Source organism: Gobio gobio (assembly GCF_949357685.1).
Source record: "Gobio gobio genome assembly, chromosome: 19".
Taxonomy (NCBI): domain Eukaryota; kingdom Metazoa; phylum Chordata; class Actinopteri; order Cypriniformes; family Gobionidae; genus Gobio; species Gobio gobio.
Genome location: NC_137112.1, coordinates 37,668,473 through 37,791,066, shown reverse-complemented (window position 1 = coordinate 37,791,066; position 122,594 = coordinate 37,668,473). Strand labels below are relative to the sequence as shown.

At 37.8% G+C, this 122,594-nt stretch overlaps 3 protein-coding genes across 3 annotated transcripts; 1 reads left to right on the top strand and 2 right to left on the bottom strand.

The window, feature by feature from the left end:
• Positions 1–5,568: 5,568 nt before the first annotated feature.
• nhsb (Nance-Horan syndrome b (congenital cataracts and dental anomalies)) lies at positions 5,569–82,807 on the bottom strand (the record flags this gene model as incomplete). The annotated part of the gene is made up of 11 exons (XM_079844211.1): positions 5,569–9,244; positions 9,402–9,525; positions 9,909–12,938; positions 13,103–13,234; positions 13,331–13,526; positions 14,535–14,597; positions 15,020–15,064; positions 15,795–15,839; positions 19,018–19,157; positions 20,162–20,351; positions 82,532–82,807. The coding sequence occupies 11 exons, from the start codon at positions 82,805–82,807 to the stop codon at positions 8,641–8,643; spliced, it is 4,845 nt and encodes a 1,614-aa protein (XP_079700337.1). The 3' UTR covers positions 5,569–8,640.
• Positions 82,808–94,808: 12,001 nt separating this feature from the next.
• ace2 (angiotensin I converting enzyme 2) lies at positions 94,809–107,974 on the top strand (the record flags this gene model as incomplete). The annotated part of the gene is made up of 18 exons (XM_079845362.1): positions 94,809–94,991; positions 95,645–95,803; positions 95,925–96,018; positions 96,970–97,113; positions 97,257–97,369; positions 97,456–97,561; positions 97,707–97,804; positions 98,068–98,237; positions 99,399–99,625; positions 99,735–99,879; positions 99,973–100,071; positions 101,460–101,582; positions 101,737–101,915; positions 102,160–102,239; positions 102,330–102,430; positions 102,520–102,636; positions 104,435–104,629; positions 107,327–107,974. The coding sequence occupies 18 exons, from the start codon at positions 94,809–94,811 to the stop codon at positions 107,427–107,429; spliced, it is 2,436 nt and encodes an 811-aa protein (XP_079701488.1). The 3' UTR covers positions 107,430–107,974.
• On the bottom strand, positions 107,220–116,638 carry LOC307142976 (uncharacterized protein). The gene is made up of 5 exons (XM_079844214.1): positions 116,555–116,638; positions 112,214–112,550; positions 111,975–112,088; positions 109,279–109,412; positions 107,220–107,936 (listed from the first exon to the last, which is right to left on the bottom strand). The coding sequence occupies exons 1-5, from the start codon at positions 116,564–116,566 to the stop codon at positions 107,703–107,705; spliced, it is 831 nt and encodes a 276-aa protein (XP_079700340.1). The 5' UTR covers positions 116,567–116,638; the 3' UTR covers positions 107,220–107,702.
• Positions 116,639–122,594: the final 5,956 nt, after the last annotated feature.

Genomic DNA, 122,594 nt, shown 5'->3' with positions numbered 1-122,594 from the left:
GACCAACTGAAAATTAAAAGTTGCGATTTTCTACACCTATATGCAGTGCTTTAAGTGGGCCGGTACGCACCGGTACTCAGTACCGCCACTTCCAAATATAGCTCTTGAGCGTACCGCCACCTCTCCGTGCGCCCAGAACGTGCTTTTAGCGTACCGGTACGCTCATTTGCGAGCAGAGACTACATTACCCATACACCCTTGAGTTTTACAAGTGAAAAGCGCATGCGTCGCTTTTGCCGCTATCAGTTTCAACAACTCAAAGTGGTCCGGAGAGGGTGTGTGAAACGCCACGTGAGACTGGGTTGGAAACGCGCAACCATAGCTGCTCGTTTAAAATCTATGGTTAAAATACAAAGCACTTGTGCCGCGGACGAGGACGAGAGTGGCACCACTTCTACCGATGACAACAGCCGCATGTTGTAGCTGGGTCGTTCCTGTTATACAGTGACTTTTCTGTCTTTATGATTTACTTACTCATATTTTCTATAAAATGAGTCACATAAGAAATGGCTTAAATTATAAATGTAGGTCTTCTTTATCACTTAAACAGATATAATAGGTATTAAAAATACTATTTTGTATTTTGCACACCTTTTTATTGATATATGCATTCAATTTTATCATGTCCTCAGTGCAAAGTAATCAACTTCCACAAGACCTATAAACCATGAAATGATGAAAATCTCAAAATATTTTTAGATTATTATTATATTTCTGTGTGTTGTAAAGGGCTGTGATAGTAAGTCGAAGGTGTATACAGTATACACCTTCGACTTGGTGGTAGTATACAGTAAACATGGTGGTAGTATACAGTATACTACCACCATGTTTCACAGAAAACCAACGAATCTTTGCGCCGCTGCAGCCATGGTACGGCCGCGAAGATCCGCGACTATTACGCAGGAATGAGAAAGTAGTTCCTAGCCATATAGGTGTCGAAAATCGCAACTTTTCATTTTTTTAGTTTGTCTTAGCACACGGTGTAACTGTAGAAGAGTCAAGTTTTAAATAGGAAAAATATTGAAAGTGTCTTTGGTCATTTTTTGAATGAGATGCTAATGGACTGTTTAGAATCAATGATGTATGCTAAGCTATGCTAAAAGTGCTACCGCCAGATACAAAGATCGGCTGAATGGATTCAAAAACGGTAAAACTCAACTATTTAACTCTAGGGGACTTGTAAAAGGAGCCTATATTTTCAAAAAAAAGTGGGGTGTTCCTTTAATTATGCAGAACTTTAAGGCTTTCTATAATGTAGATGAAAGTTATAAAAAAAAATTCACCCCCCTCACAGTTGTCATGCAGGGCAAAATTAACCGTATAGACCAAAACCACAAATTGTACCAGGCTGTAAACGGGTCATTCCTGTTATGCAGTGACTTTTCTGTCCCTATGATTTACTTACTCATATATTTTATAAAATGAGTCACATACAATAAATGGCTTAAATTATAAATGTAGGTCTTCTTTATCACTTAAACAGATATAATAGACATTAAAAATACTATTTTGTATTTTACACACCTTTTTATTGATATATGCATTACATTTTATCATGTCCTCAATGCAAAGTAATCAACTTCCACAAGAACTATAAACCATGAAAGTCCCTGAGCTTGACCAATGTGTATTGCTGATAGTTAAACGTGTCACTATATTGGTACAATGCTAAAAACATGAAAATCATGTACTTTTTTTCCAACATTTATGAAGCCAAAATGTTACCGCATACCAGGAATGACCCAAACATGTTTTTTTTTCTACTGTAAAGTTGGGCATTTTAACATGGGGCTCAATGAGATTCTGCTCCCTTTTGAAGCCTGTCTCTAGCGGACAGTCGATGAATTGCAGTTTAAAGCTACACTCTGTAACTTTTTTAATTTATTCTTAGCTAAAAACACTTAGTTCTTTCAAAAATATATGTGCTCATTAATGTATATTTACTTCTTTCAAGTAATAAAGTATACTCGTAAATTTATAATATGCCATTGAAAATACATACGGGTGAGGGGTTCGAATGCCGGTCGCCATGTTGCCCCTCCATCTTGAAAGTACATTAGCCAAAGAGGGACATACCCGTAAATTAAAACTTCGCCTTTCGCGTTTTAACACTCGATGGCACCGTGTCGAATGTGGACGAGGTCGAACTGGAAGCCATGTTAATCTTGGACTAAATTGGCCACCGTAGGAGTTAAAACGAAATCGGAATTGAGAGGAACAGAAACTAAAATTCACTGGATGGTCATATACCTTTTCACCACTAGATGGGGAAAATATCACACAGTGTAGCTTTAAGTCACTTCCGTATTGGCTTCAAGAGAAACTGGGGGAGGTTACCGCTTGGCATTTACATTACACAGAGCTGCCAACTCTCACGCATTGGCCGTGAGACACACGCATTTGATTGGTTTCACACGCCACATCCCCGAGTTCTCACTCTGAAGTGTCAACCCAGTCGGTCAAATGCACTGAAAGATGAGTTTATCTATAGATCTACCCGTTGAGCCACACGTGATCGACTAGTTATGCTTTCGGTGAGGGGGTTCAAGATAAATGTGCAAATAAATACAGTGTAGTGCGACCAAAAGCTACATTCCGTATGCAGGCGCGCTCCACTCATGAACCGCGTGCTCGCTCAAATCCTGCTCAGACATGGCATTTCTCTGTACTTGTTGTAGCTACTAAACAATGTATTTTGTTTCATATTTATGTTTAAATATTATAATGCTATTTTAAAATTTCATCTAGGCTATTATGAAAAGTGTAGGTAATAGGTAATAGGCCAATGTCAAAGATTTCATTAAGTTTTGTTTTATAGAAAGTACATTTCGTTTTGTATAAATTGTATCGAAATTTTAATCAATGTTTCAATTGCCTGGATTTAATAAATAAGAAGCAAATAGGCTATAGCAGACAATAATCGTGAGATGGAGGTGCGGCGATCGCATTGTGAATTGGAGCGCGTCTCATAAATAAACCAAAACTCAGCAGGCTACTTGCCTCACAGACATGATAAATATGTGTATAGAAAGCTTGAAATGTCCTCTTTTAAATGAAACAATTCGAAATGAAAAGAAATAGGCAAGCAAAGCGGGCGAGCAGCTCATAACTGGCGTCTCAGAGCGGTTTTGTTCAGATGCTGCGCTTCATCACTGCATGTGCTGTTGAGTTTAACCTGCGTTTTAGACTAATCCTGACTCCTGAGTATTTCATTTAAGTTGCATACATTTTTTTCTTGCACTGATGGAAAATGTGTAGCCATTTTGCACTTTGACAGCCAGTTTGCGATATAGGCTATATTTGATTATTGTGTATATCGGATAGTGTGATTCTGACAGTTTTTGCCATTGAAATGACTGGGGAAAAAGTGTCCCAAAATAACCCTGAATTCACCCCCATACTCTTTGAAATCATATTTGCATTGCATTATGATGTTTTAAATCCCAAATATAATAACATTCTTCATTAACAATTATTCGTGCAGTGCAGCTATTTTTTCAAAAGGGTAGCTTGGATGTAACTTAACTTTTAACTTACAAGTAGCTAGTTGTAAGTTAAAGTAGTTTTATTCAGACAAAATCATGCCTCTACATAGTGCTTTAAAATAGTGTGTGTCTATAGGATATACTGTATACAAAGCGTCATATAGATGCATTTTGTCTTAATAGAGAGAATTAATTATCAACCTATACTTATTTATCAAAGGCAAAAAAGAAATCAACAACAAAAAACAAAACAATATTCAAATGCTGATGCAGAGAGAGTGTTTTCTGTGATATGTGTGTGTGTGTGTGTGTGTGTGTGTGTGTGTGTGTGTGTGTGTGTGTGTGTGTGTGTGTGTGTGTGTGTGTGTGTGTGTGTGTGTGTGTGTGTGTGTGTGTGTGTGTGTGTGTGTGTGTGTGTGTGTGTGTGTGTGAGTGTGTGAGTGTGTGTGTGTGTGTGTGTGTGTGTGTGTGTGTGTGTGTGTGTGTGTGTGTGTGTGTGTGTGTGTGTGTGTGTGTGTGTGTGTGTGTGTGTGTGTATGTATGTATGTATATATATATATATATATATATATATATATATATATATATATATATATATATATATATATATATATATTTATTTATTTATTTATTTATTTATTTTTTATTTTTTGTGTACGGTAATGATGCTGAATGAGAAAAAAAAAAAGTTGCTTTGTACGCAACAAAATTTTGGTTGGCCCCACCAAATCTCACTCCAAGATTTTTTGAAAAGTTGGCAGCCCTGATTACAACATGGATTTATAAATGATCTGTGGGGAATTTTAAGCCGAAACTTCACAGATACATTTTGGGGACACCTGAGACAAATTACATCTTGTAAAAATGGGCATATAGGTCCCCTTTAAGAGGTAGGTCTATATATTCAGATATATATTCAGATATGGAGGCTATAGTTATATTCATTTAACTAAATAAAAAAAAAAATAATATATGAAAAAAATAAATGTGTAATATAGTTACAGTTATATTGCTAACATACACTATTATATATTAATTCTAAAGCACTCATATAAATGTTAATTTATTATTAAAATAGTTATTTTTGTTGTCATCTCACACATCTGCATTTAATTAATTCCCCTACGAAAATGAACCATGGTTTTAGGCTAATACAAAAAAGACATGGAATTTAAACTATGGTAACCACAAATTAACCATGGTTTTGCAACTCTAACCTTGTTTTAACCATGGTATTTGTAGTAAAACTGTAGTTATATAAATGGTAATAAATTAGCCAAAAAAAACATGGTTAGCTACTACATTTTTATGACAATAAAACCATGGTTCATTTTCGTAAGGTTTAGCATCAAACAAACAATCTAATTTGGACAGTTCTGGCACCGCATGGTGAAGCTTCAGGTTGAGAGGGACCAGGATGTGTTGTTTTCTTATGGCATGTGCTCATTTTGTTTGCGTGAGCCGAGTTACAAGCGATTTGCCCAGTTCATGGAGAAATGGCCTCCTCTTGTGGCGTTTCCCGGAATTTAAAAAAGGCCCTATATCGGTCCACAAAACAAAGTGCAAACTAAAGTTTCAAGACCTTCCTTTGTTTTCTTATAGTGCAGAATGAGTAGACACCATTTATTTATGTATTTTTGATGGACAATAAGGCACAACTGTGGTTATGTAGGCTACGTTTTATAGCTTTGTTTTAAATAGCCTCGCTTTCTGCGAACTGTCACGTCACAAGCTTGAGGCGCCGCAATGGGGAAACAGGAATGTGTCTGGTTTTTAAAACAACAAAACATTATATTAGTAAAAAAATCACCTCCTTGAAGGCTAAAAAGGTTATGCAAATCAGTGTAAAAATCTAAAAAGTCGTATCGTCAGTTCCAAGTAGCGTTAGGCCTACATCAAGCAGTTGCTTTGATTGGGAACATAAATGACAGAAATCTTTACCCGCCACTGTATAGATTCACAAATTTGCCTTAAATCCCTTATGGACTTTCTATTCTAACTGTAAGACGTTTAAATTGTTCTTACTGAATCAGTAGCCTATTGCATCATTGCGTGCATATAAATCATACTTCAGGCATCCAGTAATTCTTCAATGCAGTCACATTTATTGGCTTTCTCTATGCACAGTTACTAAGCAGTCACTTGAGCTGGCAAGAAATGGTTCAAATTTACAATGGAATTTTCACAATGTTTACTAAAAAATAAATACAGGACTGAGAGAGTCGCACAGCTCAAAATACAAAGGCTTGGAATTAATGTAAACCTTTAAAACATGTTACAAAATGAAACATTTGTGTGTTTTTTAACTTTAAAAAGATCATATGTACATGTTTATACAAAAATACAAAATGGATTCAAATCTCTTGAAGCGGAGCTTGTATGCAGAGTGAGATTTGTTTCATTGTAACTGAAGGAGATGCATCTTGTCCCTATAGACATTATCACTTTAACTCTCGTTTTTTTTTAATTCATCAATTAATTTATTATAATTTGCGATTATTTCACACCAAAATACATTTAAAAACAGACTGTGCTTCTCCATTAATGCAGAGCAAAAATGTGTCTAAAGAAATTAAAGACAAAGAAACAGTCCAAGATGGATATTTCAGTTACAACAAAGAAAACAATAAAATAACTCTTCTGTGTAATGTCTTTTGTTCTCTTTCGTTCTTTCTTTATTGATATGATCATTTTTGTGTGGTACCTTGTACCTGTTTAAAACAGTCCAAAACTGTGTTGAGGTAAAACAATGATACAGATAACACACTTTGTGATTTCCCTTCATTTTTTTCTTCTTTAATATTTTGCAAATAAGGCCTAAACTGACTGGTTAGCTTCACTACAGGTAACTAGGTTGATACCTCAAATGTGGCTACTGTTGTGTTATGAAAAATAAAATAAAAGACATATTCATTGCTACATATCTAAGTGTTTGAGTTGTCACGAGTGTTGTTTTCATGACTGCTTTTGCATCACAAGTACAGAGAGATAAGTATGAAAAGGAAACTGGTGATGTTAATGACTGGCAACAATGACAGAATATGGCCTGGGTATAGAATTCAAAGCACCAAAACATTTAACTACAGTTGTATAACATATAGAATAGCTTATTTGTTCAGAATGCAAGTTTACAGCTAATTAGAAATGTTTACAAGTTCGGTATCTTCATCATTGGCTGATACACCCCTGATATGAAACATTTTTTATTAGTATTTTATTTAAATAAAGCTTTATCATTATTCTTTTCCAAATTCATTAACAAAATAATTCTCTGGATAAAATATCCCATAATTAAAAATACTTTTTTTTTCTATTAAATGTTGCAATCTAAAAGAAGATTTCATAGATTTTGTTCTAGTATATGGACACGAGGGAAAAAAACAAGTAGTCTGTACTTCCAAAAGTCTGCAGTTATAATAAAGCAATGCTAATTGCAACAACCATCAGACAGGGTTGTATTCAAGGAGAAATAAGACGTGGCACATTGCAGCTCCTATTTAAGAGAAAATATCAGTTTTGTTAGTGTCTCCGAATATCCTGGAAGGTTTCTCTATCGGTATAAAACAATAAAAAGAATTCAATTCTCCAACCTCTTAATGACAGTACATGACAAACCAACAACGGTTCAGAAAAAAGGCTGAAATGTTATATGTTTAAGTCAATCTTCCATGTATATACAGATGAACAATGCATTTTAAACTGCAGCCTTTTTGCAGTCATTTCATCTATATATCCCAGAGATTGAGATATCAGTTCTCGCATTACATTAATTCCTAAATATAATTCTATCTGTCCTTTCAAACCTCAGCTGTACACGAATAGTGCTTCATTAGATTAGATTGTCCAGTTCCTCCACTAAATGAAACAAAAAGTTTTACAGTGATGTAAAACTGCAAATTTCAAACAAATCTTATACATTTTGTACATTTACTGAACATAGCACATACTCAACAAATGCAAGTGAAGGTGGAAATACATTATAAGTGGAGATGTGACATGTTCTAGTGTTTTATTGCATGCTGTACAGAGGATGAAGAAACTGAATTACGACCACAGTGAAAGAGCGTTAATCAGACGGATGACCAAAAATCAATCTTTTCACAGCTTGTCACCTTCCCTTCAGTGGCACAGTGTAGGCTTGACAAATTAGCTAATTCCTATGAGTTTTGAACTCCGAGAAGACTTCCAACTCTGAAGAGTTTCACTTTAAAAGTGAACCCATTCTTCTTCAAATGTACAGTATGCTTGATTTTAAGGGTATTCACAGAATACATTGAGATTGAAGTGAATTTCTCTCTGAAGTCCTCATTTCTTCTGCAGTCACAAAAATGTTCCATGTCGGATGGTTAGGTAAATATACACAATGACACCTGAAAATGTGACAAAAATACACAACCCAATTTGGGTCTTTGAAGAAATGGTAAACTAAACAGGTAAAAAGGGTTACATTTGTTTTCTTAACAGTTGTTGGAATGCTGTTTGAGAGTTTGAGATTCAAACAGCATGAAAAGATACACAGACGTTCCCTTAGCCTACTCTAAATGAAAAACTAAAACTGGCTCGCCTTGTTTTTTTTAATAATGCATCCAGGCATAATTTACCAATTAAGTGCAAAAGAATAAATGGTTTTGCAAACCAGTCCACTTTCAGATTTATGTTTGTTACATTTTTGGAAGTCTTTCCCCTTGCACATTTAGACACCCTGCTAAGAAAGGCCATGGTGCGATTGTCCTCAGAAAAGTTTTACATCCACATATTTATGTAAATTTGTGATGGATGTTGGAAATATATTTTTTTTCAAGTTACCTTTTCAATATCTTGTTAAAGAATGACAACAGATTTCACCTTCTCATTTTGTGAGCATAAATGTACGGGATTATGATGGAAATCATTCCTCAACAATGATCAATACATCATTGGGTAATGCAAAATTTGATGTACTCCTTCCAAGTTTTTCAGTTGACTTATAATGTACAAAAGGAGCTAAATAAATCAATGTTTTCTTTTCTCAAACCACAAACCTCAGGGGAGAACACTAAGGTAAATAATAATAATAATATGTGTACAGTACAGCACTCTCACACAGTTCAAACAGAATGTTTTCATATTATAAAAAATTATCATTTTGCTAAGTGGTTAAAAAATGATTCTACCACTAAGAGGAGCGGTCATCGTGTGGACTTCCATCTGAGTTCTCAGTCTCTCCTTCTGATATGGCCTGCATTGGGGCAGTGTACAGTCGACTACGCGTGCTATAGCGACTGCTGTTTGCCGCAGGTGGGATCCTGGAACGTCCCTGTCTGGAGGCAGCTGACATGGTAACTGTTTTTGGGGAGAATCCCTCACTGTTGGCCTTAGGGAATGAGCTCGGAAGTGGATCACCACTGCTAGTGGAATCCTGTAGGGGTAAGGGGGGCTCCTCTGGTTGCCTTGCAGCCTCTAATAGCATCTCTCCTTGAGTCTTGGGTGTGATGGGGCTCTTAAGGATCTCTATAGCAGACATCCGGTAACTCGAGTCTGAGCGACTACCCTTCTTTAGCAGCAGAAGTTTAAACTCCTCACTGGATGTACTGGACTTTTTGGCACTCCTGTAGATGGGTCCTGAGGCTCGCTGGGAGCAGTTTGAAGGGACTGGGGCAGGAGGGATGACTGGGCATACAGTAGGATTGCTGACAGGGGCGGTTACAGGAGCTACACCAGGCCGACCTTTTCCACTCATCTCCCCGGAGTCTTTACGTCCCAGCACTTTCCTTTTAGATCTGCAATAAATTAGTTAACAGTGTATTTCGGTCACATTGAATGCCATAATCAGTTTCCAAGACTGCATGATATGTTATCATCAACACCAAAAGTCATAGAGAACATACAGAATGATCAACAAGACTCTGTATCGGTATGTAAAATAATCAGGCTTACCTGTGTATCATAGCAAACAGATCTTCAGTTGTGCGTAGTTTGTTTGGGGACGGAAAAGCATTATCATCATCCGGTTTAGAGTCATCAGTCAATGGAGAGGATGAATTGTCACTGGGAGTTGATTCTGTCAACATGCAAAGCGTTCAGACATCAAGCTCAACCTCAGTCTTGTAAACCAGTCTTGTAAAAAAGTAAGCTAGGCCTACTACAGTTATATCATGTGAAAAAGAGGCTGACTGATTAATCAGCACCTACAGTATGGTTGTATAGTTGCTGTTTTGGTAGAGCGGCCTCTAGAGGTGAAATAAAAACAATCACTGACTCTGCCTGGAGTTTGTTGTGTCTTGTGACTATGCTATGAACAGAGCCAGAAACTTTAGAAGCTGATTTAAAATATCGAAAGAGAAAAGCCAAGGTATGTTTACAGTACTCGTTATCATTACATATAGTCGCGGTACAATAAGTCAATCATGTTTATCATGTTGCAGTATTTTACAGGACAATTACCCTTGCTGAAGTAGTCCTCTGTGTCCGGGGTTGACCCTTCTTCCCTTATGTCCTGTGAGGCACTTCTGGTTGCGACACCTGATGTCTCATAATCCTCCTCTCTGCCTTGAACATCGCTGATTGTGTAAATGTGCGATGCCTCTTGAGTTGAAACAGGCACTTTGTTAGGACTGTTGCACAGTACAAAATTGCTCCTCAGTATTTCACTATAAGCCGGAGGCGGCATTGTACTGGCCAAACACACGGGCTGTGCTGAAGGCTCTGGCCGCGATAGTTGATCTTGTTTTAGTCTCTCTGGTGACATTGCCATTTGCACATCTGGGTACCTTCTGCTGCCTTGTTCTTGCTCAGGACTTTGAGATGTCCTTGTTGAAGAGTCTTCTTTTTCAGTAGTAGGATCTACAGGAGTTCTAAAAGCAGTCATTGCCCAGTAAGTACCAGGTCCAAGCCTCTCCTGTCTCACTCTCACTTCCTCCTGGGGAAGAACTAAGTTTTCCACCAGTGGAACTTGTGATTCACAGAACTGTGCCGTAGGGGGTTTGTAGGCTGGTGGTTTCCGGTTGTGCCTGTTGCTAGAGGATGGGGCATCAGTTATTACTGTGGGACATTTGGGGCGAGTTACTGGATTTGCACTGGCCAGAGCATAGCCTTGGTTCCCTTCAGCTGGTCTACAAATAGATCGCAGTTGCACTGATCTAAGAACAGTTGGAGTAATAGCCAAATGGGCTGAGATGGGTGCTGTGTTTGTCGCACTCTCTGAAGTGGAAGCTGCAGCTGCAATGCGAGCCTCCGCAGCAGCGGCAACGGCTGCAGTTCGAGCTTCTGCAGCAGCAGCCGCAGCTATGGCAGCTTTCTGCTTATTCTGGTGGAGGATGTGCATCTGATTTCTGTGAGCAAAGTGCTTGCTGTGAAGAGCACTTAGGTCGAGGTGACTGGGGGGTATGGCATGGAAGTCAGTTTCCCTCCTGGAGGAAATACCTGGGTCTCTGGCTAAAAGCTGTGGCTGTTGTAGGGAACAAAGTGAGGACTTCCTTTCAGGGACTTTGGGTTTCCTTTTGCCACTATTTGGCGACAGGGGCCCAGGGAAGAAAGCGGAGGGGAAGGAAGATGTAGGTGTTTCAGACTGACTGGAATATCCACTGGAAGGGGATGCTAAGCCAGCCAGCTTTTCAGGGGAAGCCAGCTTGAAGTCACCTTCAGGTGGAGGAAGAGTTGGGGAAGTAGGTCTGGACTTGGGTTGACAGGCTTGCATTTCTGCACTTTCTGACGACTTGATGCATTCAATAACAGTTGTACCCGTAGCAGCACTAGAGTTGGACAGAGACCGGTAAGTGTCATTTGATTTCAAGTCATTGTGGAGCCAGAGGTCTGCATAGTCTGCTTGCACAGCACCTTCATCCTTGAAGGAATGTGTGTCTGAGGAACTGAATGGAGAGGAGCAGTCAAGTATGTCCCTGACATTCTCCACTCCCCATGCGCCAAGTGACTCAAGACCTGCAGTCTCAAGGTGTCCTGCAGAACCAGCCAAGTCAAGCTGCAGTTTCATCTCCCTGGAAGACAAGGGCAGCGGCAACTCGCAAGTAATCTTTGGTTCGCTCTGCTCTAGAACGTTCACACCACTGCCTGTTTCCTTTAATGAAGAGCTACGTTTTGGTGGGGGTGGCTTGGCCTTTGGTTTTCTTAAGGACAGACACGTTCTGCCCAGTGTCCTGGTGGCTGTGTACTCTGGCTGAGGGTATTCACCCATGCCAGGTGCTATATTCCCACTTGGGCCACAGTCTGGGTCAATGGCTGCATAGTTGTAGTAGCTTCGGCTACCCTTAAGACCACAGTCAAAGTGCATGGAGGAATAGAATCCTTCAGTGTCAACGATGTAGTGCATCTCAGATTTCCTAGCGGTTGCTTGGTCACCAAAGCTCTCGTAAGTTTCCCCACTAGAATAACTGGGGCAGCTGACGCCGCTCTCATCCTCTCTGGAATGCTTTGGGCTGAAGTCTTGGGGGCAGGGCTGATCCTGCTGGTCCTGGGCACAGTTCCACTCACCATCACTAGCAGTGCTGACCCCTGCATCATCCATCTGATCAGTAGCCGATGAGGTAAAAGAATTAGATCGTTGCCCCTGTCCTTGAGGCTTGTCCATGTGGTAGGGATCAATTATGAAGCCAGTGGTATCATCAATGACATGGGACCCAGTATTGAGAGAGAGTTCTGAATCACAGTGTGAGGATCCAGTCAGGGGAGGGGAGGCAGCAGGCGGAAGAGTCTCAGACGTCTGAGATGGACAAGTGGAGCTGCTTCCGCTCCAGTTGCCACTTGAGGACTGGTGATCCTCTTTATGGTCGATCTGGCTGCCAAGCACTCCTGTAGTAGAGGCAGAGTGAATGGGGCTGCTGAATGTATCCGAGCTGGATGAAATCTCACAGCTTCCCATGTCAACTTTGCGTGGGAGCCTGGATCTGCCTCTCTCGATCCATGCATGGTCAGGGCTCTCCGAATGCTGCATACGCTTGAGACTTCCAAACTGTAGCTCTGGCATGGCTTGGTCATCAGTACTCTCTTCCTCATCTTTTGAAATTCTCTGTCCTGGACCTGGCAGGAAGTCCTCAGCTTCATACGGCGAAAGCTCCTCATCTTCCTCTTCATCATCTTCATCATCATCATCATCATCATCTTCATCATCATCATCACTGTCATCTTGGTCCTCATCCAGAAGTCGACCACCCTCGCGTGGTAGACTTCTGGAACGAACACGGGTGGTTGTTGCTGCAGCGTACACAGTATCAGAGCGATCTGGCAGAGAGGTGATGTTTCCAGTGGAGTGTGAGAGAGAAGCTGGAATTCCCTGACCCCTCTGGGCACGGATACGCCTCCGGGATGGAGCAGCAATCAGGAAGTCATCTGTCTGACAGCCTGAGTCCTTGGTGTGCAATACTCGGCCACTCAGGGAGAGCTCCTCATGCCACAGTGACTTGTGTGGGTTGGCATGGATGATCACTGTTCTCTCTCTAGCCACAGGCGATTCATCAGAATCTACAGGTAAATTAGAAAATCAATAATTCAAGTAAAAATATATGCAGATAAAAGGGAAGAAAATGTTATATGCAAATGTTATATGTAAAATTAACCAAAGTTTTTATATAAAATGTTACTTCGATGAACTTAAACTTTAGATGGAAAGTATCAGTTGCCCATACCCATGTCTTGTTGAACCCGTTTGGGGATGCCAGTGATCGTTTTTCGCCTCCTGAGTTTCCGACGTCTCTGTAGAACTGACTGCGAGTGAACAAGAGAGCAGCGAGCACTGGCTTCTCTGTCAAATCCAACACCTGTGAAGAAAAATAATATAGACCCTCAGTACTAGCTAAGCATATCATAGTCCTTTTTTGTGTTAGTTTGTTTTGAATCTGAAGTAGTTGCTTTACCAGAAACATTTATTGGAATGATACAGGATGAAACCACTTGAGAGTCATTCTTTATTCTCTCTTCTGGCGTGGGAAGAGGCAGGGCTTTGGACCAGTTTGTCTGTTTGTCCAGGGTGGTAGGTACATTGGGAACAGGACATTTAGGCCTATGGCTCATCACTGGCAATTCTCCATCCGTTTCTGTGTTGGTACCAGCCTAATATGGGATGATATTAGAATGGTTAGCTGTATTTAGAACTAGATTGATGATTTAAGATGTCAATCCAAATACACCGAATGTAAACAGTTGCCTCAAAAATTATGTAGTTTTTTTTTTGTTTTTATAGAATTTTATCCAATAAATATCCAAAATAGCTAACCAAGCGCCAACTGATGCTTGACTTTTTCCTTAGACCTTTAAATTAGTCTTCCAATGAAGACAGTCATACATTTAAATAATTTTACAAAAACACAAAACTACTTTTTGGCAGCAAAAGAAGTCCTGTACATACATGCATGTATTGTAAAATTCCCATTTTTCTGTGTTGATAAGAAATGCAGCTTTGATTATGAGGCAGAAAGCAATGGAGATGACAGAAAATACATATTTCTTTAGAACAAGAAATAAATGCATGCAAATGTATAAAATAATGTCTTCATGAAGGTCAGGTTTCACCCTAGAGATAAATAAGATAGAAAGGAAAACCTTGGAAAAATTATGAAATAAATCTCACACAAAAAGTAGCGGGATAGTATTCATCATCAAAGCAAAAACTATAAGGAAGTATCTTACTATATCAGATCTCTCTGTGCTGTGCAAAATGCAATATTATATATATATATACATATACACACACACACACACACATATATGCACAAATGATACCAAGCTGCCCCACTTACCGAGCTGATGAACTTATGATAATTTATATAATAGCACATACTCAATAACTAATTCTGGCTATAAATACAAAAATATCGAATGAAATAATTTACATAATTATCATTAGGATGTACTCGTATATGGAACTATGATGATGTTATACAGATTATATACAGATGTCTATACAGATTCTTTGCAAAAGAGCAGCAAACAAGCTAAACAGACATATTTACATATAGAGGAAGAGGAAGAGGAAGACTTGTACTAACCTAATAATGTTAGAACTAGAAGGAAAATTTTAGGAGTTAGAGTCAACAAGCTGTCTTTAAGAGGGCAAAATACCTTTCTCATCCAAGGAATGAAGTAACAACACTGAACAGGGGAGGAGGGACGGGAGCGCTGATACTAAAATTAAAAGATGGAAAACAGAACTAAACCAATGAAAAAAAAAAAGGCATCATGGATTTGATTTCATAAATCAAAATAAAAGTCTGATGTGATGTTTTTAGTCCATGGTGTGCACATGCTGTCAGGATACAGGGATGACATGTACACACAAAACAACACGGACATGCTTTTCCCCCCCCAACCAACTGTTTTCTGTGAACAACCTTCAACCACTGAGATGCTTGCGGTTCACATCTGCAACATACAAGCTGAGATGAAAGGTTGTAATCTGATGGAGAAGGAATTAACTAAATGTGATTGCTATTGAAGGATTTGAATCAATCTGGCATCCATCCGATGGTCTTGTCAAAACCTGTACTTTGAGGGGGGAATGAGGTCAGAGTCCTGTTTTTACAGAACAAAAAAATGATGTAATTTACCTTTCTGAGGACGGGTTTGAATTCAGCCTCCTTGGCTGGTCTCTCCTGCAGCAGATAAGTGTAAGGAACACAACAAATTAAGAACCCAGAATATCTTTCACAACCCTTGAAAATCACATGCAGCTGCCAATTTCTCGTGCATTTTACCTTATGAATACATGCAAAACATTCAAAATATGAAATAAGACAAATGTATACAAAGACAAAACATACTATAAAAAAACATAACCTCCTTATTCTAATCTCTTAGCACACTGGACAAGTTGTTTTAGATTTTATTGCTCTATGGTATCATTACATTTTCACACAAGTCTTAGTTTAGTAACATTCTTCACTGTACAGTCTCCAGTATACTAAGTAGCATTTTAAGGCCAATTCGCACTGCTCTGACAGACGCCGACCAACAGCGACAGTCACCAGATTACAGTACGTCACTTCTCAGACATTCCAAAACCCAACAAATGTAAATTCAACATGTTCAATTGGCAAAAATGAGAGCCGGCCAATGCCGACAGGGGAAACACACTGATCCGACAAAACATGGCGAAGTGTCTGTTGCCATCTCATTTTCATATATTTTCATGTCTCATACTGGACACTGAATACAGAATTAATGTCAAACTGAATTCAAAACATTTGCCATTTAATATTTGGCTTATTAACATTTTTTGTAATGTTCTCGGGACTGAGAAAGTTAAAAATGTAAAAAACCTTATATGTTATAATGGGATGGTATCACAGAACAATACAATAAAAGCAAACAGTTAGTCTTTACCTTCCTCTGGACAGTCTGCACATCGCTCTCTCTAACGCTCCTCTCCTGGTGTGCATGGCAGGAGAGAGTGTGCTAGCTTAGGCCAAAAATATTTTGTTGGTCTTATAACAGTTTATGTTTTGCAAGATAAACAATTATAGTACTGGATTAGGCCACCACTTGACATTCTACACAAAGTGAGAACTGCTGATCTTTGGACCTCCTCTCTAAGACTAATTCGCCAGTGGTTCCCTCCAGATTTTCCTATGTGTGTTTAATGAGGTTTTTGCAATTTACAAGTAAGACAAGGTCTGTGCGGTAAACATAAGTTGACGATACTTGGTCACACCCCAAACTTTCTTATCTGGTTACTTATTAACAGTGCTGGGTACTAACTGATTACATGTAATCTGGATTACTTGTAATTAGATTATATTATGTTTTAAAATATTTGTAATCACACTACAGTTACTTTTTTATTGATTACATGTTATTCTCACAATTCTCCCTTTTTTCTCAGCTGAACCTCTTTGACCTAACATACAGTATTTGCTTGAAGTTAATAAGAAAGGTCAATAATAAAAATCTTTATTTTAATTTTAAAATTGTATGATTTGATTGCTTTTAACTCACAAAGTTCCATCACGAACCCCAGTCTGGGAAACCCTGATGTAATGTAATATTTAATGCACATCATGTTGTTGATAATGAATAATTCAATATATCTTCTTTATCTTTGTATTTTCATATCAATATGGTACAAGATTATTCTACTCTATCAATGTGATAAACGAGTAATCTAAAAGTAATCAAAAAGTAGTCTGATTATATTACTTTAAAGGCCCCTTGACACCAAGAACGATAACTATAAAGATAACTATATTATCGTCAACACCAGCGGACTATATCATTCTGTTTATTCTAAGCGCGTGCTTGTCTATCATTTAAATGCTTGAGCTCGGGGATGGATGGATTCTGATTGGCTTTCAATGTTTGTATCGTTGATCAGCTGCAAAAAAACGTTCTGAAAGTGATTCCAACAATATTGTTTCTCTGTGTCGTTATCGTTATAGCTGTGGTGTGAACTCTGCTATTCTTTAATATTGCAAACGATTTTGAACTATATCTTTATTGTTATCTTTATCCTTTTCGATATGGGTGTGTGTAATATTAGCCTGGCTCCGCCCTCCTACGTACTTCCGCTCAATTTTTATTTTCCTTCAGTACTCTTTGGTTTATTCTCTGGTTTCCTCTGGTCAAATTTTAACCGGTCTAATCAGCGAACAGAGGGAGTGGCTGAGAACGATGACATTGATGTCGTGCGCTAGTCAACTAGCGCTGAGTCGACTGATGTCGACTTCCTGTTCTCAAACAGGACAGACGTGCCTTCTATCTGCTCCCGTTCAAATAGCTTGCTCCAAACAAATTTCCACGTTTAATGACAATAAATCTATCTATCTATCTATCTATCTATCTATCTATCTATCTATCTATCTATCTATCTATCTATCTATCTATCTATCTATCTATCTATCTATCTATCTATCTATCTATCTATCTATCTATCTATCTATCTATCTATCTATCTATCTATCTATCTATCTATCTATCTATCTATCTATCTATCTATCTATCTATCTATCTATCTATCTAGTTTGAGATGACAAACGTCACGACCAAACGTTAGCGATTGGTTATGGCAGATCCAATAGTTTTAAACTTCAACAGAGTACCCGCCTTCAAGGAAGTTAACGCTTGTCAATGGAGGGTGGCCAGACTCTCTGTACAAATGAAATGTACGAGAGTCTGGTAGGACCAGGCTAGTGTAATATGTAGAACAAAACTTTGTCGACTTATGTTTACCACATAGACTGTGTACGGACTTAGGCCCAATCCCATTTCTACCCCTTAGCCCTTCTCTTTCCCCTACCCCTTCGTTTTGCGTGTTCACGTCACAGGGTAGGGGTGTCTCGATTCTTTTTTGGCTGGAGTGGTAGGGGTAAGGGGAAGGGCCAGATAGCCCTTCAAACGAAGATTTTCCAGGACCACACTTCGAACGAAGGGGTATGAGGAGTTTCCCTCCACCGACTACCGTGCTGCACAGAATGTGTGTGTGTTGCCACTCGGGATCGATCACTTGTGTGTCGCCTGGCTGCCGTTTCTCCGTAGCTTGCTAAACGCACTATTTGGGTGATTTGAACACATATTAATAATAGTTAAAAAATATATATCTGGTCATCCTTCATAACGCAGTCGATATTTACAACACATATCGTCCTCTCGCGTTACCAAGGCAACGACTGACTTGACGTATAACATTATCGCAGCACCACAGTGGATAACGAAACCATATCTGTACCGGCCGACTCGGATCAGCACGGAATGGAACGGTTAATAAACAAAGAGAACAGTTTGGTCCCATGGAAAAGCGGCTTCAGTAGTCTTATATGTTCTGTCTCATTCTGTATCATCTTAGGAAACTCTGGCTCATATGTTTTTGAACTGAAAACGAGCGCCATTTTATTAAGTCCAAATACGGCGCAAAACTCTGTTGGGAGTGAGTAATTTGTTAAAAGTGCTCGTGCCTGATTTCTGTTAGATATAGCCTACGCACTTCATTGATGTTCATACTGGTTAAATGTCACAGAATTTTATAATAAAAGAAACGGGGTATGATGACGTGTAATGGTAAAGTAGTGGTATCCCATTTCTTAGGGGAATATTTTCACCCCTACACCTTGGCACTCTGTTTCAAGGGGCAAGAGGAACAGGTAGGGGTAGGGGAAGGTGAAGGGGTATAAAATAGAATTGGGATTGGGCCTTAGTGTCCGTGGCGTCACCCGTAGATTTCTGAAGGCATTTTTGAAGCCATAAAGTGGGCGGAGGCGGCCGTCCACATCTTGGCAGCGCATCACTCCCGGATAACCGAAAAGAGGCGGGACGTGGGTGGAGCTGAGGTGCCTGGTTGATGAAACCACTGGCATTTTAACATTGGGGGGAGGGTCCATGGGATTGTCTCTAACGGCCAGTCGATGAATTGCAGTTTAAGTCACGTCCGTGTAGGATTCAAGAGAAAGATCAGAAGGTTGCCGCTTGGTTTACCACAGACCTTGAAAAAAGCCATTATAAAAACACACCGAAAAATCTCAAGGGAACCACTGGCGAATCAGTATTCAGGGTTTTGATGCCATTTTTGCACCACTCTATATGTACATGAGTGGAGATTAAATGTTGTGTGCCTTACCAGGCGTGAGTGTCGCCCCCTCTGCTCCCGCCTTCTGAGTTTGTGAGTTGAAGGGAAGGTTGGCATGGGCGGGGCCACAGATATTGATATGGTGACCCGACCCCGCTCTCTGCTGGTTGAGCGCTGACGCTGCTGCTGGTCTGTAAAGTACACACACATACACACTTCAGTTCACCAAGCTAATTCAGTCTAAACTAAATTATGAATTATAACAACTTCTGTTTTACAAAATTTACAGACTGTCAATTGCTAACTAAAATGTTCATATGTAGAAGTCCTCTAATGGATTTATTGCATGCTCACAATGTAAAATGTTCTGGTCACATTTTATGTGTAATTAATATAAGTAAAATTGATTCAAGGGAAAAATATAAATTATGCTATGATGGTTCACATTGAGCTCGAGGCAATGCCAGATCAAATTTCATCATTCAAACACAAGGTGGCAGTATGAATCAGATGTATGAATCACTAAACTCCACCAACATCTGCCTCTAAAGGCATTTGATGTGTAATCTTTTCCCTTATAATAATTTAATATCTAATATTTCATATAGACAATTTAATTGTAATGTATTATTATTAGGCTATATATAGGCCTATATATTAAATGTATTATTACATATCCACATAAATATCAAGTAAAATTTCACTTATTTAAAAAGTGTGGTTAAACAAATATCACATTCTTCATATCTTTCAATATATACTGAAAATTAAATATATTTCAAAGGTGACAGATATAGCGAGATGCAACTGGAAGATAGACCGTAGAACTAAATAAAATATGGTGATTTGTAACCCAATGGTTAATGACCTCTCATTAAGGTCAGAGGTTAATTTCCAGGTAGACTCAGGAACTTGATAGATGTTTAGACAGATTGAGGACTACATAGAGACACTTTATTGATCCCTGAGGGGAACTCCAGGATCATAATTCTCATCTATCCCGATCTGTCACTTCTCTACGCTGATCTATCACCTATGTGGCCCTGGGCTGACCACTAAACCACAGGGGGAATTTGGTTACAATTGTTGTGATATAAGATACGTTTGGATGAAAAGAATGTTATACAATCAAATGGCCATTTTGATCCATGGTTTGGAACCAAAAAATGCAGGCCGAATAAGCCTCACTCAGTACCTCTGTGCAGTGCCCGCAGGTTGAGCTTGGCATGTCGGTGTAACTCCTCTAGACATGATGGCCGTGTACAAGTGTGGAACAGATTGTGTTGCTGATGCCATGAAGCCTTATAGTGGGATGTCAGTTTACTCTCAATGTCCAGATTTGATACCGCTAGAAAGAAAGACAGAGAAATGACAACATCAGAAATCTGGAATGTGTACAGAATTCCTATTGGAACATCTAAGAATCTAAAAGGGAAAGAATAAAATCCTATGAACAGAGAGAATCTCCTAAATTTTTTAAGCTTATTTGATTCGATTGAATATTATATCAGAATAATATTCTGATATAATTATATATTATTATATAATATTATATAATCTTTATCAGAACCCATTGTACTTGTATTATATTGGAATAATGTATAGCTGTTGAATAGTTCATGGATATCACTTAGGCTCCAAATTATTAAGGAAATTCCAAAAGGAATACTAATATATATATATATATATATATATATATATATATATATTGCTGTTGAATAGTTCATGGATATCACTTAGGCTCCAAATTATTAAGGAAATTCCAAAAGGAATACTAATATATATATATATATATATATATATATATATATATATATATATATATATATATATATATATATATATATATATATATATATATATATATATATATATATATATATATATATATATATATATATATATAAAAAAGTATTGGGAAACCCCTCCAAATCATTGAACTCAGGTGTTCCAATCCCTCCCATGGCCACAGGTGTATAAAATCAAGCGCCTACAAACATTAGTGAAAGAATGGGTCGCTCTCAGGAGCTCAGTGAACTCAAGTGTGGTACTGTGATAGGTTGCCACCTGTGAAATAAGTCTGAGAAATTTCCTCACTACTAAATATTCCACGGTCAACTGTTAGTGGTATTATAACAAAGTGGAAGCAATTGGGAACAACAGCAACTCAGCCACGAAGTGGTAGACCACGTAAATCACAGACCGGGGTCAGCGCATGCTGAGGCGCACAGAGCGCAGAAGTCGCCAACTTTGCAGAGTCAATAGCTACAGACCTCCAAACTTGGTGTGGCCTTCAGATTAGCTCAAGAACAGTGCGTAGAGAATGGGTTTCCATGGCCGAGCTGCTGCATCCAAGCCTTACATAACCAAGCGCAATGCAAAGCGTTGGATGCAGTGGTGTAAAACACGCCGCCACTGGACTCTAGAGCAGTGGAGACGTGCTATCTGGAGTGACGAATCACAGACAAGTCTGGGTTTGGCGGTTGCCAGGAGAACGGTTCTTCCCTGACTGCAATTTGCCAAGTGTAAAGTTTGGTGGAGGGGGGATTATAGTGTGGGGTTGTTTATCAAGGGTTGGGCCTGGCCCCTTAGTTCCAGTGAAATTAACTCTTAATGCTTCAGCATACCAAGGCATTTTGGACAGTTTCATGGTTCCAACTTTGTGGGAACAGTTTGGGAATGGGCCCTTCCTGTTCCAACATGACTGCCCACCAGTGCACAAAGCAAGGGCCATAAAGACATGGATGAGTCCTGACCTCAACCCGATAGAACACCTTTGGGATGAATTAGAGCGGAGACTGCGAGCCAGGCCTTCTTGTCCAACATCAGTGCCTGACCACACAAATGCGCTTCTAGAAGAATGGTCAAAAATGCCCATAAACACACTCCTAAACCTGGAGGAACGCCCCCCAGAAGAGTTGAAGCTGTTATAGCTGCAAAGGGTGGGCCAACTCCATATTAAACCCTACGGATTAAGAATGGGATATCATTAAAGTTCATGTGCATGTAAAGACAGGTGTCCCAAAACGTTTGGCAATATAGTGTATTTATAATGTTACAAAATATTTATATTTCAAATAAATGGCTTCCTTTTGAAGTTTCTATTCATCAAATAATCCTTATAAAGTTGATGATAAAAATAAGAAATGTTTCTTAAGCAGCCAATCAGCATATTAAAATGATTTCTGAAGCATCATGTGATGCTGAAGACTGGAGTAATGATTCAAAATTCAGCTTTGCCATCACAAGAATAAACTTTAAATAAAAGTTGTTTGAAACTGTAATAATATTTCACAAAATTTTTATCAAATAAATGCAACCTGTGTGAGCAGAAAAGACTTTCAAAAACATTAAAAGAAAATATTACTGACCCAAACTTTTGAATGGTAGTGTAGTGTGTTTCCATATTCATTCACTGTAATCAATATTATGAATTACAATACAACAAATGACATTCTAAGGAGAGGAAGGTGAAAGACGGCTTCATTAGTATTTCTCCCTCTATCTTTTTCTCTTCTCCCCAGCTTCCTGTCTCCTCCTCTCCTCTATAAAGGAGCATCTGCCCATCAGTATTCAATGCACAGTGGTCCCCTTGAACTACCCAGAGTCATCTGTATCCAAGCAACCCTTCATATCTAATTTACAACGAATTAGCAGATCCTTATCAGACCGTGATCAGCAGAATAATACCAGAAATGCATTTCCTCTCTTAGAAGACCACAGAGAAAAGGGTGGAGGGCTGATGATGATGGACGCTTAGAAAAACAACAAACCCTTTGTTGTATGTAAAATGGAAAAAAAGTCATTGGACATATTACTCGAAAGTGTAATATAAAACAGAAGTGGCTTCTCAAGGCAGGGTCTGGGAATATTCTTTTCCCAGACTCTGGTACATGAAGGGTTTTCCTGGAGGATGTCCCAAAGGGCTCTTATATTTCTGAAAGCTATGTCTAAATATGATGTAGATAGTTCAAGCTGACAGTCAGAAAGAAACATTTTAGTGCTTATTAACCATGAGGTAAACCATGACAATAGCTGAGTGACAGTCAGAAATGAACACAGGCATATCTCTCTCTCTCTCTCTCTCTCTCTCTCTCTCTCTCTCTCTCTCTCTCTCTCTCTCTCTCTCTCTTTCTCTCTTTCTCTCTTTCTCTCTCTCTCTCTCTCTCTCTCTCTCTCTCTCTCTCTCTCTCTCTCTCTCTCTCTCTCTCTCTCTCTCTCTCTCTCTCTCTCTCTCTCTCTCTCTCACACACACGGTAACCCAATACAAGTCCTTTCTATAACCTTAACTCTAACCACAACCAGAGAACCATTACAATGAACAATGTTTTGAGGGGTTTTACTCAGCAATGCTAACCCGATACCTGCTTTTTACACTGTTAAATGTCTTTTCATGTTTTATGTTAACTTTCATTGATAAACGAGACAGCTGAAGACTAAATGTAAGGAATAAGCACAATTTTTGACAATCTTCACACATTTTTTACAATTAAAGGGGTCCTTGATTATGATTTCACTTTGTGTAATGTTGCTGTTTGAGCATAAACAACATTTGCAAGGTTAAGACGCTCATAGTTCAATTCAAAGGGAGATATTTTCTTTTACAGAAATCGATTTTTTTAAGTCTCATAATCATTTATTGTCAGTAAATCAAACCAGTGACTAAACGGTCAACTTCACATTGTTTCTCTTAGTGGGATGAAGATAATCTGTTATTTAAACTATGATTAATTTATATGTAGAAAGTGATCAAAGAGCACTCCCTTTACAATATCTGGAACTGTCAATCAAACAGTGCAAGTGTTCTGGACTCTCGCCAAAACTCCTGTTAGAATCAATGAATCTCTTACTTTATGTTTGCACTACTTTATTTAGATATGATGAAAACATTTGTTAGTGTGCAGAGATTGAGATACAATGACGAGATCGGTGCATTGCATTCATGAGCTCAAAATGTCTGTGATCATGCCACAATCTAAATATAATGCTATAATCAACACTTTTCACAATTAGTAAACCTTGAGAACTGTAATAGTGATAAAAGTGATAAAAGTTTTCGAGAGAGTTCTACATGTTACACTAAGCGGTTTCCATATGCAAAGAAGTCAGCCAATCAGAGCAGTGGGCGTTTACACTGAAGTATCACAGCAGACACGCCCCTTCAAACAGAGCTTTCTGAGCAGAGCTAAAATCAGGATGGGAAAAAATGCCTTTTATTTCTAAATTATGACCCTTTTTATGTAAAAATCATACTAACATTATAAATGTACCCCAGGAAACATAAAATAATAAAACAATGCAGTTCATGACCCATTTAAGCTACACCTAAAAATAAACTTAAATGTTATACATTTATATATTGACTTTTAACCAAATGCTAATCAACTAGTGAAATAATCATTCTGCTTGTTGAAATTTGTCTATATAAAAGGGAAATCAAATATCACTGGCCCAAATTAAGTTAACTTAAAATAACTTATAAAATAAGTATAAAATTAATTATACAAAATATATTTTACTCAGTTGACGCTGGACACTTAATTGCATTATTTAGATTTATTTTTTAATTTAATTTTAACTCCTTGTCTATTAAAGACATCTGATTGACACATTACTGATGCATTCAGACCTGAGCCACTGAGTGGAATTTAAATCTGGATTAAGTGCATTCATGCTTCAATTGAAATTAAGAGCCTCCCCATTGATAGAAAGTCTACAATAATACTTTGTCTCTGGGAGTGGGCCAGTTTTTGTTTTTGCTTCATCTACTTAAGCACCTTATTAAATTTCCCAAGAGATTTTTTTCAGTCCTGTCAGCAACATGGAAAATCAACTGACTTCACTGTATGTATAGTGTATATGGTAACACTTTACAATAAGGTTGTATTAGTTAACATTAGTTAATGTATTAGTTAACATGAGCTAACCATGAACAACACCTCTGTTCAGCATTAGTTAAGGGGGGGGTGAAATGCTGTTTCATGCATACTGAGTTTTTTACACTGTTAAAGACTAGGATTCCCATGCTAAACATGGACAAAGTTTAAAAAAATATGTTTTAAGGAGTATTTCTGTGCCAAAAATACTCTATCCGGTTTCTCACAAGTTTCGGAAAGTTTTTTTAGGGTATGGGTCTGCGTGACGTCAACAAGTGCGGAATGTCCTTGTAAGCGCGCGACCAGAGTGAGAGCTGTGCTTTGCTCGGCTGCGCTGCAGTCACAGGACTTCACGAAATCAACAATGTCACCAAAGAAGTGTGTTTTTGGTTGTCAGGGCAAGACAACCCTGTACAGCTTCCCAAAGAACCCAGCGTTAATGGGACAGTGGATGGAGTTTGTTTTTCCGGCATTCTGATTTATTAACACTGTTGGATTCTCATGCTGAACATGGCCAAAATTTAAAAATTGAGTTGGACTTTCTGTGCCAAATACACTCCTTCAGGATTCGAAAACCTTTTGGAAAGTTTTTTCGAGTATGGCCCTGAATGATGTCATAAAGGGTGGAATTCCTTGTATGGGCATTTCTCCCGGATAGCAAGAGTATACCCATCAACGAGTTTCGTTCGGGTTACGGAAGCCGTCGGCAGCGCTGTCATTTTGTTTTTAGACCTAAAGAAGTGTGTTTTTGGTGTGCGAAAGATAACCTTGTTCAGCTTCTCAAATAACCCAGCATTAAGGGAACAGTACGCAGTAATTTTTTCCCGGACGAGCGAAACAGAGTTCTGCAAGTGTGTTTGTTTGTTTCCAGTCATGAGTCGAAACCGCAAGCGGTGAGTGAAACTGCATCAAATGTCTCTGTTTTGTTGGCAATTGGCGCGTAAATGCATATAATGTAAACAACACAGACATATAGTGAATCGAAAGTTATCCAGGGATAATGCCATGATGTATTGTGTGTGTGTGCGCGCTTGTGACTCTTTAGCCCCACCCACTGCACACCTCAACGAGCTCGGCTGTTTTCAGAAATAATCGGTTCAGCACATCTGTCTTTTATAAATATGATAAAACTAAAGACTCTTAAGAGATATGAAGGATGCAATACTACTCTATAGATACTCAAGATCAACACGAGATTGGCAGAAACTGTGTGTGTTAGGTACACTTTAATGAAAACAATAAATCCAAGATGGAGGGCAAGGTGAGAAAAACACTGACTACACATAAACGTCTGTTAAATACCTGCTTTGGAAAGAAGTTGGAGTTTTTATCCAAGCCCTACTTCACATGCTCCTCATCTCTCCTCCCCTCCATTTGGACATGTGCTGTAATGATGTGCGAATGCGGTGAACAGACCATTACTCAGCACTGCTCTGCTGTTCTTTTAGTTTCTGCCCCGCATTATAAAGTACTGATCCTCATGCGGCACATACATGACCTCTATTGTGCACACTCTGTAATCATTCCCTCTGCACTTGGACATTTCGGATAAGTCATTCAATTGTAAATGAATTCAGCCAAAGAGGAAGTATGCTTTGTATGTAACATAGTAGCGTAGAGTTACATATAGCATGTTGTAATATAATAGTCTGAGACTCTTATTATGCCATTAGTCACAGTTAAGATAATTTCTCCTTGTGCATATTGGGGCATTTTTAAAATTAACTCTAAAATACAAAAAGCACACATGGTTTTCATGCATGACTTCAATGAGCGTTACAAAATTGCAATCTCAAAAACATCAAAAGTCTCAATGTCCAGTAAAGTGCCATTGAACACAGAGTTTGATTCATGTAGAGGTCAATGCTTAGTGAGCAAGCAGTACGCTGCAGTATAATTGCACCAGAATGCAAAGTAAATGAGTTAAATCGATGGTCATCTATATTGTAGTTCATGGAGTACCTGCATTCACCTCTGCAGGGAACCTAAATCACTATCCTTGTCTGAAATCTAGTCGTCTTACCTGTTGTGCCTGCTCTCGGGCCTGTGTTTTTACTACCCCTCTTTGTCGTCCTCCTTTTTTTCAAGCCACAGCCAGGTATCTTCCTCTGAGAGTTACCCATCTCACCCTGGACTGAGCATACAGAATGAAGGAGTGAAGGATTCTGCTAAACTACTGCAAGACTGGGAGAGCTGCTCTCTCTCTCTCTCTCTCTCTCTCTCTCTCTCTCTTGCGCTCTCTCTTTTTCTTTCTTTCTGTCTACAGCAGGTGCACAGTCAGCAATGTGAGTCAGGACACTGCCAGCAGCAAGGCAAAGTACAGACAAATCTCTAATTAGTAGTGCAGAAGGACAATACAGAATTAAAATAATGAAACTATAAATAAGTATACATTTTATACAACACAATCCTGCCTAGAAAAGATCGCAGCTCCAAATTTCACACAGGAATCTGACATCAACGTGACTATTTTGGATGCAGAAGTAAAATTGATTTTCTCAAAAGGAATAATTTGTAAATATTTTTATTAGTGCTGTCAAAAGATTAATCGCGATTAATCGCATCCAAAATAAAAGTTTGTGTTTACATAATATATGTGTGTGTACTCTGTTAATTATTATTTATGTATAAATACACACACATTCATGTATATATTTAAGAAATATTTGCATGTATATACATTTATATAATCTATAATATATATAAATATAAATGTTTTATATATAAAAATAATATTTTTTTCTTAAATATATACATGCTTGTGTGTGTATTTATATATAAATAATAATTAACAGAGTGTACACACACATATATTATGTAAACACAAACTTTTATTTTGGATGCAATTAATCGCGATTAATCTTTTGACAGCCCTAATTTTTATTTATCTGATATACACTACAGTTCAAATGTTTGGGGTCAGTACATTTCTTTTAAAATATGTCCTTTAAGCGCATCAAGGCTGCATTTATTTGATCAAAAATACTATGTACAATTGTATTAAAATTTAAAATAACAGTTTTATTTATTTTAATATACTTTAAAGTATAATTTCTTCCTGTGATGGCAAAGCTGAATTTTCAGCATCGTTACTCCAGTCTTCAGTGTCACATGATCCTTCAGAAATCATTCAAATATGATGATTTGCTGCTCAAGAAATTATTATTATAATATTGTTTTTCAGGATTCTTTGATGAATCGAAACTTCAAAGTAAGGCATTTATTTGTCTTGTCAAGACTTTACAATAATGTTTCATAAGTTAACTACTTTGATTGACAAGAAGAACTTAGTTATTGTTCATTTCATCATTTACTAATACATTATTCAAATCAAAAGTTGTATTTGTTAATGTTAGTTAATGCACTGTCAACTCACATAAACAAACAATGAATGTATTTTGATTAAATAACATTAATAAAGATGAATAAATACTTTAATAAACGTATTGTTCATTGTTAGTTCATGTTCGTTAATAAAACAATACATTTTTATGTGTTATGTGAAATATTTTGTAACAATTTAAATGTGCATTCTAAAAAATGCTAACTCTTGAACACTCTTGAAAATGGACTAACCCAGCAGTTGGGTTGTTTTAACCCAGTGAATGGGTCGTTTAACCCAGCGGTTGGGTTAAATGTTTGCTTAAAACAACCCAACCGCTGGGTTAAAACAACCCAATTGCTTTTTGCTTTTTCAGCATTTTTTTTAGAGTGTGTCCATGCTGAATAAAAGTATTAATGTTAAAATAAAATAAAAATATCTTACTAACCCTAAACTGTTTAATGGTTGTGTATTGGCTATAAAAAAAGCTCTAACATGCTTGACAACACAAACATTAGCCTGGTTAAAACCAGACCATTTTCAGTAGTAACTGAGTTATGGTCTGGCAAAGCTTCATAGACAAATCATTTCCAAAGGGGCGTCACCAACGGGCGTCGCTGAAATGCCTCTCGGTGCAATTGGATAGACCTAAAACCAATCAGAGCGATGAGGGAGATGACGTATGCAGAGCGACGGAGAAACAGCTGAGACTATCAGCTGGCCGTTTCTCAATATGCGTTCTTGTCTGTACTTGTGTTCTCAAATAGGAAATGTCCCCGGTTTCCATTTCAGAAATCTGGTCACCTTACCTAAACCACATATTAATGTTTAATATATTATTTTTAAAATGTAAACGAAAAGAGGCAGGGTGTTTTATACTTCGTTTTATTATAAATATATAAGATAATCAATGTAGGCCTAGCTACGCGTTGCCTGAACCACATTCGTGTGGCTATTATTATGTTTAATTTTTTTTTTTTTTTTTTTTTTTATGAAATGAGGGAGTGGTGTGTTATGACATATTTCGTACGCGAACTTCTGACTTGCGTCCGTGACATACCAAGTTTGACTCCGGAGAATGAACTCCCGAGGACGGGAGGACACTAGTCCGCCTACTCTGCTAATGGACAAGCAGCGTTCTTGACAGTATCACTCAGTATGTAGTGCAGGCAATGCATATTATCTTTAATGCATGTTTATAACAAAACGAAATATAAAAAACCCAGCCTCTTTTCGTTTACATTTAAAAAAACACACACACAAAATATAGGCATAATATAGGCTATGATTATCACTGTAATAAATTAAATATGACACAAAACACAACCCAGTCTCTTTTTGTTAAATGTCAGTTTATGTGTGATCATCAATAGCAATTATAAAAGTATAAGTAAAAGGTATAAGAAGCTATACAATAAATAAAGCAATTCAGTCAAAGTCAGCGCTAGGAGACTACGGTAAAGTTTAATATCTTAAAAATATAAAGTAATGAAACTTCACTTTGCCCTCAGACAAAACGATCTGTCAAGGAACAAATTATAGAATAATGAGAGCAAAGATCAGCCGTTAGATCTACACAAGACGAGATGGTTTAACCAATACAGAGACATCAGAGCCAGCGGCAGACGGCAGAAGGACTGGCCGAGGAAAGGCGCCTCTCGTGGGGTTAATGATCGATTGAGCGCCGCTGAACCACTGGAGCTCACAACTCCGAAGACGGCAGATCAAATTTTAAAAAAGGCGCTCTCTTTATAAATAAACCACATATTTGAGCTTTAAACAACTACATTCACGCCTGAAAAGGACTTAAAACTATATTTTGTAAAACATTAACACTACCAGAGGACTCTCGCTAAGACCCATTCGTTTAGCCACCAAAGGGCCAAGCTGGTATCAGACTTTTGCCGAATCCAGTCGGTAAGACAGCGATAACATCTTTTTTAGATATGAAGGCTTCGAGTGTTGTTCTTTGCTCGGGTTTTAACGAAAAGGAAAAGTTTAAATCGCTTAAAACAGACGCGATAGCTGATTCGAACGAGTGATGCTCCACGTACAAATCTGCTTCAATGTCGCTGCGCTGTCGTCATCGTGTAAAGCCCGCCCCAACGTTTCTAATTGGTGCCGCGATTTCTAGGGTTTAGAAATGGGCTTGAATGAGCTCTTTGCCAGACTACTTGCAGAGCAAATCTAAATTTGCCGGAAGTTGTCTGGGTTTTCCCAGGCTACACAAACATTTAACAAATGTGGAATAAAATAAATTAAACTGTATATGCCTAAGGGAAAAAAAGTGAAATGGGAAAATAAGACTTTTTCAAATAATAAGCACAAAATAAATCAAATACCTGTAAATTAATATGGGGTTTCATTATCATTTATCAAATATCAGCCTATTTTACTTATCAGCTTGATATCGCTAAAATGAAAAAGTCACATTTATCAGCCAACATCAATATGACCACCAATGTACTCCGCATCTCTAAAAACTATGCAAGGTAAAAGATACCGGACTACATTAGATTACATTCACGCTACAGAAATCATCGTTGCAGTTCTTCTTTTATATACAGATGCTCTAGTCATTAGCAGGCAGAGCGCTAGCATTGAATCTAGGTCAAGCTTGTGTAGCAGAGAAAGACATTGCTGAGATCTTGCTGGGGAAAATCAAATAGTGAATTTATCTATTGGGAGACTTAATATTAAAGCACTGAACAGCACTAAACAGAAACCACACATTCAACGATCTTATTCAAAACTTATTCACTAACTGATCAATGATAAATGCATTTATTACATAAAAGCAGATTGTTAGCTGTAGCCATCCAGCTGGAGATAGACTCTCTCTCTCTGATGGGGGCTGGGGACTCTGTGTCTCACAGCTGGTCCCTCCGCAGGAGTGCTTAATACCCACTGACACTACACAGCACTAACAACTCTATGGACTATAGATATCAATATATCTGGACCTCTTTGAGGAGCACTTTCCTTCCCTCTTTAGCAGGGATCCCAATCTTTACCCCAGTTGAACCTCTTGTGGCCTTTATTTTTATAAAGTACCAAAACTGAGATGCCAACGTTCAGTATTTTCAGTCGTTTTTGTTTATAAATTAGTTTAAAATGATATATCGTTTTTTTTATTTAATTTTAACACATTTTATTGGCTAATGAATTACATGTAATGCGAGTTATGTAATCAGATTACTTTTCCTAAGTAACCAGTAAAGTAATGCATTACTTTTAAAAAAGTTACTTTTTCAAATAAGTAATGCAAGTTACTTTGATATGGTCCAAAAGGGTTGTGCCCCTCTTGATGAGTCATGGGTGTGCTTTGGGCGTAACATGCAATAAACCAATCAGAGTGTCATCTCCCATTCCCTTTAAAAGCCAGTTGAGCTTGCACCATGGCGGCGTCACTATTTACATGGCGGAATTTGCGAGTGGAAAGACTGCAGAGAAGAATCTTTTATTTTTAATATTTAAAATGTTTGTATTCTTCTGCAGGTCCCTGTGTGTGTAAGCAGAGTATATGTGTGTTGTGCGCGGGCCTATAGGTGCATATAACTTTAAATAACACAAAAAATACTGCAGTTCAGTTGGTCAATGGCGCAGTCGTTTTCAATTAAAATAGCAACACGGCAACAATGCGTTCAAAAATCAAAGGTGCAATATAAATAAATTAAATGTTTTCTACTGGATGTGCTTACATGCAATTTACAAATAATATTTATTTAGTCAGGTTACCTCAGGTGAAAAATGTCTAATGCATAACATGTATATAAACCAAGATCATGATGAATGAGGAATGCTAAACATCAAGATAGTACAACTCATATCATACATTCCTATTTTATTTATAGCCCAAAGGAATACACTCCGCTATTAATACAGATGTGTGTGCTTCCTAAAATCCAAAGCAGTTCATCCTAAAAGCATATCACCACCCTTCATTCCAAGGGGGTCCCTGATAAGATAAGCCTGATTTGAGGGCACCATGGCTGGCTGGAGGGTGAAGAACGAGGGGCCCTGTTGAGACTTGACTTATAGACCTTTACAAATGAGCCATAGCAGAATCAGTGAAGCGTGAGGACTGACCGCTGCCTGTAATGCTGACCAATGCACTGCTCCAACACACACACACTGCAAGTGTATTTCAAAACCAAACTCAGTTTACAACGGTCAAAGATTAAAACATATTAGGTGAGGAATAGGATCAAGCATCCATTTTTTAAAAAGGTACTTATTCGCTTTGATTCCCGTTTTAGCTTCATCATTCATTCTGAGCCTTTTCTCCACAAATAATAGAAAGAGAGTAATAAACAGATTTCAGACAGAGAACAAGATAAGCAGATCAGATGAGCTGTTGAGTTTATATGTAGGGCAGCACTGTCTCTTTTCTCTCTCTCTCTCTCACACACACACACACACACACACTTAACAAAAACTCTACTTAATGCCAGTGTGTCAGAGTTTATTAATTCCTATTTTCTTAAAGGGATAGTTCATCCAAATATAAATTCTCTCATATTGTTCCAAACCCATATGCAGTTATTTTTACATTTACATTTAATCATTTAGCAGGCGCTTTTATCCAAAGCGACTTACTTTGTACCTGTTTTCGTCTGTTTTTTGAAGATTCTTCACATTTCTTTTGCATCAAATGACAGTTGACACTTCATAGTGGCAATGGCTGTCAAAAAGCATCATAAAACCACCACAAAGGTACTCCAAATGACACGCGCACTACATTCCAAGTCCTCAGAGGCCATACAATAGATATATGGACTACTTTTACAGTGTTTTTGCCCTTTTTGAGGCATAACAGCTAAGAACTGTCATTGTATGGAGAAAAGCTGTGTGATGATTCTTTAAAGTTTCCCACTGTAAAAAAAACTGTCTGAAACAACACGAGCGTTAGTATATAATGAGAGAAGTTTCATTTTTGGGAAACTATTCTTATAATCAACACCCTAAATTAATCAGTTCTTTGGTGGATAATTTCTTTAATAGACGTGGGAAATCACCAACCCTGCATTCTCCCCACACCACATACATGAACTATGGAAATGACAATGCCACACAAACCTCTGAATCCATATATCAGATGTTTGGATACAATATAGGGGTGTGAGATATGTATCGTCTACGAAAATATTACGACGTGAAAAGTGTCATTATCGAGTATGTCACAATCGAAAGGGGGTGAAAATGACCCTATAGTTTTTGTCTTATATTTCTATACGATATATTTAAGAAATATTACCGTTTCATCCAACTGCTTACACACAAAATCTGTTCATGTTGCACGGTTTTTGAAACCCCTCATTTAAAGTGCCAAACTACACACCAAATCTCCAAAACCATAAGCTATTTCTCAGCCTTTGACACTTTTTTCAAAACGCTACACACAATTCTCTAACTAAAACACAAAAATCTAACAGGAAGTGACTTGCTTTCCTTTTCCAAACACAACCAATCAAAATGCTACACTTATTCACCAGGTCACACACACACTCCTCACATGTTTACATATGTATATGGTTTTGTTGTATGCTACTGTATACAGCAGTAATGTTTAACCTAATACATATTTTCTGTTTCTACATTGCATTGGTGTTTACAGTGTACTTGTTACCCCTCTCAGCAGATTACTTTCACTGTAGAACATTGTATTGAAATTTAGATATAAGCCTGTGAAAGACCAAAGAGCTTTAGATTTAGAACAACAGTGTGTACATGGTATATCCAACAATGTACTATTATGAAAGAAGTGTTTGCCATTTGATGCAAATGCTTCATTCTGACATGCGTTTATGGCATTTTGAATGCAGTGTTACATTTTGAAGGAGATTTTGTGTGTGCAGTTTCGGGAATTGTGTGTAGAGTTGTGTCATGGTTTTGAAAATGTGTGTAAGCAGTTGGAAAAAACTGTAAACAAGCAAGAGTGCTGTTTTTCTCAAATATCAACATGATTGCAGATATTGTGAGTTACATTTTAGACACAATATTGTAAATTTGCTCTATTTTGTCAATGAAAATAGTTACAAACAAAACCACAATAGAACCGTCTCTGTTCCTGAATCAGCTGTGTGAACAAATCGTTTGAATGAATGACTCAATGACTCGCTCATTAAGACTTACCGGAAGCTTTTTTTAAATAAAGTATAATTTCATAAAACAATCTTATTTCTATATTCAAATTATCATAATCAAAAATTGCAGAAAATATATATTTTGTGTCAATATTGCACACCCATAATACAATGCAGGGAATAAACCTCAGCCAGCTAAAGCCTACATAAAAGAAAGACAACAGTCCATAAGCATAGCCAAAGCTGTAATTCAGCATGCAACAATTTACGGTTTACACAACTGCATGCTCCAACATGTCACGCCAAACATGGACAGACGGTCTGTGTGACAGAGACATCATCACTATGGCAGGCATAGCTTTTCTAGTACAAATAAAAGACAATCTCAGATAGAGAAATAAAAAGGTGGATGGAAAGTAATACATCAATTCATTTTTTCAGTGTATCCCAGGAAAGAGATGCAAATGTCTTTCAGATATATAATAGAGTATGGACTGTCAAAAAAGACCAAACAGTAACTGATCTAAAAGTATAAACGAGTTGCATTATTTCACAATATTAAAATGAATAACCACAAAAAGAGAGAGAACAGCATTATCTGACTGGACTAACTGGAAAGGAATGCACAGAAGGACATACCTCTGGATCTGACAGGAACACAGCAGGTAAAAGCCATTGTTCAGGAAGGACAGCTACATTCAACTGCCCCTTAGCCAGGTCAGCTGCCCTTCAACACTCATTCCATTCATCTTCATGCATGCTAGCGCACAAGCTCACCTACTGCGGTTTGCAGCCGTCAGCCACATTAACAGACTAACCCTTACACCAAAGTAAGCCCATCTGCAGCATCTGCACTTACACTGTTCCATTTCCACCTCAATTCCCCCCCATTTCTAGGGGCATATTGCAGGTGGTACAGTCTAGTCTGCACTCCGTTTGCCCTTAATCTTCTAATGGACCAGTGTAAGAGCTGGTCCAAAGGGGGATTTTAATCGGGAATACAAAAAGAAGGATGTTTTGATATGATTATTCCTGCAAAATCATACACAGAGTTTGTATAGACTGGTATAAATGCAAAGAAATAATTTTTCTGTCCATAAATTAGCTATATATGCATCCAATTCAGAGATTGAGGAGTTTTTTTTGTAATTATTTTGTGTAATTTACCAATCATTTTATTTCAGTGTATAACAAGCAAGAAAAAAAACAAGATGCTTTCAGTTTGGACCATTAAAACAGACCAAAAAGTAATTGATATAAAAAGTATTAACAAGCTGTATTATCTCATGATATTAAAATAAATAGCAAATGTAACCACAATCACGAATACAATATGATTTCGATGATTTTGAGTTCGAGGAGACTGATATAAAGGCAAAAAAACTTTTCGGTCCTACATCCATCCAGTTAGGAGCTGATGAGTATCTTATTAAAATATTTCCAATACATAATCATCCATACATAAAAGCCTTTTCAGCAGAATGTAACTGATATGATTAAAACTCGAAATGTTGTATTATTATGTTATTATAATAGCTAGTCACTCAGTGTAGACATCAAAGTGAATGAGAGCCCCCATGTGTACATATTTGAGAAGTGACCATCCTTGTGTGCATGTGTGAGCATGAGTGTGTGTGTGTGTACTTGTACAACTACATTTGTGAGGACCAGTTTGAGTTTTAGACCATCGGAGTGAGAACAAAATAAGTAAAGTGAGGACATTTTAGCCCTGTTTCCACTGAAATTACCAGTAACAATTTGTTCCAGGAACTTTTTTCCCCCAGACCTGTTGCTGTCTGCTCTGCGTTTTTATCGCAGTCTAAAGTACCATGAAGATAGTTAGATCTTTGCAGATCCCGCTGGATTTCATCCTCCGCATATAAGCTTAAAGGTGCTGTATGTAAGTTTTTCATTTCACTAAAGCATAACAATACCATATGTTAACAGATATTTAGGAGACCTACTTGTCCACCTATTTGTTTCTCAGAAAACAATACTAGAGCCAGTTATTCTACTTTGAAATGTGCGTTGTGTATTGTGTGTAATGTGTTTTTTGTTGATTGTTGATTCGAATAGCAAGCACCGCAAAAGACTTGCGTGATTGAAATAAAATGCGGTGTGGAGTCAACCAATCCGCATGTTCAGCGCACAAATCCCACACCAAAACTTTTAAAAAGTACTACCTCGCGAGTAGAGACTTTTTGAGGGGGACATTTTTACCCAGAACTTAATTTAGACCCTGATCCCTGCTGTTGAAACACACCGGGTACCACCTCAAAGTTCCTGCGGTGGAGACGCGGCTTTTGGCCAGTCTTCACTTCCCCTTTAAAGGCCTGTTTGAGGGTTAAGACTTGGTTTAAGGGACAAGGTTATAATTAGGTTAAGGGTTGATTTAGGGTATGGGCACTTCATTTTGATAAAGGTTAGGGTAAGGAGCTGGAGATTGCATTGTGTCAATGAATGTCCTACCAAAGAGCTGTACAAAAATGTGTGTGTGTGAACAGCACCGCAGTCCCTATGCCTGGAATAATACAGACTTTCCCGCTAATCCAAGTTAATCTGGTCATCCTCTGCCTGTGACCTTGGCGTCAAATGGACTGACGGTAGGTGAGTGTTTAGTACAGACAGAATCACGTTGGCAAACATAGAAACACAGGTCTGGCCGCTTCGGGCGGCAGCTTGTGGCTCTGCAAGATGCCCATTAACAGCACATATTCACATGCCTGGACTTGGGGAGAAGCCAATATGCCTATTGCAATGACAAGCGTCTGAGGTGAAATTGCGCTTGTGTGTCATTTTGTGGTCAGTTCAAACTGCAACATGCAGTGTTGTAGTTGATGACAATAAAATGAGCATTTGCAGCATTGTCTGACAATGTTGTGATGCCTAAAATGCACACTTTATCAAGACATGGGCGGTACTAAGGCTTCTGAACAGCCCGCATGGAGCACACCTGTTCTATTCTTTCCTCATCCTCTCAAGCCACACCCTTCCTCTGCCTTTTACTGCGGCTCTCTTTAACATCACATTTTATGCGTGTAAATGGAGCAAAGACAAGCCTGGAATGCACTGTAGTTCAAACACCTCTCTTTTTTGCTATTTTGTTCAGAAATGCACCACTTAGAGCTAAAAATTATTACCAAAATACAGAAAGTCTTGAATGTCACGGCTTAAAAAAAAGTCTAACAGCTGTTGTCTTTCTCTTTCGGGAATACTCATAGCCCTTTTTCCAGGGATCACTCTTCTTATCTGCTTCCCATCTGATCTGTATTTCTGGCCACACACATGAACTTGTAATGGTATTTCTACTTTCTAAATCATGAAAGTGTGGGTATGTGGGTTTGCATGTGCAAGAATTTCTCAGGCAGGAAGAGAAAAGCTTGTTTCATCACTCTCTGCTTTGATTTGTCTGAGGCTGATGGCCCTTTATGATCCTGTGATCCAGGTTGCAAAATACAATCCTGGACTGAATAACTTATCCTGTGTTTTCAGATTTGAGCACACAAAATAATAAAAAAAAAGAAAAGATGCCATCTTACATCAGGAAAGTAATGATCAGAGTCTTTAAAGCAGGTCAAAGTTAAGAAAAACAGTCTGCATATTCAGCTCCACTCTGATTTTTAATCATAAATTACATTTGGAGAAAAATATAAAAGTAAATAATAAAATAATTTACAACAAAATAATAATAATAATTTAAGTTGCATGATTAATGAAGGTAAATGGATGGCACTTTCTTTGGTTCATTAAAAAACAATAAGTGATGAAAATAATGTGTTTTATGTGGGGATTTTAATCCAGGTTTGTCAATCAAAAAACAATATTTTCTCAACACTGGCCCCTAGTGCTAAAAAGGAGACAAGGCTCAAAACTCCATATTTTCACAAGCTTTATTTAAGAGAGGGCATTCATCAACAAAAGTGTAAAATGGAAAGATTAATGTTTGTTTTGTTCTTTAAAATTGTCATCAATTAATTGACTTCTTGATATTTGTTTCTCTTTATACAGTACACTGGTACAAATTATTCTGTGGTGAAATACTACAGAAAAAACGAATGTAATTTCTACAAAAAGTAAATTCTATATTAATATTATTTAAAACAACTTTTCTGATACTGCTGTTCCCATCATGCACTGGGGCTTGAATTATTAATAAGGTTGATTTTTCACTCTTTTTCGAGCTTTATTTACAATGTTTTATCATTGCTTTTGTTGTTAGATTTAGTAACTTGCCATTTGGTGACATTTTCTACTCAAAATGACGATCCATGGAATGTTACCGTCATTTTGTATTGTGTACCAAGTATTGAGGTCTCTGTGTTCAGGTGCCGCGTTACTACTATTATGTAGATATGGTGTAAATGATATGGTATTATTTACTTAGATTTTTCTAAAGCATACACTTTAAAAGTGTGGTTTAATTCAGTGTTATATTATTTGAGTAAAAAGTATTCAAACTAAAAAGACTCAAACTTTTACTGGCTAAGTTAAAATGACTTATTTTCTTTGTTAATTTTGCTAAACTTATTTAAATCCATAATTTAAATTTACTTTAAAAATATCCATGCAATATTTGACAAATAAAATTAAGTAAACATTTTTTCAGTGTAGATGGCAACAAACAATAGAGAGAAAGAGATGGAGAAAAAGCTGCCTGAGGGAGAGAGAGACTTATCAGTGTTTGAGATCAGTGTCGCAGACACCTCTAGGATAAACGGGTGGTCATTTGTCATTTACAGCACAGGATCACAGAGCCACGACACCTCAGCTCCTCCTCCTCTGCCATCACAGAGACTCACCTGAGTTCACAGCAGGATGTGGCTATCACACTGAGGCTAATTATGCTAATCACATAACTACCTCCAGACATGACCCTTTTGAAGCCCACCTTACGAGGGGATGTCTGCAAGTGTGTACATGCAGAATTTGAAATGGAGAGATTGTGAGGAAAATGTGCTGTGGAAACAATGTTTATGAGACTAGCTAAAAGTATGTAAGCTACACAAGTTAGACTGAGAAACCGGCTACCCACTAGCAGAACCAAACTAAGTGACAAAAATAATCATAATAATTTAAAAAAAAAGAATTGTTAACAGATGTCTAAAACATCACACTGGAATAAATAGGAATGCTAATGGATAGCTTTCTTCAGGTACCAGACTGAGTCAATGCCACAGCGCCAGGCTGCTAAAACAAACAAAGCATTGTTGAAAGCACCACAGTGTTTACACTCTTAAGAGAACTCAACCAACAAACAGCTACTTATAGTCATCTCTGCAGATTAAACTGGGATTGTTGAAGAAAGAAAAAAAAAAACAAGACAAAAATATTACACTTCACCTTTAAGCAGTAGGCAGAGTTCATTTGCCATTTTTGGACATGTCCCATGGTCGTATGTCTACCGTTCTAAGGTTTGAGATCAGTAAGATCTCTTATGGTCAACAAAGCTGCATTTATTTGCTTAAAGGGTACCTTACACACACAGTTTCTGCCAATCTCATGTTAATCTTGAGTACCTATAGTATTGCATCCTTCATATCTCAGAAGAGTCTTTAGTTGTATCATTTCTGTCAGGACCACTATCGTCAAAGATGATTGATTGACTATTAGCATAATAGTTTGGATTGCCGGGATGGTTCTGTTCTGGGCAAGAACTCCCTGTGCATCCATGTAGCCTAACATGGATAAGGGCAGGGAGAGCAGCAGTAACCCCCCTTGGGGTAAACAGAATAGAACCAACATAATGTATTGCAGATATCATTAATGTTGATATTACATGTACAAAGTGATTCAGGGATTTAGTCTGATTCAAGGGAAATCAGAATACCAAATCCTGACTGGACAAGAGGAGGAGCTGGGGATGGAGAAGGGTAAATGAGCTCTGGATATATACGCTGTGCTGATTCTTTCCGAAAACAGGCAAACTCGTGGAGGTGTGCAGTGGGCGGGGCTAAAGAGTCACATGCGCACACACACAATACATCATGGATGGCATTATCCCTGGATAACTTTCGATTCACTATACGTCCGTGTTGTTTACATTATATGCACTTACGCGCCGATTGTCAACAAAGCACAGACATTTGACTGCGGTTTCGACTCATGACCGGAAACAAACAAACACACTTGCAGAACTCTGTTGCTGCTCCGGAAAAACTGCGTACTGTTCTCTTAATGCTGGGTTATTTGGGAAGCTGAACAAGGTTATCTTTCCCTCACAAACACTTCTTTAGTGACATTGTTGATTTCGTGGTCTAAAAACAAAATGACAAGCGCTGCCGACGGCTTCCATAACCCGAACAAAGCTCGTTGATGGGCGAGCTCTTGCTCTCGAACTGGTTGACGTATGCATGCGCTCATTCGGGAGAAGTGCCCATACAAGGAATTCCACCCTTTATGACGCCATACTAGGGATGTGACGTTGAGGAAATTTTCTCACCGGTTAATCGACTTGTGACAACACAGATAAAACCAGTATCAACAGTGGGGGCTTTTCAAAACGCTAATTTTAAACCGAAACTAAAATGCGCCCGGACGCTCGGGCATTCATAACGGAGCGGTGCGGAGCAACCGAAAGTTAAGCTTCCATAGACATTGACACACACCGTGAATGAGTGTGCGGCCGTGAATGAATGACCGTGCGGCTGTGCTCATTTTACTTTCGGTTTACAATTAGCGCCATTGAATTGTGGGTTCATTAGCCTATTATTATTAATGAAAAACACAACAACAAAACAGTATGAGGACAAAAACTCACTTAAAAAGGCACTTTTACAAAAAAAAAAGGGTGTGAGAGTGTGAGTGTTTCGCTTTGAAACCAAATATTCCGCCATCATTAAGAATGGCAATTCCATAATGGAACTTATGTACTCGAAATCGATTCAAACAGCCGAGAATACAGTTCATCCAACCATATAATAACTAATGCCACATATTAACACAGTTTAGCTCTGTCCATACACAATGCTAGCACATACATACCCTACCACATAAATCAGACACAAAAGATGGTCCACCTCATGTGTGACTAGCTGACACGCACTGCTCTGACTTTTCAACTTATACAAATACACAAATATTGATATGCTAAGATAAAATATACAACGTTTTGTGTGCGTATAAACGAGCATGTGTGACGCACTTCAGAACACTGTCCAGAATACATATACAATATGATGTCATTCGTTCTTACATGTGGTCTACAGCAACCACAGAATAACAGAGAACAGGAAGGAACTGATGGATGGAGTCTTTTACAGGAGTCTTTGTTGAAACGGCTTCCATTTCATTCGGCCACAATGGAATGCAGTAACGCTACACACACAAACACACCTGCGTAATTCAACATTAATCTTCTGTATAGAAGTCCAATAAGGTCAAAGTTTGCAAAGGATATCCTGGGTTTTTATCAGTGCCCATCTTCATGTTTGTGGGACATTTTCAAGAACAACAAATATTAAAAATGGGCATATACAATTTAAAATCATTCAATGAAATGCTATTTTTCATTGTTAATGTTAATGGCAAAAGTTAATCGATTTTTTTATGGCTCTTGAAAATAAAAAGACTGCATTAATTTGATAAAAAATAAGCTGAAATATTATTAAAAAAGCACATCCATCCATTATAAAAGTGCTCCACATAGCTCTGGGGGTTAGTAAAGCCCTTCTGAAGCGAATCGATGGGTTTTTGTAAGAAAAATATCCATATTTACCATGATATAAAGTTATAACATGCTATAAAGTTATAACCATGTTATACAGTTATAACAGCGTTACACTTTCTTCGTAATTTGAATACAGAAGGTGTCTGGCAGATGCTAGATATTTTACTTTATAACGTGTTAAATCTGGATATTTTTCCTACACAAACCCATCGATTCACTTCAGAAGGCCTTTATTAACACCCCGGAGCCGTGTGGATTACTTTTATAATGGATGGATGCACTTTTTTGGGCTTCAAATTTTGGGCTGCCATTCACTGCCATTATAATGCTTTGATTAGCCAGGACATTTTTTAAAATAACTCCGAATGTATTCGTCTTGAATACATAAATTCACAAGAATGTCATATACACCTGGGATGGCTTGAGGGGTGAGTAAGTCATGGGGTAATTTTCATTTTTGGGTGAACTATCCCTTTAAATACAATTTATTCCTGTTATGGCAAAGCTGAATCAGCAGCCATTACTCCAGTCTTCAGTGTCACATGATCCTTCAGAAATCACTCTGATATGATGATTTCATGCTCAAGAAACATTTATGCTGCTTAATATTTTTTTGATACATTTTTGGCAGGATTCTTTGATTAACAGAAAGTTCAGATAGTTCAAAAGAACAGCATTTATTAAAAATAGACATATTTTGTAACATCCCTTTTGATCAATTTACTGCATCCTTACTGAATAAGAGTATTTAATTATTTTGAAATATAGTATAGAAGAATATATATGTGTGTATGTGTAATATATATATATATATATATATATATACACACACACACACACACACACACACACACACACACACACACACACACACACACACACACACACACACACACACACACACACACACACACACACACACACACACACACACACACACACACACACACACACACACACACACACACACACACACACATATTTTTTTCACTGTTATGAAAAAAAGAATTTGCTTTTAGGAAGCCCTCATCTCCAAAATCCCAAAGAACACACGCATCACCCAACAGACCATGTCTCTTTTTACCATGTCAACTGTCATAGTGCTTAAATGTAGAGACAAAAGGGAAGAGTGCAAATAAAAATAATTAGTCATCATCATCTTAAACATCTGTCTCAGTAACTATTCTTGTAAAGGAAAGGATGCTCAAGAGATTCAATTTAGGTTAATGAAGTTCCTGTGTCTTACAGTGAACTGCTCTTGGGACGACGTCTCTCTGTCTGACTTATTCTTTTTCATCAAGAGATTGCTGGGACGTGAAAATGAGAGATTTGTGTATATGCTTTAGGTTGTGTCGTTCAGAGCGGCTGCTGTTTGCAGTTGGAAATGGGTTAATGTGGGTAAAGGGGGTTTATCATGCACACGAGTGTGTGTTTAAGAATGCCACTGCAGCAGGGTGGGGTGCAGCCTCGTCGTGCAGCAGCACTGCAGAGCCCATGGGGCAAGCGGAGTGTGTGTGAGCGCGTGCACGAGCACGAATGAGATACAAGAGTCCAGTGTTCACCGTTTCTGCCCGTTAATGCCGTCCGTAACGTCAGTACCGACTCATCGCCGAGGGGGATGGTGTTTCCGTGTGTATATGCGTATGTGACATTTTGTGTCAGACGTGTTGGTGAATGGTACAATAAAGCCGTCGCCCATGTTATTTTTAACTCTCTGTCTCCATGGAAACCAGCACATATGCTGGGAGCGATGCACCCTGCCGAATGTGTGTGTGTGTCTGTGGAGATGCAGCAGTTCATCCTGCTTCATCTGGAGGAAGCACACACACGTTGCACATGCCTGCCGCAGTGGGTGTGCGTGTGTGAGTGTCTTATGAGGTCAGATCAAATCACAAAACCACATCCGACTAACCATACAGAGTATAAGCAAATTGGTATGTCAGTCATACCCAAGAAAATGAGGCGGAGGGATACACAAATCAGTTGCTGGATTTTAGATTTACAAAAATATTATCAGCTCACCACATGATACACAGTGCAAATTCATATTCAAGCCAATGCCGGACAGGCTTATTATACAGAAGCTAAAAAAGCACCAGTTACCCAAACTAAAGCATTTGTAACAGTTATGTAAGGTGCAAAGCCATATATCTAGACCTGATATAGGTTATGTAACATTATAGCAAATGCAAACGCAATAAAGTAAAAAAGGAAAGCTGAGTTAAATTGTAAATATATATAAAAAAAAAATCTTGCCATATATCTAGACAAGACCTAGCCTGGTCCTACCAGACTCTCATACATTTAATTTGTACAGAGAGTCTGGCCACTCTCCATTGACAAGCGTTAACTTCCTTGAAGGCGGGTACTCTGTTGAAGTTTAAAACTATTGGATCTGCCATAGCCAATCGCTAACGTTTGGCCGTAACACGTAGGTCATCTCAAACTAGCGCACGACATCAACGTTATCGTTCTCAGCCACTCCCTCTGTTCGCTGATTGGACCGGTTAAAATTTGACCGGAGAAAACCAGAGAATATACCGCAATCCCAGACGGAGTACTGAAGGAAAATGAAAATTGAGTCTAAGTACGTAGGAGGGCGGAGCCAGGCTAGACCTGCCTTTATGGTAACTGCAAAATAAAAATAAATTAATAAAATAAAACAAAATAACTAGCTTGAATGTAGCATAACTACTTTAAAATATAAGTAGCAATAACCTTTGGAAATCTAGTTTCAAAGCAGCTTTTGCAATGCTGGGTCAATACTATGTGCAACAACGGAAGCATAATTCGCTAACATTTCGTTTATTGATTTAAAATAAACAAGGATGAAACAGGCCAATGCAATTTTTGAAATGGAATAAATTAACTTACCTATATAGTGCAGAGGGTGATGTTGAAGGCGTGTGAAGCCAATTCAAAGGGTGAAGTCACGAAAAACATGTCAAAAGAAAGACAAAAAAAGTATACCATTAGTTTAAAAACTTCCTCTCTTACCTCTATCAACTCAGGATCTTTCGAATAATATGAAAACCAGCCTCTACTCTTGCATTTTACCGCATCTGGTCAAAAGAAATTGTTAAAAAAACAAGAAGGTGGAGTGAGAAAAAGGGTATGGCAAATCCATAATCGATTAATACATACAGAAAACTATGTACAGTTTTTACTCGTTCCGTCCTGAATCTGAAAGCTTCATAAGTTCAGTGGTGATAAACGGAAGCTGACCTCAGATCAGCACTATCCGCAGAAGTAGTGCTCTGCTCATCAGTAAGGTTGCCAAGCAGACAACCATTTATTCCCACCTGCATTTTCTATGTTACTATGGTAACAGCTTAAAGATTAGTGCATTAGTTACAGCACCATGCACAGTGAACTCTCCATGAAATAAGAGTAGCTTTAAACCGCCATCTTTTCAATTTTCTTCAAACTGTTTCGCTTTTGTCCTTCTCAGGTGTTCTGGCTGTAATTCATCTTTGAATTGACTAAAAATATGATTGTGACAAATGTACTGACAAAACAAAAACAAACACATGGCTCGGACCTCGACAACTGGATTGGATATAATGCAAACGGGATCCCACAGAGAGCAGGAGTGAAACAGTTAATGGTACGGCAGCAACAACAACACGCTCTGGGTGACGATGTGATCGAGGCCGTTTTATGCTAACAGCCAGAGCCTGACGAATGTAGGTCATGTGCAAGAAAGACACGTATACACGCCCTACTACACATAGCGCACGCATAATTCACAACTTTCAGAAGGGCAGTGCGCTTGGAAATCGAGAATGAATTGCTTAATGTGTGACCTGAACCAACCTCGGCCTGCCACTTCACAAAACAAAACGTCTGTATCTGTAAAACACATTAAGACACGAATGAAGTCATCTTGTGCCTCACTCTTATTCTAGACAAGAATAAGATTCAATCAAACAAACAAACAAACAATCAAACAAACAAACAAACAATAAGAGCATCTGATTCGTTAACTTTGGTCACATCAATGCTTCGCATTTTCAATTTCCAAAAACGGCCATGATAAACAAAAATAACCATTGTTAGACTGTCACAAATGCCATTGACGACAATGAGCTTTGTTTCTACGGTGGCCCTGAGGGACAGGTTTTCCTTATAACGGGACTGTGCGGGTGAAGGCAACACATCTCACGTCAGGCTCCTAGCCAATACCAACACTCCATGGAGAATCATTTATGTGCATGTGTGTGTAAATGTGTGAGTGTGTCTGTGTGTATGTTTTCTACCTCCCTGAGCAGCGATCGCACAGTGACCTATATATCCTTCTCTCCGCTCCTGCAATGCACTCAACCTCAATTATTCATAACGCACACAAACATTTCAGAACAAAGAAGAATCGCACGAAAGAAAACGGACCGTTACATATAACATTCGTGGTAAAATAAACCAGTTATAATGAATGAATCACATTTATGAGACTAAAATTAAATAGAAAACTGAAAAAGAATGCAATTACACCACCTTGATTTATTCAATTAAAATGAATCTGTATATATTATGATAATGCATTTTATTTACTTTATATATTTAAAAATATAATACTATATTTTTATATATAATATATCTTTTTTTGGTTCTTTAATTATGAACTTTTTGAGGTTATTTAAATATATAATAATAATAAAAGCAACATGAAACCAGCCTAAACTTACATAATTTCCCAACGACCATCCATAGCCGTAATCATAGACATTTGGTATTTAAGATTATTGGTCAATCTGATTGTCAGTACTTGATCCTCTCCCTTTCCATTCCAAAATATGTGGTTAGATTCAAGTATTCAGAAGCAGTCAAAACAAAACTCCATTCATACATGCTCAGTCTACCATGTGATAAACATTTTATGTCGACCAATCAAGCTTTTGGAAGGATTTCCATCTAAACTGCCTGCCAGAGCAACCTGCTGTCCAGCCAGGCTTACACAGCAGGCCTGCATATGGTCAATCCAGTCCACAAACTCTTTTATTCCTTCGCGTGGTTTGCACTTAGCTTTTCATACTGCATAGTGAGACCTAGGTAGAAATATAAAGAAGTTGTGGTTTATTCAAAACAGCCATAAAACTTTCAAAAGAAATAATATCAACACAAATTAACTAACTTGAAGAAAGGTAGACCTATACGCTTTGATATTTGCATAACGTATAATGATGACTATTCAGGTAAGTACATTTAAATGCATTCACTCTGAATAGATTCTCACCTTCAAAACATGGGAATAAAAGTGGTTGACAGGAAGAGGGCGGGGTAATTTATGAGCAGTTGGAGTAGTTTATGAGTGTATTTTCTGCTTTTCTGCACAATGTTTTGTTTTTATAGCACACGGCTGAAACCACAACCGCAAATGCTGTGAGGAAAAAAGATCCCAATTACATCAGCTACTCAAAAGGCAGCTACTCAAGTGAAATTCATTCGATTTTTTTTTTCATATTCAAAATCCATTGAGCAGTTCTTGATCTTGTATGTAAACGCTGAGCTCACAGCACCCTTAAAGGGATAGTTCACCCAAAAATTGAAATTAGCCCAGGATTTACCCACCCTCAAGTCAGGTGTATATGGCATTCTTCTTTCAGACAAATACAATCAGAGTTATATTAAAAATGTCCTGGCTCTTCCAAGCTTTATAATGGCAGTGAATGCCTGTTTCTGTTTTGAAGTCCATAAAAGTGCATCCATCCATCATAAAAGTGCTCCATACGGCTCCAGGCCTTCTGAAGCGAAGCAATGCATTTGTGTAAGACAAATATCCATATTTAAAACTTTACAAACTGTAATGGGGCGGCAGTGGCTCTGTGGTTCATGTAGATTGTCTACAAACCGGAAGGTTGGTGGTCCTGACCAAGTGTCGAGGAGTCCATGAGCAAGACACCTAACCCCAGCTGCTCCCGACGAGCTGGATGGCGCCTTGCATGGCTGACACTGCCATCGGTGTATTAATGGGTGAATGTGAGGCAATATATGTGCAGCGCTTTGGATGGCCATGGGTCTGTTGAAAGCGCTATATAAATGCAGTCCATTTACCAATCTCTAACATTCGCTAACTGTCGTACGCGCATCCACGAGAGACTGGCATGCCAGGGGGAGCGTATTGCATAGGACGCAGGCGTAGTGTAAGTTCCGGTGATGAACGCGGAAGCACAGAGGATAGCGCAAAACATAACTTGGTTCTCGCGAGAACTACACTGTAAAAAATGATTGTGATTTTAACGGTATTTTACTGTAAAAATGCTATGGTGAAAAACAGTTAATTGGTTAACAGAAAGTTTCCGTACTATGTACGGTGAATAACTGTAATAGATCTATCCTTACATTTAATTTAATTTTACAGTAAAATACCATTAAATTAACAGTTTTTGGAAGTGAAAAAGAACAAGTCATTGTGTAATTTACAGTGAAAATCCGTAAATTGACATTACCAGAAATCCCTGCGTGACACTTCGCATTTGATGAATTTTCATTGCAATAACTATGTTTCTTCTTTGTTTTTTCTAATCAGTTATGTACATTAGGGTTTTATGTTACATCTGATGATTGCATTTTTTAAATTCCATGTGTTTTACCATGATGGTGTTTAGTGTTTGTGTGAATGACACTGAGCACCTTCTATATATTAGTATTGTCCTCTTAAAAGCTGCTTGTGTTGAGCTTTGATTCATCACGTGATTCTCATCACCACTGTGATTGGTGGTTGTCCGTATATATCAAAGGTACATAACAGATATTAGTATTTCAATAGGTTGGTAATTTAACATTATTTCAGTTAATGAAATATGTTTCTTTAACGTAAATTGTTTACAGTGTAAACATAGTCATTACAATATAAACCTTTAAATTATACGGTTTTAAACTGTAAAATATATTTTTTTAACATAATTATTACATTATAAACCTTTAAATTATACGGTTTTGAACTGTAAAATAAAAACTTTTTTAACCTTTTTTAACCGAAACATTCGTTTGGGATTGATTTTTTAGTATTTCCACCAAAAAATAAAGCTGTTTTTTAAAGCAGCACTAGGTAACTTTTCAACCTTTATAATATATTTTCAAACCTCTTGTGATGATACATCGACTTACAATAGGTTGAATGACACGTCTGCCATAGCCTGACGGGGTCTGTATCGTTTTTAATCGTACTTTTAAATTTGTATCATTTGTTTGCCGAATGTTATAGTCATGGCCGAAGCAGCACAGAAAAATAAGAAAGCAAAGGTTTTGTCGGAGGAAAGCAAAAAGAGGAAACAAGAAAGTGATCGGATTAAAGGCAGGACGAGGATCAACATTGGCCAGCGTTTGCTCGTTGGCGTGAGCTGAAGGAGGAGGGGCTACATTCTTGCTAGTAAATACATAAGACGTACAAAATCTTATTTTAGGATACCTAACATGTCTGTGATATCTGTTTATTTGTCTTTCCTCAAGCTATAATGCAAATCGATTTTTCAAATTTGCAGATTCATCTATGGTAGCTTGATATTATAATATTGACGATATATGGTTATTACCTACCACTCAAACATTGAATTGAAGTATCATATAGATTCTGTAAAACGGGAACCAATAGACTAGGCTACTATAATGACGCTGGCTTGTAAACGTGAGCATCGCGATCATTTGGCGTTTGAAAAAAATAAAACCCATGAAATTATATTCATATGACATGCTGAAACATATGCCACTGTACCTGGGATGAAGACATTTCACACGCGACGCAAGCAGAACACCTGCATGTGAACTCCTGCAGTGTTCAGGGCTATCATAGTTGTCATGTCAACAAATACACGTGCGATGCATCCCCTGACGTAGAATGACAGTTTACGACAGTAGTAGAGGACAATACTGTTTCTCAACTGTAGGGGGACCCCGAGAGCAAACACTACCTAGTGCTGCTTTAAGTGAAGTCAAGGATATTTGCACAACAGGTATTACTTTTACAGCACTTCTCATTCATTTCTATGGTATCCGCAAATAGTGATTGACTGTCGCACAACTCTGAATGAAATTCAATGGCGTCAAGGTTGTAATGTGATTGGTTATCAAGGCACACGTGATCCAAGTTGGCCGTTAATCTTTCTCCAATGGTAGAGCCATGGACCCTAGTATCTCCTAATAAGACCATGGCTGCGTTGCATGGACTGGTTTTGAATTAGTAATTACTTCACGACCAGTAAAAAAGCACGTTCTATATAGTATGAGTCTGTGTAGTATGAGTGTAATCTGGACGTACTATATTCGCCATGTTGTCATTATCACATGACCTACCGGCGTCAGTTACATCGCTTCACTATCATTCACAAACCCTCTCCCATGGCCTCATGGGATAGTAAAGCGTCATTTTTTCGTATGCACACTTCAGAATCTCGCGGGAAGTAGTAGGTCATCCGGGTACTTTTTGCCCACTCTTTTATGAGTACTGTGAATTCGGACATACTACTCACATACTGTTTTTCGCTATAGTAGGGAAGTATGCGATTTGGGATGCAGCCCATCTCTGTTTCTAGTAATCCTGAAGACATTGATTAGCTTGTTCAGGTGTGTTTGATTAGGGTTGGAGCTAGGGCTGCAACGACGCGTCGACGTCGTCGATGACGTCGACTACGAAAATACGTTGACGTGCGTGAAATGCGTCGACGCGTCGGCGGCACATTATTTACGTTCTAGAATGGAACAGAAGATCTAGAATAATGGCAGCTTCTGCTCCCGGGCATAGTGAAAATGATCATTTATCATATAAAGCCAGACCGCGACATTCAAAGTACTTTAAACACTCAGTACTTTAAACAGAAGCCGAATAAAACTGTGCTTTGTTCGCTATGTAACGCCGGTTCCACACTGCACGCGGTGGCAGAGCAGAAGCTATGCTTGTGGAGAGCGGGAGCTTTCACACTGCCAGTCAGTGTTGCCAAGTCCGCTTTTTTTCCCGCGGAATTGGGCTACTTCTACACTGTTGCCGCGGGCTGTGTCTCATGTCCGCGGGTTGAAGCAAAAAAAACACACATATTTAACCCACCGAACGCGATGTTTACCAGATAACCTCCCCGAAACGCGATTGGGCTTGTTTTGGGCTAGTTTTGAGTAACGAATGGGTGGGTTTTGTTGTGTAAACCTGGCAACCCTGCTGCCAGTGTTCTCTCGCGCAGCTGAACCGTGGCGCGTGTATTGCAACATACGGTCACATTTTCCGGTGTTCTTCTCCGACCCCAGTACGTCTCGTGCTTTTATTTATAATGGGCTGCATATATCTCCTGTTAATGCGACCCGGTTCCCCTCTGTCCCAAACACATATGCATAATAACATGCTGTGTATAGGTAGTTTGCATGATTAAAGTAACATTAAAGTTAAGATATGCCTCTAGCTTTAATCATTTAAATGTGTCTTTGAAGTTTGGGCAAAAACTTCTGGCAGCTTTAGTCGTTGTTTATTCAAATGTATCTTCAAAATAGACGACTAGTTATACATTACAACTATGCTGAAAGCTCCTGTATGTGAACCTTTTGCAGATAAATACAAGTGCATTTTCGTTTACTTTTGACACAAATCAATAAGTAAATCATACTCAACTACTATAGTAAACAACTTTTCCTTATTAGGCCCGCTCTGTATACATTTTATGATGAATAGTATCATTATATATTATGTTTAAAAGGCTTCTTGTGTTCATATATTTCATTATAAAATGGCATACTATGTTCACTACCCTTCCTGAAATACAATTAATATTGTCATCATTCATTGATTTCATGTTAAAATAATATGCAAATTCACTACCCTCTTTGAAATACAATAATCAGTAAAAAATAATAATAAGATTAATCTGGAAAATAATCGACTAATCGAAAAAAAAAGAAAAAAAAATAATCGCTAGATTAGTCGACAGAAAAAATAATCGTTAGTTGCAGCTCTAGTTGGAGCTGAACTCTGCAGGAAAGTGGACCTCGAGGACCAGAGTTGAGAACCCCTGTTTTAGCCAATGTTTTTAGTTAGACTGCATTCAAGGTAATCTGTAAAAATCTAACACTAATTCACATTTTCCTCATTTGCTTGCCATGGACGCCACGCCTGATAATGCAAATGAAAGTTGCAACTGTGTAGTGAGTTTCTGGACATTAAAAGCTGGCAGTATGTGATGATACAGAAATAATCTACCCAGGATTTTGCTGACTGCCTAAAAATGTTTGTGAGGGCTAGAGATAGAAACACAGATTAAAAAAAGTAGGGAAGGATCACATGAAGGGTGTAATCCCTTCAGATAGAGCAGATTTAAGAGGAGAGCGGGAACTGAGTGAGATTACAGGCTGCTCCTTATTTTTTTTTGACATACATAAACAACAGAATACGCAAAATATTCAGTGCTGTTTTTTTTTTATTTGAAAGCATTATAATGATACTTGCTAACTCAATCACAGATGGTATCTGCATCACCAAAGTTTGCCACATGGCCGTATGGTGTAGGAACGTAGTGGTCAAATGGAGAGAGAGAGGTGAGTAAAGGGCAAAAGAAGGTTAAAAGGGGCCGAACCGAACACTGCTTCACTGTCACATGGTGGACACGCTCTTTTGTTTCTATGGAAACGGGGCAATCTCTTGTAATCTGTTTGTTTGGGTTTCCCTGCAGATCACAAGCACAGTAAAAGGTTACAGTCTCAGTCAATAAAATGTTTAGTCTAGCATGTTTAAAATAATAGAATATTGTGAATTTGTAAGCTTAATACAATTTTTATTATTTATTTGTGTATCTTTAGGAATAGCTCATCCATGTCTCCTGGTCTTGCCTTCATTGGTGACAGCCGGGTAACAATCGTGTTTGCCCTAAACTTTGGCACTGTTTATCACCGCTGTGAAAGTAAACTTTTAATTTACTCACCCTCAAGCCATCCTAGGTGTATATGACATTCTTGTTTCAGACGAATACAATTAATTAATAAATGTCTTGGATAATCCAAGCTTTATATTGGCAATGGCTGCCCAAAATTTGAAGCCCAAAAAAGTGCATCCATCCATTATAAAAGTAATCCACAGAGCTCCGGGGGTTAATAAAGGCCTTCTGAAGTGAATCGATGAGTTTTTGTAAAAAAATATATCCATATATAAAGTTATAAAGTAAAATATCTAGCTTCCGGCGGACCGCCTTCCTTATTCAACTTACGGTTGGTTTTAGTTACATATATAATAGTATAATTTCATTTTTCCCAACATTTCATATGTCTATATTTAGAACATTAATCTTTGTAACTTGAATGTTTGAGTCTTCCGGTGTAATCCATTTCCAGTTATTTTAACTGTACAAAAAAGTATGTTATGCTAATTGATATGCAAAATGGTATTATTTAGAATTTTTGGGGGTTTTTTGTAGCGCAAAGTACACTTTTACTGCACTTTGTTTTTCTTCAAGTATTTACCTATAGCAGCTAATAAATCTGAAGTCTCGCACATTTACTGGACCTTTTTGAAGATTGTTGCATGGAAAAGAGTAACTTGAAAATTATTTTGAAATTATTTTGTGTTCCACAGAACAAAAACTATCAGCGTACGCTTGGAAATTACATGATGGTGAGAAAATAATGAGAGAATTGTCATTTAGCTCTGCACTGACATGCTAAAGCTAATGTGCCAATTGGCTCCAGAAAAAAAGCAACTAAACTCAAAGCTTCTTTTGTCATATAGACAGAGATTAGACCGATCTTTAACAGTATTTAACACTGAAGTATTAACCTACAGTTAATACTTCATTGGTCTTGGTTTGCCCAAGTCACCTTGGGAGTCTTTTGCTCATACTTAAGAATGCTAAGCTGGGCATTAGGTCTTGTACAGAAGTCTGTCAGGAGGCAAAGAACACGCCATGGACCAACCTTTCAGCTTTTGAATCTTAAATGGAGAGTTGCATGAACAGATGACTATCATTGCTCTGCTGACTGATTGCAGGTGATTGGTTAATTAGCTTTGGTTGTTACTGCGGTGACCCCGTGACGGACCACGGGGCAGATGCCACCGAGCTCCTTTTACAAGTGCATGTGTGCTTGTGTACGCGTGTTTGTTTCTCAGAAGCGCAAACTGGAATTTGTCTCACCCCTGCTGATTTCAACACCCCCCCCCCCACACACACACACACACACTCTTTTCTCATCATTCAAAACCTTGACAGCATTTGTAAAGATCCCAGGCCCTTTACCAGCCCTCCCCTGCCCCCGTCGGCCCTCTGTGACACCCCCCAACAACACTAGCCATGTGTAAGGCTGCTGAAAGACAGGGAGACAAAACAGTCCCCAGAGGACATTGCAACAAACACGCCAAAAACCAAACTCCCAGCCTCCACAGCCGCAATTAAGTGTGTCAGAGACACACGTTGTTCAGATAGAGTACAGAATGATGAATGGAAACCCCGGAGAAAAGCACACCACAATTAAAATCACAAGCTTCAGTGGAGCCCAAACATCATTATTACACTGATGGCACAAACTCTGCAGTTTATCACGCATATAGACCTACAATACAAGTCAAATCGCTAACATTCCTGTCCAACCTGATCTCACAGGAAATGTAACTATGTTATGAGGTGGCTGAATTGGTATGATGTGAATCGTACCAAAAGTATGATTATTCGAAAAAAGTAAGCACTAACCACCCCTAAACACTGGGGCGTAAGAATATTCCATGAGAATTTCCATGAGATTGTGTTGTCCTGTCAGTTCATGCAATGTTCATTTTTACAGTTTACAAATCACACGTTTTAGTTAGTCAACAAAATATAACATTTTTGATGCTAATGTGCAAAATAGCTGTTTTAGCTGTAGCTTTTGATAAAAATCATAAAATGTAGTCAATATTTCGTCAAATTCATTACTTTGTTACTTTAATTATACACTATGTTATACACATTTCAGGCATTTTCATTTTTAATAACATTTTAAAATATGCCGGGACGTGCTCGCACGCTGCCGGACTCTGACCCGAGGCGCACACGCCTTTCACTCAGACAGATTGCAACGTCAGTTTCGCGGATTATTGGGTTTGAATGGTAAAAAATATGTAAAAATGCACGTCCTAGCGAGTATTCGGGTAAACGCAGTCGGATATGTCTTCCGTGAACGTACACAGAGTTGAATGAGAAATCGGGTGTTACAATGAATTTGGTCCGTGCAGCTCTTAAAGGGCCGGACCTAATATTCTGTGTGAAGCAGGGCAGGGCAGGAACATGCCGGCCAAGTGAGTTTTTAGGTTTTTTTAACCCTTAAACAATGATAAAACAATGAATATTATTCAATTACTTTTACAGTTTTTTGCCATGGTATGGATTCAGAATCAGTATTGAGGTATTTTAGTCTGGTATCGTATCAAACTAAGGCTGCGCAATATATCGAAATTATCGAAATATATCGCAAATGTACATATCGCAATATGCATATCGCAAGGGTACGCAATATCTGAATGATTTTAATATGCTACTTCAACATTGTGAAAAGTGTACGTTTTAGGTTGACGCATATAGCAGAGAATAGACTGGGCACACAACTGTTACTTATGTGACTTGCTTGACGTTAAAGAGAGTTATTAAACGCAATAACTTGCAAAAAACAACTCCTTGCAGTCTCACGCTGTCTGCTGTCTGACACACAGACCGAAACGTGCACACAAGCCGTTCTTTTTCCGTGTCTTGTTTCACACTCTAACTGTCAAATACACACACAGTTATGTCAAAATGGCTGTCTTGATGAGTATTCATGTAAACACAGTCGGTTATGTTTTAAGTGAAAGATATCAGTTGGGGAAAGAAATAGATTTTACACACTTAAAGCAATATCGTATCGCATATCGAATATCGCATTATTTAACAAGGATATCGCATATCGCATTTTTCTTCAATATCGCACCGCCCTATATCGAAGTCATAATTTTGGTATCGTGACAACACTATTCTATATAAAAAGTATTTGCTGATATTCTCTTTTTTTGTTATGTTGGTTTACAAATGTGTACCTTTTTACATTTTTAAATTTTTACTCTTTTAGTTTTGCATTTTGTTAAGGGCTTGTTTACATTTATACTTGTTTTATAGTACACTACAGAAGGCCAATGTTGCAAGTTAAATTAAATATTTTTAAGTAAAATTGTTGAAAATTATTGTGATAAATTAGTTGATAGATTAATCAATAAATCAGTCGATAGATTAATCAATATAAAAATAGTCATTAGTGGCAGCCCTAGCTGCCTATAGTAGAAAGGTGTCAACGTACTCAAGCTGTTCTGACGCGACTTCTAGTGGTGAAAATTATATATTGTGCCTTTATTAACAATCTGTCAATCCAACTGTCTGTGGGCGTTACAAAAATTCAGAAGTATAATAATCTCTTTGCCAGCGGACAAATGCTAACAAATAAACGTGAATGACAGAGAATGGGTAAACACTGTTCATTTACTGTCATTATAACAATAGGGGTGAAGCGGGATGAAAATCATCAAAATTACACTTGAACAAAATACAACGTGTGGAAACCTGTTCTCCAGATTTTCATAACAGTATGTTTTAATTAAAATTGTTCAATTATCTTTAGGATGTGCATTTTACCATATTTAACGTTGACAAAAAAACCCTACGTTAACAAACATTTTCCTCAGTAATTCCACTGACAAGATTAACACTGGTTCACTGACATGTGAGCTATCTTATCAAGAAATGGAGAACAAAATCCACCCCATCCTTTCAACATTACTGACTTTTACGCGCTAATCCCAAACTTCTTTGCACATTATTGACGTTAGCGAAGCTTTCAGTGTGTACTTGCCACAGCAAATGACAATGCTTCCTTTTCAATTTTGTAAATCTTTATCGAACAAAGCACTCCAAGGATCATTCTATATGCAAAGCCTACTCACATGAGCTAAGGATAATTAGCTTGTGACAAGGCCCAATCCAATGCCACAGACCCTGAAGAATAATCTGATCGGAACGCTCAATCGCCTCCGTCTAATCTGGAGATTTGCGTGGCTCGGATCAAGTCCATGCTGGTAACTGGCTTAGCACCAGCACATCTAATGAGAGGTCAGCGCAGAAAGGCAGAGCAAACCCTAAAGCCCTTAAACTCTGTGGTCAGAATGGCCGTACGCTCAATGTTATTAGGCTATATTCAAATCACAAGCAAAAGACCCCAAAAGCTTCATGCTAATGAGGATCTGCTAAACAAGCATTGGAATTAAAAAACAAATACACCCTCTCAACTCCCCCCCTAAAAAACAACTGCAAGTACTGCATAATGTATAAAGAGAAGACATTTATTATAACGGCCACATTGAGGTCAAAGCAAAATGGCAAAATAATCAGCTATTACGAAAAGACTAGAACTGGTCATTTGTTCTCCCTACAAAAGTAACTAAATTCCAGATGGACTTATAAATGTTGGTTACATTCAATAAGAAATCTAGCCTTGCTAAAATTATCTCGCTTACATGCCAAAAGAAAAAGTTGCTTTAGCAACTTTCATCATGCAACACCAGTGCTATTGTGACATTCTCCAAATCCAGGAGTGGATTCACAATAAATACGTTGCATAATATGATAAAGAAAAAATGATAACTGTAGTCATGCAACTGGCAGCCCTTATTTCAAGTCTCCTTAATCACATGATTGTGAGGAACAGTCCAAAATTAAGTAATTCACTGATAATCTAATTTACGTTCACATACATTCAAATATTCAGTGTGAAAAATTATCAAAACACCAAATCTGAATATGTAGTACCAGTCAAATGTTTGAGGTTGGTAATTGGTAAATGGATTTTTTTCAAGTGTCTTAGCCTGGATGCATCTATTTAATCAAAAATACATGAAAAAAAAAAAATATATATATATATATAATATATATAAATATATATATATACATATATATACACATTTCACAGTAATATAGTGAAATATTATTAAAATAACAATTTATATTGTAAATATATATTTTAAAATGCTATTTATTCCGGTGATGGCAAAACTGTAATTTCTGCTCTTCACCGTTTGATTTCTGAAGGTGTGACACTGAAGACTGGAGTAATAGGGCAATAATTTCTTAACAACTAATATTTTTGTAGAAACCATGATAATCATGTGGAAACCGTAATTAATATATATATATTTTTTTGCAGTCTTTGATGAATACAAAGTTTACTATCACTTTTGATCACTTTAATGCATCCTTGCTGATTATTAATAAAAAAAAATCTTACTGATCCCAAACTTTTGAACGGTAGTGTACACATTCAAATCGTCCAAACAAAAATAAAAAGCTATGTTCCTCACACAAAGCTATGGCTTAAGAACACAATTTGTATGAAATATTGTTATGGTACTTTTGTCACCATTCCCTTTGGTGCAAACATTCTTCCAAACATCTCTTTTTGCATCTGACAAAAGTAAGAAAATCATATTTGTCTTGGAAAGACATGACAGTGAATAAATTAAGACCTTTAGCCCTAACAACACGGCACCAGATGACGCCTGAATGTCACTTTAATACAGTACAAGAGTGACATTTTGGTGGTGCAGGATAGCTGTCATGTAACAATGATCCTGTCGGTTGGACTGTGCTTTAAAATCTGTAGATTCGGGATAAACAAACAGGGAAAAAGCAACAGCAGATGGTGCCACAGATAGAGAAATATAATGACCTTAGTTAGTTTCAGGATCACTCGCCTTGATCTATTAAAACCATATGGCTGATCTGCACTTCACGCCCAGGGAGAGTAATTCTGCCCCCTCCACACGCAAAAGGACGCGTCCTAAATACAACACAAATTCCCACGAACACGCACATGTATACTTTTGCACACACCATGGCATACACTAGTGAAGCGGTGGGGGGAACCCAGTGGAAATTACAAGGCAAGTTAATTGCAGTTTGGCATAGCTGTAATTATTCAACTGAGTAAAAATAGTCGCCTTCAATTACTTGATCATAGAGTGGATGTAGATCTGGTTCTATCAGACAAATGAGGCTTCTGTATTCATGCTCTAATGTGTAATTGTATGATCTAGGTGGTATATTTCATTTAGTATCTCTTTTTTGGTGCTTGATTCTCGTGTATAAGGTGCAGCGCGAGCGTTTTAACACTGTCGAGTGGAGCAGCTGTACTAGCCTGCAGCCCTGCAGCACGCCACTACTGCTGTCAGCACACGACACATCAGCCCACTCAGCAGACCACGCAAAAATAAACTCATACAGACTGATCTAGGGCCAGATGTCTCAGACCAAATCCGTTCCTTAAGAATTATCAGACAAACCGCTCATTTAATCACTGATCAGTGACAAAAGGCCACACGAGTCTCTTAAAGAAACACTCCACTTTTTTTGAAAATAGGCTCATTTTCCAACTCCCCTAGAGTTAAACGGTTGAGTTTTACCGTTTTCGAATCCATTCGGCTGATCTCCGGGTCTGGCGGTAGCGCTTTTAGCATAGCTTAGCACAGATCATTGAATCTGATTAGACCGTTAGCATCTCGCTCAAAAAAAATTACCAAAGAGTTTTGATCTTTTTCCTATTTAAAACTTGACTCTTCTGCAGTTACATCGTGTATTAAGACCAACTGAAAATGAAAAGTTGTGATTTTCTAGGCCGATATGGCTAGGAACTTTACTCTCGTTCCTGCGTAATAATCAAGGAACTTTGCTGCCGTACCATGGGTGCAGCAGCGCAATGATATTATGCAGTGCCTGAAAATAGTCCCCAGCACGCTCCCAGTGCAAGCAGGTTGTCCACGATGTAACTACAGAAGAGTCAAGTTTTAAATAGGAAAAATATTGAAACTCTTTGGTCATTTTTTGAGCGAGTTGCTAACGGTCTAATCAGATTCAATGATCTATGCTAAGCTATACTAAAAGTATAGTACCTGGAGATCGGCTGAATGGCTTCGAAAACGGTAAAACACAACTATTTAACTCTAGGGGAGTTGGAAAATGAGCCTATTTTCAAAAAAAGTTGAGTGTTCCTTTAACAACAAGTCCATTTGGGCCAGAAACAGAAAGACTGTTTAAACCCGATATTAAAATTGGCACCATGGTGTCCTCGAGCCAGGTAAACCCCTGTTGCTCTAAGATAAAAATATCACTGTATTATATACAACTTTCTGGAATAGAGTGTTATTGGGCTAATAAAAAATAATAAATAAATACAATTAAAAAAATATTTATTTTGCAAAACTGCATGTAATAAGTTGAATCCGGTTGTTAAGTCTAACGTCACGCGGCAGAGCTTCCAGGTCCAAATGCTCTCTCATACCACAAGAAAAACAACAAACGGTGCTAATATACACACACAATGTGGTGTAATACTACCAAAAAAAATGTATAATCATAACCTTTATCTCCATATCAAAATTCCAGATGGCCAGACAGTGATTCATCTTTTATAAATCGTTAAAATATTAATGTCTGTGATGCTGTGAGCACAGAGACTGTTGTGTAGACTGTAAGTATTTAAAATGTTTAACTTTTTAAAATGTTTGATGTTTTATTATGAATAAATAGCGCTCATAAACGGCCGTCGATGGCATTCTCAAGTGAAACGAATTGAGGCTTGGACCCAGAAACGGCGTTCCTTACGTCATGACTTAACACGCGGATAATGTACAGTCAAGCTATTCATAATCGCAAACCCCTTTGCTTTGTATTTGAGCTCCTGATCACCATGTAGGGATTTATTTTGTGACAGAGACCAATAATAACTTAATATTTATGCTCACCAAGGCTGCATTTATCTGATTAAAAATAAAGTAAAACAACAATATTGTAAAATATTACTATTATAAAATAATAAAATAACAGTTTTCTATTTTAATATATTTTAAAATGTATTATATTTGTAATATGTATAATGTAATATATAAAAGAAAAAAATAAATGTTAAAGCAGATATTTTTTAAGCAGCCATTACTCCAGTTTTCAGTCACATGAACATTAAAAATAAAACAAAAAAAATATTTTAATATGCTTATTTGGTGCTCAATAAACATTTCTTATTTTTAATCAATTTGGAAATATTTGTTTAGGATTCCTTGATGAATAGAAGGTTCAAAAGAAAAACATTTATTTAAAATAATTTTGTAACATTACTGGCGCTCTGATCAGTTTAATGCGTCCTTGCTGAATAAACATACTAATTTAATTAACAACCTTTTGAAAAATAGTGTAAATGTACTATAAATTCATGGTGCATCGACAACCAGTATCCGGTTTTCTCTGAAATCTTACTTCCACCCTTTTGGGGCATTTGATGAATAAATCTGAGGACGTTTGAGGACATGTCCAAAAAACACACAATACATACTGACTCGTGGGCAGGGGGGGTGTTTGGACTGCACACTTCAACATCCTGGCTGGAGATTGCTTTAATTTGTGCCCCAGTAATGGAGTAATAGCAGTTAATTCCTGAACTAATGAGCCCGGCTTTGCGCTTTGCTTTTTGTGTCTGTTCTGCTTAAGCTGCTCCTAATCTGTTCATGCTGATATCCCTATATCTGTCCAGATATGATTTCAACATCATGTGACCCTTCAGGGTGTCTCTTTCAGGAACTGTATGGACAGCTGTCCTTCAGACTGGGAAAAAAGCACTGTAAGATGCTTACCAAAGGCAATCTGTTGAGAGAGCGGTGTGGTTTAAGACCACACACACACACACACAAACCACACACACATACACCTATATGGACTACAGATAGGGGGTCTACATTCTAATACTATCACCAACACTCGACAAACAACTTACCTATACAGATTTTCCCCCTGAAACCTGAGCAGCGAGGAGAAAAGACACAAGGGATTTGTTATAAATCAAATAAGCACCCATTCCATTCGTGATTAAAAGGTGTGTGGTAAAAAAAAACAATTACAATGCCACGGGTCAGCATGAACGTTCCTGGAAGATCCAGAACAGATGCTGTTATTTGGTACCATGTTTTAGTCACACCCTATACTGCTATGCTGTACTGTACAGTGCAATGGGTTTTTTTGGACATGGTCAAAACTAGAGATATTTATTCCCTAAGGCTCTTAAAGTCCCACAGAAAACTCTGTTTAGAACTATTACATAAGGCAGAGTTGTTTTTCTGGCTCCCTTTCCATTCTCAAAGTGGCATGTGTTTTTTGTTAAGGGATAAAAATAGCAAACGAAAGCTTGCCCAGCCCCAAAGAAAACGTTTTCAGTGGACAGTAAATATGAATATTTAATTGTAGACATAGCGGTCATCTTTGTTTATAATAGAATTAATATAATAATTTACTACAACATTAAAGTGTCATTCAAAAGGTAAAAATCACACAACAACTATTAATTTAAACATAATAAGTCCGTTTTCCATTAATTCATATTTAAATATGAATATTTATTTTACACATGGCTGTATTATCTGTCATAAGTAAGTTTATTTTGCATATCGCCTTGACTTTTTTATTACAGGTCATTAAAATATTATTAATAAAATACTTTAAAAAAACATAACTTAATTTATATTTGGTGCTGTCAAACAATTAATCGCGATTAATGGCATCCAAATTAAAAGTTTGTGTTTACATAATATATGTGTGTGTACTATGTATAATTATTATGTATATTTGAATACACACACATATATACTTTTCAATATATTGTCAGGGTTCTGTCACTTCTGTCTAGTTTATTCATGGTTTTGTGACAGAGCCCTGACACTCCTGTATTGTTTGTCTTGTCTTGTGTGAGCGCGCAGCTTTGAGCATGCTCGAGCTGCGTGCTCTTCTGTCCTTGTGTTTTGTGTGCGGGCGTGGTGTTCGGATCCCAGCACTTCGGTCTAGTTTGGGTTTCAGTTTTGTGTTGGGATTCGGACATTCATGCTCCGCGTGTTTGTTTTGTCACTCTGTCTTGTCACGTGAGCGTGTGCTCTTCTGTCTGTGTAGCACACGGTTCATGTTTACATGGGCCGTGTGCTTTCATGTTATGTTTTGTCTTATGTTGTGTAGCACGTGGTTGGTGTTTTTCACTGGCTACGTGCTACATCATGTTGTCATGTTTTGTGTGAACATGCAGCTGATGAGGTCTCATTAGCTGCATGTTCATGTCATGTTTGGTGTGAGCACATGTCTTGTTAAGTGTTTCTTTGTGCCATGTGCTCGTGTCCATTGTCTAACCCCGCCCACCTTGTTTCCGGATTATTGGTTCATTTGCCCCACCTGTCTTCCCTCGTTACCCTCTTTTGTTTGTTCCCTATTTAATCTCCTTGTGTTTGCAGTCCAGTGCCGAATCGTCGTCAAATGTACCTCTTGTTTCCCTGCTCCCTGCAAGCCAAGCCAAGCCAAGCCAAGCCAAGCCAAGCCAAGCCAAGTCAAGCCAAGTCAAGCCAAGTCAAGCCAAGTCAAGCCAAGTCAAGCCAAGCCAAGCCAAGTCAAGCCAAGTCAAGCCAAGCCAAGTCAAGCCAAGTCAAGCCTAGTCAAGTCTGTTTTTCCCCCTCGGGGTAGTTTGTTTTGTCTTGTTTTTGTTTTATTTGTATCATTAAAAAGCCCTTATCCTCTGCATCTCTGAGTCCTCGCTCCTTTCCCTCAACAACCCTGACATATATGTATAAATTAAAAAAAAAATTGCATGTATATTCTGTATATATATATATATATTAGGACTGTCAAAACATTAATCGTGATTAAACGCATCCAAAATAAAAGTTTGTGTTTACATAATATATGTGTGTGTACTCTGTTAATTATTATTTATATATAAATACACACACACACAAGCATGTATATATTTAAGAAAAAAAAAAATTTTTTATATATAAAACATTTATATTTATATATATTATAGATTATATAAATGTATAGTATATACATGCAAATATTTCTTAAATATATACATGAATGTGTGTGTATTTATATATAAATAATATATATATTACACATTTCGACATGAAATGTGAGGTCAGTCGTCCACACAATGTAAACTTACAGCATTACTGCATAGTGACTCGCATTGATCCATTCCTGAAGTAGATTAAAGATGGCTCAAATACAACAGCCCTGTTTACAGTTGCAGCTTTGATACACTGTCATCATCACAGCCCTTTCTCATTTCTCTCCCTCTGTCTGTCTGTCTTAATTACGGCTATTCCCTCTGTTGTGACTCAATCAGCCAAGTTTTTTCTCTCTGTTTTCCCTCTCTCTCTCTCTCTCTCTCTCTCTCTCTCTCTCTCTCTCTCTGTGAGACCGACCCATCTCTTGCAGCACGAGCAGCCAAATAAACACTTCTCCTTCTGTTCCTCTGACACAGAGGAGCATTTCCTTCAGTCACTGAGATAGGATTCCCACTGATCTTGGTATGCCACTACATTAGCACCAATGGAATTGTAAAAATAACTGTTAACTAACAGGTTTCACAAATACTTGCACTGGCCCTTTCATTTGCCTCTCAGTCTTCCATTGTTCAAGACAGACGAGTCAATTCCAAAGTAAACAGCTTAGTTAGTCACAAGTTTATGCTATTCTAAAGAGGTGACAGTACACATTTCGTTCCATTGACTTCAATTCATACATATGCAAATGCATCAGACCAGAAGCACAAAAAAGTTTTGCATTTCGCTACGTTCCAAAGTTCAAGTTTGGGGAACTCTGACATGCGAATTCACATCAAATGAAGACGTGAAGTAGAAGATTGATTCATCACGGCATGACCTCTTAGCTTAGTTAAAAGAAAAAAATATTATTGCAGTAAAGTAGATTGTATATTTTTACAAATATGAAGCACATATTTCATGAGAAAACAGTTTAAAAAATAACAGAAAAATATCAAGCCATTGTTTTGTTATAATTACTATAATTAATAGTTACTGCGATACATCCCTTGTGACAACTTACTCATGTGACAAACTAAACTATTTCCTAAAATAAGAAGACCATAAAATGAATGTAATACAGCAGAAAGAGTTGAATTTGTCTGGCTTTGTCACATTAGCTCCAGCTCCTCTTCAGCTAGCTATTTTGAAAATCTGCAGTCCTCTTTGTGGTTTTGATAGATTTTTAAGACTAGAAGTAGTAGACAGGATTCAGAAATTATGACAGACAACACGTCTTTCACTGTTTGCAGAGCATAGCTGTGCTCAGTCTGGGCAGATCGCCAGCTCAAGTCAAACAGCAGTTTAACCCATCCATACATCCAGTGAATTGAGAGAGGTGGTTAATGATTTCCCAAGGTGTCCTTTTGAGGTTTGAAAAATTACCCAAATTCTTGAGCATCGCTACATGCCATAAAAATAAATTGATTGAGAACGGCGTCAGACATTCCGGAGTAATCTGACAGAAAATCATCAAAGAGCTAATATAAGGACAGATCAACATAAATCTGTCTTTCTCCAGCTGTGTATCTATGAGGAGAAAGGGGGAAAAAAATGATTGAAGCACAGCTCATCCAATTCGCATGTATGAATTCTGCTTGTTTCATCATCATAGCTGTGTGATCAAAGCTATGCTGGAATTACTGACAGCTCACATGCAGAAGGACCCAAGCGGGCCCATGCCAGAAGTTTCCCCTCTGTCTGAACTAACAAGATATCTTATCATGGAGTTCATTGTGAAGATCATGCTGTTTTGCAATCCAGAGTGAAGTATACTTCAGTGATATTCACTCACACAACATCTTGAGTATTGTTAAAAGTTTTTCTCTGTACAAAAAGGACAGAGAAAGTTACAACTGTTTTGAAATGCCTACACAAATAGGCATACACACACTTTCTGGGGAAAACTTTTTTTTTTTTTTTTTTTTTTTTTTTTTTTTTTCTTTCTGGGGAAAACTCCCCACCTAACGTTTCCCCATTTGACGTCATAATTAAGAAGATATGCAAATGCATGCTATGCAATCATAAACTAGCATAAACAGAAATAAAAATAAACAAATATACGTTGATATATAACCTAATGTAACAAGGCACTAAATGATTAGCCAACCATTGATTTAGCATGGCATTTGTTTACATGGTAACGCTACTCCGATAGGCAACATGTGGGGAAAAAACATGCCAATTTTGAGTGCTATTTGTTGTAAATTGTATTTACCTGTAGTAAAGTATTTACCTGTTTGTCTCTGTAAACACTCCAGATGATTCAAATAATTCAAATCGCAAAAGATGCTGACATTTTCGCTAAACCGATTGAGGGATCCATTGTAAAGAACCGACTCGAACGAGTGATTCAATCCCACAGTCGATTCATGTCTCCCTTTTCCCCGTTTGACCCGACTAATTGAAAAAGAACCGACGCAACGTGTTTTGTCCGCGAATCAGTCTAGTTCTGATTCTAAGAAAATACGGATACACGAGTTATCCTAAAAATCGCTGAAATGTTTTCAAGGAGAATGTTTCTCATCGCGATATAAGGTAAACATTCTCGATAGACATGGATTTATCAATAACATATCGAGGCTTGTGACTGAACGCACTGGATTCAGTATCGTCGCTCAGGTAACGTTAGGCTATATAAATTAGTTCACTGTCATTTCTGTCATGAGAATTATATGATATGATGTTAACATTGACTTCTCTCTCTTTCTCTTTTTTTTAGCTGGTGACTGGTTAAATGTTACGGATAATTGAGAACTGTTTATGCATCAGCAGCTAGCATAAATATTCAAATCCTTGTAGGGACGTCCCTTCACGTCTGTTGCTATACTTTTTCCTAAAATATAACTTTTAGATGACATAAGATATTATTTCATCCCTTTGTGAATCAGTTTTCCTTGTGGGGGTGTCTCCATGAAGTGCTTTATTTTCAGTAATGTCATCCTACCAATATAGCAACAAGGCCACAATACAGAAAACAAACAAAAGATGAGATGACAAATATTTTAGGACCATCAATGAAGAGTTTTTTTTTTTTTTTTTGCACCAATACTGGTGTAGTTACAGCATCTACCAGCAGGGGATAACTGGTCAAACCTTCACCCTCTGGTTTAGGCTGTCACTTCCCATCTCACTTAAAAGTGGGACATGACCTGAAATGTAAAATGGAACTACTGCTGTGATTGCTTCAGAGAGCAAGCCAAAACTGACACAAACAGCCTTATAGTTGAGTTATGGTGACAATTCCCAAATGAGAAATGCTTCTGTCCATTTATATTTTATCATAAGACACATTTCTTTCACCAAGACTAAAAGCATTCGGACTAAGGAATGAACCTTGGTGCCGTGGAGTTATTGGGGGAAACTGTATGATAATTTCTCACTGTGCTGAATAGCACTGGATAAGAGGGCAAGGTGTCTTCATATGGTAAAACGGTGTATAAAAACAGTGTGGTAGATATGACTGAATTTGATTATACCTGACAATTATGTTACTACTTCAACTTACAGTACATAACTCTCTAAGTAAAAAAGAAAAGAAAATGCCTCTCTCTTGATCACGTCTGATCAAATGGTGACTGTTTCTGGTCCATATGGTTAAGGCTAACATCATACTTTTCCCCCATTTACTAGTTTGACTGTTTCTCGGCTCAACCTTTATGGCTTCATTTTAAGAGGATGCGGTTTTCTTTTCCATCACGATGAACAGTTCACAGACAGGCCTCATAGCCTTGATGTGTCTGCAGTGAAAATCAAAGTGCATTAAACATTAAAAGTACTGTCAAACTCAGAAGTAGACCAACTCTAAGGGAAAAGTAGAGCACTGAGAAGGCAGAAGGCAAAAATGTTGACTTTATGATCCTCATTGTGCTCTTCTATGCTCCTACATACTTAAAGGGATAGTTCACCCAAAAATGAAAATGACCCCATGATTTACTCACTCTCAAGCCATCCTAGGTGTATATGACATTCTTCTTTCAGACGAATACAATCTGAGTTATATTTAAAAATGTCCTGGTTCTTCCAAGCTTTATAATGGCAGGCCAAATATAGTGCATCCATCCATTATAAAATGAATCCACATGGCTACAGGGGGGTTAATAAAGGCCTTCTGAAAATCCATATTTAAAACTTTATAAAGTAAAATATCTTCCGCCAGACCTCCTTCCGTATTCAACTGAAAAACGGCGTGAAGAATGACGTTGGACGTAGCTTAAACGTTTTGAACTGCGAGAGGCGCTACACTTTCTTCTTAAATTAAATACGAAAGGAGTTCTGGCTGAAGCTAGACATTTTACTTTATAACGTGTTAAATATGGATATTTTTCACACACAAACCCATTGAATCGCTTCAGAAGGCCTTTATTACCCCCCTGGAGTTGTGTGGAGTACTTTTATAATGGATGGATGCACTTTTTTGGGATTCAAATTTTGGCCTGCCATTATAATGCTTGGATTAGCCGGGACAGTTTTTAATATAACTCTAATTGTATTCGTCTGAAAGAAAAATGTCATATACACGGATGGCTTGAGGGTGTGTAAATCATGGGGTAATTTTCATTTTTGGGTGAACTATCCCTTTAAATATGTAAATAAACAGACATGTATTTTAACTGATTTTAATTGTTTATCACAGAGAAACAAAATATGTCTATTGTTCTGTCTCAGTCAAAACCCAGGGAACCTAATCCTAAAATGCAAGGTCAGTGAAAAATGTGAGAAATGTTTATTATAAATATGCTTATATTTAAATAAATACTTTATTATCTACCCAGCTAACAGGAAACATTCTCATAACTTTGGCTAATGTTCTGGCAAGGTTCTCTCAAAGTTATGAACAAACATTCTTCCTGTAACATTAATAGAATGTTCGTTCAAAGCTATATGGACTTTAATAATGTTCTCAAAATTTGAGCATAACAAATATTGATACTGTACAGTTTTAAAATGTTACTACTTGTTTCAGAACAATCAAAGAACATTCAAAAGTAACATTCCCTTAACATTCTTATAACCAAGATTTTTTTTTTTTTAAACATTTAAAATTTTGAATGTCAGGGAACATTCAGAAATAATGTTTTCATAAGTTAATTGAACGTTAGCAAAACATTCTTTAGAATATATTTTTGTTAACTTGTGTAGTCTCTAAAATCTGACTGTCCTTCACTACCTCTGTAAGATTTGAATGAAACTTAAAACATAAGCCTGAACTATACAAAAACAGTAATGCTTTGCTGCAACAGTAAGGGCAAGTTAACCAGCCATGTCCCTTGGCAGAGGCGACACCTGCCACTAACCCGCATACACAGATGCTCTCTGACTTCAGTATGTGTCTCTGCTCGCTGCTCGGTCTGCTGTTCTTTTTAGGATGGGGGTACTATAGGATGTGGGGTGGGGGGATTTCTGCTCAGAACAAGTTGGGACAAATAGAGAATGGCATCTTTTAGATGAGAACACTGTGGTCTTGATGGTCGAACAATCCATTGGTTTAATTTTGTCTTGACAGAGTCGCAATGAAAGCTGGAAGATCCACTCTGCTCCACATCCCTTTTCTTTGAACACTACTGTATGTAGGCTGTGCTACTTCTCTCAAAAATAGCCTATACAATTAGTTTATGAATATTTAATGGCAATAAAAAAACAGATTCTCGCTGGACCTGCTGGTCTTACTAATTATTCATGAGGTCAGGACTTAAACTCTGTCATTAACCAGATGTTTAAATGAATGGGAGCATGGGGTAGCACTTAGACAAGGAAATATGTAAGGGATAATACACAGCTACAGTAGCTGTGCATTAAACAATTTTAATGCACAACGTAGAAGCTAAGAACCACCCGATGCGAATGCATCCGCGGAGTGCATTCAAGCCGTTGAATGCACAGCTAGCCGTGGACTATCATGGTCATTTGCTAGCATTGACAAATTAAAGCTGTTATTGATGTTTGCAATTGCAGTGCAATATGCAAAATATTAAGGTTATTTTCGTCAGTCAGGGCCATAACCGCCATAGGGGGACAAGTCTCCCAGAATAATTAGAAATAGTCAAATTGCTATTTGTTCTAACAGCGCTCAGAATGAGTACACTCTAAAAAAAGATGCTATATGGCACTAAAAGTGGTTCTTGGCTCGTAATCATAGGGGAACCACTTTAAGTGCTGAATAGCACCAATCTTGGTGCTTCAGTGGTTCTTCAGCGGTTCTTCACCGGTTCTTTGGCTGAGGTGCCATATAGCACCGATACCATATACAGAACATGTTAAGATATGGTGCTATATAGCACCAAAAGTGGTTCCTCTATGATTACGACCAAGAACCACTTTTAGTGCCATATAGAACCATTTCTTTTAGAGTGTAAGATGGCCAATCAAATCAAAGAAGGCGGGGCTTACTGGTGCAAATTCCAATACGACACTTTAGTTATAGCAGTGCGTCGTAAGATGTAAGTAGCTAAACATTTAATATTTGACATCAGCGACCAACAGTAATATCAATTTATGCAAACTACTTGACATTTTTAATGAAATTTCACCAATTTGAATTGAAAATATGTCATTATTTATGTAAATAATAACTGAATTTGAAGTGACGAAATGTTTTGCATTTTAACATATTAGGCAGACGAAAATAAGAGCGAATATGTGCATATGTAAAAAAAAATATTATTACTTCATAACTACAATAACTGGGACTTTTACCATTCTTATTTCTTTTTCATTTCCTTAAATCCATTTTAATCCTTTAATAATTTAATTATTTTAAATAAACCAATAAGACCAATACCACCCCCCCCCCCCACACACACACACACACACAAAAGAACTTTGTTCCCCCCAATGTCTAAGACATGGTTTTGGCCTTGTCGTCAGTTATAGTTTGTTAGATTCTGCCCGCTTTGAATCAGACAGAGATAAAGTAGTGCATAAGATTACATTTATTTGAATAAATGAATTATAGTATTTATTTGAATTAATTATCGAAAGAAAGAGAGCGAGAGAGAGAGAAATGAGAGATGTGTTTGTAAACGACCTGCGTCTGTTAAGCATCTCTCTCTATTAACAACAAAACTGTGAGTTGAATTACTTCAAAACCAATGATGTAACCCCTTTGTTGCTGTGAAATATAATGTAGCGATTCAGTATAGCAAAGCTTTTTTATTAATAAAAGTTGTGGGCAGCGTTCATAACAAGTTGCTGTGCTCCTGAATGTCTCTCTGTGTGTGCAGCATGAGTATTAAGACAGACCATGGAAAAAACAAATAAATATATATATTTTTTGTAACAATGTAAAAGTCATTACTCACACTTTAGATCACCTAGCTAATTAAAAGTAATAATGTATTCTTAAAAACACTGTACTCCAAACTATGTGTGTGTGTGTATTGATTATTCATATTCTAAAATGTGAAAAAATTGTAATAATAAAAAAAGTATGTGTTCAAATGTGTGTGTTGATATATATTAGTATAAGATATGCTACATCTTACAGAGATGAGCTTGACATTTCTAAGAAAAATACTGCAGGGGCAACTAAAGGTACAGGTCAGCATAAAAACTCCTGAACCCAAAGCACCCATTAGACCATAAATATTATATTTTTCCCTCGTCCACTTCCTTTGAACATACCAAATACTTCATTTTGAGCTTATATTTGAAGTAAATGAGTGTCATTCTCCCTTTGTGTGTACTAAATTACCTGAAAGGAAGTGGTATAACACTCCTTACTATTCCATTGTGTTTAACCCCTATGTTAGAGACGGCCCAGCCCTAAGGCAAAGAGAACAACCACTCAAGTATCTTCCCAACCATGAAATCTCAACCAAGCAGCAGACCAAGCATTAGAAAAAAAATCTCTTTTGATGAATTCTCATCTTAATTCTCACGTTGTTTACATTTGCAACTTGAAACAGAAAAATCATTGAATATAGGCTATATATGATTTCAACATAAAACACAAAGCACTTTTACTATGCTTAAAGTTACCTAATAGTGTGTACTTGGCATGAAGTTTGCCACTCTTTGCAGAATTTGCTATCAGGAAGGGCTCCTGCAGTCAAGTAAATGACTGGCATATGTTTTTGCACAATTGCCACCAGTTGAAGTAAAGATTAATTTTTAATTAAATATTCTCTCTATTGAAAAGCACAGCTTAATTTCACACCCCAAATAATAAATATAATTTTTTGTTCAATAAGCTATTCGTAAATGGGTTATTTATTATTTTTTATTAAAGCGTAAGCCATGCATTTAACACATTTCTTGCCATATTCTCTGCATTTCACGAAGCATCTAAATGTTTTGTGTGCTTTATTTGGGATTCCAACATATACTATTCATTCAGTGTGGTAGACCTCAGTTAAACAAACTAATGTGCAAGTTGCATCTTTATCAAACTGTAGCATGTTAGAGCTAAAAGCCATCAAAACATCAAAAGTAAAAGCATGCATATCCTTATTTTGACCTGAGGCAATGCACAAGTGCTCACGGTAGACTTGTTCTCTAAGACTGTGTGTGTGCAAATGGTGGGCAAACTCGGAGTATTTAAACCATGGGCTGCAGCGCTCTCTGAATCTGACCAATCGGAGCTGAGCACACATTGGCCTGGAGCTGAGAGGATGATGTGCTGTCTATAGCTACTTTAATTCCAGGCCACTGAGACTCATTTATGTATGATCCAATACTTATCAAAACAGAACAGAGAGCCCTCCACCTATTATAAGACAAACAGGGAATGGAAGATGGAATGTGTGTTAAGTTTGTTTTCTGGGTTGCAAGTGTTTGTCTGTCTTTTATATGTGTATTTAAAATTGCATGCATTTTTTGTCTGTACAAACCAACAAAATTATTTTCTGTTCATGGGTACTATGCTGTACTATGGGGGTGAGGGGTGGGGGGTGCTGTGGGTAGGTCTAAAGCTACAGGACAATGAATTTTGCTCCAGGGGCTCTTAGAGCAAAGAGAGTGGATACTGCAGTGGGCTCTGTTAAAAGGTTAGACCCCCTCTCCCTCAGGCCTCTGTTACCATTCTGCTGGTATGGAAAAAAATAAATAAATATATATTTATTTATATATAAATATACTTTCATTTATATGTTTATCAATACATAATATTTTAAATGTTTTTATATTTGCACAAACATAAAAATGATATACAATATGCAATATACAAATTATATACAATATATTTTATGCATATTATAAATATAAAAATATTTGTGCACAATTTATATGCATTTGACACTTACAATAACACTTTCTTTCCTTTATACATGTTCATCAATATATAATATTGTAAATATATTTTTATATTTGCACAAACATAAAAAAATATGCAATATTCAATATATAATCAATTTTATGTATATAAATAAAATATTTTTGTGCAATTTAGATGCATTTGACACTGACACTTACAATAAATGTATTTTTTAAATGTCTTATTTTTGCATCATGATTATATACAGACACACGATATATATATATATATATATATATATATATATATATATATATATATATATATATATATATATATATATACATATGTACACTATATACATATACATACACACTGTATATGTGTTTATGTGTGCGGGTATGTATATATATATATATATATATATATGTATATATATATATATATATATATATATATATATATATATATATATATATATACACCTAAAGGATTATTAGGAACACCTGTTCAATTTCTCATTAATGCAATTATCTAATCAACCAATCACATGGCAGTTGCTTCAATGCATTTAGGGGTGTGGTCCTGGTCAAGACAATCTCCTGAACTCCAAACTGAATGTCAGAATGGGAAAGAAAGGTGATTTAAGCAATTTTGAGCGTGGCATGGTGGTTGGTGCCAGACGGGCCGGTCTGAGTATTTCACAATCTGCTCAGTTACTGGGATTTTCACGCACAACCATTTCTAGGGTTTACAAAGAATGGTGTGAAAAGGGAAAAACATCCAGTATGCGGCAGTCCTGTCTGTGGGCGAAAATGCCTTGTTGATGCTAGAGGTCAGAGGAGAATGGGCCGACTGATTCAAGCTGATAGAAGAGCAACTTTGACTGAAATAACCACTCGTTACAACCGAGATATGCAGCAAAGCATTTGTGAAGCCACAACACGCACAACCTTGAGGCGGATGGGCTACAACAGCAGAAGACCCCACCGGGTACCACTCATCTCCACTACAAATAGGAAAAAGAGGCAACAATTTGCACAAGCTCACCAAAATTGGACAATTGAAGACTGGAAAAATGTTGCCTGGTCTGATGAGTCTCGATTTCTGTTAAGACATTCAGATGGTAGAGTCAGAATTTGGCGTAAACAGAATGAGAACATGGATCCATCATGCCTTGTTACCGCTGTGCAGGCTGGTGGTGGTGGTGTAATGGTGTGGGGGATGTTTTCTTGGCACACTTTAGGCCCCTTAGTGCCAATTGGGCATTGTTTAAATGCCACGGCCTACCTGAGCATTGTTTCTGACCATGTCCATCCCTTTATGACCACCATGTCCCCATCCTCTGATGGCTACTTCCAGCAGGATAATGCACCATGTCACAAAGCTCGAATCATTTCAAATTGGTTTATTGAACATGACAATGAGTTCACTGTACTAAAATGGCCCCCACAGTCACCAGATCTCAACCCAATAGAGCATCTTTGGGATGTGGTGGAACGGGAGCTTCGTGCCCTGGATGTGCATCCCACAAATCTCCATCAACTGCAAGATGCTATCCTATCAATATGGGCCAACATTTCTAAAGAATGCTTTCAGCACCTTGTTGAATCAATGCCACGTCAAGGCAGTTCTGAAGGCGAAAGGGGGTCAAACACAGTATTAGTATGTTCCTAATAATCCTTTAGGTGAGTGTATATATATATATATATATATATATATATATATATATATATATATATATACATATATATATGTATATATATATATACATATATATATGTGTATATATATATATATATATATATATATATATATATATATATATATATATATATATATATATATATATATATATATATATATATATATGTATATATATATATATATATATATATATATATATATATATATATGTATATATATATATATATATATATATGTATATATATATATATATATATATATATATATATATATATATATATATATATATATATATATATATATATATATATATTAAGGGTCAATTTTTTTATATTGAGATTTATACATCATATAAAAGCGGAATAAATAAGATTTCCATTGATTCATGGTTTGTTAGGATAGGACAGGATATTTGGCCGAGATACAACTATTTGAAAATCTGGAATCTGAGGGTGCAAAATAATCGAAATATTGAGAAAATTATCTTTAAAGTTGTCCAAATGGACTCATTAGCAAGGCATATTACTACTAATAATAATAATATTTATATATATATATATATATATATATATATATATATATATATATATATATATATATATATATATATATATATATATATATATATATATATATATATATATATATATATATATATATATATATATATATATATATATATATATATATATATATATATATATTTAAACATATCTTCATGGAACATGATCTTAAATATCCTGATGATTTTTGGCATAAAATAAAAATGGATTATCTTGACCCATACAATGTATTGTTGGCTATTGACACACATATACCTGTGCGACTTATGACTGGTTTTGTCGTCCAGGGTTATAAATATATATAAACACACATACACATACTGTGTATATATATTATACATAAACTATTGTTAACAAATAATGAATGCTTTATAGTATATTGCTCATTGTTAGTTCATGTTATCTAATGCAAATACTTATGTTAACAAATGAGACCTTACTATAGTGTTGCCATATTTGAAATGCCACATATGTTTTCACAGTCTGCAAGAATAGCATAAATTATTGCAAGAATTATGATTTAAAAAAACTCAAGCTCAGAGGTTTCCTCAACAGTACAAAGTTGAGACTGTTGCTGTATTAGACACGTTGCTGTGAGTGTTAAGTGTAACAAGTCAAAACTGTTTCTCCAGTCGCTACGAGTCGACTTTTCTCAGTCTGATGTTTTCCCTTCATTAGTAAAACTTGCAAACGGCTGTATGCTCTGGGAGAGATGTTGTCTAATTAAACAGGTCCGGGGGCAGGCAAGGTAATCTCTACCCATCCTCGCTGGGGAGGCCAGATCACAGGCCTTCTCACTTCATTCCACAGCATGGGAAGAGTAAAGCGTCCCAGAATGGATTAGATCCAAGACTAGGCACAATGCTGTGTGCGGTACTGTAGCTGTTCTTGTTCTGTTATGCAATGTGATCCAATGACACTTACCATTTTTATGCACTGCTTATTTGCTTAATTGCAATTTTGTATTTTTTTACCCACTTCCTGGACCAAGAATAAGGAGCATTTATGCAAATACCTCAAAGTGTTTTTCAGTTTTTTTAGAATAATCAACAACATCTGACAGCTTGACACAAATCACTGTCGCTATCTGACACATGACACGGCGACAGGAATCATATGGACCCCCCTCCCCATATATTGCACATACATTGCATCACATTTATTACCCGAGACACCTTACTAATCCACCTCGCTCCAGCCCTTTTTAAAACTGTGACAATCCCTATAAAAACAACAATTCACACAACTGTCATTGTTAGGATATTGCACTAGCTGTTTTTTACTTTGTCTATTGTTTTTATGTACCATCTGTTTATTGTCCCTTGTGTGAATTTATTGTCTATAACATTGAGTTATTGTTCCGTATGTAGTGTGTTTCTAAATGCGGATGTTTGCAACAATGTTTCTTAAAAACTAGTTTTTCTGCCATGCAAAGACACAACAGCTAACGTTCAGCTAACAGCAAGATTCTTAAAGTTATGAACGTTCTTCCGGTAACGTTAATAGAACGTTAGTTATCCAATCTTCAATAATGTTCTCAAAACGGTATAGCACAAAAACATTTATAGTCTACCTCGTTCATGGAAAGTTTTTTTTTTCTAAAATGTTAGTCTAACTTTTTTTTTTTAAATGTTACTACTTGTTTTAGAACGTTCAGAGAGATTTCAAAAGCAACATTCCGACAATGTTTGCAAAAAGATAAAATGGAATGTTCCCTTAACGTTCACATGACCATGAAAAAATGTTTTAAAAACATTTATAAATACGGACGCTTTGAATGTTGAGAGAACATTTAGAAATAACACTTTCAATATGAACATTTTTGCTAGAAAGGGAATTTAATTAAAGGATATTATGATTTTATTCAAAAAATAAATTCAAATGAGTTTTGTAAATTGAAGTTTGGAGCTGTTGGTTCTTATAAATCATCTACACCTACTTTTTTAAGTATTCAAGACTTGTTTTTTTAAAAAAAAGAAGAAGATCTGGAGTGAATGATACAAAGGTCACAATAAAAGTTATATGGCCAACTGTCCATTCAAATTCAGGAGGGTGTCGTTCCTGGCACCACATGCCATCACTGAAATAACAATGCACTGTAATTATGGGATTAGGATCGTTTACACTAATCGAGCCATGAAGGGCTGTCACACGCACAATGAGACAGTTGGAGTTGTTTACAACCAATGTTTTGTAATCAAATGCAATATCTTTGACCATCTTTTCTTATAGTTTTTTTTTGTCATAATCAATTCTCAAACATTAAAAAAACTGTCTGAATCTTGAGATGAATGAAAAAATAGTCAAGAATTCTTCTCAAGTCTGTAAAAGAATGCAAAAATTATAGACTAGCGTAAATTTGAGCTCTTCAAAACTTAAGACAGCAAAACCCCTCTCTTTTAATCTTTGTATTTTGACTGCAAAGTCAGACACAGCAACCAGCTTTAGCATAACACTGTCCTCCTTTAATCATGCCACATGCAAACACATTCGTAGACTGTACTCTATCATTTTTGGTAATTAGTTGCTTTTATCTACATTAACCAGACTACAGGATAACACCAGGGATGAATCGAACCTTTTTGATGTGGAACAGGCTTTTGGAAATCTCTGGATTTTGGGCTTTTCTCAGAAATCCACAGAATCATACAGTATAGCTCTGACTGTCTTTAGGTTTTTGATGTTTTGATGTTTGAGAAAATCAAGCCTTCTTGGGGGTAAAGTGAAGGTATAATAACTATAATGTTGATTATAGACGTGCCTGAAAAATGCATAAATGCTTCAATAAAAAAAGAAAAGACAAGTTTTGTTACTGTTGTGAAATAGTCTTTAAAGCCACAATATGTAATTTTTTGCTGCTTAGAGGTCGCTTATTCAAAACAAAGGCGTAGCTTGATGACGTCTTGATTTCTCTGAGCTTTTATTGTTACAGTGGCCACTTCCGCTTCTTCCGCTCATGCACATGTGTGGTAACGCAGCGCTGAAGATACATTTGAGTGTGTTGAAAGTTGTGTTAAAATGCTACTGTGCCGGCTACTACGAGACACTTGTTGCACACTGCAGTAAAATAGATCGATTTTAGGCATGGTACAACATGCCACTCGCGGTAAATCAAGAAAACGAGATTTAAACAATATAACAATGATTTGTTTTCTGTGGATGAATGTATCCAAACAGATGTGCGGCTGTCTAATAAAACACATAATATATTAAAGGGTCTTTGGTGTTTCCATGGTTTCTACAAAATAAAAGCGGAAATCGAGGGTAACACAGGTATGATGTCATTGATAAGTGACGTACGTCCTGGTTAAAATAGCTTATTTCTCTGGATTTAAACATTCTTGGAAACATTTGGGATAATGTAAGTACACAAGTCAACACAATATATAACATTGTTCTAGTCGTTTTTGGATATTTTAATCCAAAAATCTTACATATTGTGCCTTTAAATCTAAATTATAATTAAAATAATTTAAAATGTATTTATAAAATGATCAGATTTTTTGTAAATATATTATTTCCTCTGAGCTTGTTGACAACCAAAGTACATTTTGCCAAAGTTTCCATTAAGTTATAAAAACATTATTTCTAAATGTTCTCTGAACATTTAAAACGTACAGTTTTTTAATGTTTTTTGAAAAAACATATTGGTATACGCATGTTAAAGAGCACCTATCATGGAATTTTGAAATTTACCTTTCATGTAGTGTGTAACATAGATCTAAGTGAACAAAAACATCCTGTGATAGCTTGAAATATGACAGTGCACCGTATATATAGTTATTTTCTTTCAAAAGTAAGAGTCGACTCGGAGTCATTTTTAAGAATCGTTAGAAGACCGAAGCTTTTTCTCTGACTAGATGACGTCAACTTGTCAAGTTATTTGAATACGATACGCCCACTTATTGCGCTCCAAGACGCCAGTGAAAACTAGAAAACATCATGGCGACGAGACGCTGTGTTCTGAAGTGCCACTCAAAAGCAAACTTCTTTCATCTGCCCAAGGATGAGCATTTGAAGACTAAGTGGCTTGAAGACAAACCATACATCGTCGCGATTGTGTGTTTATTAGTCGTCAAATGTATGTTTCGCGATCTCAGGAAGCTTTTATTATGGACTTCTATTATGGCACATGGTTCTTCTTCGTCTGTCTGTACCATACATGGACTACATGTGCACAGAGCGCCCTCCGGCTGCCAGTATGAATTGAAAACAACACATAAGAGACTCAATCGCTCATGATTAGGCTATAACTGCCCATTTTGAGGAAGTATTGAATAAAAAATACTCCTCTGTTTAGAAATTTGACACAGACATATGAGAATCTATCAATATGTCTCCTCATCTGCACACTTTTGAACTAAAAGCCCTGAGGGATGTTGATTTGTCGCGAGTCTTCGTGAGGAGAATAGAGGAGTTTTTTTATGAATGAGATCAGCTGAGGCTCATATTACAATCAAACAGTACCGACGCGGTTTTCATATTCATAACTCCTGACACATATTAACAAATTACTGTCACTATAAGACTTTGATGGGCGTTCCGTTTCCGAAAATATCTGCACAGACTAAACCAATCACAACTGACTGGGTCATCGGACCAATCACCGCAGATTAGCGTCACGTAAAGGCGGGGTTTTGAAAAGTGAATCACTAAAGGAATCATTTGAGAATCGCTGTCAAAACAGGTAAAAATAAATGCATATTATAAGAAAACTAAAGTCTTTTTTGTCATTGCATGCATGCAAAACTGTTGTTGGGGACTTCTAAAACAATATTTGGAACATTTTAAATGCCATGATAGGTGCTCTTTAAGAGAACATTATCAGAATGTTACTTTTGAGTTTTTTCAGAACGACTTGAAACAAGTAGTAACAATTAAAAAAATGTTAAACGACATCCAACATGAACGATGTAGATGACATTTTTGTGCTAATGTTTTGGAAACATTATTATGGACTAGATGTCATGTTGGAATGAATGTAACTCTTCAAGGTTCTCTTCCTGACTCTGAAGGTGATGATACATGGGGCAACTTTTTTGAGCAATGTTGCTGTGCAATGTTACACTCTAAAAAAAAAAGGTTCTATATGGCACTAAAAGTGGTTCTTGGCTCGTAATCATAGGGGAACCTTTTTAAGTGCTGTATAGCACCAATTTTGGTGCTTCAGTGGTTCTTCAGCGGTTCTTCACCGGTTCTTTTGCTAAGGTGCTATATAGCACCGCTACCATATACAGAACATGTTAAGATATGGTGCTATATAGCACCAAAAGTGGTTCCTCTATGATTACGACGAAGAACCACTTTTAGTGCCATATAGAACCTTTTTTTTTGAGTGTACAAAAGCAATGTTGCTTGGCCACTTTCCCATTGAGAATGGGCAACAAATTTCTATCTGGATACTTTAGATCGGTCATGAGCCCTGTGTCTTACCTGGTTTCCCGTTGACGGCAACATTGCCTAGTAACATAGCTCAAAAAGTTGCCCTGTGTATCATCACCATGAGAGAACCTTGCCAGAACCTTCCAGAACATTTGCTGTTAGCTGGGAACAAGGCTAACATTTTAATCAATGATCAAATCAGTCTGACATTAATTTCCAACTTCGTCATACTCATGATGGATATTTTTTATAAACTCTGATGGCACATAAAACAGGAACACCTAACGTTAAGTGCACCAATCAAAGCAAAGCTCATATCTGAAATGTCCTTTAATTCCTGCCAAGAAGAAAACACTGTATTATCCTGCAGGGAAGGACATCAGTCAGGTACGCCAATAAAACCTGACACACTGCCAGTTTTACCTCATTCTGCCAAGCTACAAAGGCATGACATGCTATGAACTCCGTAACATGACAAATAACAACGAGTCCTCCAAAATGACACACTATTGCACACTGATTCTAAGGGGCAGAGGAGCTCTAGGGGTGAAGTATTTTGGTCCGATGGTAATAATCACTCTGGGAGAAAGAGATTATTTCAGCAGGTCCTAGCTTGACCTACATGGCTTAATCTTTTTTTGGGTCAAATCAGTTTATTTCTGGACGTAAACACGTTGCAAGGCCTTAGCAGGAATGAAACGACTTCATCCTATTGAAACTAATTGCCAAAGTCTGTAAATGAGCTTGTTTCTCTTTGACTCGTAGCAGAGTGGGGAATCTCCATCTGTATCCATGCACTGGATTTATCCCCACTGCAGCTTAACATCCGCTTATAATTAAAGCTATACAGCAGCACCCAGTGCTGAGGCTATGATCCACATGAGGCTATGATCTCCTCAGAGGCTTGACAAGGGTGCTGAGGCTGTAGCGTTTTATTTCAAAAAAGGGGCCTGCTTTCATCGGCCCATGCATTTGAAATGATGGAGGAGGGTTTTTAAATCCCATATTTTATGGATATCCCTCTTTCACTATCCTTTTTGCACATTTCTTCATGGATATGAGGTGGATGTTGCTTTGCATTTAGTGCTGCTGCACCCAAGCAACTGGGGTATTTATTTTCTCTCCACACCCTTAATATCCAACAACCTATAAGTTTGATGTACAAGGCATGATTTTCTCATAGCATGGCCACTTTTAAGTGTGGGCGACGTCGTGTTTAAATGTCACATCACCGATTAGGTTAGATTTATCTTCATCTTGCATTTCTGTTTGGGTGCAGTGCCAGTTTAATATGACACACGGACAAATTGTTTTATTTTATAATAGGGTTTGTGCAAAAATAAGCATAGTAGGCTACTACATGTTTAGCGCAGGCAAATGATTATGCAATTATGCGTTTTAACCGAAGACACTATATATACGTCTTATTATGATCGAACATTTTTATAAAATAAAATACAATTCAATAAAAAAAAAAAAACATGTCATACCTGCAGAGATAGCTGTTGCGTTTACCCATTTTAATTGAAATAGCCATGGCACCTACACGCCCCTCTCTCCATACAGCTGCTGAAAATGACCAAGTCTGTCTCCTTATGTCTTAAAAATCTTAAAGATCACACATATAAACTATATAAACAATATGCAGCGGTGGGTTACTGTGTGGCAAAGTCGTTTTTCGGTTCGTAGCGAAAAGCGCACCCGGTCACGGTGCAGGTGTTGGTTACGCATACAGGCGTGTGACACATTATAATTTGCTCGGCAAAGCTTCTTCGAGGCAGTGTCTACATGTGACTTGATACATATAACCACCATATTCATTCATTCTTTTCCAATAATTTACAAACCATCCCACTTTCATGTGTAAAATCACCAAGGCATATAGGCTAATTTACGCGTAATGGTCTACTTACGCACAGCCTCCAGTTTTGGATCCAGCGCACTGGCGGTTTGCTGAATTTTGCCTATTTTGTTCTGCAAAGCCCAAACCCGTTGGTTCGTGGAGACGATTTCGTTCTCAAGCTCCTGAAATAAGGAGCAGGCGTGTTTGGACAGGTCGGAGAGCTGCCGCAGGGTCCGGGATAGAGCCACATTGGTGATGGAGCACAGATCCTCGAACAGTAACCCTTCATCATTAGGGATGGGATGTCTGCACAGCAGCTGGGGCTCAACGATCCGTTTGGCAAAAGGCATTTTTCAGTAGGTAAATGCAAATCCCCCATAAATGAATAAATCAACTAATCCAACAGAAGATTCTGGTGCCTGTCAAGCCAAAATCCACGAATCCTCCGCGCAACCCGCCATCACTTCAGCTCTCCCGTTAGAGGAGATCACACAGGGATGGAGGTTTCTCAGTGAAAATCTCTGCTCCTCCTCTGGTCCTGGATGCTTTTTGGTAGGCTACTGAGTTCTTTCAGGGCTTTGAAGCTGAGGTTGGATTGAGAGAGGCTTTGCAAAAACACGGACTGGTCTACTGTGCCAGGAACGGAGAGAAATTGCACAGCCTCTACTATGGCGAAGGCGTGCTACTTGAATATCAATTAGGACACGATTACGGCCCCTGGTAAGCGTCCAGTCAGCTGCCTCATTAATATTCATGAGCCAAGCCTTAACCGTGTTAGTTTTTAAAAGAACGCGTCCATGGACGATGATCTACACAGGTCTATCACCCGTTTATAGCTTTGATTAATTCACATTGTCAAGCCACCAGTGTTTCCGAATAGTATATTATTTTTGTTGCACATATTTTAAAGGTAAATGTATATTGTGGTAATCAAAAGATGTATATGCATTAAAAATATTATTTTCTATTATAATAGGCTACAACTTACAGTCGCTTTGGGAGTGTGGTGGTCATTTTTTTGGTCAACGTTCTGACAAGGTTCATTATTCCCTTACTTTGTTATAAATTTAATATATTTTCTTTGTAAATTTTATATCCACAAATGTAAATTCACCAACAACAAACCAATTTTTCGTGTCTTTTTGAAAGAATTTAACATATATCTTAACACTATTTCATCCTCTGTAAATAAGAAAGCAAGTAAAACGATGTCAAATAGTATTGACTTTAATCTGTATAACCTAAGTGATGTAGCCTATAGCTAATTATCTTACCCTCGTGTTCTTATGTTCTTTTTTCTCTTTCCTTTTCTTCTTCTTCTTCTTTTACCTTAATCTTTAACTAATTCATTCTAGCCTTTATATTCTGATGACATTGAACATATTATTGATACATTTTGTGTACTGTATTACAAACTTGTGAATTATAAACATGTCATCTCTGTATCTTTTTGCATTAATAAAAAAAAACTAAAACAAAAAAAGGTTCATTATTCCAGTAATGTTAATAAAACGTTCTTTCAAGGTTAGCTGGTCTTTAATAATGTTCTCAAACCGTTTGCACAAAACATCATTGTTCATGGAATGTTTTTTCCCCTCATGTTTTAAAAGTTACTCGTTTCATAATGTTTAGAGAACACAATAACGGAAACATTAGCTAGGCAAAATGTTTTAAGAACATTCTGATAGCTTGGTAATTCATCGCGTAGCTCATTTCTAATTGGTTAAACTTAAGTTGCAGCTCACCCTGCATTACAGCACGATATATATACACAGTCTGTCTCCCATATAGACAGTTCAAGCGTATATCTTTTCAATCTGCTGAAATGAAAAAGTTCATTCACAATCCCTGACTAGGCTACGTCATTGATGCTCCATTGTGATTGCCACAAAGGTGACAGCGTCAAGTATCCGCGCCTCGTTTCGGAACCGCAAAGGTTGCAGTATTACATCAGTGCAGCGGTTTTCCGGTTAGAGGTATCGTTCGGATAAACTTTATCCACTCTTTTGTCGAGGACTTAGAGATGCTTAGGGCTAAACAACACTGTTCAAATACGCACGGTTAACTGAACGGTTAGTATAGCGGTGTGAGTGAATGTGATGTGATGAGTTACTCCGACTTCTTCAGAATTTAGGCACTATTTTTAAATTAAAAAGATTATTAAAATGAATATTCCACAGTCATGAGAGCCTCCAGTTAGGCTCCAAATCACTCCAAATGTATGTGCAGCGGCCTCTCGTGGCGGAATCGGCGCAGTGCAGCAGCTAAAATCCAAAGGATTCAAAGAGATATCACCGCCTGGTGGTCATATTATGCAACATTGTGACAGCCATATAGGGTTTTTATGGGACGAACTGTATTATTTTATGATAAAGAAATACAATAGAAATAAATATAAAGATGCAATCTGGTTTACAAAGCCTTAAAGGGATAGTTCACCCAAAAATGAAATTGCTGTCATCCTTTACTCATGTTGTTCCAAACCCGTATGAAATTCTTTCTTCTGTTGAACACAAAAGAAGATATTTTGAAGAATGTCGGTAACCAGACAGTTAACACTAGCCATTGACTTCCATGGTATCTTTTTGTCCTACTATATGGAAGTCAACGGCTACCGTCAACTGTCTGGTTACCGACATTCTTCAAAATGTCTTCTTTTGTGTTCAACAGAAGAAATAATTTTATACAGGTTTGGAACAAAATAAGGGTGAGTAAATTATGTCTACATTTTCATTTTTGGGTGAACTACCCCTTTAATCTCTCTTGTACAGTTATACTCTCACTCAAATCCTGTTTGTAATGTATTTGCTTGTTTAATAACGCATTCATTAACACAAACAAATGCAAACGTACACAATATGCATATTTCAAAAACTGATATTGAGGATAACTTGAATTACAGGCTGGTTTGATAGGCATTTAAATCCATTTAGAACCCTATTTTAACATTTTAAGTGTATTTTTTCACAAAATACAAGGATAAACAAGGAAGAAATTCAGAAGGAAGGAAGGAAGAAAGTGTTATCATTAATCATGAATTTAAATATTTTTTTTGGTTAACATTTAATCACGTTTTATAAGTGTGCTGAATTTTATCTGACAAAGATAATCTTACTTTAGCCCAACCTTTGCTTTCAAACCTCACCTGGAAACCATAAAACAGCAGCGAGAGATATAACCACATCTCTCATTCCTGGATGAGCTAAAATAAACAGATAAAACAGCTCTGTTAGCAATCTGCTTAAACTCTGAGAGTTGAAACTAAAAACTGAAAGTTTGTCTGAGCATTGTGTTTAGTAATTGAAAAGAGAATGTGAGGTTCAAACCCTGTGTAAAGGCTCTAAATTAGTGTGACTGTTACAAAATGTTCCAACAATTGCATTGTAATAATTCATGGAAAACATTCATCTGTTCCTCAGCACAATCCAGCTGTAGGTTCCAATCTTTCTGTTCAATCAAATGTATTCATTTATAATCAGAGGTGTAGCCAGCGGGAGGGCCTGATGGGCACAGGCCCGCCCACTATGATGACTAGATATTTGACTAAATATTCGAAAAGTGGAAATAAAGTGTCTCACGTTTGTTGTAACCGCTGCTCATGTTTTGTGGACAGGTAGTAGGCTAGCTACAGTTTTGGTTTACGTTGAAAGTGACAAGTGTGAAAGTACCCGCTCACTTTTGCCCAGGCCCGACCAAAAATAAAATTCTGCCTACGCCACTGTTTATAATGAAACTCTCTGAGTCATCATCTTATCTTGATAAAGAACTGTTTTAGTCTTCACGGTCACTGTTATTTATGCTTTTATAGGCCTATATTATGCATAATGGACTTGCTGCTGTAAAAAGCACAAGTCTGCTGTGGCACAGCAAAGAAATCAGAGGGCCCTATCATACACAATGCGGCACCAGGCGCAACGCAAGTGTTTTTTGTTAGTTTCAGCGAGACGCAGCTATCATTTTCACGTCCTGCGTCAAATTGTTTAAATAGCACATGAATTTGTGCCTATTTGTGTGCCCATGGGCGTGCTGGTCAAAAAACGAGGTTTGCTATTTTGAGGCAACTGAAAACTACTAGCCTGTCAAGCCAGACCCACATCAAAATGTTGGGTCTGGAAACTCACCATTGACAGGGCTCAATCCGAGGGGGCGGGATAAACAGTTGTTTGTCAAATTTCAAATTCAAATTCCCTCTGCCGTCATTATGTTAAGCCCGCCCACCAACTCTTACACACAATGTGATTGGCCTGATCAGAGTTTGGGTTTTCCAGCTCGCAGGTCTACTGAGAGTTGCTAGACTACACTCGCGGCAAATTAGATTTGCTGCCGCTAGGGTGCGTCTAGATTTCTAGGCTAGAAACTACTGCACCATTGACTGAAACCTGGTCTAATGTCAATGGCAATATATATATTTTTTGTTATTTAAAGAGCGCGTTAGTAACATGTGCCTATAGGCGGGTCCACAACGCACGTACACTTTGCTTATTACACACACAGGGAAACCTGGCACAAACATTTTTAAATATTAAAAATAAAAGGATTCCTCCCTGGAGAAGCATTCAGTCTTTCCGCTCAAAAATTCCGCCATGTAAATAGCGAATCTACCACATGGTGGCAACTGGCTTTTAAAGGCAATGGGAGATAAGACTCTGGCTGGTTTATTGCACATTACGCCCAAAACACACCCATTACTCATTAAGAGACTAGGGACAACCCTTTAGACCATGCGCCGGGTGCACCAACCATTTTTCTCATCGTTAAACTAGCAAAAGTGGATTCCATGCACTTAGATTGTTAAAATAGGGCCCAGAAACTTAAAAATGGCACCTCATGCCAAAAAGGTTGCTGACCCCTGCGCTATGTTGTCACATTTGCCAATTTCGTGTCAGTTTGGGTTGCACACTGCCACCTATTGGTGGACTTCGGAACAGCAGCATACCAAGTACGTAAATGAGCAAAATCATGATATTGAACCACTTGAAATATACCGGTATTTTCCCAGTACCCTAACGTGTCTGTAAATTTTAGAACTGCACATGCACATTGGCTCGTTTAGCCTGAAATGTACGCTTTTTTAAAGCTATTTGAGCCTAAAAAACAACATTTAGGGACAGTTCAAGTCAGATTTTGTGCTTAAATGTAAGTTCAGCAAGTTTTTGAGATTCTAGGATTACCCCATTCATATAGATAGGACTTGGTCTTGTATGCCCGAAATAGCTGCCCGGAGGCGTTGCAAATATGCCCGTCGAGTGAACAGACTTTCCTTGATACACTCTAAAAAAAAAAAAAAAAGGCACATTTTTGGTGCCATATAGAACCTTTTTTTTTAGAGTGTAGGGACTTTGGTGGGCCTGTATTCCCATAGGAGAACTGGCAACCCTCTTTCTGTGTAAGCATGGGAGATACCGTCAACCAACCAATGTGACAAACGTTGCTTAGATAGAGGAAACTGTAGTCTGGCCTTTCCATAGCAAACAAAAAGCCGAGAACGAGGCTTCCTCAAAGTCTGAGAAAAATGTAATGCGTAATACCCTTACTGGACTAAAGGCCTGTTCGCACCAAGGATGATAACTTTAAAGAGTTCTAAAAATCGTTCTCTATATTAAAGAATAGCACGATACGATAATGGTGCAGAGAAACAATATTGTTGGAATCAATTTCAGAATGATTTTATCCAGCTGATGAACGATAAAAACATTGACAGCCAATCAGAATCCATCCATCCCCGAGCTCAAGCATTTAAAGTGACAGATAGGCACGCGCTGTGAATAAACAGAATGATATCGTCCGCTGGTGTGAATGCTAATATAGTTATTTTTATAGTTATTGTTCTTGGTGTGAATGGGCCTTAAGGGTGAAGAAACTCTCCTGTTCTGCCTGCAAAGAAGGGGATTGAAATTGAACTACCTCCAGAACTTGATTTCTAAACTAAGGATTAAGTACTTTTGGCAAAAAGGCAGGGTTAGTCTAGAGTGTCGCCCCCTGTGCCATCTGGCCTCCAATGTAAACAATCATCACTAATGGAATCATCACAATTCTCATACCCTTTTAACAGAGCATATAGCCAAGTGAAAAGCTGTCTTGAGAGACAAAGCTTTTAAACCTGCATCAGCCATAGGCTCATATGGGGGCTTAGTGAGAGAGTCTACGAAAGGCAAATCCAGGCCCGTCGCCAGATTATATAGAATGAGGGGGCATTTTGTTTCTATAGGGGGGCACACTTTTTATGATCTGAGAAACTAACATTCACCAAAACAAAAACATCCCATATTAAGCATAATATAACTGAAATAGACCATGTTCTACATTAAAACAACACAGAAACACAAAAAAATCAGCAGAGGGTGAACCAACACCATGATTTGTTGGTGATTCGTCTACGTTCACAAATCACTGTTAATTTGAACAGAAAAGCAAGCATATGCAGGGTTTGGCGCTCCTTTTATAATCAATAAAAAAGCTGTTTGTCATCTCCATCGTGATCTCACAAAGTTCCGTTATAATCAGTGAAGCTGACTGCACAATAAATCTCTTATTGTTATAATGAGAGGATTTGCACTCACCGCTCAAAACACTGGAGTTTCTTTAATTATGGAGAAAACTGATCCTAGACCACCAGTTTTCCCTCTATGGAAGCTTGTTTACCTTTACGAAATAAAAAAAATCTAAGATAATTGTGACTTTGTATCTCACAATTCAGACATTTCCTCACAATTGCGAGTTTATCTCACAATTCTGACTTTTAAACACACAATTGGGACTGTATATCATGCAATTCTGACTTTATAACTTGCAATTGTGAGTTTATATCATGGAATTCTGAGGGGAAAAGTCAGAATTGTGAGATAAAGTCACAATTACCTTTTTAATTTTTTATTCAGTGGTGGTAACAAGCTTTCGTAGTAGCAGCATCAGGCAAATGAATGAGAAAATTCGACACTCCGTGGCCAGGGGAAGGTTTCCTTCAAGCCTCCCCTCTTTCCTTATCAGAGTATAATGGTGCGATGGCCCGACAGACTTGTTTTTGCTGTCTGCGTGTTGCCTCGTCCAACCATTTTACTATGATTTCACCACATTTATCGTAACGCTCTTTATCCTTCTTTTTTACAACATGAGTCGCCCAATTTATTTTGGTCTGAGTCAAATATGACACACTTAAACCCCCGTTAAACCCATATTGACTTATCAAAAACGGCACAAAAGCATCATACCAAGTTCCCATTATTTTGTCCATAGCTTTGTACGAGCTCCTAGAGAAATTAACCTGTTCCTCCTCCACGCTTTTCGAATTCTCATTACCCATTGTGTCTATCAACAGTATTTATATTTGCGTATTTGAATCCTTTCTCTCACGTGGTCACCACGTACTATATTCACTGTGTTAATTCTTTCCCCCAGCGTGGCCACCACGCCTGCCTAAATTTGTCAATTTAGGACTTTCAAAAATGCCCACATCCGTCGATGCTAGGTCTTTTTCCCAAACAAGTGCCTTACTCAATGTTTGAAACCGTTAGGCTTATTTCAAACTGCACCTTGTTTGGACGCTCCAGAAATTTCTAGCTTATTCTCGCAACTTCTGGCCCTTCTGGGGAAACAATTAACACTTGGCATTTGAGAAACGCTTATTCTCAAACCCTCTTTGGAAACTTGCTCTGGCTTATTCCAAATCTCTGACCCTTTTAGCAGAAATATTCAATACGCAAATATTTACTTAAACTTCTTATTTACCACGTAAATAATTTTCTCTCACCGTCTTTTGATGACCTCGTGAGTTCAATTCTAGGAGTGCGTTCACCTCCGCTCGTCGTGATGAGTAGGACAATTCTCTCTCCTTTAAATTGAGGATATTGAGCCGCAGAGTTTGATCTCTCGGGATGATCAGTCAATTGCCCTCTCAATCACGCCGATCGGTTGGTTCACTGCATCCCATCGTCCTCGTTGCCATTTGTTGTGGAAATAATTCTATTCGAAAAATGAGGAGGGAGGAAATACAAATTCAAACCTTTGAAAAGTCAAAGTATCAAACATGATTTTATTTCTTGCAAGAAATAGGCAGTTCACATACAGAGAATGTCTGTCATGAGAAGGGCCAAGTTTGCCCTCCGGGATATCATTATATACCCTTCATACATCCTGAGTAGGTTGCATCCAATCCTTAAAAGGAAACATCTTTATTCAAAACCCCTGTTCAACATAAATTCTAACTAGACAACACAATACCAATGTCTGCAGAAGTTCCTGTTTTTAAGCTTCATCATTTTCACGCATCCTGTCTATTCTTAGTCTAATTGCAACTACGCACATACTTGCCACACTTAAAGTATGATATGTCATCTTGACCTCTTGCACTACCCAGCTTCCTTGCAACTGAGCACTCCATCGCTCAGAACAATATGTTCCCGCCAGCAAGTTTCCATTCATCACCCAGAACAATGAGTTCCTGCACTTAACGTATGCATTTCTAAAAGCTTGGTTACATTTCTTTAATAATGATTAGTACAAATACATGTTCAATGTTAATAGTTCAATGTTAACAAGTGATACACATCTAGGAATAAAAGGTTGAGGTTCACATCTAAGTAAAAACACCTCTAAGTAAAATGAACACTTCTAAGAGTTAAAACCACCTCTAGATGAAATAAAAACACATCTAATAGTAAAACACATCTAAATGTAAAATTTCCTTCACAAGCCTCGGCTCGCCCATCTTGGGGGGCACTGCCCCTCAATGCCCCCCTTAGCGACGGCATGAGCAAATCCCATAGACTGTATAAAACAATGGACGTAGTGTCCGTGACATCACCTGGGTCTGAAAAGCATTAGGCTTGTTTGAGATGCGCCTCGCCTGAAATTCAGCCGAGACTAGGCGGCTGCTGTGAGGGGAGGAGTGAAAAAAGTGCAGGCAAGACGGACAGTTCTCTCTTCTCGTAGTGGATCAGAGACCTGTGAGATCAAAGGCGGATATTGCGGGATTCACACTCTTGTGCTTTGTTGCTGATAAACTGGATGTAATTTAAGTTCTGTTACTTTTATATGAAAATAAATATTATGAACAAGACCCCCCAATTTTTGTTTGTTATTTATTTCCATTCGAAAGACATGTTTATCAATCATTTTTACTTTAATTACATACATGTTTTTATATATATATTTATAAATATGACAACAATCACATAACCCACAGAGAGATCGTACTGTCCGAGAGTTTAGGAATATTCACACATAAAAACATGATATCAGAGTTCTAAAATCAAACCTTAAAAAAAAAGAACCATACATCCCGGTTGTTTAAACCAATAAGCATTAAGCTGTATAGAAAGCAAATCGTTTCCCATCATGCTTTTGATAAGTGGACGTGAGTGGAGCTGAGGTGTCTGGTTGACAGCAGACAAACGGCAAACAACAGCAATCCACCTGTCACTCAAGTGGCCATGCCCTTAATTATGCAGAACTTTAAGGCTTAATATAATTTAAACAGATGAGTTGATTACAAAAAAAACCACCCCCCTCACAGATGTCATGAAGGGCAAACTTAGCTATATAGACCAAGACCTGTAAACATATTTTTTTTTCTTCTGTAAAGTTGGGCATTTTAGTATGGGGGGTCTTCATGACCATATCATCCTGTAGCCCAAGACCCCACTGAAGTTAAGCAGGGTTGAGGCTGGTCATTACCTGGATGGGAGACCAACTGGGAAAACTAGGTTGCTGCTGGAAGAGGTGTTAGTGAGGCCAGCAGGGGGTGCTCACCCTGGGGTCTGTGTGGGTCCTAACACCCCAGTATAGTGATGGGGACACTATACAGTCAATAAGCACCGTCCTTCGGATGAGACGTTAAACCGAGGTCCTGACTCTCTGTGGTCATTAAACCATTGATAAAGAGTAGGGGTGTAACCCGAGCATCCTGGCCAAATTTGAAAATCATACGATTGGCTTCATCACTCCATCTCCTCTCCACCAATAAGCTGGTGTGTGTTGGGCATTCTGGCGCAATTCTGGCGCGAACGTAATTCCAGGCAGCTCTCTTGACCGTATTACAGTTCAATATCACTTCGCATTGTTAACTGTAATAACGGAAATTACAGGACTAAAAAAAACAATATTTTAAAAAGGTGTTGTCAGCACTGCCCTGACGATTTTATCAGTTAGCCTATATAGTGTAGCAACTTAAAGGCTACACATGACATTTTTTCACTAGCGAAGTAATAACAGTGGCCATGCCCTTAAGGACGGTGCAAAGGACGGTGCATGTTACAGTATAGTGTCCCCATCACTATACTGGGGTGTTAGGACCCACACAGACCCCAGGGTGAGCACCCCTTGCTGACCTCACTAACACCTCTACCAGCAGCAACCCAGTTTTCCCAGTTGGTCTCCCATCCAGGTACTGACCAGGCTCAGCCCTGCTTAGCTTCAGTGGGAAACCAGTCTTGGGCTACAGGGTGATATGGATGCAGGCTATGAATCGAGAATTCATGGCTCGATGAATTGCAGTTTAAGTCACTTCCATGTTGGATTCAAGAGAGAGACCGGAAGGTTGCCGCTTGGCAAATCCCAATTTGGTACCTGCAAAGTGACAAGTTCCCTTCAGAAACTGACATACCAAGGGATGTCGGCCTATTGGCTGGCCATCAACTCCCCCATGAGATGAAATAGATGAGGCGCAAACCTTAATTGTACTGGCTGCTTTGCCCTTCAGTGTAGACAGCGGCTGCATCCAGAATAGCATTTTTCCCTACTATATAATTGGCGAAAAACAGTATGTGACAAAAGAATGTCCGAATTCACAGTACCCATAAAAGAGTAGGCAAAAAGTACCCGGGTGACCTACTACTTCCGAGATTCTAAAGTGTGCATACGAATGACGCTTTACTATCCCATGAGGCCACGGGAGAGGATTTATGAATGGCAGTGAAGCGACATAACTGACACTGGTGTCTTTTTTATCAGTCATGAAGTAATTTCCTATTCAAAATAAGCATCTACTCAAGAGAGTATGTGATTTCGGACGCAGCCACTCTCAAGCTGTTGCCTCGCTGCAGCAACTGTCATGTCCGGTGTAGACACGTGCTGAGTTCAGAACAACATACTTACATAGGCCTTATACTCATACTATTTTTACCATAACTATGGCAAGAATAGTAAGAGTAGTATGCTATGCGTTTCTGAATGTTCTATATTGAACCTCAAAGGGTTCTGTCAGGAGCCTCATATAACCTTTTATGGGTTCCGATCATGGGATTTTTATGGATTTAGTTTGAATTAATTAATTTTATTTTAATCTATAAAAAAAAAAAAAAAAAAATTATATATATATATATATATATATATATATATATTTCATGAATTAAGCACCTCATAAACATACGTTATCCCCTTAATATAAAATAACCCCTTAATGATGAAAGTATCACACAATCACCTTATATAGAACCTTTTTGGCACACAGGGTCAAGAACTAGAATCCAGAATACCCTTTGAGTGATTTATAATCAAGTTATTAATCATATTGATCCTTCTAAATATTAAATGATTTGAATGATTTCTTCAAACGTATGTTAAAAAATTGTCAAATTTTGTCAAAATAAATTGTCTGAACCTCTGAGAGAAAGTACATCTTATCGTCATGTTTTGGGGAAAGTTTCCTGATCAGAGCTAGTGCTCAGCCAACTCCAACCTTGAAGAAGCTGTGTATGTGTGTGTGTGTGTGTGTGTCAGTATCCACGACTTTGTGAACAACTGACATCCAGGCGAGATGAAATGACCAACTTTCAGCCAAACTGGAGCCTAGAAACGCTGAAACATGACCTTGGTGGGTCACTTTGTGCTTTCGAGTCCCTGTCGTCATCCAGATAATCGATAGACGTATGCTTATCACCATATGTGGAGATTTTTGAGATGTTTTGTTTAAAAAGTTTATCATTGTCTTAACCAATCAGAATCATTAAACCTGAAGTAATGACGTAGTTTAGCGGCCTGTGTAGAGTATAATTGATGTTGTATTGAGAGTGTATGCAGAGCGGCCTACAAACTCCTGGTTGAGTGTTGAAGCTGATTTCTGCTGATGAAACTGCAAACTATTCTTCAATCTCTGACTCCTGTTCTTCATTCCTCATACCTGGTCCTTGGGTGCAGACATTTTCAAAACTATAAATATGGTAGTTTGAGCAGGAAATATGTTACGCAATCTCCAGTGAGACTCATTTACTGGAACCAACCCACCTGCATTCAAGCAGAATGCTGCTCTATTAGGTTATGGCATTGGTCAAAGTGCAAAGCAATCGAGTTGCCTTCGATAAAACCGTGCATGGGGAAAACAACAGCGTGAGTGTTGGTGGGACACACGCTGTCGTGATGTGTGCTCAGTGGCTCCTGCTTTTGGCCATGGCCTCTGTGGCCTGCTCTCAAACCGTGGAGGAAAATGCCAGAGAATTCTTAAAGAAATTTGATGAGGACGCATCCAAACTCGTGTACCAGTATTCCCTTGCATCCTGGGCCTACAACACAGATATTTCCCAGGAAAATGCAGATAAAGAGGTGAGTGTGATATCAACAGACAAGTAGAGCATCTCATTTTTGGGGAAAATATTAACTGAACAATCAGTATCACCTGAATATGGGTGTTCATGACAAATTAACCATCCTTTTCTAGCTTTTACAGAAAGTTTTTTACCAGTTCAACTATTGAAATGACAAAAAATATCACATTTTTAGGGAAAATATTAATTGAAAAACATCAGAAACTGGATATGGGTGTTCATGGCAAGTTGAGCCTCCCTTTATAACTTTTGCACACCCGTTTATAACCCATTAAACTATCGAAATCACAAATTATCAAATTTTTGGGGAAAATATGAATTGGACAACATCTGGATATGACAAATTGATCATCTTTATCTCATGACGATAGTTTATAACTAGTTCAGTAATTGAAATCACAAATGATCTCATTGTTGGTGAAAATATTAATTGAACAACATCTGGATATGACAAATTGATCATCTTTATCTCATGAGGATAGTGTATAACTCGTTCAGTAGTTGAAATCACAAATTATCTCATTGTTGGTGAAAATATTAATTGAACAACATCACTGGATATGGGTGTTCATGACAAGTTAAGCATCTTTTTTCTTCTTGAAATGACAAATTGGGTGTTTTATAATGAGTTCTCTTTAAACTTCTCTTCAGGCGGAAGCATATGCAAACTGGAGCGAATACTACAATAAGGTGTCTGAGGATTCCAATGCCTACCCTATCGATCAGATCTCTGATCCAGAGATTAAAATGCAGCTCCAAAAGCTCCAAGATAAAGGATCAGGGGCACTTTCACCTGACAAGGCTAGCGAAGTAAGTATGACATTGCTGTTTTTACAAAAATGCCTCCCAGACATTGCAATTCGCTTTCATGTTTCACTTCTCCTGCAAACGTATTGAAACTAAAATAGCCCCAATGCCTTGTGTATCACAGTTGAGGAACATCATGGCGCAGATGAGCACTATTTACAACACAGCGACTGTGTGCAAAATGGACAACCCCTCTGACTGTCAGACTTTGGAGCCGGGTAATGTCAGCCATACACTTATCACCATCCTAATGATAATGCAGAATCTCAGGATCATTAACAGACGCCTTGTTTCCATGCTCATGATGATAAAAAGTCTGTGTAAAAGGCTTCTACGATCTGATCTGCCTTATTCATACAAGTGTACAAACCTGAAAAAGGGAACTGTCAGTTTCTATTCTCAGATTACTGTTGAAAGTGGTGCTGTTTATTAGAAAAAGAGGATATAATATTTGAAACATAAGGTGAAGTAAAGGTAAAATGGGCCAGAAAGGTTTGACGTGTCATAGTCTTTTAAGAGTCAATAAAGATTCAATAATGAATCACCAGGCTAAAACACGGCAGAAAGATTCACAGAATTTGAGAAACGGCTGTCGTATGTTCAGTTATTAAATATTTTGGATCACTGGATTATGTTTTCAGTTCGCAATAAGAGCTCTCAGTTGGATTTATCAAAGTTAAATCCGAATTCACAGATTGGTAAAAAAAAAAAGGAGAGTTTGTAAAGTTGTCTGGAGCAATTTCTTTAACAGATTTAGGAGATTAATACAATAATGTTTGTAAGAGACATAAAGGATGTTTTTATTGTACACTACCTTTTCACTCATAATAATAAGAAATGTTTCTTAAGCACCAAATCAGCATATTAGAATGATTTCTGAAGGATCATGTGACACTGAAGACTGGAGTAATGATGCTGAAAATTCTGTTATGCCATTACAGGAATAAATGACAAAACAGCTATTTTAAATTGTTATAATACTTCACAATATTTCAGTTTTTATTGTATATTTGATTTAAAAAATGCAGCCTTGGTGACCACAAGCTTTCAAAAACATCTAATATCCAACCCCAAACTTTTGAACACTAGTGGATGTATGTCTTTTTAACATAAATTGCAAATTCACTTGACTTTCCAATACAATTACCAATACATTCTTCATTCAATAGGCCTAGAGAGCATCATGGCAAACAGCAAAGACTACGACGAGCGTCTGCATGTGTGGGAGGGCTGGAGAGTGGCGACAGGGATGAAGATGAGACCCCTGTATGAGAAATATGTTGATCTGAAGAATGAAGCCGCCAAACTTAACAGTACGAACTCTGTTCTCAATTTTATGACATAGGTTTTTAGTAAGCATAAATAATGATGTTACACCTGCTTTAACTTTATGGACAGCTGATGTGATGGTGCCCAACAATAACAAAACATTTTCACTTAATTTTTTTTCTGAAAGATTACGAAGACCATGGAGATTTTTGGAGGGGGGATTACGAAACCATTGATGAACCCAAATACAGTTACTCAAGAGACCAAGTTATGGAAGACGCCAGACGCGTTTACAAGGAGGTTGGTCCAAAAAATAAAATAAAATGAAAACAGACACTTTTACTTTGGCTTTGATTCATAAACTCACACTTAATATGATTTTCCAGATCTTACCATTGTATAAAGAGCTTCATGCTTATGTGAGAGCAAAACTGCAAGGTGTCTATCCTGGTCACATTGCCTCTGACGCTTGCCTTCCAGCGCATCTGCTAGGTAATATATTAAAAATATTATTAAGTGATTCACATTGTCAAAACTGTGATATTAAATGACAGCAAATAGAATAAATATATGCTACATAGTGCTGCCTGATGAAAAGTGGAGATATGGGTGACATTTTCTGACATTTCGCATTCAGGTGATATGTGGGGACGATTTTGGACCAACCTGTATCCTCTCATGATACCGTTTCCAGAAAAACCTGATATTGATGTGAGCTCTGCAATGGTGGCCCAGGTAAGACATGTGACCATTGTTTATTTTCTATACTCTACCCTTTTGAGCGTCTCTTTATCTCCAAGGTTTTATCTTTATATACGTTTAACAGTACAAGGTCAGTTCATATTTTATTTGATCAAAGATTAAATGTAATCTATTCTATTAATCATTTTGTTCTTCAGCTGGAGCAATAAAAGCAGATTAGGGAGTTGTAAATTGACAAAATGTGGTCATGCTCTTTTTTTATTTCCCTAATTAATTGACACCACTGTCCATTTCAGGGCTGGGATGAAATGCGTCTGTTTAAAGAGGCAGAAAAATTCTTTATGTCTGTAAACATGTCTGCCATGTTTGAAAACTTCTGGAATGAGTCAATGTTTATTAAACCTGAAGGAAGAGATGTGGTGTGCCATCCTACAGCATGGGACATGGGAAACAGAGAGGACTTCAGGTGGGGCTGATAATAATGCGTACATTTGGACAAAATGCTTGGTAACGATTAACTGGTAGATAAGATACTATTTGAAATTATTCAATTCAGTTTAAATATTTAAAATAATATTTCCTTTAGCTGTTTGCATTTATTTGATCAAATATAAAAAATAATACATTAATAGATATAATTTAAAGCTGCAGTCCGTAAGTTTTGGCGCTCTAGCGGTTAATAAACAGAACTGCATGCGTCTTGCGGAAGAACATTGCAGCCGGAGCTACTTCTCTCTGTTTATGTCTATGGCGAGTCACGCAGGGACTGTGCTCCTCCGCAGCGGTTCCTACCAGACCGGTCTGAAATAGTCCCAATATAAACACTTATTATAAGTGTACCATAATGATTCAGGGTAAGACAAAAACACGGTTTGGAAAATGGACTCATGTTGTACATTCTCATTATATCATTTTTGTAAATCTTGAACACAAAAAAAGTTACGGACAGCAGTTTTAAAATAACTGTCTATTTTAATATTTTCTGTGATGGCAAATCTGAATTTTCAGCAGCCATTACTCCAGTGTCACATGATCCTATAAAAATCCTTCTTTTTATCAATGATGACAGTTGTGCTGCTTAATAATAAATAAATAAAAATACTTTTATGAATTGAATCTTTCAAAAGTATAGCAATTATTAAAGAGATAGTTCACCTGAAAATGAAAATGATCCCATAATTTACTCACCCTCAAGCCATCCGAGGTGTATATGACTTTCTTTTTTCAGACGAACACAATCTGAGTTATATTAAAAAATATCCTGGCTCTTCCGAGCTTTATAATGGCAGTGAATGGTAAATGAGATTTTGAAGGTCAAAAATGCGCATTCATCCATTATAAAAGTACTCCACACGGCTCCGGGGGGTTAGTAAATCTAATTTACCAATCACTGCCATTTTAAAGCTCGGAGGAGCCAGGGTATTTTTTAATTTAATTTAACTCTGATTGTGTTTGTCTGAAAGAAGAAGGTCATATACACCTAGGATGGCTTGAGGGTGAGTAAATCATGGGATATATTTCATTTTTGGGTGAACTATCCCTTTAAACTCATTTTAATAGCTGTTCTCATTCTGTGCAATAATTGGCAAACATATTATGAGCAACACTGTAAAAACATCTTTTACAGAATCAAAATGTGCACTAAAGTGAACATGGATGATTTCTTAACTGTTCACCATGAGATGGGGCATAACCAATACCAAATGGCTTACCGTCACCAATCATACCTGCTGAGAGATGGTGCTAACGAAGGCTTCCATGAGGCTGTGGGAGAGATCATGTCACTTTCTGCGGCCACTCCTTCTCACCTGCAGTCATTGGGCCTTCTGCCTTCTGACTTCAAGGAGGACCATGGTAAAGTGCCATTGCACGCCGCGTCAAGAGTCCGACTACATCTAAATGATCAGAAACGGATTTTAGCTGATCATTCTTTACCAATACATTTTCTTTTTCGTATGTGCAGAGACAGAGATTAACTTCCTGTTGAAGCAGGCCCTCACCATTGTGGCCACTCTGCCCTTCACCTACATGCTGGAGGAATGGAGGTGGCAAGTCTTCAAAGAGACCATCCCTAAAGATGAGTGGATGCTCCGCTGGTGGCAAATGAAGTGAGTGACAGAAGAAACATACATCAGAATCCAAACATTGTGAAGTTTTATTCCGTTGCACAGTGTGGCTCATCACAATATTTGTTCCCGCAGGAGAGAACTAGTTGGAGTGTCTGAGGCTGTGCCCAGAGATGAGTCGTATTGTGACCCACCTGCGCTTTTCCATGTGTATGGGGATTACTCTTTTATCAGGTAATGCAATATGTAGTATTAATAAAGTGTTGCATTTGACAATGAGCTGACGGGCTTTGTCACTATACATCGCTGTTTTTGAACAATCCCAATATCGAGTCTTAAAACGGTTAATATTTCATATGTTGTGAATGTGAAGTCTGTGTAAAAGGCAATGCAGTAAAAATGCTGTTAACTGTGAAATAATAGCAAGAAACGTCTTTATATTGAGTTCTTCACGGACTGCACGGATAAACAAACATAGGCCTATACCTATATAGTCTCTATAGAACAAATTATGAGCCAGTTATTTTTAGTGAATAGAAACATACACTGCATATATTCCAGAAACAAATTACCCTTTTGAGCTGGTTCTTTCCAGTGAATCCATGTTGCACGACCAATAGCCCAATTCCTGAAACAAAATATTCCTTTGAACCGGTTCTTTGTAGTGAATCAGGACATATGTCGCGACCATAGACCGTAAAAAAATATGGACGACGCGACTTCATTCTCTTCTGCTGAAGAAAAGTGAAGCCACCATAGGTCCGAATATGGCGCTGACATCTGGTGCAAATTTGGGACCGAGTCTGCGCAGTAGTGACCTCGGGACCGGAGTCTGCACAGTTGAGAGCAGGAAGTAGAATCACAACATCAAAAGCCCGCCCACACTCTCGCAGATGAAGAACAATTCATTATATCGTTGTGTGAAATAAACAGTTATGGAAATGTAGAAATGTAAGCTAAAGCTCCAATCTCCTCTCAAAGAAAGTCTGTTAGTGCCTCAGTGAATACTTCACATAGAGAAGCTTTCAGTCTCAGCTGTCAATCATGACGTCACACCTCCTGTTTTTATTGCATCAACTAACTAACTAAAAACCAAACTTACTTAAAAAAAACGAACACTTGAAATGAAATCAGCATGATAAAAATTGCCTAAAATGACAGAAACCAACTTTGGAAAAAAATGATATGAAGTGTAATTTGATTGTTTAGTTTGTCTCGAGTCCATACACAGAGGGGCGGGGGTTATGACCTATACTGGGACCAACCACCTGGGGGCGATCGAGATGCTTTGGCTTCAGTTTTTAACATGAGTGCGGCAGGCTTGGTCACGACCAGGGTAGCTTGATTCCAGAAACAAATGACTCTTTTGAATCGGTTCTTTCAATTGAGTTGGTTCTTTAAAAAAGGCAACCTGAGAGAATGTTTTTCTTACTTAAACAAAATGTAACCAGTGTTGGGAAGTTACTCTAAAAAAGTCATTAATTACTTGCTATTACTTGATAAATACCATATATAAACCTCAACCAGTTGAACAATACAATAATATACATGAAACTGCTTTTTTAAATCTTTCAAATATAGGTATTAGTCATATGAATAGCCATGTCTTGTTTCTCTAATAGGTACTTCACTAGAACCATTTATCAGTTCCAGTTTCAAGAGGCATTATGTAAGGAAGCTGGCCACACCGGTCCCCTTCACAAATGTGACATTACCAACTCAACCAAAGCTGGTAACAAACTCAGGTACGTATGCAGAATTATTTGTTTCTTTGATATTGCTTATTGATATACTTACTCTACTAATAACTTTATACTGCAATAGACCTGTATTCTTTAATAGAATAAGATCAGAATAAACATAACCGCTATAAACTAACTGTAATATTTTGTTCCGCAGGCATATGCTTGAGTTAGGCCGATCCATGTCTTGGACTCGTGCTCTGGAAGATATTGCAGGAACCACTAAGATCGACTCCCAGCCACTGATAAATTACTTCAGCACTCTCATGGTGTGGCTGAAGGAGGAGAATCAGAAGAACAACAGAGTGCCCGGCTGGAATGCCAATATTAACCCAAGTTAGTATTTAATTTGAACATAAACATTACTTTTCTTTTATGGTCTGTGTAAATACCAACTAGGGTGTACTTATTTTTTTCACAGAGGATGGTTACATTTCTGTAGATTCATTTAATAAATAAAGCTATGGTTAAATTATATTACATTCATCTCACAATACAGTAAAAAATAAAGTTCCAGTATTGATATGCCAACATACTGTTAATTCAAAACTAAATTTTTCATTGGGCGCCTTACTCACAGCATCCTATATAAATAATGCAGGTTCAGAAAATTCCTTCAAAGTCAGAATAAGCCTAAAATCTGCCATGGGAGATGATGCAGTAAGTCTCTTTTAAATTTGAACAAACATAATGAATTACAGATACAAATAGAATGTGCATTTGCTAATTATTGTTTATTCTTATCTCCAGTACACCTGGAATACAAATGAAATGTATCTCTTTAAGTCCACTATGGGCTTTGCCATGCGTCAGTACTACTTGGAAAAAAAGGGAATAGAAATGAATTTCATGTAAGTATTTTTATCCTTCGCTAATTGCATGTCAGAGTAATAAGACTGATTCATTGTCATTGTAAAATTAACATATTTGTTGCACACAGGCCAGAGAATATCCACACATACGATGAGACCGCCAGAATTTCCTTTCATTTTGTTGTGATGGATCCAACCAAACCAGACACAGTTATTCCTAAGGCAGAAGTAGAGGCGGCTATCTGGTATTTCTTGAAACCATATTATGTAGAATTATAGAAAATTATGAAATATTGTATATAATATTAACAGTAACAATATTATTATTAAATTAAAGAATTGAATTATTTACAAAAATGTACAATGGACTATTTTATTAATATATTATGAATATATCTTAATCTTTTTATTTATTTATAATGAACTATTTTATCGGGACCCACTTTATATTAGGTGGCCTTAACTACTATGTACTAACATTTAAATTAATAATTTGATACAATGTGCTTATCGTGTAAATACATGTTTATACATTGCACTTACATTTTAAAAATTACCTATGTAATTACATCTGTAATTAATTTTTTAATACACTGTTGGCACTTACACCTAACCCTACCCTTAAACCTACCCATACAACCACACCTGTCCCTAACTTTACCCGTATCCAAAAGTGTTTTGCAATACAATATGAACATAATATGTACATTGTACTTATTTTTTTTTAATGAAAGTAGCCTACTGTTACCTTCTGTGGTGCGTCAGGGAAGAGTCAGAATCAGAACTTCAAAACAATAGATGGGTTTAATCAAAACAGGAACAACCAACCAAACAAACATAACAACATTAAGAACGGACAAAGAGTGCAGGGAAGTGAGTCCAATGCTGCGTCCCAATTCGCCTACTTATACTACGACCTAAAAGTATGTACTCTTTTTGTGAAGAAAAAGTACAATACTTTTGAGTGTGTAACAGAAGAGTATGCAAGCTTTGGGACATACTACTTCGTCATCTTTAACGGACTCTGTCGCTTAGTTACGTGCATCCCGTCACCGTTTAAACTGCCCTGTCAATCATCGTCACAGTGAAATATAATGTGGATAATATTGAATAAATATATTTTCGTCAGGTTAAACGTCGGACTCGCATAACTGTCATGTTTGTATTTTTTTTAACACTTTTTATCCATGTTTGTAGTTCTAATCGAATCCTCGTTCGTTTCGCAATGGGTTGTGGGCAATATCAGCCGTTAGAGTGCTCATCGATCTGCACTTCGATTTTCTGACCGGAAATAGTAGACCATCCGGGAATCTTTGGAATACTCTTTTCAACATACTACGATTTGGAACATACTAATTATTTTTTTGAATACTATTAAGTATGGATAGTATGCGAATTGGGACACAGCACAACATAAAGGGAGTGCCAATGATGCAGGGAATCCAGGGAGAGCGGGAAAGATGATGAGGGAGTGCGTTCAGGTGTGAGACAGGAAGCATCTTGGGAAATGGAGTCCGGGACAGGCCTGGATTGTAATACCTACATAGTAGTTAAGGCCACCTAATATAAAGTGGGACCAAATATTTGAAAATTAATTTAATTATCCCATGCTTTATTCTTAATCTCAACACAGCTACACTCTAAAAAAAAAAGGTTCTATATGGCACCAAAAATGGTTATTCGTCGTAATCATAGAGCAACCACTTTTGGTGCTATATAGCTTATCTTAACATGTTCTGTATATGGTAGCGGTGCTATATAGCACCTTAGTTAGCGGTGCTATATAGCACCTTAGTCAAAGAACCGGTGAAGAACCTCTGAAGAACCACTGAAGCACCAAAATTGGTGCTATATAGCACTTAAAAAGGTTCCCCTATGATTACGAGCCAAGAACCATTTTTGGTGCCATATAGAACCTTTTTTTTTTTACAGTGTACTGAAAACATTGTAATATTTGTATGAATATTGGATGTCATGATAATTACGGGGAAGTAAATCAATTGTTCCAGTGACCACAGAATTTCCCTTATTAACTCTTCACAGGCTGTCAAGAGAACGTATCAATGGTGCATTTCTACTCAATGATGAAACACTGGAATTTGTTGGGCTTCTGGCAACATTAGCTCCACCCAAAGAGGAAAAAATTACAGTTTGGCTGGTGGTGTTTGGAGTAGTAATGGGAGTGACTGTGTGTGGGGGGATCTACCTCATTACGACAGGGATATTAAACAGGAAGAAGTAAGTATGGAGGGGAAGCCCCTTCAAAAATGAGTCAATCCTCGAACGTGGCTTAGAAACAGTTTAGTGACTGTGAAATATGCAATTTTTTTTTTTACGTATTACAGATTGGTATGTTTGTTAGAATTGCATCATCATAACAGCTAGGTGTACATATAGCTACATGCATTGTGGACATTTAAAACAATTATACACAGAGTACACAATACACAAAGTAAAGGCATGTTCACACCAAGGATGATAACTATAAAGATAAATATAAAGATAGAGTTCTAAAAATCTGTTAATATTGACCTATCCTTGACCCAGCCCCTAAACCTACCCGTCACTGGGGTTTAGACAAATTGTACAAATTTGTACGAATTAGCCACCTTGTAAAATACGTACAAATTGGTTGTGAGATGGCATTGGCTATAACAATAACGGCACAGAGAAACGATATAGTTGGAATCACTTTCAGAATGATTTTATCGAGCTGATGAACGATAAAATCATTGCCAGCCAATTAGAATCCATCCTGCTGTAACAAGCTCAAGCATTTAAAGTGACAGTGGATGCTCATATTGTTATCTTTATAGTTATCATTCTTGGTGTGAACGGACCTTAAAACTTAGTTTTAATCGGCTTTGGCCGCGACTCTGGAAGACTTGGAGTTAAAGGTCCTGTTCTTCGTGATCCCATTTTTCAAACTTTAGTTAGTGTGTAATGTTGCTGTTAGAGCTTTTATAATACCTGTAAAATTATAAAGCTCAAAGTTCAATGCCAAGCGAGATATTTTATTTAACAGAAGTTCCCTTTCAAAGCCTACAGCGAACGGCTGGTTAGGACTACATCCTGGTATTTCCTGCTTTAATTACGTCAGTAGAGCAGTATGTCGACTAACCTCCGCCCACAAGAACACGCGAAAAAGGGGGCGTGGTCTTGTTGCTCCCGCGTGGAGAATAGGAAGTGTTGCGTTCGGTTGCGTTCGTATAGTTTGTTTGTTGCCATGTCGTCGAGACGCTGTTATTTTCATCCCGGAGTCAAGTCACCTTTGTTTGGCTTTCCCAGGGACGCTGTACTTAGAGATCATTGAGCGCATGCATCCCCGTTATGGTAAGAGGCGTGACCTTTCCGGTAATGTTCGCTAAGCTGCTGTCGAATCACAACACGGGAACCGCTGGCACAATCAGAACTCGTTACGTATTTCTGAAGAAGGGACTTCATAGAACAGGGAAATCTTTCAAGCCGTTTTGAGGACAGTGAAAACAGCAGTATACAGATAAGTAAATTGTGTGAAAAATACTGTGTTTTTTTACACGCGAAACATGAACACATGTTATATTGCACACTGTAAACATAATCAAAGCTTCAAAAAAACACGAAAAACGGGACCTTTAAGCTTTTCTTTGAGAAAAGAACAAAGAACGGCACTGAAGTCATTCATAAGAAAGGAAGATGTGTTCGGAGTTTTGCCGACCGGATACGGCGAAAGTTTAATCTATCAACTAGCTCCGCTTCACCTTCTTCGTTGCTCTGGTTGGTTGTAGCGCTATCCTGTTGCGTGCAGAGGGAATTTGAAAGACAACTGTTTATCCCACCCCTCGGATTGAGCCCTGCCAATGGTGTGTTCCCAGACCCAACATCTTGATGTGGGTCTGGCTTGTCAGGCTACACTGTGACCACAACAAGTGTGGAATTGATTTTCTTACATTATTGCAAAAACTTGTTTCAGACATTATTGAATGTGCCCAGCTAACATGGAACGTTCTCAGAACTTTGGCTAATGTTCTGGCAAGGTTCTCTCAAAGTTATGAACAAATGTTCTTCCAGTAACGCTAATAGAATGTTTGTTTATAGTTATAGTTACTTTAATAATGTTCTCAAATTTGTATTATTCATGGAACTTTTTGGACATTCGTTTAACATTTTTTTTAAAGTTACTACTTGTTTTAGAATGTTCAGAGAACATTCAAAAGTAATATTCCTAGCCAGACAAGCCAGACCCACATCAAGATGTTGGGTCTGGGAACACACCACTGGCAGGGCTCAATCCGTGGGGCGGGATAAACGATTGTCTTTCATATTTCCTCTGCACGCAAGAGGATAACCAGCCAGAGCGCTATCAGTGGTGAGACAACAATCACAAGCAGGTTGTGGCTGAGTTCCATGCGTTTTCCCACCAGCAGAGCTAGTTGATAGATTAAACTTTTGCTGTATCTGGTCGGCAAAACTCTGAACACATCTTCCTTTTTTAAGAATGACTTTGGCGCCATTCTTTGTTAGCAGGGAAGTAGCAGGGAATTCACGCGGAACCGCCGCAACTCTACTGTCATTATGTTAAGCCCACCCACCGACTCACGTATACACGGTATACACGATGTGATTGGCCTGACTAGAGTTTGGTTTTTCAAGCTTGCGATGCTAACGGAGAGTTGCTAGACTAACCTGGCTGCAAATTACATTTGCTACCGCTAGGGTGCGTCTAGATTTCTAGGCTATAACATTCCCATAATGTTTGCAAAATCATATAATGGAATGTTCCCTTAAAGTTCGCAAAACCAAGAAAAAACTTTAAACTTTTTTTTAAAAAACAAACTGGACATTTTGAAGACATTCAGAAACTTTATTTCATAACTTAATTTGAACGTTAGCAAAACATTCTTATAACATGTTTTTGTTATGAGTGACTAAATTATTATTTCCAATTTCTTTCAGGAAAGCTAAGAAGGCTGAGGAGACTGAGAACCCATATGATAATTCAGATGAAGGAGAAGTGAACAAAGCCTTCGAGCAAGACATTGAACAAACAGGACTGTAAAGAAACATCAAAATTGAGAGTGAATACCTGATGTTAAATTGTAAAAAGATATATGAACACATGATAATATGATAAATGATAAATTATCTGTAACCAACAGCATGGCTCAAATTGCTAGAAGCTTATATAGACAGATGTAAATAGAGATTAATATTATAAATATTTTTTTTTTTTTTACATACAATAAAAACATACCCAGTGCTGTGGTACTACAATATAATGAAATGTCAGCATAAATGTGCAAAAAGAAGCACACTGAATAAAATCCTTATTTTAATATTTAATGGTTTTTGTGGCATCCGTCTCAATTAAGACAAAGCAGTTGCTGGATGTAAGTTTGCCTCTTTGCATTTGCACAGCGTTACCATCTACAGTGTGAATGAACCATCCTCTGTGGAACGCTGACTCAAAATGCCGGAGACCATCCGGGGTTTGAAACATGTAGAAAAGAAGGGCTGATTTTTCTTGATCATCTCCAGAGACTTGTAGCTTCTTTTTGTCATACCTCTGAAATAAACATGGTTTTGTTTAACCGTAGCTAATGGGAAATAATGTATTGGTGGTATTGGTTATTTGCAACACCGAACAGGCATAACATTATGACCTAATATTGTGTTGGTTACGCTTTTGCACCCAAAACAGCCCTGACCCATCGAGGCACGGACTACACTAGACCCCTGAAGGTGTGCTGTGGTATCTGGCACCAAGATGTTAGCAGCAGATCCTTTAAGTCCTGTAAGTTGCGAAGTGGGACCTCCATGGATCGGACTTGTTTGTTCAGCACATCCCACAGATGCTCGATTGGATTGAGATCTGGGGAATTTGGAGGCCAAGGCAACACCTCAAACTTGCTGTGCTCCTCAAACCATTTCTCAACTAGGGTGCATTATCCTGCTGAAAGAGGCACAGCCACCTGGGTATACCGTTTCCATGAAAGGGAGTACATGGTCTGCAACAATGCTTAGTTAGGTGGTACGTGTCAAAGTAACATCCACACATGGATCACACTGCCTTCGCCGGCTTGTCTTCTTCCCATAGTGCATCTTGGTGCCATGTGTTCTCCAGGTAAGCGATGCACACGCACCCGGCCATTCACGTGATGTTAAAGAAAATGTGATTTATCAGACCAGGCCACCTTATTTCATTGCTCCGTGGTCCAGTTCTGATGCTCACATGCCCATTGTTGCCGCTTTCGGGGGTGGACAGAGTGGGCAATGGCACCCTGACTGGTCTACGGCTATGCAGCCCCATACGCAACAAACTGCGATACACTGTGTATTCTGACACCTTTCTATCAGAACCAACATTAACTTCTTGAGCAATTTGAGCTACAGTAGCTCATATGTTTGATCGAACCACATGGGCCAGCCTTCTCTCCCCACGTGCATCAATGAGCCTTGGCCGCCCATGGCCCTGTCACCGGTTCACCACTGTTCCTTCCTTGGACCACTTTTGATAGATACTGACCACTGCAGACCGGGAACACCCCACAAGAGCTGCAGTTTTGGAGATGCTCTGACCCAGACGTCTAGCCATCACAATTTAGCCCTAGTCAAACTCGCTCAAATCCTTACCCTTACGCCCATTTTTCCTGCTTCTATCACATCGATATCATTCACTTGCTGCCTAATATATCCCACCTTCTAACAGGTACTGTGATGAAGAGATAATCAGTGTTCACTTGACCTGCATGTCAGTAGTCATAATGTTATGCCTGACCAGTGTATATATTACATTGTCATGCTATTCAGAAAATTTTAAGATACAAATAACACAATATACTTTTGCTGTACAGCCCTAACAAATCACAAATGCAAAATCAAGAAACAGAACATTATAGAAAACTTACTGTAATTTTTAAAGCCTTTTCGTCTCCGTTGTTGGTGCAGCAGAAGTAGTTATCTGTGCCAGTGAAGTTCAGCACAACAGGAACACCTGATTGTGTGTCTTTGGTGGGCATGCATTGGAAGATGGTGATTTTTGCTGCATAATTCAAAATATGTGAACATTTTATTTTGAAACAACAGAAAACAAACAGAACTACCTCAAGGAAAAGTGGCATAAATGTGATTTTTTTTTTTAAAGGTCCCATGGCGTGGATTTTTTTCATTATTGTATAATGTTTCTTGAGGTGTACTTATATTGTTAGTATGATTTTTACATCATAAAATGTCATAATTTAGAAATAAAAGGCATTTTTCGATCCTGATATTAGCCCTCTGGCTTGAATGCTCTGTTTGAAGGGGCGTGTCTGCTGTGAGACTTCAGTGAAAACGCCCACTGTTGTGATTGGCTGACATCTTTGCATTTGAAATGAGTATTAGATCTTGTGGCGGAGGGGGTGTGGTTTAGCGAGATCTGCACGCACTGCCAGTGCCAGAGAAAGAGACTCGTAGACCAGACGGAGAGCTCTGGAGAAAGATAGATTATTGAGTTGTTGTGAGCGCAAGTTTATTTTGCTTGTATCTGAGAGTTCTGAATAAACACGAGTCCCAGTCACGCCGACCCTGTCGTCTTCCTCCTTATTCCACGAACTTTGTAACATGTGGAACCCCTCTCGAATACTTTTACTAAGTTGTTTTACCATTACAGCTGTCGAGCATTATTTTTATATCTTTTCCCATCACATGAAAAGCTGCAATGAGGAGCATTGAGTACAGAGACACAGTCTGTTGATCACGTGAATGCAGTGATCTCGTCATAGCAACACGTTTTCTCTCACGAAATGCTTTCACCACAACTAACAGCAAACACGACAGCGATATGAATACAGTAAGAGCTTTGTTGTGCAATATAACAGCGTCATTCATTCAACCTGGTCTCACAGAATTCCGTTAAATGAACACGGCCCCTTAACTCAAAATCTTTGGCAGTTTCACGGAATCGCTGAAAATTCCGTGATGGGTCCACGGAAGTGATTCCTATGTAAGTCAATGACAGTAAAAAGTAGACATGATTTTATGAATATTTATAGGCTACTTTTATATTTTGGAGCAACTAACTCCACTCCTACCCTAAACCTACCCACTCTCAACAATATAAAACACATAACAGGCAAATACAAGTACAATCACAGGTATTTATAGCAAAAACTGACCAAAAACAGTATAAAAGTATTAACTCATGTTGCATTCCAAGTCTTCTGAAGTCACACGATGTCTTCATGTAAAGAACAGAGTTGATCTTAATGTTTTAATCGCTAAAATGATGATCCCGCCGCTCCGTGAACACACTCCTTCATATCTCATTAAAATAATACACACAACTTTTTTAATGACGCAATCTGTCACGAGACACACGAGAGCCAATGGCATTTTACAATCGAAGTCGACGTAATGACACAATTGGTCACGAGACATACGAGAGCCAATGCTGTCAAAGCTGACGTAACGTTTCTTCCGGCGGTAAAATTTGAAATGTGTTTATGATCTTTGGCGGATGGACTCGACACTACTGATGGCTTTTGGGGATTTTCTTCACACAAATCAAACGTTTGGCCTCGGAACACTTGGAATATTTGTTCTTCTTGAATAAATTGTGCCTGCAGTCGTATCTGCCTGTTATATCCGTTTTTTTATAATACACAAATTGGTAGGTTTAGGGAAGGGATTGGTTTACTTGTTCAAAACGTGTCTGAATACTGTAAATAAAAAAAAAAAAAGAAAATAATTATAAATAAAATTGTGCTGGCTGATTAAATCGAGAATCACACTCCATGTCATAATGGCAAAATCATAGTTTCATGACGATAACCATGCCCAACGCGTCTGTATACTGTCATTGACTTACATAGGTATCACTTCCGTGGACCTATCACGGAATTTTCGGCGATTCCATGAAACTGCCACAGACTTTGAGTTAAGGGGCCCGTGTTCATTTCACGGAATTCTGTGAGATCAGGTTGTATTCATTATAACGGCAGTTTGGGCAAGTGTATACATTCGCAACGTGTGATTGACCGATCCGAGCATTATAAAGAGAGTGTTCTTTGATCGCTAATCTAGCATCTAATCACAATTTAAATATCAGATTTGTTTCATGCTACTAACAGAAACAATGTGAAGTTGATCGTTTAGTCACTGGCTTGATTCACGGATGCATAAACGATTTATAAAGAAAGTCTGCGTGAACTTGAATATTTAGCTACACATCAGAAATCACTGATCACAGATCAGGCATTAATGAACACTGTTACTCACTGTTTGGGGCGGTGCTGTCGAATCCATATCTCAAAAGCCTGTGCTAACATTGCGAAACAGAATCCATTTTCTCCAAATTCTCTGCGCAGGCAAAGCAGAGAAAGGGGAGGTAACGTTTCCCCGTATTACGACATACAGGGAAGATTCCAGATCGGCTCATCTGAGCTTTCATTTTCTCAAAGGCAGAGCAGAACACCCAGAACTCGGTTTACACCTATCAAAATTACTAGCCACTTGGGGACCATATACAGGCTAGGGAAACTCATATTAATGTTAAAAAACCTCATAAAATGAAATTGTCATGCCCTGGGACCTTTAACATAGATTTTCATTATTTGAGACAAACCTGACATAGTGTCCGCCAAATGTATCTGATTATGTCCACATGCAATATACTTGCATTTTGACTTCAGGAACAAGTTGTTATGTTCTTTAATCAGTTTCCCAATTGATGTAGAATCTGTGAAAAAGGCAGCAGATTATTCAGTCAGAAGATTTTTTGAACAATAGAAAAAGGAATGGCCACTACAATATGAGTTACCAATTCAAATGGTGACAAATAAAAGATTATTGAATATTTCTTACTAAAGGCAAGATCAGCTTGCTCAGGCATGACCACAATTTCCTTAAATTCGTGATCACAGCTGCAGAAAGGTTCGTCAGAGTCTTGGTCAACCAGATTGAAAAACATGTTTGCCAGGGAAACAAGCAGCTGATCATCATCCTCTTCGAAACAGTCGTCCTCAAGGTCCTCGTCTATCGACTCTGTTTGTGGATGTGGCAGTTCCTGGTGCCCACCCACCTCCAAATCTTCCTCACTTAACATCGTCAGGCTGAATCTAAGTTTCATCTTCTTTTTCATGCCACAGGTGTCCTCAGATTCACTCTCTTCTGTTTTTCCAGGGCTCGTACGGTGTACAATCTGAGAGGAAATGATTTGCTTCAGTGCAGTTGAAGAAAAGCCAAAGGATTTATGTAACACATTGAGGTGGTCTTAAACATATTTGTTTCAAATACCACCCACACATGACCACATGATCATTTTGATTGTTCTGACTAGGCGAAACGGCCAAAGTAGAAACGTCAGTTTCATTTCTCTCTTGTCGTAAACAGGGATGTGACAGAATTACAGTTTTTCTTCAGTCGCTTTGGTACATTTCTCAGATCAGAATTGAAATTCTCAAAACCTGTTCACTCTTCACATAATTATGTCACTTCTCATTTCTTTGGACAAGTTGCAAATGCTTTGGTACATCCATGCAAATGATTAGGTACAATTCTCTGCTGTTTCCTCCATTATCAATTAAATCAAACTTCCACATACTCTAAGGTGTAACCTACAATTTACAATAATTGTCATCAAAACTTTAGCCAAAGTTTACATCAGAACAACCCTTCAGAGTACACTGTTATATTGACAGCATGACTAAGCAATTTGACCGTCTTGTCCGTACACAATGACACAAGGACTTGTCATTCTGATGGCACTGACATGTTCATTGACACAGATACTTACTTTTGAGAGATGAACTAAGGATTTTGAGCAAGAGACTGGCTTTTGCAGGTCATTCATGGTGTTTTGCTATTTGTACGAATTGCTTTGAGAAATGCACTTACTGTTTTGCAAATGTCGAGGATGATTCAAGAAATGTACCAAAGTGACTAAGAAAAATTGTTGTGCTACTTATCTTTTTATCTCCCTTTGTAAATAAGAAGAGATGATAGACTGACAGATGGACGGACAGACCAAAAGTTGTAGTTAAAGCACTGAACTATATGAGCATGAACATTCTTGTTCTCGTTTTGTTCTCTTTGCACTCGTACTAAAAATAGTGCTTCAGGGAGAGCACGTTCTCGCAATGGTTAACAGGTCAATACATGCTGTAAAAAATGGTCTGCTCATTGTTAGTTCATTAACTAATGTTAACTATGACACCTTATTGCAAAGTGTTACCTTTTATTTTGTGATATCAGATAGATAGATAGATAGATAGATAGATAGACAGACAGACAGACAGACAGACAGATAGACAGACAGACGATGATAGACAGACAGATAGATAGACAGACAGACAGACAGACGATAGACAGAGACAGACGATGATAGATAGATAGATAGATAGACAGACAGACAGACAGACAGACAGACGATGATAGACAGACAGATAGATAGACAGACAGACAGACGATAGACAGACAGACAGACGATGATAGATAGATAGATAGATAGATAGATAGATAGAAAGACAGACAGAGAAACAGACAGATACAGATAGATAGATAGATAGATAGATAGATAGATAGATAGATAGATAGATAGATAGATAGATAGATAGATAGATAGATAGATAGATAGATAGATAGATAGATAGATAGACAGACAGACAGACGATAGACAGACAGACGATGATAGATAGATAGATGGATAGATGGATAGATAGATAGATAGATAGATAGATAGATAGATAGATAGATAGATAGATAGATAGATAGATAGATAGTAGGGCTGAGCAATTTTATCGATTCTGCGATATAAATCGATATTTTTTCTCCCACGAAAGTATCGATTTTTAAGCCGCGAGTATCGATACATTAGTCCCATTCAAATCCCCGTGTTTACCCCCATTTGCGTTGCAGGAAGAGCGATTTGGTCAGCCAGCCGCTAGTATCGCTGTAGAGCAAGTTACCCGCACTAACTTTACACAGACGCCGACGTCTATCTCTTCTTGTTTACGGAGTCAGAGCGAGGAGATTCAAGAAAATGGCGGCGAATATAAATCCAGTAACGTTACCTTCATGCTTAAAAGCAGATGTGTGGGAGCACTTTGGGTTTAAAAAGAAGAAGGAAAGCGACGATTTAGACTCAGGGGTCAACAACATGAGTCGCCGCAAGGACCACACGAGTTGCCCGCGGGTCTGTTCTAAAAATAGCTCACCATAGCAGCTGCGTTCAGTCGCTTCCGTGTTAATTTAAGCGCAGGGCTCGAGTCCAGACTGAAGCCGAATATATACTAGTGTCTGTAAAATAAACTGCTAAATTACTCCTGCATGTTATGCGTCTGTGTGGATGACGAGCGCCGCGCGCGCACTCGCTCTTGTAGTCTCTGCCGACACGGAACGCATAAACCGTCACTTCATGAGAATTTACATTTATCATTTGAGAAAACTGGGTGCGTCTCATTCTGCTCCTGGTTCAGTAGTCAGGGCACTGATCAGGACATAAGTCAATGGGCTGATCCCTGACTGAACTAGGGAGCTGAATGACTGAGACGCGCACCCACTGTCATATCATGAACACAGACACTGGTAATCACGGCAACCCGTCAAAATAAAAGTTCGGTTTAACGTGAAGAGATTGACTACAGATTGTAGCCTACAGTAAATTTAGCTACGTCTCTATGTAATAATAATACGTCTCTACTAATAATAATAATTATGAAATAAATAATACTAATTATATAATTATTAATGGTTGCTTATTTTTCACTTGATCTTTCATTTATAAACAATGTTTACTTTTAAACAGCATAAAGCCTTTACATGTTTATGTATTGTTTACTTATGATTATCATCATATATAATAAAACATTTATTTAAAAAAAAAATAGTGGTATTGTACCGACTACTGGAACTACTACTATACTCTTTCAGGTGTAAAACAGTTTGGATAGTTGTTAATAAGAGAATTATGATGCATTATTTAAGAGTTTTAAGTATTATATAACATGAGTAGCTCTCTTTGACTTTCTTTTTTAAAAAGTAGCTCTCAAATGAAAAAAGGTTGGAGACCCTTGACTTAGACAAAGCATTGCGGTTGGTTTGCAAGCTGTGTGACACTCTGCGTGAAATACTCTGGAAATACCAAGTGTCAGTGTCAAGCTAAAAAAGCTGTCAAAGAAACTGTTCAGAACAGGCCACTTGCTGCAATTTTTAAAACTCCATTTTTAATTTCAATACTGCAATTTATTTACTTTTCAAAGGCTTGTAAGCTACAGTTTGCACTGTTTCAATAAATGGAACAAATTTTCTCAACACATCTTTGATTCATTTTGTCCAGCATTTGCAAGCTGTAGACTCTCTGTCCCGTCAGAGACATATATTGTGTAATTGATGATTTTAGTTTTCAGTTCAGTTAATTCAATCCAAGTAAATGAAACGCTCACAAGATGTCACCAAAATCACTCTGTCCCCTTTAAATCTTTCAGAAAATGATGTAAGTGTATCGAATTATATCGAATCGTATCGTTGGCTGAATATCGTGATATATATCGTATCGTGAGCTGAATATCGTGTATCGTATCGTATCGTGAGATTAGTGTATCGCTACAGCCCTAAGAGATAGATAGATAGATAGATAGATAGATAGATAGATAGATAGATAGATAGATAGATAGATAGATAGATAGATAGATAGAGAAACAGACAGATACAGATAGATAGATAGATAGATAGATAGATAGATAGATAGATAGATAGATAGATAGATAGATAGATAGATAGATAGATAGATAGATAGATAGATAGATAGATAGATAGATAGATGACATTGATGAATTACAATTTTAAATCTATTTGGTAAAACTTTACACACAGTTTCATGTTAACATTATACATGAATTAACAATGAACAATACTTCTCAGCATTTACTAATACATATTTAAGATCAAAAGTTGTAGTTAAAGCACTGAACTATATGAGCATGAACATTTTTGTTCTCGTTTTGTTCTCTTTGCACTCGTGCTAAAAATAGTGCTTCAGGGAGAGCACGTTCTCGCAACGGTTAACAGGTTAATACATGCTGTAAAAAATGGTCTGCTCATTGTTAGTTCATTAACTAATGTTAGCTATGACACCTTATTGCAAAGTGTTACCTTTTATTTTGTGATATCAGATAAAAATGAACATGTTGAAATGAATTTACATACCTGTGCTGCCATGTTGATCACGGTGCTGATAAAAAGAATGTGAGCCCTGACTCTGAAACGCTGCCTTTTCAAAGTCAGTAACCCTGATGTGGTCGGAAAAGGAAGTTGTAATTGACATTATACCAAAACATGAGGTTTGGCTGGAAAAATGCGGTTTGAAAATGCTGGATTTAAAAGATAAATAATTTTTTTTTTTTTTTTTTTCTATGACAAGCTGAGTGGTTTATGGAGGTGCATGGAAAAGTTCACAGTTTGGGAGGTGGTAATGGTGAATGTGGGGATGTACCTACCACTGGGGCATTCAGCAGTCTGAAGACGTCATCAAAGGGGAAGCACATCAGGAATGAATCTTTGTTTTGCGGTAGTAGTGTTGGATTACAACTGGTTTAGAGACAAGGATGACGCAATTTTTGCCTGTAACACGTTTTAACATTAGAATTACATCATTATAAATAGACACTTGATGTTTCATTCTCTGTGATTGTAATCAAAAATTTCAATTAATCTGAACTAAGCTGTTTCTTTAAAAACGCTATACTGTTCTGTCATTAATGAATAATAGGAACAAATGAGTAACACAATATTAACACTAGTAACTACTATTAACAAGAAACTTTGATTAACAAATTAGTAATAGTGCTCAGTTGAATGTGGTAGTGTACCCAGAGAACATCATACGATTTTGAGGTTTTTGTGAGGTTTTGGTTAGTAATTTCTTCTGATGGGTTTAGGACCACATGAGTCGTTAATAGTGGGTTACCCTTACCTTCACTTTTAAATACTGATCCAAATAATTAGTCCTTCTGAAGGATGTAGTAACAGTCATTACTACCCAAAACCTTATAAACCTCAAAAGCTTAAAAATGATTTCAGTCATTAGTTATGTTTGTATTGTATTGTATTGACTTTAGAATACTGGTCCAAATCATTATTAATCCCTTCTGAAGGATTTGCTAAATACGTTTTACGCCATCTTTACACTGTAAAAAATTCTGTTAAATTTATGGCAAAAAACCCCCCGGCAGCTGTGGTTACCAGAAATTTAGATAGGCTATTATCCAGATAATATACTAATATATACTAACAAGACATTAAAAAATGCAATAGTTATTCATTAATGATGGAAAAGTATTCATGATACCGTAAAAATGAACAAAATAAATTAAATGTAAAGAGCTGTGAATGATTTTTAAAACTATAATTAATCGCACAGGTTTTAATCGTAATTTAAAATTTGTAATTATAAATATGTTTATACATTGAATTTAAATGAATTAAAATCAACAAAGTAAATATATTCTTTAACATTTGTTTTCAGGACCTGAAATAAAACATTAATTTGAAAAAAAATTAATTTATGTTATTTCTCTAGTACTAAATGGAATAAATAAAAAACAAACTAAATTATTAAATTTTATTAAATACACTTATATTTATTAAAATATATGAAATCAAATTGTAGGTCTGTCTAGTCAAGTTATCTTTATTTATATAGCGCTTTTTTACAAAACAGCTTTTCAGTGATAACCGGAAAACAATGCAACAAGGTTCTTTTGGCGATACAGCAGAAGAAACTAGAATGTACATTTTTTATCGAAAACGATTTAACGAATCAACTTGATTTGCAAGATTTTTTGTCAACATAGTCTGAAGATGATCTGGTTCAATTTTCGTGCAAATCGGATAAACCGTCTAGGACGAGTTCGCAAAAGTAGGTATTTCGGAAAATTCAAAATGGCGGGAAATTTTTATGACGGAAAATGACGTCATATGGTGTAATCGAATCGTATTGAGCCAAGGAATCAGAGGATAAAATAATTTTGTTCCTAGCCCTTATGGTTCAAAAGTTATTAGGGGAGAGCAGGGACGAAAGTACCATTTTTCAGAAAATCGTAATTTTAAAAGATAATGTTTTAGACCGAGATATATTTTTGCTGTGGCCAATAACTCACAAGTGTGGTCTATCAATAGCAGGTGGTATTTTGTACAAATGTAGAACGACTACAGTATAATTTCACTTTGAACATAAGCTGCACATTGTTACTTTTGACCCCATCAGGTGGGACGAAAGTAACACACAGGTGGGTCAAAAGTAACACAACAATACAAGCTAGATTTTTTGGTGCTACTCTTGTTTTTATTAAACATACCTGACTATGACCTTGTTAATATGTAACTGCAAACATATTTTGTCCTTTATCTTTGCAAAAAAAATATTAAATTACATTTTCATTTTATATGTTAAAGTTCATCAAATGTTTCAAATGTAATATGTCAGTACAAACTTAAATTGTTTAGAATATTTTTTATTTGCAATGTCAATCTATTTGATACGTTTTTTCTTCAACAGTATGAACAATATAAAAATTAAATTAAATGTGGATAATATGCATTATATATATAATAGCGGGACAAAAGTAACAAGTGTTACTTTGGTCCCGACAGGAAGTCCTGACATTTAAACACGATTTACTTTTATACTGAAAAACTCTGAAAAGACAAACTTTCAGGGTGTGTAACAGCACTAAATAACCCGTAGATTGATCATTACTGTGACACATAAAACAAGAAACACAACTTGTAATTAGAAAAAAAGTAATTTACTTGCCATACTTGAAAACTGCATTTCGGACCTAACCGCGGGAAACGATGGCAGAATCACATGATATTTGGCAGATCCGTCAAGGGTTGTGTGCTGAACGTGCTGTCATAGCTTGAAATGCAAATTTATTCAGGGCTCGGAGAAAATCGTGTTGTTACTTTCGTCCCGTGTTACTTTCGCCCCAGTTCTCCCCTAGTATAAACATGAGTCAAATTTTGGACTGATGGTGGCGCTAGAGGGATTGAGTTAGAGACTCCAAATTTGCTATGGTGACTTTTCAGACTATCTTCTATGAGTGTGCCAAATTTCACAACTTTTTACCATACGGTTCTATGGGCTGCCATAGACTTCGTGGCGGAAGAAGAAGATGAATAATAATAAGAAGAACGGATACGGTTTCAATAGGTGCCTTCGCACCTTCGGTGCTTGGCCCCTAACTACAGAAATTAATTACAGACGTAATTACATGCAGGTATTTTTTTAAATGTAAGTACAATGTAAAAAAATGCATGTACACAGTAAGTGCATTGTATCAAATGATTAATTAAAATGTTAGTACATAGTAGTTAAGGCCACCTAATATAAAGTGGGTCCGTTAATTTATCTATACAGCTGCTCTGTAAAAAAAAAGTGTTACAAGCATCTCTTCAAAAAGCATCTGTTGATAAGTGACTATTGAAACATCATGCTATAAATTATGACCATAAATACAAAGTTCTGTCATGAAAATCTAGATGGCGCAGGCTAATAGGTCTTTTAACTACCTGCTCATAATCACATCGTTATCTTTAGGGCACAGCTGATTGTTTCCTGCTGTATCAGTAGCAAATGAGCTTGAATGCTGCTCAACCTTCAAATACTTGGGTAGCATTTGCTTAGCAGTGCAGTGCGCTTTCAGAAACCCTACACCTTCCCCAGCTCCACCTGTATAGATCTGCTACGGGTAATTCATGCACACTCTACACTGTAAAAAAAAATTGGGGGGAAAAATTGTGCAAACTGATCATTACATATTGGCCCAATAAATGACTTCCAAATAATTATCGCCATGCAAAAAGATGCATTGTACTAATAGCTTAAGGTCTTCACTCAAAATTAAAATTGTATATTCACCGAACATATTTAATTGTGCTCAGTCAATCTATGAAGTCGAAGTGAAAAATCCATGTTGGCTGAACAAGTCCTTCGTCCGAAAAACGGTATACGCATGCGCAAAATGCACTTGAAGAAAACCGTTCGTGTGGAGATTTCAAATGCGGATCGCGGGAGCGGCAGCGCGAGCGGAGCCGAACCAGCAGGTGCTGAAGACCGAAACAGACATTCCCAAGAGAATAGAGAGATATTCATCTCACAAAGACGTTGGTGAGTATTTAGCACTGAAATTATTCTCCAGAGTTTTGCTTTATGACCGGGTATGAAGTTTAAAAGACATTTTGTAGAATCACGAGTTCATGCATTCATTGGTTTCATGCGTGTGTTCTCGTTTACCACATAATTATCTAATGGTAGCCTGTAGACAATAGTTTTATTTTCCTCATGTCTTATATGTCTAAAACAATAGGTAATAAGGAAATTAAGTCATTTGTGTGATATGTGCGGCATGCGACTGTTGAACACGGTGCGTTTGGCGTCGGCCTCTTTCAGGGCTTAAGTTATTGCCTTTTAATATCAAACACGTCAAGCTCGTGATTTTCTTATGTCCATTCATTCGTCTCATCCTCATTATATAATGAAAAAACTTCTGTTCTGTCTCTTGCCAGATGTGATGCAGGGGAGCTTTGTCATTAATGTTAGTTTTTATTTTTATTTGCAGGTTTTTAGCTTGCAGTGCCGTGTTTTCTTCACCACTTTAAGACATCCTGTTATGCAGAAGACTTCTTGAATGTATTCAGAGTTCCCTTTCGTTCAGTCACTACGACGTACGTTAGTGACTAACGAATGGGGGTTTCGCTTGGAAGCCAATCATCTCAGAGAATTCAACAGCGCCCAATGGCAGTGCCAATGTAACTCCAGTAACTCCGCCCCACCTCGTGGGTATATAAGGAAGTACGCTGGCAACATCGCATTATGTTTCTGCTTTGGAGCCAAGAGTATCTCTTCACTCCTTCAAGCCTGATCTGAGTCTTCGACAAGCCTTCGAGACGAGCAGCTTTCCAGAGACGTTGGTGTTACGGCGCGTTCCAGTGATCATCATACTGCCTGCCTGCTGATCTGCGCAGTGGTCCGCTAGACAGCTGGTGTGTGGTCCCTGGGCGCTTCGGCGTTCTCTGCGAAGCTTCCTCTCACAAAAGAGCTTACACGTGACGCGTCCTTTTCAGGATGTCTCGTCCATGTACTTCTGGGTGTGGCCGATCGTTATCTTCTTCTGATGGGCACAAACACTGTCTGGTATGTTTGGGCTTTCAGCATGCGCAGGCAGCGTTTGTGGATGAGTCATGTTCCCACTGCGGGAACATGACCATCGCGGTGTTGCGGTCAAGACTCCATGACCTTCGTAATGAAGTGAGAGTCCCCTCTACCACACCCCGATCTACTGAGTCCCAGAGGCCCAGTACTTCGGCTGGTGGTCAGGGTGACCTGACGGTTACGGTGTGGAACAAAGCCCCGACGCTCATGCCTCGGGCCACACCCCCGTCTTGCACACTGCAACCCGCGAGTGTCCAGACGCAGATCGCGGGGCCGGCTCCTGCCCCCCCGCGCATCTCGTTTGGCGCTCCGGAGGAAGATGCGATGTCGGTCACCGCATCACAAGGTGGGCTCGAGTCCTCTGAGGATGATGACTCGGCTGTGCTGCCGCCTTCGGGCGCTCCAGCATTGCCGAGTCGGACCCAGAGCTGACAGCCATGTTGTCTCGGGCAGCCGCGAGCTTAGGGATAGAGTGGAACCCTCCGCCCTGTCCCGAACGCTCCAGGCTCGATGATTGGTTTTTGGGAGCGCGCGCTGACAACCGTCAGTCCCCGCCCCCAATACCTTTCTTTCCCGAGCTTCATGAGGAACTCGCGCGGTCCTGGAAGTCCCCGTTGTCTTCCTGTGACCGTTCGGCGACTTCCTCCGCCTTCTCCGTCCTTGATGGGGCGGCGGCCAATGGGTACACTGGGGTCCCCCCAGTTGAACGTTCTGTTGCGATGCAACTGTGTCCTCAGAGCGCTTCAACCTGGCGCGGTGATCCTAAGCACCCCTCCAAAGCCTGTCGATTCACATCAACCTTGGTGGCGAAATCGCACAGAGCCGCGGGGCAGGCTGCCACTTCTTTGCATGCCATGGCGATCCTTCAGGTCTACCAGGCCAGGATCCTCAAGGACATGCACGAGGGTGGAGTTGATCCGGGGCTCTTAAATGAGCTGCGTGCCGCCACCGACCTCGCTCTCCGGGCGACGAAGGTGACCGCACGCTCCCTGGGTCAAGTGATGTCCACAAACGTGGTCCAGGAGCGTCACT

Coding starts and splice junctions, on each gene's coding strand:
- LOC307142976 (XM_079844214.1), bottom strand. Junction 112,089..112,213: donor GCAAGCTGATCTTGCCTTTA/GTAAGAAATATT, acceptor CCTTTTTCACAG/ATTCTACATCAATTGGGAAA. Junction 107,937..109,278: donor AAAAGGCTTTAAAAATTACA/GTAAGTTTTCTA, acceptor TGTTTATTTCAG/AGGTATGACAAAAAGAAGCT.